The sequence below is a fragment of the Dromiciops gliroides genome, chromosome 4 (assembly GCF_019393635.1).
Source record: "Dromiciops gliroides isolate mDroGli1 chromosome 4, mDroGli1.pri, whole genome shotgun sequence".
Classification (NCBI taxonomy): Eukaryota; Metazoa; Chordata; class Mammalia; order Microbiotheria; family Microbiotheriidae; genus Dromiciops; species Dromiciops gliroides.
The window spans coordinates 416,517,924-416,662,102 of record NC_057864.1 but is presented as its reverse complement, the minus strand read 5'-3'; the positions used below and the strand labels follow the sequence as shown (position 1 = coordinate 416,662,102).

Sequence of the window (144,179 nt, the reverse complement as noted above, 5' to 3'; positions counted from 1 at the left end):
ACTTTTGACTCAGAACTGCTTATGAGCAATATAGTTGCTAATCATTGCCAGCTAATAAGGCAAAGAGTCACCCCAAATCTGTTTCTGACCAGTTATCTAACCCCCTTACTATCCCTGGACTGAGAAATACTGAAGCTCTTGCTGCTCCTGCCTCCAAGGCCTGTGACTAATGTTTTGGTTTTTTTTTTTTGTGGGTGCTGAACAGGCATGCATTCCAATGTCATAAAACTCTCCTGCTGTCCTCATAAGTTGTCTAAGCCTGGAAAAAATGTCTCACTCTGAACTTTTATTGGCTCTGCCTCTCAAAAATTTAATTTGTGGTGTAATTTGAAAGTTGTTTGGAGGGGAATGTTGAAAGAATTTAGCTGGTTTGCTGTCTATACATTTCCATCTTGGCTCCACCCTTATTTTAATATTCAACCCACATCTTTCCATCTTGTCCACAAGAATAACATGAAAAAATTACCAAATTATTTGCTAAATATTCATTTGAAATATGTATTCTGTTCCCTTGATCTACTAGCCTAATTCACTTTTTGAAAAAAAGGAAATGAGGTTAATCTGAAATGATCTGTTCTTTATGAAAAACATGTTGGTTCTTAAAGTCTGCTTCCCTTTCAAAATGTTCATGCATCATCTCATTAATAATACATTTTAGATATTTTCCCTGAAATCAAAGTCAAACTCACCAAATTATAATGTGCTAATTCCACCCCTTTTTATTTTGAATATTACAACATTTGTTTTCCTCCATTACTCATACCTCTCTTATTTTCTAAGATCTTTTAAAATTGTTTCAGCAATTTTATCTCCCAGTTCTTTCAATATCCTAGGATCTGCTAACCAACCTACAGGCATTTAGTAAGCACCTACCGTATGATGGTAATTGTGCTATGATGTATCTTGGTCTGGTCATTTTGAATAGCATATATTTGGGGCTTCACTTCTCTGTTAACTATTTTCAGTCTAGACTTCTTAGAAGATCTTTCTTTTTGGAACAGAAAACTTGAACAAAATTTGAGTTGAATGGTTCTTCTTGCTCAATATAATCCATAGTCAAAGCCACCTCTCACCATCTACATTAAGCAGCAATCCTATCTCTTCTGTAAGATTCCCCTGCTTTCAACATGGCTTAACAATCCCCACTTTTTGTCCTTAGCTTTTCTCACTAGACTCAGCTATTTAGCTTTATCATTCATGTTACTATTTTTTAGGATCAAGCCATGCTTCTATATTCATCCTTAGTTACCTGCCCTTACTTCCATCCTCTATACTTATCTTTAAAACATTGGAGTTGATCAATAAATTCCCAGTGGAGACACATCAGTCTCTGCTGACAGTTCCTTCTTTTCTAACTAATCAGAATCACTTCTGCCCAAGTTGATTCATGTGCATACAACTAATTCTGGACCTTAGGAATTTCATTCATGAGGGAATTAGATCACACTTGAACTGGCTTCTCCTTTAGAATTTTAGGCCTATTATCCTATCAATTCTTTCCCCAAACCTTTTTCAATTGACTTCCTATGCTTACTCCCAACCTGGGATGTGCATCCAGTTATGCTTATATTTCCTTTTCTCCATTACAAATTCTATAGTGGATCAGAAAATAATGAAGTCCTCAAAGTTACACAAAAAAGTCTGTTAAAATTCACCCTAAGTTGTGGTGACCAAACCAGCCCCACTGTTTTTACATATTTATAGTTCATTTTATGGAAAACATATTGAGAAGGGATAAGAGTAAATTATAGTGACATCAATTGTATTAGAATATGATTTTCTTTCAATCATTTGTCTGACATTTTTGTGGACAGGACAGGGACAAAATTCCATTTCTGTAGGCCCCAAGAAAATGAAGAACTCTGAAGAACTTTCACCTAAGTCAGGGAAATCACAGGCTTTTAGAAGTGAGAGAATGATTAAAGAGTATCTAATCTAATTCCTTCATTTTATAGGTGAAAAAACTGTTGTCCATAGGGATTAGGAAACTTGCCAAAATGCACCTAGCTAATAAGTAGCAAAGCCATGATTTAAACTCAAATCTTTAAATTCCTCTATTCAGAACTCTTTTTAATATACCATATTGCCTCATCCGCCTATCTGGTTATTACCATGGAGTTACAGAATAAAGGAAAAGAAGAATTTAACCTAGATAAGAGAAATCCATTTATGAAGGGAATCATGTGACTTCCTCACAACTGACAATGTCAAGAAGATTCTTTAAATTAGTCATGGGGACAAGCTGACACTTTCCTTAATAAATTTCCCAGATCTGTTGGTCCAGCAACCCTATTAATAATATATACATAATTAAATGATGGACAGATAGATCAATAAATGGATGAATAAATAGATATGAATGAATGATTGAGTGAATGAATGAATGAGATTAGAAGCACAGAAAAGCACCAAGGTAGTCTGAAAATTTTAGGGCAAAACAAAGGATATTGGCACTAACCATTATTCCTTTAAGACATATAGGAATGGGGCAGCTAGGTGGCGCAGTGGATAGAGCACTGGCCCTGGAGTCAGGAGCACCTGAGTTCAAATCCAGCCTCAGACACTTAACATACACTTAGTAGATGTGTGACCCTGGGCAAGTCACTTAACCCCAATTGCCTCACTAAAAAAAAAAAAAAAGACATATAGGAATGAAAAGTATTATGTTGTCATGGAAAGAGTATGTGATCTGGTATTCAGGATATCATTCCTGATTCTGCATTGAAGACATCACATAATGGTGAAAAGAGCATTACACTGGGAATAAAGAAACCTAAATTTTCATCCTGTTTTCTACCACATACTTTTTCTGTGACCATGAAAAAGTCATTGAATTTGATGAAAGGAACACTGATCCTGAGAACCAGAGAGTGAGTATGACATGAGGATGGGGAGGTGTTCATGGACCTAACACAAGGGAAGAAGCACCAGGAGTATTGTAGCAAACTCTTAAAGAGGAATAGAAAATCTTGAGCAATGGGAGCAGACTCTAAGAAGAGAAAAGACAAAACAAAAAGAATTCAACAAAAAATTAAATAATTTTAAAAGTACCTACTATGTGAAAGTACCTGTGCTCACTTCTGGGAATAAAAAGAAAAAAAAACCTAGCCCTTACCCATAAGTTGCTTTCTTTCTACTGGATAGAGAATACATGTATATATATATAATTTCAAAGTATATATGATGCCATACTGAGTAATTTCATATAATATTAGTAACTGGGGTAGGGGTGATTACAAAAGTTCTTGAATGATAGTTTATGACTGATCTTTGCTTTGAAGAAAGCCAGCTTCTTGGCACAGTGGATAGAGTTTTGGGACTGGAGTCAGGAACATTCATCTTCATTAATTCAAATATGGCCTCAGACACTTAGTAGCTGTGTGATCCTGGGCAAGTCACTTACCCTGTTAGCCTCAGTTTCTTCATCTGTAAAATGACTCCGGGAAGTAAATAGAAAACCATTCCAGTATCTTTGCCAAGAAAACCCCAAATAGAGTCACAAAGAGTTAGACATGACCAAAATGACTGAACAGCAACAGAAATTTTAGAGTGCATCCCAGATGTTGGAATCAACCACAGAAGTGAGATATGCAATTCTGTGTAAAGAACAGCTAGCATTCTAGTTTTTCTAGGATGTGAAGTGCATGAATATGAAAAGACCAGGAAAGCAGGTGGGAGCTAGAACACAGAAGTTTTTAAATATCAGGTAAAGATGTTTGATTTTTTTATTAGTAGCAGTCTGGAGTGACTGAAGATTTTTCAGTGAGTAGGGCAAGGGTTACACACTCATACCTGTTTGGGGAATATAATTTTGACAGCTGAGTAAAGGATGGATTAAAGATGAGAGGCTATATACAAATGGACCAATGGGGAGGCTATGGCAATAGTTTAAACAAGAAAAATTGAGAATTTGAATTAAGGTAGAATTTGTAAGAATGGAACAAAGGGGACAAATGATATGATGAGTAAGCAGAATAAAGATTTGGCAACTGACTATATTTGGATAGGTGAGGGAGAAGGAAGGGGTAAGAATAATTCTGTGGTTGTGAATTCTAGGCATGGGAGACAGCCAGTAAAAATGCTCAGATTACCACACCACCTCCTCAAGGGCAGGTAGCCTATTCCTCATTAATCTTATCCAGGACCAAAATATTTAGTTTCTTAAACTGATAATCATATGGCATCTACTTTTCTCACTATCCTGGCTGTTCTCCTTTATATCTGTTCAAATTTGTGAAGGGCTCTTCTCAATACAATCTTCTAGATAGGATTTAGACATTATTTTCCAATTAATACACTCAAATCAGGTTTGCTTTGGGGGCTTCATTGTCAAACTGCTAATTCATATCAAGCTTAAAATCTACTAAAACTCTCATATATTTTCCATGTGAACTGTTGTCTAGACATGTTTCCCCCATCTTTTACTTGTACAATTGAGTTTTTGTTCCAAAGATTGGACTCTAGATTTATCTCTATTAAATTTCATTTTATTAGATAGGTTCATTGCTCTATCCTGTCAAGATCACTTTGGATCTTCATTCTATAGCCCTTCATGTTAGCTATTCATCACAGCTTGGCAACCTGGTCACTCCTTCAATATTGTCTTCAAGGACTACTCAGAGAACTGTAAGACACCACACCATTATACAACTAGAATTTGGAAATATCTTCTTTCAGGTTTGATGAAATAATGGGATTTAGCAGATACTCAAGGACCCACCTGGAGATTAATCTAGACTGATTGAATCAAGTGAGAATGATTGACTGCTGATTAGCCTACTTCAAGTTAACTGGATTGTAATCACACCTGGCTAGCCCTTAAGAAGGTATTGTTCTCAGAAGCTAGACTGGGAACTCAACTTGAGAACACCTTCAAAACCAATGGATTTGAATGACACCAACCAATCAGCTTGAAGCAGTGTGTAAGGACTGCCTCTGTTCCAGACCTATAAAAAGCTTCCACAATCAGCTTGCTGGGGAGTTCCTGATTAAAGCAGGCTCATGGAGGAGGACTTGAGGAAGAACCCAACCAGGCTGGAACTCTAGGCTAGATAGACCTTTTCTTAACTTTCTGAACTCCATGTTAATACCTGTATGCTTTAATAAATGTTTAATGCCCAAAGACTGGTGCTGAAGCTTCTAATTTAAGGCAATCACACAATATAGATTTTAAACATCACACAGGATAAGAACCAAAATAATGTACCCTTTCCTTACAAATGTCCATTGGATTATAATCTTCTTTTCTTATTCAAGACTTTGGAAAATAACAGGAGTTGAGACAAGGTTGATACACTGTGCCACCTGGCTGCCCAGAAAGTAGGTAGTTTCAGGCAAGATAAGGAATAAACTCACTTATCAGAACCAAGGGAGGTTTTCAGGGACAAAGTACAGATTTCTGAGGTAGGAGGAGGGCAGAAAAGAAGGGGAAAGGGAAAGCAGCATAGTTTGGAGCAGATACCCACATATGACACTATGTACCTTCCTTTTTAGAATGTACCTTGTTAATCCCTTTTCGGGGAGACCCTAGACATAAAACTTAACTAAGCTTTGTTTAAAAGATTTTCCTGGGGTGTGGGGGGGAGGGGGGCAGCTAGATAGTGCAGTGGATAAAGCACTGGCCCTGGATTCAGGGGGACCTGAGTTCAAATCTGGCCTCAGACACTTGACACTTACTAGCTGTGTGACCCTGGGCAAGTCACTTAACTAACCCTCATTGCCCCACCAAAAAAAAAAATATATTTTCCCTGAGTTTCTTCTCTGGGGTGAGGGCATAATGAATGTGAGAAAGCCCCTGATTCTCTTGGACTCTTGTGAATCCATGTGTATTAGGAGCCCCTTGTGGAAAGGGGGTCTCCACCCACCCACCTCCCTCCAGTGGGTGACATAAGTGTAGACAAAGCACACACAAGATAAATACACACATGCAAGCCATTGTGGGGGATGGGGGTAGACAGGCACTAGTAGTTGTGGGGATTCCAAGAGGTGAAGAGAAATGAGGGCCAGAGTATTATGTAACTGGGAGAGCAAAAACAGGTCTGGTTTGATCAGAGAGAACATGAAATACTCATTACAAATAAGTTGACATAGTGCTTTAAGGTTTGGAAAATGCTTATTTTATACACATATTATCTTAGTAATCTCACTGATGATACATATATTATCTCATTGATCCCTACAACAATACTTGGGAAAAAGGACCTCACAAAACTCATGAGTTATACCACTCCACTGCACTCACGGGGTGTAATGTCAAGAGCTGTGGGCTTAGAAGACCTGGGCTCTTTACAGCAGCTCTATCAGTAACCCAAAGATTTGCATGGCACATGGACAGAATGTGCCAGCACATCTGGGCATTCTTGGCCCACAGTCTATATAAAGTTGTGCATTTACCACCTGAGGGACCTCCACAGGTCACATAACTTTCCTCCTCATCAGTAAAATGAAAGGTTTATACTAATGGTTAAAGTCCTAGTCTCTGCTCTCATAGTCTGTGAACTCTGTCACTGTGAATTATAGCCATCTGTCCATGAGTTATGTCCCCTCATTAGACTACTAGTGCCAGAAAGGCAGAGATTGTATTTTTTTCTTTTTGGGGGGAGGGGCAGGGCAATGAGGGTTAAGTGACTTGCCCAGGGTCACACAGCTAGTAAGTGTCAAGTGTCTGAGGCCGGATTTGAACTCAGGTACTCCTGAATCCAGGGCCAGTGCTTTATCCACAGTGCCACCTAGCTGCCTCCAACATATTTTTTAAGCTTCCTCTTTTCCCCAGAGCCCAGCACAGGGATCTGCAATCAGCTGGCACTTAATAAAACAAATGTTTACTAAAACACACATACAACTGTGCGTAATAGGTCCTCTTTTAATTTACAGATGAAGAAACCAAGGCTGGGAGGGATTAAGTGACTTGCCCTGGATCACAAAGCTAGTGTCAGAAACAGAATTCAAACCCAGATCTTTCTGAGGCTCAGTCCCCCTCCCTGCACCACACTGTCTAGGTGAAGGGAAGGAGGAGAAACAGTATCTCAGAGTGGCTGTGTGAAGGGCTTTAAATGCCAGCTAGAAGTTATCATGTTTGATCCTGTGAGCAACAGGGAGCCACTGGAGTTTTGGGAGCAGGGGAGGGACTTGGTCAGACTGGTGCCTGAGGAAATTCAGTTTGGCATGCCAATAAATAGACTCAGGAAGCTCTTCATGGGAAGAGGATGAAAAGCATAGGCTCAGGAGGTTCTAAGGCTGAAGTCCGGTGTGATGGGAGGCATAGGTGGTAGAAGGAAGCTTGAAAATCCTGGGAACTTGGTGTATTTGGGGGTTGGGGGGGGCGGAGTGAAATGGGGAGAGAGGACAATGAAAAGGGACAACAGCAACACAAGTTTAATCCACAAAGCAAGTGTGTCTCATTCAGCTGCTGCCTGCGGGTGATAAAATGGCAACCTGCGTGCATGTTTGTGATGCACAACAGGGATGTAAGCTACTGAGGACAGCTTCTTTGTATCCCTTCCAATCCTGGAATAATCCTTGGGTAGCAGGTGCTTGATGACTATCTGCTGATTGATCAGAAGATTGCCTTGGGAACTGCAGTAGCACAGACATAGCTCTTTCCTACTCTTCCTGTCCAGCAAACCCCCTCGCTCCCCCAGGGAACTGCTCAGAACCATCCATGCTAGAAACTTCTGTCTTCCACTCATCCTGGAAAATCAATGCATCCCTGCCTGTGACATCTGGGGCAAGAAATAATCAGACACACATGAGATGCACCCACTCCCTCTTCTGAATGAGGGCTTTATCCTGTTGCATGAGACAGTCCCCAGAAGAAAAGGACAAACAAACGGGAATAATATAATAAAAATATAATAAAATAATATAGACTTTGACAAAACCTGGGTTCCAGAGTGGGAAGATATTTCCTTTGATCATTGATTGCCCTTCCACCTCATAGGATGATAAAGCCAATAGTGGAAGGATCTAAGCGGGCATCTAGTTCATCTCCCTCACTTTACAGATGGGGAAACTGAGGCACAAAAGGGCAGGGATTTGCCCAAGGTCTTAAGTGGCAGATCCTCTGAACCCAAATCCCACAATCTTTCTAGGGTACCCTTCTGCTTGGGCCTAATGATCATTGTATGCAAAGTGTAATCCTTTCCAAGATTTGTCTTGGTGGTGAGAATGATCCTAAGGTATCCTTGCCTCTTCCTCCCTTTCCTTTCATGCTTTTGTGCTACTCTTATTCTTCTAAAATGAAGTGCCTTTTGTTGTATGAGGTTCTGATTGTCACATTGTAGTGTCAGTGGGGAATAGGTGGTGGGGGTCCTTAAAATTATACCCTCTCGGGGGCAGCTAGGTGGCCCAGTGGATAGAGCACCAGCCCTAGATTCAGGAGGACCTGAGTTCAAATCTGGCCTCAGACACTTGACACTTACTAGCTGTGACCCTGGGCAAGTCACTTAACCCTCATTGCCCTGCAAAAAAAAAAAAAAGAATTACACCCTCTCACACACAATTCAATTAGGATAAAATAGTCTTGTATTTAGGCACTAGAGAAAGAGACATGATTCTCTGAGATACCTATCTCCTCAAACAGAAGACAAAAGCTTTTATAACTGGTAGATGGGGTGACTGACCACCTAACAATGGTGGTAGTGCTGACTTCCGTAGTTATCTCTGACCCTTGGCACCAATCAGGCAGTAGCCACAACTGATATGTTTCTCTCCCTTACTTCTTCTTCTTCTTCTTTTTTTTTTTTTTTTGGTGAGGCAATTGAGGTTAAGTGACTTGCCCAGGGTCACACAGCTAGTAAGTGTCAAGTGTCTGAGGCCGGATTTGAACTCAGGTCCTCCTGAATCCAGGGCCTGTGCTCTATCTCCTGCGCCACCTAGCTGCCCCTCTCCCTTACTTTTTAGGTATGTCCATCCTGATAGCTAGTTGGCCCAATTCCCATGTCAGTAGGAAAGACATTGGCCAGTGGAGTATGTCCAGAGAAAGATGAACAGGATGGGTAGAAAAGGACAGAAAATATGGGGTGGGAAGATGTGTGGTAGTAACTAAAAAGAATTAGCCTGAAGAAGGAAGATGGGGAAGAGGGAGGAGGAATACTCAATGAATTTGTGGGGCTGGCATCTTGTGCAAGGAGGATTTGGTTTAGGCCTGTTCTGCTTGGTCCCAAAGGACAAAACCAGGAACAATGTATGATGAAAAATGCCAGAGGGCAGATTTAAGGTTTGACTGACTGTGGGGAAAACCTTCCTAACAAATACTGCTATTGAAATGTGGAATGGCCTGCCTTGGGCAGGTTCTGGGATCTGGATGACCATTTCTCAGGAATATTGTTGAGAGAAACACTGTTCAGCCATGAGTTACACTGGACACCACCAAGGTCCTTTCCAAAACTATGATCCTGTAAAGCACATAGTAACAAGGTAGAGATCTTATTTTAGTAAGTAGAGCGCTTGTTATTCAACTCGCTTAAAAATTCTCAACAGGGATGAACTATTTCTAATGTGTTCTCAATAGATTTGTTCTCAAGTAAATTTTTTTGAAATTCTACAATTCAGGCTTTTTAGGAATGTGAATTCCCAATGCCCACTGACACCCACCCCATTGTGTGAATTAGTAAGGTTGAATTGGAAAGGCTGTTGCAAATCAATTTAAACAGTCTTGATCGCACAGTAGGCCATTACCTCATATTGATTTGACTTTCCTCCCAGTTGGTGAGTCACAGATTACAGGGATTAGTTTGCTTCTATACAGTAGTCAGCCGTTTCCATGGTAACACGGTGTTTTAATGCCCACTATCCCTGCCGAATTAAACAAGGAAATCACACAACATACCCTTACGCCTCTATAAGGAAATAGCATTATATTTTTAAATGCTAACAACAACAAAAAAGACACATCCCTCTCAAGAAAACATTATTCATTCTTCCTTGTTAACTGATGGAAGCTGCTTCTGGTTGCATCTTACTATGCAGCATATGTGGTGGTGGTGATCAGATGTTAGCCTTGAGGTGAAAGAGATATTACAAACGTCGTTGGGGTTTGGGGTTTTTAGTTCATTTGAAATAAACAAGGGCATAAATATTTTACAACCAATGTTTTGCTAATGTAGAGCTTGTTCTATGAGATACACTAATCTAACCTTTCCATGGATATGTAGCTAGGCTCCTGATGAATTTTTACCATTTTATATTCCTCAAGCAGCCATAAATTTACTTACCACAAAGAATATCAGAAATGCATTTATACAGTATACATTTGCATGCTTCTATTTTATGCTTCTGCCTACCAAATGATCTCTTGTGTCTTTTGTTTTCCTGCCTAACATCTCTCTTTCCTCTGATTTTCTGACTAAACAATCCATCTTGTCTGAATCTCTCATTTTCTCTATTGCTTCCTCTCTCTTTTCATACTTATGTGTGTATGCCATATCTCCTTGACTATAATATAAACTTCTTCAGGACAGGGAAGGTGCCCATTTCATCTTGGCACCTCCAGCACCTAACACAATTCCTTGCATATACACGGCAGGCACTTAATTGGTCAGATGACTGAATATATACATTTGACCTCCCTCCCACATGCGCAAGTATGGGACCGTGGAAGAAGGAAGCTACTACTGTTGGTTAAACAGTGGGATGACATGGTCAGACCTGTGCTTAAGGATTATAGCTTTGTATATATAGCTCTATAGTGTAGAATCTGCTGGAGTGGTGGGAGACTAGATGATGAGGACCGGCTAGGCAGTAATGTAGATGAGAACGTGGTAGCAGTGTGAGTAGAGAGAAGAGGGCTGATGGGAGAGAGACTGGCTATATGGAGTGAGGGAGAGTGAGGAGTTGGAGATAGGATTTGGGTTATAAACCTGGAAGACGGGAAGAATGGTGTTATTAATGGATGACTTTGGAGGCAGCCTGCTAGTAAAGCCCTGGGCTTAAAATCAGGAAAGCATGAAGTCCATTTTTTAGCTTTCTGGGTAACTCCCTAAGATTTATCTAAAAAAGCAAAGAGGGATTGGGGAAAAAAAAGAGAATTAGTATAATGGACTAAAAGGATTTAGAGTTAGGAAGATAAGGTCTAGTCCTACCTCCTATACTTATAGATATTTGAGGAAGTCAGGTATCCATGTTGTTGTTTGTCCTTCATTCTTGAAGAGGACCATGATACCGGGGTGATGTCATGAATTGCACTGAATTAGAGATGGCCCTGGGTGTTTAAAGGCAGTTGGGATTAAGTGACTTGCCCAGGGTCACACGGTAAGTGTCTGAGATGAGATTTGAACTCAGGTCCCCCTGACTCCAGGGCTCTATCCTCTATCTCACCTAGCTGTCCCAAAATAGTGCCCATGAGCAAATTACTTAGCTTTTCGGTGCCCCAGGCTACTAACCATCTAAGACTATACATTGGATGAGTAACTTGATCTGGATCAATGGAAAAGGTTCCATACAGATAGTTCTCTACATTGATGAAATCAAAAATCCAGATACCCCACTCCCACCCCCAATAAAATCACATTAGTATTTTTTGCTTTCTATGTCATACATAATATTGCTGTCCACTAAAGTCTACACGTCTTTATCATAGGAGCTATTAGCTAGTCAGCCATGTCTTCCTTATCCTATATACTTATTATTTTTTTAATCCAAGGGTCAATATTTATGTTTTTCTCTATTAAATTCTGTCTTCTTAGTTAAATCATTCCAGTTTGTTGAGATCTTTAAAAAATATGTTATATTACTAATTTCATTAAATATTTCCTGAATACATGTAAATTTTTTAACATTCATTTTTTAAAATATTGAATTCCAAATTCTTTCCCTTTCACCCCTCCCATACTTTTTGAGAAGGCAAGCAATATATCAATTATACATTTTAAGTCATGCAAAACACATTTCCATATTAGTCATGTTGTAAAACACACACACAAAACAAGAAAAATAAACAAAGTTTTAAAAGTATGCTTCAGTCTACACTGTGTTGGATAGCATTTTTCATTGTGGGTCCTTTGCAATTATCTTGGATCATAGTCTTGATCAGAGTAGCTAAGTCTTTCACAGTTGATCATCCTTACAATATTGCTGTTAGTATATACCCTATTCTCCTGCTTCTGCTCACTTAACTTTGCATTAGTTTATGTAAGTCTTCCCAGGTTTTTCTGAAACCATCCTGTTCATCATTTCCTATAGAACAATAGTGTTTCATTATCATGTTGAGACCTTTTTAGATCCTGATATTTTTAACTAACTTACTAGTTATTCCTCTCAACTTTAATGTCAAATATGATATTATCAGAGAGGAAAGAGCTGAATGTATCTTATAACTAAAGTCTTTATTCTAAGATGAGATTATCTAATTCATTTATACTCTTTTTTTTTTTGCAGGGCAATGAGGGTTAAGTGATTTGCTCAGGGTCACACAGCTAGTAAGTGTCAAGTATCAGAGATCAGATTTGAACTCAGGTCCTCCTGAATCCAGAGCCAGTGCTTTATCCACTGTACCACCTTGCTGCCCCAAGAGTACTAATTCTTATGAAAAGTTTGAAAACACAAACTTTCTCAAAATCCGCTCAACCCTGTTTTTAACAGAGCAATTCTAAATGCTACGTTTTTTTCTTTTTCTTTTTTTTGGTTTTTGGGTGAGGCAATTGGGGTTAAGTGACTTGCCCAGGGTCACACAGCCAGTAAGTGCCAAGTGTCTGAGGCCAGATTTGAACTCAGGTCCTCCTGAATCCAGGGCCGGTGCTCTATCCGCTGTGCCGCCTAGCTGCCCCCTAAATGCTACTTTTTAAGGAATATATCATTTTATAGAAAAATTCTATCTTAACAGAATAGTATGCCTCATTTATAGCTTTTGGGGATCTTGTTGGTAAGCACTAGAAGTCAGGTTGCATTTTCACAAATAGAAGCATAAATAGTATGGGGTAAAGGAAAGGATTTGCCATTGACTAGGAGTGTCATATGATATAAGTTCAAATCTTGCTCCAGAGAATGAAGAAATGACATAGTTACAAAGTTACTGCTCATGCAGGTGTTAGGTAGAGTATGTTATTGGGAACACTAAGTTGGAGGGTGATAGGCAAAAGAGAAATATATAAACTGAAAACAAGAGTTGATGCTGGGGTAAAATAAAATTTGAAAACCAGTGAAGAGATTAGGTTTTGGAGTCAGACTGAAGGATTTAGTAGTAGGATAACAAAGATGGTCTGATTACCACAAAGAGTTCACACAATTGACTGTACTTATCTTCTTGAAGGTGGGTGAATGCTTTTAACCCACCTACCTGATTTCCCTAAATCATCTGGACAGCTCCTAAAACTACAGGCAGCATTAAATACTGGACATTAACATATAACCCAAAACCCCAATATTATATATAAAATATTATTATATAAAACCTACACTCTATGCACACTTATGAGGGTTATGTCATCATTTTTCTCTGGTCTCTTTGGAGTTCTGTGCTTGTCTAGGACAGTAGTCTCCAGAGTTTTTTGATTAAAATTTGATAAAAATTTGAGGATGCATTTCTAATTTATATTTATATTTATTTATAAATTATATACACATACTAATATATACTAACATGTACATTATAAAGCATATTATATTTTATCTGAGGGACAAAAAGATCCAGGGTGAGGATGACAAAGCTAGAATTGTGCCTTAGGAAAAATCACTTTGATGGCTGTGTGGAGAATGGATTAGAATGACAAGAAATGAAGGAGGAAGACAATTTAGGAGCCCAATGAAGTAGCTTGGTCAAAGATGATGAAGGCTTTGATTTGGGTGATGGACCTAGAAAGAAAATAATGGATGAGAGAGGTTTTGCAGAGATAGAAACAAGATTCAACAACTTTTTGGATATGTCAGGTGAATAAAAGTGAGATCAAGAGTGACACCCAGGGGGCAGCTAGGTGGCACAGTGGATAAAGCACTGGCCCTGGATTCAGGAGTACCTGAGTTCAAATCTGGCCTCAGACACTTGACAGTTACTAGCTGTGTGACCCTGGGCAAGTCACTTATCCCCAACTGCCCTGCAAAAAAAAAAAAAAGGAGTGACACCGAGGGGTGGAGCCAAGATGGCAGAGGAAAGGCAATAACCTCTTGGAGCTCCTGACACAATTACTCCAAAACACTCCAAATAGTGCCGTGGGACAATTCCTAGAGCAACAGATCCCACAGGGGGATGGGCTGAAATCATTTTCCAGCCAGGGACAGCTTAGAAGATTGGCAGGAGGGGGCTGCTATGCTGGTGTGGGAGTGGAGCCCAACCCTGCAGTCACGCCAACACAGATCCATACCCAGGCAGGACGCACCAGAGAAATTTACTCCCGGAGCCTCTGAATTGGCTGCAGCACTGATGCCTTCTGGAACTAAGCTCAGTGTCTGGTGAGAGGGTCAAGTGGTTGGCCAGGGGAGATTGAAGGGGTCTCTGCTGGAGCTGAGGTAGAATTCGGTTGTTCTACTCCAGCTGAGAACCAGGAAGAAATTTTGAGTGGCAGTGGCCCAGGTAGGGGAGGGGTGCAGGCTGGCCGGAACTATCAACCACAGCAAACAAAATTTTGTTGCCTGGTTAAATAGCAAGTAGGCTTGGGGTTATTTACAGTCCAGGCAAGTGAAGAACCTGCCCCTCCATAGATCATACTACCTTGGACCCCCTGAAGCTTGGGACAGTGCATCCTGGAAGCAGAGCCCCACTTTAAGAGGGAGTTAAAATTCAAAAAATAGGTGGACAAAATGAGCAGACAAAGATGTGGACCATAGAAAGTTTCTTTAAGGAATATCAAGGTGCACCCTCAGAAGAAGATAGCAACATCAGGGTTTCTACATCCAAAGCTTCCAAGAAAAATATGAATTGGTCTCAGGCCATAGAAGCACTCAAAAAGGACTTTGAAGTTAAAGTAAGAGAGCTGGAGGAAAAAATGAGAGTTGTTAAGGGCTAAAATTCTAGCTAAACTGTCTAAACTATTTAATAATTATAAGCGTTAGCAAGAATTAGACTTTTAAGCATTTATTAAGGAGAATAAGAATTTGGTAAAGAGAGAGAAAGGCCTACATTCATCTATCTATTAAAGGGAGAGCACATTTCTAGCTCCCCTCTCCACCAGCGTCCTCAGGAAAGAGCGAGACTGAGCGCCAGTCTCTTCCTTCTTCCTCCCACTAGCCTGCGTCACTTCCTGATGCCAAAGAAAAGACTCCTGGTCTTGCCCTCAAAGACCTTCGCTTCATGGACGGAACTCTTCTACAGTAAGTCTCCAGCAGGTGGCATCATTCCAATCGTTACAGAGTGATGCAGGAAAGTCATGAAAAAAAAGTCAACACCTTAAAAAGCCAAATGGAAAAGCTCTCTGAAGAAGATAATTGCCTGAGAATTAGGATTGAACAAATGTAAGCTAGTGACTTTATGAGAAACCAAGACACAATAAATCAAATCTAAATGAATAAAACAATAGAGGACAATGTGAAATGTCTTCTTGAAAAAACAGCTGACCTAGAAAATAGATCCAGGAGATATAATTTGAAAATTATTAGACTACCTGAAAACCATGATCAAAACAAGAGCTTAGACATCATCTTCCAATAGATTGTCAGGGAAAATTGCCCTGATGTTTTAGAAACAGAAGGTAAAATAGAAATTGAAAGAATCCACTGATCACCTCCTGAAAGAGATCCCAAAATGAAAACTTCCAAGAATATTATAGCCAAATTCCAGAGTTCCCAGGTCAAGGAGAAAATATCGCAAGCAGCCAGAAAGAAAGAAACAATTCAAGTACTATGGAACTACAGTCAGGATAACACAAGATCTATCAGTTTCTACATTAAAGGATCGGAGGGCATGGAATATAATATTCTGGAGGGCAAAGGAATTGGGATTACAACCAAGAATCACCCACCCAGCAAAACTGAGTATAATCTTTCAGGGGAAAAAGTGGGACTTCAATGAAAAAGAGGACTTTCAGGTATTCATAATGAAAAGACCAAAACTGAATAGAAAATTTGATGTTAAAATACAAGACCCTAGAGAAGCATAAAAAGGTAAATGGGAAAAAGAAATCATGAGGGATGTTAAAAGGTTAAACTGTTTACATTCCTACATGGGAAGATGATACATCTAACTCATAAGAACTTTCTCAGTATTAGGGCAGATGATAGGAATAAATTTAGACAGAGTGCACAAGTGGGAATTTATTATGAAGAGATGATATCTGTAAAGAATTTATTTTATTTTTTGTTAGGGGCAGCTAGATGGCACAGTGGTAAAGCACTGGCCCTGGATTCAGGAGGACCTGAGTTCAAATCCGGCCTCAGACACTTGACACTTACTAGCTGTGTGGCCCTGGGTACATCACTTAACCCTCATTGCCCTGCAAAAGGAAAAAAAAAATAAATTAAAATAATTTATTTTTTGTTTATCAGGTTTTTTGTGGGGTGGTCAGAGCTGGGTAGCATGCCTGGAGTGTGGCATTCATGAGTGTCCTGTGTCTGAGGCCGGATTTAGGCACGGATCCTTCTGGGTCCAGGGTAGGTGCTTTGTCCACTGTGTCACCTAGCTTTAGAGTAAAACTGAGGGGGGTGTGAGGATTGTACTGGGGGAGGAGGAAGGGGAAAGAAGCAGGAAAGGGCTTATGGAGTGGGGGGAGAGATGGAAGAGGAGTGGGACAGTGAATGAGCCTTACACTCATCAGAATTAGCTCAAAGACCTTATTCTCATCAGAGTTCAATCAAGGAGGGAACAACATACACACTCAATTGGGTGGAGTAATCTATCTAACACTGCAGGAAAGTGGGAGGAGAAGGGGATAAGGAGGGAGGGATAAAAGAAGGGAGGGCAGAGTGAGGGAGGGAGCAGTCAGAAGCAAAACACTTTTGAAGAGAAATAGGGCAAAAGAAGATAGAAAATAGAGTAAATATCATGGGGAGGGAATAGGATGGAGGGAAACAGTTAATAATAGTAACTGAAAAAATTTTGAAGCAGAGGTAAGAGTAATATAAGATGATTGGATGAAGATGAGGATTGATTGAGGATGATAGGGGTTGATTGAGGAACATGATGCGAATTGATGGATGATGATTGACGTTGATGACAAAATGTGTGGTGCTTACTTTGCTGGGCTATATAAACGTTATCTATTACTGTTGTTACAATAATCAACCTCATGGGTTTATTGTAAGGAAATCTCTATTTAAAGTACTATATAAATGTAGTTTACTATAAAAAAAAGATGAGCAAGATGCTATCAGAAAAACCTGGAAAGACTTACATGAGCTGATGCAAAATGAAATGTACTGGATATAAAATAACAGCAATACTGTAAGATGATCTGCTGTGAATGACTTGGTTATTTTCAGCAATGCAATAATCCAAGACAACTCTGAAGGTCTTATGAAAAATACAATCCATCTTCAGAGAGAGAACTGATGGTATCTGAATATAGACTGAAGTATAATTTTTTTTTGTTCGTTCCTTTATCTGAAGTTTTGTTTTTGTCTGTTTTCTTTCACAACCTGGCTAATGTAGAAATGTTTTGCATGACTGCTCATGGATAGCTTATATTTAATTGCTTGAGTTCTTGGGGGTGGGAAATGGGGAGGGAGGAAGGAAGAGAATTTGGAACACAAAGTTTTAAAAAATTGATATCAAAATTTGTATTTTGAATGTAATTTGGGAAAATTAAAATTCTAAATATTGAATAAAAAGAGTGATACCCAGAGCCTGGGTGACCCTACAGGATGGAGGTGCCTTTAACCAAAAGAAGAAAGTTTGAGAGCGGGGATAGGTTTGGGGGAGAATATATAGAGCTCTGTGATGTAGCTGACTATCCATCCATGCCTACTCCTCACTCCAACTCACTCAAAATACAAAGTGGGGATTGGAGTCACTCTGAGGAGCATATCACTATAGCCACAATGTCATACATAAGGGATTTTTGTATGAGGAGGGTAAGGTGGGAGGAATGTATTTTACCCTTGCTCTAGGATACTAATCTATCTGTTTATCACATACATCAGAGGTTAGATTTCTTTCCTTTTTTTTTTTTTGGTGAGGCAATTGGGGTTAAGTGACTTGCTCAGGGTCACACAGCTAGTAAGTGTTAAGTGTCTGAGGTTGGATTTGAACTCAGGTCCTCCTGAATCCAGGACCAGTGTTCTATCTACTGTGCCACCTAACTTCCCCAAACTATATATTTTTTTTTAATTTTTAATTTTTTTTTAGATGTTAGATTTCTAGAGGTTTTCCAAAGGAATTCCTAGAAGCTTCTACTCCCTGAAGCATTTTGGTTTTTGGTCAGTTTCTAATAAGTGTATACTAAATTACGTGAAATACTTTATAAGTCTGTGGGTTGTTGTTTTTTTAAAGAGGCAGCAAGACCTGTTATTATTGCTCAGTCACATTTGACTCTTTGTGACCCCATTTGGGGTTTTCTTGGAATAGATAATGGAGTGGTTTGCCATTTCCTTCTCCAGCTCATTTTACAGTTAAAGAAACTGAGGCAAACAAGGTTAAGTGACTTGCCCAAGGTCACATAGCTAGTGAGTGTCTGAAACCAGAATTGAACTCAGGTAGATGGGTCTTCCTGACCCCAGGCCTTGTACTTTAACCACTGCATCAACTACCTCCTCTAGGAGTTGGAGTTAGGAAGGCCTAAATTCTCATCTCATTTCAGGCACTTAGTGGATGATCCTGGATAAATTACTTAATCTCTCTTTGCCTCACTTTCCTCATAGGTAAAATAAGGGAACTGGACTCAGGAGTCTCTGAGGTCCCTTCCAGCTTGAAATCTACAATCTTATGTCTCTTTGAGAAGATAATGGAAACCATTGAATAATGTAAAGTTTCAGGATTATCGAGTACTGTGGATAACAAAGAGTTGGGTTGGTTGTAAAATATGTGCTTGCCTCTTCCTTCCTGTTTGGGGTTGGGATGGGAGGGTAGGGATACTCAGAAAAAAATCTGGGAAATCTTTGAAACAGATGATTATTTCTGTAAAGGACCCAGAGGCAAGACTGCACATGCTCTTGAAGACAAAATGGAAGTTTTTCCTGGTGCCACCCTAAGGGAGGGGATCATCATAAATAAAAGGACAGAGAATAAAGATACTGGAAAAGTCTTGTGACTGATGGGGTAGAAAGAACCCTTTTCTGGAGTCAGAGAATCTGGGTTTGAATCCTGCCTCTGACAAAATATTACATGTATGACCTTGAGCTCAGTCACTTAACTCACCAGGGACTCAGTTTTGTCATCCATAAAAATAGAGTTTGTACCCAATGGCTTCTGTGGTCCTTCTCAGTAAACCTCACTCTCTCTTCCAAAGCCATCTGGGTCCAGGGGCAATTGGAGATGGTCCCAGATGTTTAAGACATTTGGTGTTAAGTGACTTGACCAGGCTAAATGTCTGAGGTGAAATATGAACTCAGCTCCTCCTAACTTCAGGGCCAGTGCTCTATTCACTGTGCCACCTAGCTGCCCTAAATCATGAGATTAAATAAATGATGTGAATACAAAGAAAGGCAACTCTAAATATAAGATCCTATGGGGCAGCTAGGTGGTGCAGTGGATAAAGCACCAGCCCTGGATTCAGGAGGACCTGAGTTCAAATCCGGCTTCAGACACTTGACATGTACTAGCTGTGTGACCCTGGGCAAGTCATTTAACCCTCATTGCCCTGGGGAAAAAAAAAGATCCTATCCTATCATCTATATTTCCATGATATCCTGGAGCCCGATTTGAGGGCACTGTGCCTAGCAACTCATATCTTCACAGGATTCCTCAACCTGCTTCCTGCTTATTCACCTTTCCACACCACCCCCACCCTGATCCTTTCCCGAACAGGGAGCCCAGAAGGACTTCTTCACACAAAGATTATTGTGTGAAGCAGAGCTTCTTAACCAGGGATACTTGGACTGGTTTCGTGGGGCCCATGAATTTGTGGGTTAAAATTTTTTTTGATAGCTGTAGTTCAATATGATTGGTTCCTGGAGTAATCTTATGTATTCTATTTTCTGCATTTAAAAACATCCTTCTGAGAAAGGGTCCATAGGCTTCACCAGACTGCCAGTGGGGGCCGAGACACCCCTGGTCAAAAGGCAGAAGGCAGCTGCTGCTTTTATCATGGGTTAAAACCCATCAGGTGTTAGCTGTGGCTTTTCAAGAGCCAGAAAGCAGGATGATAAAGGTTCTCTAGGCCCAACGGACTTTGGCTCCAGAGCTCTGGGCCAGAAAAATAAATTTTGCATATGATTTGAATTTCAATAAGCCAGCACCTCAAATCCCTGGCAGCCACAAATCCCTTTGTCCCACCTCTTGGAAAAAATTCTGTGTGTTAGCATTCAGGCTTGGTAGTCATGCAGATTAACCCTTCCTTCTCAGTTCACATTCAGTGCACTCCACATTGTCAGGCTGGTGAAACATTGAACAGGGCTCCACCTTCAGTCCAGTGCCCCCAGGAGGGAGCCCCTTTGTGAGGTCTGATTTTTGACTGATCCTGGTTGGAAAAAAGGTTGGAAAATCAGCCCTTGCTTGGCATGAGAGGAAAGGAATACGCATTATATGAACAACTAAAATCCCCGTAGAAATGTTTTCTCCCCTTTTGTGCACCATAAAAATCCTGATGTGAAGCCAATTTTTCCTATGCTTGTGAAAAATCAGAGGTTGAGAAACTTGTAATAGTCATGGGCTGCTGTACTGTGCTTTGTTGGTCCTGACCAGTGATTTCTTCAATGTGAGAAACTCCTTTCACAGGGGCAGGTCTACCACTCCTCAGGAACTTGGAGTCTTTAGAGAGAGGACTGGCCACTGGGCTCTGACTGGGTCCAGGCTAACGGATCTATGTATTTTGAATTCAGGGCTTCGTGACTCTAAGGCTAGCTTCCAGGGGTGTGCTGATAACAACTTAACAACTGAAATGTTTACGTTTATTTAGCATTATTGATGTTTTTCTCTATCGCTTTCTTAAGTCTAGACAATCAACAAAAACAATAAATCAAGTCCAGGTCTGTAGTTTGCTATTTCCAAGGTGTAAATGCTCACAACGAAAATTTAACTCTCTCTGTAGGTCAGAGCTGGCTCTAGTGCTGCCCCTCACTCTGCCTCCTGCACCTCACTGATTCTCCTGGATTGGTTCATTAACAATAATGTATTCATACAAACTAGATCTCCCAAGCATGCAGATGCCCCCTCTCCCCACCTTTAGCCAAGTAACTAATGGTTACCACATATTTCTAAGGTTGAGAAAGAAATTGTCACTATTTTACAAAGAGAAAATAAAGGGACAGGAGATTTCTCTAGGTTCACAAGGGAAATAAAGACAGGCTAGTTCTTGTAGGCCCACTTTCTCAGTAGGACTTTCTTGCTCTCATTCTCCTTTCCAGCCTCTCCCATACTTTCAGGACCTAGTTAGCCATGTAGTGGTGTTTATTTTTCTATTGGCCACTGATGGTTACAAACAAGTAAGAAACATCAATGAGACTGCTGCAACCCTTTCTCCCTTCTCTAACTCCCACCTCCATCCAAGCCCCTTCTCCCTCAAGCAAATGACTTGCCCATTATTTATGTTTTTAAAATAAGTCTGACATTCACAGACAACATGGCATGGGATATATAGCCTGGACCTGGAATTAGGAAGAACTGAGTTTCAATCCTGCCTTTGACATTTGTTGTGTGACCCTGATAAAGTAAAGTTACTTTATCTCTGAGTCTTCATTTCCAGAATAATATTATCCGTTCATTCACTTAGTTGTTTATTTATTTATGTTTATGGGAATAATAATGGAAATAGATGCAGAAGGGTGGCATTGATTCAATCCATTACCCTACCCTACTTTAGCCCTGAAACCTTTATCAGGTGAGAAGTCATCACCATTGGAAGTGTGAAACTCCAGGATCAACTATCCTCTGTTTGGCATTCAAAGGATCATTATAAGGATTAAATGAGATAATATTTGTAAAAAGTGTTTAAGACAATGCCTAGAACACAGTAGGGCTATATAAATTCTTCTTCTACACCCCTTCCCTTTCATACATGACACTCCATCACAGATTTCCATGCCTTTCCAATGTCTGTCCACTATACCCGGAATGTACTGGTCTCTGCCTCTTAGAATCCTTGGTTTCCTTCAAAACAGCTGAAACTTTACCTTTTATATTAAACCTTTTCTGATGCCCCCCCCACCCCATCTATCCCAATGTACTGCTAATGCCTTCTCTCTTCTCTCTTCCAATTCCATCGTCATTCTTTTCTACACCTATATATGTAAATGTTGTCTTCCTGGATAGAATGCAATCTGCTTGATAGTACTGACACACAGTAGGTACTTAATAAATGCATGCTGAGTGGTTGATTGACCAAAAACCAACCAAAATGATGAGTGGGCCAAAGGTCAGATCATAGGAGTAATAAAGAATTCTATTAAAGAGAATGATAATAGTTAAACTTCATACTAAGTTTTAGGGGTTCTTCATGCTTTCCCTCTCTATTGCTTTTATTCTGAGCCTGTAGCCATGTTCAAGTTTCCCCTTCCCTTGACTCTTTCACTCCTTTAAGATATTATTTTTAGCCTAGTAAAGAAGCCCTGGACTTGGATCTGGGTTCAAATTTCAGCTGACAGTGGTAGTTTAGGTCTGATATTGGAACAAAACACAACAAGACACTTTGTAAGTCATTCAGCAGTTAAAAAGGGATTTACCTAGCTACAGTAGGAGAGAATAGGCATTCAGGGAGAACTGAGTTGATTCAGCTGAGTGAATGAAGCACCTTTGCCTGATTTACCCATCATGATCCACCAGTCAAGCATCACAATGTCAAGAGCTCCTTGGTACTTTGTACTAAGCAATGGGGAAGTGACCTCAATTGTCTGAACCTATACTATGCTGAGCCAGCTGAGGTTCAGAACAAGGTCTCAATAGCTTTTAAGGAGAAACTAGTTTATCTTGGAAGGAGAGAGGAGTTAATATATTGCTTTTATGATACTGAGTGATCTTGGGCAAATCACCTGACTTCTCTGAATTTGCCTTCTTCCCCAGGTGATAAGAAAAGTACTTTGTTAACTTAAAGTTTTGTAAACCTTTATAAAACCTTAGTGTTTATTGCCATATACCTTCTTTCCCCTTCCCTGCTAAATGTATAGAAAGAAAAACCTACATTTATTGCCTCTACTTCCTTCCCACCCATTCATTCCTTAGTCCCACTCTCTGTTCCTCCCCATATCTCACTTGACCCCCATTCATTGTGCTACTGAAACTACTCTTGTCAAGGGGCTTGAAACCTCTTAATTTCCATATCCAGTGGTCTTTTTTTCAGTCATCATTCTCTGACCTTTTGGTAGCATTTGAACACCGTTGACCATTGACTCTTTCTTGATCATCTGTCCTCTCCTGGCTTTCATGATACCATTTTGTTCCGATTTTCTTGTCACACCGGATTCCCAATTCTACTCTCCAGACTTCTTTTCCTCCTCCTTAACAGCCATCTTGACCCCTTGGAGAAAATTCTACCCTGAGACCTATTCTCCTGATTGGGTGACTGCCTACCTGGGCCACTATTTTAAGGGATGCCCCAGAAAGATTCTTCCTCCCTCCTGATTCCACTCTCCAGAATTCTTTCCCTTCTCCTCCTTCTCCTCTTTTTTCCTTGACCCTGTGTAGACAACATCCCTCCCCTATTGTATCCCTTAAACATGTTGTCTCCTCCATTAAAATGCAAGTTTCTTGAGGCCAGGGGCTATCTTGCTTGATTGTATTTGTATCTCCTGCCCTTAGTGCAGTTTGTGGTATGTAATAAGTGCTTTAATAAATGCTTTGTCATCCATCCATCCATCTAATCCATCTATCTGTAGGAATAACTGTTCATCTTTTTCACTGTTTATCTTCCTACTCCCATCTTTTAAGTGTTGATTGTCCCTCAAAGTTATTATGTTCTTGACTTTCTTCTCTTCGCTCTCTGAAGAACTGTAACTAGCACGGAACAAAGTTTTGTCCCAGGATGCTCATATCTATCGGGGAGACATAACCAAGGAAGAACAGTTTCCTCTCTACAGTGACTTGTATCCTCATGAATTGATTTGCAATCCTTTGCTCTTGTGATCCTCTGAAGTCATCTCTCTGCTCCCTTTCCCCAAGTCATACAAAATATATTTCTGTGTTAGCCATGTTCTGAAAAAAAAGCAAGAAAAAATAAAGGAACAAAAATATACTTCAATGTGTCCTCTATCTGGAGGTGGGTAGCATTTTACATTATGAATCTTGTGGTGGATCATTGTATAGGTCAGAGTTACTCAGTCTTTCACAGCTGATTATCTTTAATAGATTCTTGAGCTGAATAAAACATTACAGAGATAATGAATCTTTGAGCCAGCTCTCTCTCCTCCAAACCCAGACAGCTAGACTAGAGATAATCCTGGAACATCTCTCCCAGCTCTAAAGCCTCCAACTTTCTGCTCCTGTTGTATGTACTTCTAGTATATTACACATTGTGTTTACTGTGGTCCTTTGTTCTTAATTTTTAGAGAAAAGAATGCAAGGCCTTGACCATACGAGGCAGGCTGGCTAGATTCCAGGGATTAAAGCATAGTTATCCCAGTTTACAACCTAAGAATTCACAGTGAGGGCTACTACTATACTGCTATACCATCCTCTTCCCTGCTCCACCATTCTTTTGGTTCATTAAGGAATAATTACTTTGTCAAAAATGTTTTGGCCTCAACCCAGCGATACCACTACTATACCATCTGTATGCCAAAGAGATCAAAGGAAAAGGAAAAAGGTCCTATATGTACAAAAATATTTCTAGCATCTCTTTTTGTGGTGGCAAAGAATTGGAAATTGAAGGGATGCCCATCCATTGGGGAAAGGCTGAACAAGGTGTGAATTTCTCTAGAGAGAGTGGGCTCAGACTTATCAGGGTTTCTATATAGCATTGATGCTACCAAGTGATGTCCAAATGTGGCATTTCTGTTGGATGGATCCTGGGATGGGTCCTAATGACCCTTCCTTGCTCTTGGGGACTTCATGGTAGATTCCATTCCTGGACTTTGGGTGGCTTACTCTTCTGACCTCTCAAAGCACACAGGGTCATAATCATGTCCAGTCTCCTTCACCTAAACTGAAAGAACAAACACCAAGGTAAAAATTGGAGGCTTGTGTTTATGGGCCATATGTTGGCCTCAGATGGGGAGCTGAAATGTTGCCAGGCAGGAGGGAATAAGACTAAATGAGAAAGGATAGATTATGGCCAATAAGTGTCTTTTGAATGCATCTTTACTATGGACTTAGTGGATAAAAACTACTTCCAAGGGGCAGCTAGGTGGCACAGTGGATAAAACACTGGCTCTGGATTCAGGAGGACCCGAATTCAAATCCAGCTTCAGACACTTGACACTTACTAGCTGTGTGACCCTGGGCAAGTCACTTAACCCCCATTGCCCCACAAAAAAACAAAAAACAAAACAACCCAAAAACCTACTTCCAAACTGTCTGCACATGCTTCAAAGTCCATATGGGGAATTGCATATACTTGTGAAGGCTGATCTTACTGGCCAATTCCCCAGTTAGAAGATGAAGAGGTTGGACTAAAAGATCTCTAAAGTCCTTTTCAACTTTATTTACTCACATGTGGGTCATTCCAGACAAGCTGGCCCAGGTTTAAGATATTCTGCAGGTTTGTATTTACTAAAAACCCTTACAAGCCCTCAATGATGTATTTATCTTACTTGTCAGCCAGAGGACACTATTAGTTCAAAGAAAAGTCTTTTAATGATATAGCATTGTGGGAAAAGTAACATACACCTGGGGCACATTCTTCTACAAATATACCATCATTTGGAGGAGTGTAAACACCTAGGGAACATATGTGGAAAGGCTCACAAAGGGAATATGGGTGGCTAAGGTACACATACGGAGAGGCATGTGGAGAGACAGAGACAGACAGAGGGAGGGAGAGAGGAGAGAGAAAGAGGAGGAAGAAGAAGATGAAGGAAGCAAAAAGGAGGAGGAAGAAGAAGAAAGGAAGAGGAGGAAGGGAAGGGAAAAGTGAGAGAGACAGACACATAAAGAGGAAGGGTGAGAGAAAGAGAGGGAGAGAGAAAAAAGGGAGAGAGGGAAAAAAGCAGAGAGAGAAGAGAGAGGAGAGGGAGAGAGATAGAATACATAGTCACATGATTGTGTTATCCTTCCATCTAGTCATGTGGATAACGGGAATGTAAAACTCTAAAAATAAACTGAATAGAAATTTCTGATCAGAGTCCATCAAAGTTAATTTTAAATGATGTTTATTATTTAGAACTGGGTCTAGAAACCCATACAGGTTTCCATTAATTTTCGAACTCTCTCTTCTTCTTTTTAAAATTTAGATCCCCAGAAGGAACACTTTAAATCTCTGTCATGAGAAGCATCTTCAGAGAGCAGTAGTGCTTTCTTCCCACCTGACGTCTGAATTTGTCTGAGCTTTCAAGAAGTCCTCAGATGTTCCCCTGGCTACATACCATGAAAATCCAGATAGTTTGGCCAGACTTTGAACTTCATTCTGGAAATAGCATCACTTTTTTTTCCTGATTCTATCATGTACAAGGTGTCCCAAAATAATAATAAAAAGCTTTAATAACTTAAAACTGCACTAAGATTTTTGGGACACCCTGTATCTTACTTCATTGTGTTTACCAAGTTGGGCAAACAGTAGACGCAGTTTTTCAGAAACCAGGTCCTGCTGTGTGTGTACACACTTATAAAAACTAGGTTCCAGGTGTAGAAATATTTGGCTCTCCGACATTTCTCAGTCATGAATCACAGTAGTTGCCGTCCCACTTTTAGCATAGTAACAGAACTGGTCTGGCTGGCCAGCCAGGCTTCAGAGCACTGCTCAGCTACAGGGATGTGCTTTTCCCTGAAGAAAAAAAGGCACCCAAGGCATTCACTCGTCAGACATAGGCCATTGTTTGGGGTTTTATTTCTGTTTTCATTACCCGTATAAAGGGATTAATATTTACTGACAATACATACAGGGAACACATGAGGACATGTGTTTGAACATATAGGATGGTATTTGGGGCCTGGAGAGTGGAGTGTCAGGGCTGACTCCCAGAGTGCCTTTCATTCTAGATGCCATCATTTCAAGGCATTTGCTAAGACAAATTTCAGGAGGTCCAGAAACACCTGGTAGAGGGCATTTGGTTCCAGTTCAGAAATCACTCAAATACAAGGTATCCCTAAAGCCTTAGTTCCCTTTTAAGTTTTAATAACTTAATTTATTTAAGTAATGTTGGCAAAGAATATTTTTCCTTTTGATTATACAGTCCTCTAATTTGGGGGTATCTTCTCTTCTCCCCGCCAAAAAGGGACTGCTTAAAACTTCAAGAAGACTTTGGGGACACCCTATATAATCCAAAGGAAAAATGTACCTTACTAATATCACTTAAATCTTGCCACACTGTCCATAAAGCACAGTGTCTTTTTCCTTTCCACATTGCAAACTAAATTAGAACTGGGATTAAGGCATTTGGCGAAGATAACATTGAGAGACCATGGGGAGAGGAAGGAGAAGAACATTGATTTTCCTGGGTGTAAGCCGAGTAAACACTGAGTGACCCTTCAAAGCAAGGGAGGAAAAGGATTAAGGTAAATTGATACCAAGCCAAGAAGTAAAATGATCTAAAAATGCTCTCCTGATGTCAATGCTATCTTTAAGGCTGGGGGTGGGGTGGGGGTGGGGGTAAAAAGGGGTGAGGTTCAGGAATTCTTTATTTGATTAAATGGCAGCAGCCCAACTTCAATAAATTGTAATCTCCAGTCAGGGGGGCTACAAAGACAAAAAAAGAAGCTTACATTCAACAGGGGAGACAGTGTGTGTACAGAAACAAAGTCAATAAAAGGTAATGGAGGGTGGATGTGGGGATGGGGGAAATGCCAGCATTTGGGGGGATCAGGAAAGTCTTCAAATATGAGGTAGTCTGTGAGCCAAGTAAGATTTTTCCACCATCTTTCTTCTTCTTTTTCTTTTTTTTTTTAGTGAGGCAATTGGGGGTTAAGTGACTTGCCCAGGGTCACAAGTATCAAGTGTCTGAGGCCAAATTTGAACTCAGGTCCTCCTGAATCCAGGGCCGGTGCTCTATCCACTGCACCACCTAGCTGCCCCCTCTCCACCATCTTTCAAAGACTAAATTCCATCCATTATATTATGCTTACTAAGAAAGTCGCTAACTCACTCAACCCATCCATCACCCATTAAGTACAAAACACTGTAATGGATACTTTGGGAGATTAAAAAGTATTACAAAGAGCCCATCCTTCAAGTAGTTTATCATCTAATTGGGAAGATAACCTGGACTAGCAAAGGCCCAAGTTTAGAGCAAGGAGCACGAGTTAAAAGGGGCTAAATTTGGGCTTGATGGAGGACCTTCCTGGCCATTTGATCTGTCTATCAAGGGTGAAGTGAGCTGCCTGAGGAGCTGGTGAGTTAATTCCTCATTTGATACCTTCAGATCAAGGCTGGTTCACCACTTCTCAGATACATAGTAGAGGAAATCTTTTTAAAGTGTGGCTTCCAACTAACATTCACTGACTAAGGCCAGCTCAAGGAAAGCTAACAAATGAATGGCAAAATAGGCATTATGATAAATGCCCAATGAGTGATAGATAACTCTCCAGGACTTCAGAGAAGGGAGAGATCATATATAGCTGGGGTGCTGAGAAAAGGTTTGATGGAGAAGGAGAATTTAGCTGGGCTTTCAGGATGGGTGGGATTCAGAGAGGAAGAGAAAGAACATTCCAAGGCCGATGGAAGAGTGTAAACAAAGGAACAAAGACAATTGGAAAGGGTTCATAGGATTTAAAATTTTTTATTTTGGATTATGTACTTGGGAAACATCAGCAAAGGTGCACATTTCTCTATACAAAACCCCCAAATTTGTAATGAAATTATGAACTATTATTTAGTTTTCAAAAAATATATTATATATATAAACATGATAGTAACTGAACTGTCTTCCTTATAATTCTAACCACATTGATGGTTTTGTGCAAAATCTTTTCAGTTTTATGGAATCAAAACAGTCCATTTTCTCTTTTATGCTCATCTCTGTCCCATATCTGGTCAAGAATTCTTCCCGTACCTAAAGTTGTGAAAGGAATCTCCTTTCCTTCTCTAATTTATTATATGACAATTTTATATTTAGGGCATGTGTCTATTTAGAGCTTATTGTGGATGGATGATGGGAGGTGTTGGTAGGGAAGCAAAACCTACAACTGAAAAGGTCTGGTCCTGCTCTTCCGGCTTTCTCTACTCTCAGGGCAGGTGCTTATCTCTTCTCCTTTTAATCTCCCCTTAATGTTCTGCCATCTGAATTTGAAATGTATTTTCCTTAGATGAGGGCAGCTAGGTGATGAGTGGATAAAGTATTGGGCCTGGAGTCAGGAAGACTCATCTTCCTGAGTTCAAATCTGACCTCTGATACTTACTAGCTGTGTGACCCTGGGCAAGTCACTTCAACCTGTTTGCTTCAGTTTCCTCATCTGTAAAAGGAGCTGGAGAAGGAAATGCCAAACTACTCTAGTATCTTTGTCAAGAAAACCACAAATGGGGTCACGAAGAGTTGGATACAACTGAACAACAACAAAATTCCCTAGATGACATAGTGGATAGGTAGGCCTAGAGTCAGGAAGACCTGAGTTCAAATATAGCTCCAGGTATTTATTAGCTGTGTGACCCTGGACAAGTCACTTAACCTGTTTGCCTCAGTTTCCTCAATCGTAAAATGAGGATAAGCTAACTCCTCCCAGGGTACTATGAGGATCAAATAGACTATCTGTAACTTAGCACAGTGCCTGACCACTAACAGGTACTAAATTGATTATACAATCCTCTCATTTTGGGGTGTAAATACATGTTTTGTATAAGGGATAGTAAATAGGCTGGTCTGTCTGCATCACAGAGAAGGAGTAATTTGCAGTAAGGTGGGCTACAGACAGAATATGAAGGGCTTTAAATGCCAGATAGAAGGGTTCATATCTTCTCATAGAATCAATAGGGGACCACTGAAGCTTCTTGAGTAGGAGCAGCATAATCACACTTGCTCTTGAGGAATCACTACTGGGTAGCTGCATGAAGCGGGGCTGAGACCTAGAGACAGGGGAATTATGAGGCTATCATAATAGCCTGGGTGAGATGTGTTGAGAGCCTGAGTGGAAAGGAAGTGATTCAATTCAATCCAATCTACATTTTTTAAGTGCTTGTGCTAGGCACAGTGCTAAGCACTGGTGGTGCAATTAATAAAAAGACCATCCCAGCCCCCTAGGAGCTTACAATCTAATGGGTGGGGGGGAGTAAACACCCAAAAGAAGGCAGGAAGAGAGGTGGGGGGGGAGGCCCTGTGTCCTCCACAGTAATAGAGAAGTTCCAAAGAAGGGTGGGTTTTTGTGGAAATATTGAGTTTTATTATAGACATGTTGAAGTTAAGACACCTAGGAGACATTAAGATGAAATGACCAGCAGGCTGGATACGTAGATCTGGGCGTCATCTGCATTGAGATAAAAGGTAAATCCAGGGGCGGCTAGGTGGTGCAGTGGATAAAGCACTGCCCCTGGATTCAGGAGTTCCTGAGTTCAAATCCGGCCTTAGACGCTTGACACTTACTGGCTGTGTGACCCTGGGCAAGTCACTTAACCCCCATTGCCCCGCAAAAAAAAAAAAAAAAAAAAAAGTTAAATCCAAGGATCTGACCAGATCCTGAAGAGATACTAAAGAGAGACATGACCCAGAATGCAGCCCTGGGGTCCACTCATCAGGGGGGTGGGACATGGATGATCATCCTGCAAAAGAGAGTAAGAAGCAATAGCCAGACAAATAGGAAGAGAATCACAACAGAATGATGTCACAAAAACCCAGGGAGAAGATATATTTTGTGTGAAGGTTTTCCTGGTCCTCCTTGTGGCTAGTGCCTTTCAAAGTGGTAAACTTTCTCTCTTCTCTTTCTCTCTCCCCTTCCCTTTCTCCCTCCCTCCCTCTCTCTCTCTCTCTCTCTCTCCCTCTCTCTCTCCCTCCCTCCCTCTCTCCCTCTCTCTCTCCCTCCCTCTCTCCCTCTCTCTCTCCCTCCCTCTCTCTCTCTCTCCCCTTCCCTCCCTCTCTCTCTCTCCCTCTCTCTCTCCCTCCCTTTCTCTCTCCCCCTCCCTCTCTTCCTCTCCCTCCCTCCCTCTCTCTCTCTCCCTCCCTTCCTCTCTCTCTTTCTCTCTCCACACACACACACACACACACACACATACAGAGCAAAAATACTCACATGAGAATGCATCTGCTTCATGTTGACTGCATTAGAATGTAAGCCCTTTTGAGGGCAGAGACTACTTCTCTTGTATCTTTGTCTTTCAGCCCCTACCAGAGTATTGGGCCTATTAACCAACACTTAACTGATGATTGCTGGTGGGCAAGTTATAGAGAAATCAAAAGTACCAGGACTGAGAAAAGCTGAGAATGAAGGACAAGCAACAACAACAGCACCTACTTCTGAATTCTGGGCCTAACAACAATAAGAATAAGAAAACAAAAATACAAAGAAATAAAGCTATCAAAAAGAGGAAGAGAAAGAGAAAAGGAACCACAGAGAGAACTATTATAAAGAAAATCCCAGGTGAGAAGGGCTCAACCACCAAAGCTACCCATATCCTCCTTCTCTGGTTTCTCAGCAGCTGCATGCACTTTATTGAGGAAACTAGAGCAGCCACTGCCAGCACTGCCACATCTGGCCTCGAGATCTGTTCAATTCCACACATATTAATTAAGCACATAAGATGCAGGAGAGGGGGGTGGCACCTAGCCACACACAGTGGGTAAAGCACCTACTCTGAATTCAGGAGGACCTGAGTTCAAATCTGGCCTAAGACACTTGATACCTACTACCTGTGTGACCCTGGACAAGTCACTTAACCCTCATTGCCCTGCTAAAAAAAAATGTAGAAAAGGCAGGGTTCTAGGCACTGGGGATACCAGGGCAAAAAAGAATCAAGCTCTGCCCTCAAGGACATTCTATCATATTGATACAGCTGTACTTATGTAGGTCTGGGCTTAGAGGTAAAGAAATCTTTTTCTCCTTAGTTCAGCCAAAAGCAGTACAGGAAATAGTCTGACCTCATTTTCCAAATACCCAAGTCAGCTAGATTGCTCCCTTAAGGTTTTAGGGATACCCCTGTGGGATCAGTCAATCCTTAAAAAATCCTTAAAAAAGTTTAATGTCTTTTAAATGCCAACTATGTGCCAGGCACTGTGTATTTATTAAGCATTTACTGTTTTCCAGGTGCTGTACTAGGTGCTATGAATACATACACAAGCCAGAAAGTCAAGTGAACAATCATTTATTAAGTGCCTACCATGTGCCAGGCATTGTGTTTGGTACTGAAGATACAAAGGAAGTCAAAAGACTATTCTTAGACTCTCAAGGAGCTCACATTCTAAGACAAAGAAACAAAAGAGCAAGATAAGACTGGACAAGATAATCCCTGCCCTCAGACAACATGGTTTAGACAAAGTGGCCAGAAAGTAAGTTTTTGTTAATGAGTCATTTTTCAGTCCTGTCCTACTCTTCATTGATCCCATTTGGGGTTTTCTTGGTTCCTTCTCCAGCTCCTTTTATAGATGCAGAACTGAGGTGAACAGGGTTAAGTGACTTAACCAAGAGCACACAGCTAGTAAGTGACTGAGGCCAGATTTGAACTCATGAAGATTAGTCTTTCTGACTTGAGGCCCAACACTCTATTCACTGTGCCACCTGGCTGCCCAGAAAGTAGGTAGTTTCAGGCAAGATAAGGAATAAACTCACTTATCAGAACCAAGGGAGGTTTTCAGGGACAAAGTACAGATTTCTGAGGTAGGAGGAGGGCAGAAAAGAAGGGGAAAGGGAAAGCAGCATAGTTTGGAGCAGATACCCACATATGACACTATGTACCTTCCTTTTTAGAATGTACCTTGTTAATCCCTTTTCGGGGAGACCCTAGACGTAAAACTTAACTAAGCTTTGTTTAAAAGATTTTCCTGGGGTGTGGGGGGGAGGGGGGCAGCTAGATAGTGCAGTGGATAAAGCACTGGCCCTGGATTCAGGGGGACCTGAGTTCAAATCTGGCCTCAGACACTTGACACTTACTAGCTGTGTGACCCTGGGCAAGTCACTTAACTAACCCTCATTGCCCCACCAAAAAAAAAAATATATTTTCCCTGAGTTTCTTCTCTGGGGTGAGGGCATAATGAATGTGAGAAAGCCCCTGATTCTCTTGGACTCTTGTGAATCCATGTGTATTAGGAGCCCCTTGTGGAAAGGGGGTCTCCACCCACCCACCTCCCTCCAGTGGGTGACATAAGTGTAGACAAAGCACACACAAGATAAATACACACATGCAAGCCATTGTGGGGGATGGGGGTAGACAGGCACTAGTAGTTGTGGGGATTCCAAGAGGTGAAGAGAAATGAGGGCCAGAGTATTATGTAACTGGGAGAGCAAAAACAGGTCTGGTTTGATCAGAGAGAACATGAAATACTCATTACAAATAAGTTGACATAGTGCTTTAAGGTTTGGAAAATGCTTATTTTATACACATATTATCTTAGTAATCTCACTGATGATACATATATTATCTCATTGATCCCTACAACAATACTTGGGAAAAAGGACCTCACAAAACTCATGAGTTATACCACTCCACTGCACTCACGGGGTGTAATGTCAAGAGCTGTGGGCTTAGAAGACCTGGGCTCTTTACAGCAGCTCTATCAGTAACCCAAAGATTTGCATGGCACATGGACAGAATGTGCCAGCACATCTGGGCATTCTTGGCCCACAGTCTATATAAAGTTGTGCATTTACCACCTGAGGGACCTCCACAGGTCACATAACTTTCCTCCTCATCAGTAAAATGAAAGGTTTATACTAATGGTTAAAGTCCTAGTCTCTGCTCTCATAGTCTGTGAACTCTGTCACTGTGAATTATAGCCATCTGTCCATGAGTTATGTCCCCTCATTAGATTACTAGTGCCAGAAAGGCAGAGATTGTATGCTTAAGTACACTTAAGTACCCTTAAGTATTCTCACGTACCCTTAAGTATAAATAAGTATCCTTAAGTACCCTTAAGTATTCTTAAGTATGCATAAGTACCCTAAGTACCCTTAAGTATTCTTAAGTATGCATAAGTACCCTTAATTACCCTTAAGAATGCATAAGGACCCTTAAGTACCCTTAAGTATAAATAAGTATCCTTAAGTATGCATGAGTACCCTTAAGTACCCCTAAGCATGCATAAGTACCCTTAAGCACACAAAAGTACCCTTAAGTATGCTTAAGTACCCTTAAGTATGCTTGAGTATGAATAAGTACCCTGAAGTATGCATAAGTACTCTTAAGTACCCTTAAGTATTCTTAAGTATGCATAAGTATCCTTAAGTACACTTAAGCATGCATGAGTACCTTAAGCATGAATAAGTACCCTTAAATATTCTTAAGTATGCATGAGTACCCTTAAGTATGTATAAGTACCCTTAAGCACACATAAGTACCCTTAAGTATTCTTAAGTATGCATGAGTACCCTTAAGTACCCTTAAGTATGCATAAGTACCCTTAAGTATGTATAAGTACCCTTAAGTATTCTTAAGTATGCATGAGTACCTTTAAGTACCCTTAAGTATGCATAAGTACCCTTAAGTATGCATAGGCATGCTTAATTACGTTTAAGTACCCTTAAGTACCCTCAAGTACGCATAAGTATCCTCAAGTATGCATAAGTGCCCTCAAGTATGCATAAGTACATATAAGTAAGTGCTTATGTAAATATATAAGTATACTTGTATATAAGTATATATAAATACATATAAGTACGAATAAGTACACATAAGTACCCTTTAGTATGCATAAGTATACTTAAGTACACAAAAGTACCCTTAAGTAGGCATAAGTATCCTTAAGTACCCTTAAGTATTCTTAAGTATGCATGAGTGCCCTTAAGTACTCTTAAGTATGCATAAGTACTCTTAAGTACTCTCAAGTATGCATAAGTACCCTTAAGTATGCATAAGTACCCTTAAGTACCCTTGAGTACCCTTAAGCATGCATAAGTACCCTTAAGTACCCTTAAGCATTCTTAAGTATGCATAAGTACCCTTAATTACCCTTAAGTATTCTTAAGTATGCATAAGTACCCTTAATTACCCTTAAGTATGCATAAGTACCCTTAAGTATGCATAGGAATGCTTAAGTACGTTTAAGTACCCATAAGTACCCTTAAGTACCCTCAAGTACGCATAAGTACCCTCAAGTATGCATAAGTACATATAAGTTCTTATGTAAGTATATAAGTATACTTGTATATAAGTATATATAAATACATATAAGTACGAATAAGTACCCTTAAGTACACATAAGTACCCTTTAGTATGCATAAGTATACTTAAGTACACAAAAGTACCCTTAAGTATGCATAAGTATCCTTAAGTACTCTTAAGTATGCATAAGTACCCTTAAGTACTCTTAAGTATGCATAAGTACCCTAAAGTATTCTTAAGCACCCTTAAGTATGCATAAGTACCCTTAAGTATTCTTAAGTATGCATAAGTATCCTTAAGTACCCTTAAGTACACATGAGTACCCTTAAGTACCCTTAAGTATGCATAAGTACCCTTAAGTACACATAAGTACCCTTAAGTGTGCATAAGTACACAAAAGTACCCTTAAGTATGTATAAGTATGCTTAAGTGCACTTAAGTACAGAAAGGCAGAGATTGTATTTTTTTCTTTTTTGGGGCCTCCCCCAAATGAGGGGGAGTGACTTGCCCAGGGTCACACAGCTAGTAAGTGTCAAGTGTCTGAGGCCGGATTTGAACTCAGGTACTCCTGAATCCAGGGCCAGTGCTTTATCCACAGTGCCACCTAGCTGCCTCCAACATATTTTTTAAGCTTCCTCTTTTCCCCAGAGCCCAGCACAGGGATCTGCAATCAGCTGGCACTTAATAAAACAAATGTGATACTGGTCCACTTCCAGCACAGTTTATTGGTTGAGTTCTCCAGAATAGTTTGATTTCTCTATCTACCATCTGCCAGTCTTTGAAAAAGAGGGAACTTCTGATGTGCAATTCTTGACACCAAGTCAGCACATTGCTAGGGATTTGGCAGGGGCTAACTTTTTACAGACAACAGTATTGTTCCTTGTATAATCTAAGTTGATCATGAACAAGGCTCTTTAAGGGTAATTCTTCTATAATTCCTGGTGGCAATAACCTGGTCCTCAACTGCCATCATAAACACTTCTTTTTCCGTATACAAACTCAGCAATATTGTTGACTGAGCACATGAAGATGTTGCCCATGTGGCATTTTAAAAGGTTCAAGAGACATCATTTCTGGTTAATTTAATGATTTTATTAATAATGCCAGCTTTTTAATAAAAGGATGGTCATTTGGCCATCTACCTCTTAGACCAAAGACATTCATGGCAGTGGCTCATGGTTTATATGCCCTTGGAAGAGGGGTGGCAATCAACTCTAGTTAACAATTAATGAAAGAATGAATATTACAAAGAGGGGCTGGACCCAAACTTTGATTATGTCATTTACTTCTAACTTATCTCCAGCCTTGGGCAGTCTATTCAAAGAATTTTTTTCCTTTCCAAATCTGAGTCTCCACATGGGTGGGGTCTGGAAAGAGTAGAAAGTTAGCCCATCCTTCAGAACCTGAAGTCTCAAAATGAGGATAAAAGAAAAAGGATAAAATCTGAATCTCCCCAAATCATTGGTTATTAATAATCATTTCTCTCATCTGGATAGAAGGCCTTTTGAGTTGATTCTTGGATCTTAATTGCTTCATAGGCTAAGTAAGGTAAACCACCTGAGACACAGTAGGTAAATTATATGGTATGTACTTGTTATGAGACTTCACTATCATTCAGTGAATTTATATGTTTATTCCAAAAATATTTTTGACTTTTTGTCTCTTCCTTTCTATTGTCATTATCATTCTTATTATTCAACAGTCACCCTAGGCACAAAGCTAGGGGCTTCCAAGGTTTGTACAAGTGATTAATTGCCAAGCTCAGTTGGCTCTTGCTCATAATACTCACCCATGCTGCAGGATCCTTTCCTTTCCTTCTTCTCTGCCTCCACCCCACCCCCCACCCCTCCCCACCCCTGTCCAACAAATCCTATGTTTCCCTTTATTCATGTATTGAACTGGAATAATCAAACTCCTGAGACTGAAAAAGGCTTTGCTCCTGACACCTCTCTAGAAAAATCCACTGCTTTCCAATCTCCTCTTATCACTTCCTCTAGAAAAGTCTAAAACAATTTTGACAGCTGCAGTTCTTCTGGCTTACTTCCTGTGGAATTTGATATTTACCAAACAAACTACTGCAGGCATTGACAACTAAAGAGATCATATGCCATGAGAAAAACAAAAGGGAATTATCTGTATCATTTCAAATGAAATGTCACTAGAAAATTATAAAGAGTACTTATATTCATTTGATATGTGATTTTCCAGGAAGTTATATGAGTACCAGCCACCATGTGGTGAAAAATCAATTGGGTTACATGTGCTCCGACTTTATATACAAAGTAAGTCTATTATAGCCTAACAAGGTTATTAGCAGTAGGATGCAATGACAAGACCATTGCTCCAGAAGGAAAAAAAGAGGAAGGGAGGGAAAAATGCTGTTCAAATGTTAGCTACTATTATTATTGCTATTATTATTCCAAGGTAGTCCACTGAATTTTTGGACAGATCTAATTATAATTAATGAAATGATTCATTCAGGAAACATTTGCTAAATATCTATGAGCAGTATGATGTGGAAGATGCAAAATTTAAATAAGACAGTTCTTACCCTCATGGTGATTATTGTTAGGAAATTCTTCCTTAAAAGGAGATAAAAAATCTGTATTTCTGTAGCTTTAACTGACTAGTCCTAGTTCAACTGAGTGGTGCAGGGGACCCAAGTTCAAATCTCATCTCAGACCCTAGGCAAGTCACTTAATCTCAATTGCTTTAATAAAACATCCAGGGCCATCTCTGGTCATCCTGATCTATATCTTGCCACTAGACCCAGATGGCTCTGGAGAAGATAGTGAGGTTGGTGACCTTGCACAGCCCTCCCTCACTTCAATCCAATGCACTGCATTCTCATTGGTGATTTGGGAGAAAGAAAGTTTAAGGGGGTGGGGGAGTGCACACAGATTGAAAGGAAATAAGGAATGAGAGATGAGAGAAGCACAGCTTTTTTAGGCATTTCATTGTGAAATAATTGTGAAAGGTATGTTATATATAATTGCTTGAAATGATGGTAGAGTCAAGTGATGGATTTCCTTTTTTTTTCGGCGGGGCAATGAGGGTTAAGTGACTTACCTAGGGTCACATGGCTAGTAAGGGTCAAGTGTCTGAGGCTGGATTTGAACTCAGGTCCTCCTGAATCCAAGGTAGGTGCTTTATCCACTGCATCACCTAGCTGCCCCTTTTCTTTTTTTAAGGATGGGAGAGATCAGGATATATTAGCTGTAGATGAGGATCAAAGAATCTGATTAAGAAAGTTCACCCATTCCCCAAAAGAGAAAAAGACCTACTTGTACAAAAATATTTATATCAGCTCTTTTTGTGGTGGCTAAGAATTGGAAATCAAAGGAATGTCCATCAATTGGGGAATGGCTAAACAAGCTGTGATATATGATTATAATGGAATATTATTGTGCTATGAGAAATGACAAGGAGGATGATGTCAGAAAGGCCTGGAAAGACTTATATGAACCAATGTATAGTGAAGTGGGAAGAACCAAGAGAACATTGTAGGGGCAGCTAGGTGGCACAGTGGATAGAGCGCCGGCCTTGGAGTCAGGAGTACCTGAGTTCAAATCCGGCCTCAGACACTTGACACTTACTAGCTGTGTGACCCTGGGCAAGTCACTTAACCCCAATTGCCTCAAAAAAAAAAAGAGAGAACACTATACACAGAGACAGCAATACTGTTTGATGAAGAACTGTGAATGACTTGACTATTTTAGGGAGGTGTACTTTCTTCCTTTTCTGTATCACTAGACATATCATTCCTCATCTTTAATGAACCCTTTGAATTCTTGGGGACCACCCCTGCCTGGCACACTGCTTGGCATCTCCTGGTACATTGCTTGGCACACCTGGCACCTATGGACTTTAACCGCCTGGCACACTGGTTGGCACACCTGGCACCTACAGACTTTAACCGCCTGGCACACTGGTTGGCATGCCTGGCACCTACGGACTTTAACTGCCTGGCACCTTGGCACACTTGGTACCTATGGACTTTAACCGCCTGGCACCTTGGCACAACTGGCACCTACAGACTTTAACCACCTGGCACCTTGTCACGCCTGGCACCTACAGACTCTAACCGCTTGGTACCTTGGCACACCCAAAACCAAGAAAGAGAATCCAGGAACCCCAGAATCCTGCATCAGGAGTGAAAAGCTGTTCCAGTGAGAGATGCCAAGAATGCCCCATGCTGTTAAAAACTTCCCCAAGCCACCTGCAAAGGAGTCCATAAAGTGATCATCTTTACCCTTCTAATTTAATATAAGACAATTAAAGAATCTAATACCATTGATACCAGTTGCCATGGCCAAATTCAACATTGTGTTTATCATGCCACCTGGGATGATCATGGGGGTTACCATAAAAGAACAGAAGTTGGCAAGCCTCATGGAATACAGTGTAGGGGAAACTGAGTCCTCTGTCCCCATGGATAGTTGGCACCTTGTTTGCTCAGATCTGATAACTCAGAAGAAAGGCAATTAATGTAAAAGAATGAATATCTAAAAGCTGCAGTGAAGGCTTTCAGTTAATCAATAAACTCAAATCAGTATTTAACCCTTAGCAAAACCAATTACAACAGCATGCAACAATTGCTAAATATTACCATAATTTCCATCTGTCAACAGTTTACCAATTAAAACATGGAATCAGTTTTCTCAGGATATTAAAGTAGAATTCTCAAACAATGATTAAGTGCCTACTGTTTGCAAAAAACATTAGTATTGTTATACAATGATCCAGGACAATCCCAAATGACTACTAATGAAACATGCTATCCACCTCCAAAGAAAGAACTGATATTGATGGAACAGGCTGAAGCCTGTTATTTTTCATTTTCTTTCATTTTTTTCTCTTAATCAAGTTTTCTTGTACAAAATGACAAATATGGTAATGCCATATATGTATAACCCATAGCTGAGTGCTTGCCACCTCAGAGAGGGGGAAGGAGAGGGAGGGAAGGAGGGACAAAAATCGGAACCTGAAACTATAAATAAAAATGTTTATTATATTAAAAAACCCAAATCTATAAAATGAAAAAAAAGAAAGTTCACCTATGGAAATAGTGAGAGATAATGCTGGAAATGTAGATTGGAACCAGATGGGGAAAAAACCATGAGTTCCAAGCTTAAGAGAAGCCATTGGAGAATTTTGAGCTAGGGAGTAACATGATTTAAGTGGCATTTAGAGAGATTAATTTGGTGTCAGGTACAGGATAAAATTGGAAGGGGTCTGGCAGTGGAGAGGCCAATTAGGAGGCTGGGGCAAAAAACTAAGAAGCCCTTCACAAAGATTTCCCAAACGACAAAGGTTGAGACAAAATGGTTTCCTGATGAATTCTGAAGTAACCAGGAGATTCTATTATTCACAGCACTCTATTGCTGAGACATGCTGGTTAATCAGGGTTTAACAATATTTGGCTCCTCACACTGTAGGTGATAGGTCAGTGTATATTGGTGAGTCTAAATCTGTCATCAGACCCATAAAAATACCTTATAACTAATGTGAAGAAATGTTGGTATACTTCTATTCGCTATCCTGTGACTTGGATTTTTATTTTGTAGAGGATTTGCTTTATGTACAAATATATAGCTTGCCAGGTCTGTTTTTTAAAACCTGAAAAAAAAAATTTACATTATTTTCTCTTCCTCCCAGCTTCCTCTCTCCTACCCTTAAAAAAATGGAGAAAAACAAAACCCTGTAACAAATATACAGTCAAGCAAAACAAATTCCCTCATTGGCCATGTTCAAAAGTACAGATTTCATTCTGTATCATGTATCATTCTGTATCACCTCTATCAAGAGGTGAGTCCTCTTGTGTGTCCACTGTGAGTCCTCTGGAAAAGTGCTTAGTCATTGCATTGATCAAAGTTCTTATTCTCTGTGTTGTTTGATTTAAAAATCATGTTGGTATTGTATAATTGGGTACCAATTGTTGGGTCCACTGTTACCTTTTACTGGGGCCACTTGTACTTACCGTCTTAATTCCTTCTTTTACTGCTAACTTTTTGCAAAGACCCAGGCCCATTATCTCCTTCTGCCTCATTCTCTCTCCCCGAATAGATCTCTAATCAAAGGACACCAAACACCCACTAATGGTCCAATTTAATGGTCTTTTTTCTGTTCTCTCCTCTGACCATCCTTAAGTTTTTTGCACTATCTTCTTTGTAGCTTTGGATTCATGCACAGGCGCAGATGCAGGCAGGCGCGTGTGCGCGCGCACACACGCACACACACACACACACACACACACACACACACACACACACACACACCTGTTTAGACCTCTGTTTTTTACCAGTGTAGAAAACTCCTAGAGCAGCCATTCCCTCTAACAATGCAGATCTACAATTTGTAATCTGCAATTTATAGTCTAAGAGGTTGAATGACATTGCTAGTCCAGGACAAGGCTTGAACTCAGATCCCCTGACTCTAAGATTGGCCCTTTACTACACCACTATGGTCTCTCACACCAATATGGGTAGGGACAGGGATAGGACCTGTGACTTCATCAGTATAGAGATTGAAGTAGGTGACAACCTTCTCTGCAACCAGTAGTCTTAGAGGTCAAGTGATTTGTCCAAGGTCTTCCTCAAACCAAGGCAAGCCACTATACCTCTCATATAGTTGCCTCTTACATACACTAATATTGTATAGTGTCTTATCCCATTAAGGTCCATCAAGGCAGACCCAATTCTAATCTCAACTTTTTCTCTTCTGGTGTCTACCACAGTGTTTTGCAAACAGTAGGCACTTAATCATTGTTTGTGTTGAATAAATGAATGAATGAATGGATGGTGCTTTACTCACATTTCTCTTGACCAGACAAGTATCTGTTAAGAGAGAAACCATTTGGAAAAGGAATAAAAAGGAAAGGAGAAAAAAAAAAGGAGCCAGAGGCCAAGAGAAAGAGAACTAGGGGGGAAAAGGGGAGAGAGAAAATAGGAAGACACAAACACCTAAATGTTAGTGACCATTATTTGAGCCACTGTAAAGGGAAAGAGCATTGCAATGATAGGAACTAAGTTCAGATCCTACCTCTGGATGCTACTACCTGTGCAACCTGGGCAAGTCACTTGATCTCCATGGGTCTCAGTTACTTCATCTGTAAAGGGGGGGGGTGTCCCTTCCAGCTTTTGGTCTATGGTCCTGTGTCTGTCAGATTTTCAGCTGACAGAATTTGTTACACCTTGCCTCAAAAAGGGGGAATGGAGAAGGGAGAAGGAAAGAAGTGCCGAGAATACAATTTGCCTTTGACCTAGTGATTCTACCATACCCCAAAGAGCACAGAATCTCCTTCTTTAGGGACAGAAATAGGACCCAGGCCCTGCAGTGCCTTGGCTTTCCACCCAGCATGTGCCCGCGCAATCAATCAACATCTATTAATCATTCAAGCAGTAAGGAAGTCTGGCCCTCTCAAGAACTTGAGGCTGTTTTACACAAACTCACGTCTCCCTCAGCACCTGGCACATTGCTTGGCACACAGTAGGTGCTCCATCAATGCCTTAATTCCTGGCTTGGCCAGAATCCGTGTGACTCCTGATGCCTGGCAGCAGCACTCCCAAGAGTAGTTGGGAGTAATTATACATACAACTGAGGCCATCTAGTGGGCCCATAAGCCTCCTGCAAGGGAACCCATGCATTCAAAGACTTGGGGAGGGCCTGGTGCTCTCACTTTGGCTCCCGTTCTCCCTGCCCTCTATCCCTGACCCCAAGTGACTTGTGGAGCTTTAATCCCCTCCCTGGGTGCCCTAGCCACAGCCCTAAGTCAGACTGTTGCTGGATACAATTAAGGTTCATAAATGAATAATTCTTTTCAGAAAGAGAAGCCTCACCAAGTGAAACCAGAGGCAGAGAGACATTCAGAGCTGGGAGACAGAGCTAGCACACTGGATGAGGGAATCAGGATTCAGATCTCAACAGGATGGAGCAGAGATTCTTAACCCAGGCTCCATGAGCTTAGTATGTGTGGGAAACGGCTCTTGTTCTCATAAATTTGTGTTCATTTTTTATACAAGATGTACCAAAAGTCTTAGGACACTTTTAAGCTATTAAAATTGATCCATCAGGGGCAGCTAGGTGGCACAGTGGATAAAGCACCAGCCATGGATTCAGGAGGACCTGAGTTCAAATTTGGCCTCAGACACTTGACACTTACTAGCTGTGTGACCCTGGGCAAGTCACTTAACCCTCATTGCCCCACAAAAAAACAAAACAAAACTGATCCATCTTAGATATTAGAATCATAGCCTATAACTGAGTTGAGGAACCATGTTCATACAAGAACTCAATCTAGCTCTATCCCACTAAACTTTTCTCCCCCTTCATGCTCTAAATAAAATAAAATAAAATGTTTGCATTCCCTTTGGAATTGGCTCTGTTGGGATGAAAATGGTGATGGTGTAGTAGAAGATATGAAACCAGTGGGCCTGGCTCCAAATCCCAGCTCTACCACTGTATGAATTTGGCCAGATGATTTAAGCTCTCTGGGACAGTGTCCTCATCAACCAAATTATGGATTTGGATTAAATAATCATGATATTTTTCTTCTAACCTCTGATGACTCCAATTTTCCACTTCATCTGAATGGAATCATATACTTGACTGAACTACCTTCATAAAATAGAATCCTCCCTGAATTCTAGGTGTCCAATTAATTTTTTTTGTGGGGCAATGAGTGTTAAGTGACTTGCCCAGGGTCACATAGCTAGTAAGCGTCAAGTGTCTAAGGCCTGATTTTAACTCAGGTCCTCCTGAATCCAGGGCTGGTGTTCTATCCACTGTGCCACCTAGCTGCCCCCCAATTCATTTTATTTTTTAAAAATTCTTAAGCACCAAAATAGATTTCCCTACACACAGAATACAAAAAGAGGATTCTATGTGAAACAGCTCACAAAACTTGTTCAAAATGTGTGTGTATACACACACACACACACACACACACACACATATATGTTATATATACACATACAACAAGCCCCTTGTAACATAATCAGTCAAACAAAATGGATCCACACAGTGGCCAAGTCCCTTCTTTTCTATTCAATCAATCAACAAGTATTTCTTAAGTACCCACAATGTGCCAGGAAGTGTAAGAAGTACTGGAGATCCAAAGAAAACCAAAACAGTTTCAGGCCCCGAGGAGCTTACACTCTAACTGGGGAGACAACATGTACGTATATAAGCATATACAACATACATACAAAACAGACCTAAGATAACCTTGGAGGGAAAGGAACAAGAAGCTAGGAATTTCTGGCCATTCCTTCTCTAAGGTTGCAATTTTAAATTCTTTTCCCTCACTTACCAAAATAAGGTATTGCGCTAAAGGTATTTGATTGGAAATCCTGTGATACTGGACTATGCCATCCTTAATTTACTTTTGGAGAACAAAATATAAAAGAGCATATCATGGAGACTGAGTCACTAGTAGACTTATAGCCTCAAACCCTCTTTTTTATATATATCACGAATACATTTTTTCTTTATGCTAAAGACTTTGTAATGATCAACAAAGTCATTTACAATGGTGGCAAATCTTTAAAATTTCAGAAAAAACCAGGGTTTGTCAAATACTATAGAACAATTAAGTGGAGTGGGGTGGGACCACTGTACTGTTCTTATGGAAGCAAGTGATACAAAAAAGTGGGTCCTTTCTGCTAGTTATTACTTCCAATATTAATCCCTCTTCCAGCATGTGTTCTTTCTAGTGAAAAAGCACTGGGGCAGCTAGGTGGTGCAGTGGATAGAGCACTGGCCCTGGAGGCAGGAGGACCTGAGTTCAATCTGCCCTCAGACACTTGACACTTACTAGCTGTGTGACCTTGGGCAAGTCACTTAACCCCAACTGCCTCACCAAAAAAAAAACCAACACTGAGTTGTGGAGTATTTCTGGCAAATAAATCCTTGGTGTGGTTTGGCTTGCTTTCAGTATTAATTACTAAATTGTCCGGCTCTTTCTTCTTAAGTGTCTGATGTCCTATCCAGCTACCTGTGGCTATGTGAATGCTATGTGATGTTTGTCAGGAATTGTGGTATGCAAACTGGGCAAGGTTGTCCCAACTTGCTCTGGAAGAGGATGCCTATAGAAAGCCTATCTCTCTGTTGGAACTTCTAGGAAAGGAAAGTCAGTCACTATATTCTATATTGGACCATATTATAAGAATGGAGCATGGCTTGGTGATAAAGCTTACATACTTATCTTGTTACTGTTCAATACCAAGACAAAGATTCCATTTGATCCCAACCATGGAGAATGAACAGGGGCTAACTAGTAACCACAATAAAAGCAATAATAGAATGGTCTTTTACATTAATCATTATCTACTGATTTTAAAAAAATTAAGTATTAATATGCAAATACATTAACAATTTGGCTATAGACTTAGAAAATACCCTAAAGCATTTTTAAAAGTACTAACAAATCAACAAAGCATCTAATTAGATGTCAAATAAAGACCAAAAATATATTATTAGGTTTATTAACAAGAGCTAATAAGTAATTTTTAAAAATTATTACCTGAAATTCAAATTAAGGTTTTAAAAATACTTCCTTCAAAAGAAAATGAAATGTTAAATATAAAATTTATTCAGTGATAAAAATAGTCAATATAAAATATAAACTCTATACATTACTTAAGTATAATAGAGTGCCAATGGTTCAATTTTCTCATTATACAAGTATCTTCATTTAATTACAAATCTTCTTCCTGCAATAATGTGAAATGAACAGGTTAATATATTTGAAATATTATCCTTTTGATTCATTATTTGAAAGTCCACAGCTAAGACTTAGCCCATAGCTAAGAGCACAATTTAACATAAGTTAAATGGGGAACATTTTTTCTATAAAGGTCTGCTGAACCACAGGGAAAAAAAATCAACCGAGGGCTACAAGGAAGTAAAAAACTACTCCTAACATTTCCAAGGTCTATGATCTTGTAGGCATGGGCACTCCTTCCACCAAAGCAGATTGCAAACCTTCTACCACTTGGAGCTGGTCTTTGAGCAATGCTCTACTGAAAAACTAATCACTGTGTAGTCAATGTGGTGATGAGCCTCTCTGAATTTAAGGAGGCTGGTCCTTGGATGCAGATAATCATTGATAGTTCCACATACTCTAAGTCTTTCTAGCTTGATAAGACTGAGCAGAATTTGGGTCCTGCTGACATAACTGTCCAGAGCTCAGTATGACCTCCACACGTAATGAAACATTCAAAGAAGACTTAAATTCATATCAGTAGATTTTTTTTGAAAAAAAAAATGCATTAAAGGTTATATTCACTTGAATTTTTAAAATTAAGAACAGGGAACATAACATTTTATTAAATTAATAGAAAAATTTCTTTTTATGACTAACTTGGCTCCCTGTCTCCAGATTCCACCTGTTCCCAAAGGTAGGCCCACTTAATCTTTCCCCTATAGACTCAGAGACCAATCTGGCCCTGGAATATCTAATTCATTGGTTTGTCATTAAGTCAGCCTTGCTTGGTGGTCTTGTTCTGACTTTGCACTTTGATTCCAGTAACTGAACTCTTGCTTTGATCCTTGAAAGGGAATGCAAGGGGAAAAGAAGATAAAGAAGAAAAAAGCTAAGAGGAGGAAGGGAGAAAGAGAAGCAAAGAAACGCAAAAAGCATAGAGAAAGGCAAGTAGAAGTAAAGAAAATGGGAGACTGAAGAAAAAGAATTTTAGTATAATTTAAAGTATTAGTCAACTATTTTTGTACATTGGGGTGTGACATTTAGGTCTTGGGCTCTGGGATGTTATTACTTCTTCCTATTTTTCTAATTAAAAAAATTTCAGAAGCCCCACTTTGAATAGGATAGCCATAGGCCACCCAGGTAAATGTATTTTCTGGGCAGCTACAGCAATATTACTCTGAGGGCTGTAGGAAATCAAGCTGAGGGCCACTTGGCAGTCCACAGACCAGAGGTTCTCTAGCTTTCATTTGAAAGGATATAAAATTCTACAAAATGGTATAAAAATATTAATAATTTACCTTGAAGTATTTCCATCAGATCTAAGAAACATGTAAATGAGTATGAAGATCCAGTCATTTCTAACTTCCTGAATCTCAAAATGCATTACCAGCCAACATGATAATTAGAATTCTAAAGTCTTACTGGTTACTGAATCAAGTATGAATGTGGTTGTTGTAGAAGTAGCCATCTCCAGTCTACGTGCCTTTGCATGAACTGTACCCTATGTCTGGAATGCTCTTCTTGGAATGCCTCTTGAAATACTTAGCTTCCTTTAATTCTCAGCTCAGGGCTCATCCCACCCTACAGGATGGCTCTTCTTGATCCCCCCCCCCATCCTATCCCACAATTATTAGTACTCTATCCTATCCCCCAACTTACTTTGTATTGTATTTTGAATGTATTTTGTATTTACTTCTCCGTGTAAATGTTATTTCCCCCAGTAGAATTTAAGTTTTCTGAATACAGGGAATGTTTTGTTTATGTCTTTGTATCCCCTGTTCCTAACCGTGCCTAGAATGTGATAGATACTTAATAAACACATGCAGAATTGAACCAGTTTCTTCTCTTTGTCTGGTATTATCTTTCCATCCATTCTAAGGAGTCTAAGAGTCATGGAGCTTTGGAGTTGGAAGGAATTTCAGAGGTCAGTTAGTCTGACCAACGCCTGAAGCAAGAATTATTTCTGTAGGATGGGGACCTATCCTTTCCTTCATCTTCTTCAGAGCTAAAATATAATCATAAATAATCAAACCCCACTTTTTTGTTTTCCACAGTAGCTGATACTGGGCTTTATCCTTCCTGATGTTGAACCTGTGGGACAGTTCCACTCTTTTGTATTCATGCTCAATTACATAACATCATATATACTTTTCAACAGGTCCTTTTAAAAGCTAAGCTCATTGAAGAGTTCTCTGTATAGATATGTCTCTTTGGATGGTACCCCCATTTCTTATTCATAATTACCTTAGGTTGCCTATCAGAATTTTATTCTTGAAATCCTCAGACATTCCTGATCTGAACTCCTATTTTAGAGTTTTACCTTAACCTTTCCCTGAACTCCTTGACATCTACTTCCCTAAAATCTAGAGAACATGTCAGACTATGACTCAAACTTCCTTCCTTTAAATTCTTTTTTTTTATAAATATAGCTGCACTGTAATTTTATTTTTTATTATTTTTCTTTTAGTGAGGCAATTGGGGTTAAGTGACTTGCCCAGGGTCACACAGCTAGTAAGTGTTAAGTGTCTGAGGCCGGATTTGAACTCAGGTACTCCTGACTCCAAGGCCAGTACTCTATCCACTGTGCCACCTAGCTGCCCTTCCTTTAAATTCTAAAATAGAATAGCTACTTCCTCCCAGGGTCCCTACTTCAGCAGCTAATTAGTTCTTCCTTATTAATAAGGATCAGGTCCAGAACAGTAATTCCCCTCAGGGCTTCCTCTAGGTTTGAAAGATGAAATTACTAGCAAGATGTGACAAGAATTTATCAGCTTTTCTGCTTTTAACAGAGAAAGACCTCTCTCACAGATGCCTGGATAGTAGAAGCCTAGGTCCTTTCACTTTGTGTGACACCTTTGTAATCTATACCGGTTCAATTCAACAAACATTTATTAAGTATCTACTGTGTGTAAAGCATTGTTTTAAGTACTAAGGACATAAACCTCTGCTTTCAAGAAGCTTATATGCTACTGGAATTCGCCATACATTTCTTCTAGTATTCTGTAATATGTTTTCCAAATACTTCATGAAGTATACTGTAGCTTGTAATATATTCCCACCAAAAGGATTACCTCTAATTCTCTCTCCTTTTGTCCCCAACTAAGTGCCCTTTTACCATGCTTCCCTCCCTTGCCTCTTCTAGTCCTTTCAGGTTTATAGATTTCCACATAGATAAATATTTTCTCGATGTATAAGAGAGGTGGCAAAATTCAAGAGTAGTAGGAATAGTATGGGATAGAAAGTACAGGTTCAAGTTGTTAGGTTTGAAAAGAAAGGCTTTCCTCTTCCTTTGAGATAAGATATGAAGAGAAATAAAGGTATTTTTAGTAGAGGTAGAAGGTTAGAGTTCACAACTAATGGCCTAGCTTTTGATTTCTGGATCCTACCAGCTCTAAATCCTGTACAGTTATCCCTTCCATGTTGTGACTTTCCCCATTGTGATTTCAATATATTGCGGGTTGGCATAAGAAATTAAATGGGAATTCTTTTTGGAATTTTACAGAAGCTACAGATGACAGACACATGAAGGCCAGTGGATGATACAGAGTCTATAACTAAATACTTAACCCAAATTTTACAATAAGGTACTATAAACACCCCATAAAAGAAAAAGAAAAAATTCGGACTTCTTCTCTGGTATGAAGAGAAGGCCAAAATATTTTATGTGAACTGCAGGGGTCCTGTGCCCCTGGCCTCCATGATATGGAAGGGATAACTGCTATTGTCTTAGTAAAGCTGAAAAGCTATGAATAGAGGAAAAGCCAAGATGGAAAAGGCAAGCATTCTTCTGAGACTTTGAAATGAAGCCTCAAAACAAATTCTAGAGTGGTGAAACTAACAAAAGGAAGGAGTGAAGCAATTTTCCATTCCCACACAATTGAGAAGGTCAGTAGGAAAGTGATTTAATGGGCAGCAGCAGCTTCTAGAGCTCTCAGCCCACAGATAGTAAGGGGGCTGGATAACTGTTCAGAGGGACCCTTTGCTGGCACTGAGTACGGTACTCTGTTGCATTGCACTTATGGGGTTCCAGATCATAGATCCTGAGAGAGAAAGAGCAGTAGCAGGAGCCAGGACCCTAGTCATAATTCCAGGGTGGAAAAGAGTGTTTGTGGTAGGTCACAGACCAGAGGACAGGACAGGAAAGAAGTAACCACACCTCTCTTTAAATCATACCATCTTGGAAGAACTGAAAACTCACAGATCCCCAGAACTAGCTCTGAAAACAGCAGCACAAAAAAACCTGCGGCTTGGGACAGTCACTTCCACTCCAGAAGCAGAGCTTAACTTTAACAAAATTCAAAGTCAAGCATTAGGCTGGAAAAATGAACAAACAACAACACAAAAAGAACCTTACCATAGAGAGTTACTATGATGATAGGGAAGATCAAAGCACAAATTCAGAAGAAGACAGCAAAGCAAAAATAGCTATATTCAAAGCTTCAAAGAAAAATGAGAATTGGTCTGAGGCCCCAAAAGAATTTCTGGAAGAGTTCCAAAAGGATTTGAAAAATCAAATAAGAAAGGTAGAGGAAAAATTGGGAAAAGAAATTACAGTGATCCAAGAAAATCATGAAAAAGAGTAAATACCTTAGTAAAGGAAGCACAAAATATACTGAAGAAAATGACATCTTAAAAAACAGAATAGGTCAAATGGCAAAAGAGGCACAAAAATCCATGGAAGAGAAGAACTCTTTAAAAAACAGAACTGGCCAAATGGAAAAGGAGGGATAAATGCAAGTGGAACCTAATGACTTTATAGACATAGAAGAAAATGTGAAATGTCTTTGGAAAAACAATGAACCTGAAAAATAAATTGAGGAGAGATAATTTAAGAATTATTGAATTATCTGAAAGCCATGATCAAAAAAAGGAGCCTAGATATCATATTTCAAGAAAATATAAAGTAAAACTGACTGATATCCTAGAACCAAAGGGTAAAATAGAAACTGAAAGAATCTACCAATCACCTGAATGAGATCCCCAAATGAAAACTCCCAGGAATATTATAGTCAAATTCCAGAGCTCCCAAGTCAAGGAGAAAATATTGCAAGTAGCCAGAAAGAAAACATTCAGATATTGTGAAGCCACAATCAGGATAATACAAGATTTAGCAGCTTCTACATTAAAGAACTTGAGGGCTTGGAATATGATATTCTGGAGGTAAAAAAGCAATAATTACAAGGAAGAATCACTTACCCAGCAAAACCAAGTATAATATTTCAGGGGGGGAAATGCACATTCAATGAAATAGAGGACTTTTAAGCATTCCTGATGAAAAGTCTAGAGCTGAAGAGAAAAATCTGACTTTCAAGTATAAAACTCAAGAGAAGCATAAAAAGGTAAACAAGAAAAAGAAATGATGAGGGATTCAATAAGGTTAAATTGTTTACATTCCTATATAAGAGGATGATATTTGTAACTCTTAAGAACTTTATCGTTATTAGAGCAGTTAGAAGGAGTAAACATGGATAGAGAGAAGCACAGGTATAAGTTTACTTTAATGGGATGATGTAAAAAAATTAAGAGATGTACTGAGAGAAGAGGGAAGGGAGAGGTAGAATGGGGTAAATTATCAGGTAAATTATCTCACATAAATGAGGTCTGAAAGGAAGAGCTTTTATAATGGAAGGGAAGATGGGGGTGTGGAAGGTAATGTTTGAACCTTACTCTCATCGGAATTGACTCAAAGGGATAACATACACACTTGGGTACAGAAATCTATCTTGCTCAGTAAGGAAGTAGGAGGGGTGGGGAATAAGAGAAGAGTGGGGCTGATAGAAGAGAGGGAAGATTGGAAGAGGCAGTGATCAGAAGCAAAACAGTTTTCATGAGGGACAGGATGAAAGGAGAGAGAGAAAAGGATAAACAGGGAAAAATAGAATGAAGGGAAATTAGTCATAACTGTGAATATGAATGGGATGAACTCATTCATAAAATAGAAATGGATAGCAAAATGGATGTTTACAAGAAACACATTTGAAGCAGAGAGACACAGAGAGTAAAGGTAAGTGCCTGAAGCAGAGTCTATAATACTTCAGCAGAAGTTTAAAAAAAAAAAAAAGCAGGGGTAGCAATCATGATCTCAAACAAAGCAAAAATAGACCTAATTAAAAGGGTTAAGCAGGGAAACTACATCATATTTAAAAGGAACCATAGGTAATGAAGTAATGTTGATATTTAATATATACGTACCAAATGATATCCAAATTGTTAAAGGGAAAATTAAATGAGTTACAAGAGGAAACAGTAAAACTATCAACTTTCCCCTCTCAGAACTAGATAAATCTAACCAAAAAATAAACAAGAAAAAAGTTAAGGAGATGAACAGAATTTTACAAAAGTTAGATATGATAGGCCTCCGTGAAAACTGAATGAGAATAGAAAGGAATATATTTTTTCTGACCATGTAATAGGATATAAAAACCTTACAAATGTAGAAAAGCAGAAATATTAAACGCATCCTTTCAAAAATCATAATGCAATAAAAATTACATTCAATAAAAGGCCATGGAAAATAGATTTAAATTAATTTGGAAATTAAATAATATAATCATAAAGAATGAGTGGATCAAAGAACAAATCATAGAAACAATCAATAATTTCATCAGAGATTGACAACAATGAGACAACATACCAAAATTTATGGGATGCAGCCAAAGTGGTACTTAGGGGAAAATTTATCTTTCTAAATTCTCATATCAATAAAATAAAGAACAGATCAATGAATTGGGCATGGAAATGAAAAGCTATAAATAGTGATTAATAATCCAAGCAACTCTTCAAAAGTCAGTGACAACCAATAATAATTTATTCTGATGTCCATAGCCCAGCTATATAAACAAGTTATAATTAGGGCAATTTATCTCTATTAACTGCAATTCACCTCAGAACCTACTGAGACTTTCTGTCTTTCCCTCTCTGTGAGCTTCACCCTTCCATTTCTCTTCTGTCTCTGACTTTTTGCCATCTTCTTAACTCTTCCCCTGTGGAACTGAAGTGTATTTTTAGTATTTGTTACATTTACTGAATAAAATTGTATATTTCCTGCTCTTAATTTTAAAAGAAGTCAAATATTTCATATTTCTCTAGCAAAAAAGACATTAGTTTTTCCTTGTGCAGCCCTTAATTTTCTCCTGTGTATCATTTTCCCTTCATAGAAGAAAAGGCTCCCAACCATGTTTAAAAATGGTTATTATTTTAGTTTTTCTAATTAAAATTCCTCTATTGTAAGAGGGAAAAAATTCCTCTATTACAAACACCAATTTTTCTCCCAACTATTAACTTTAAGCAAAATGCAAAAGGAATTTTCACAGTACAGAAAATTCTATCTGAAAATATTTTCTGCAATACAGAAACAATATCCACTACTGGACAAACATGTCCTTTTCACATAGGCATAATACCTGATTTGTACCAAATGCCGAGATGGAAGACTTTTTTGACAGTCTCACTTCTTTGTTTATGTATTTTAGCATTCCACTAAGAGTAGTGAAGTCATTACTTTGAGAAGCTGCATCATCATCTGCATCATATGTCACTGAGTCGAATACATCTGATGGAGTATAAAGCACATCTTTTTTATTTTCTTCTTCTGTTGGTAAAGGATTTTGAATGAGTACTTGCTTGAGATCTTCTAAGAGTTCTTCAGAAAGATCTTCATTGTCAACACTCTTGAAACTTAGGTCGCTGGCACTAATAGAGCGACGCAATTTTCTACATTTGAAAAATGATGGCTGAAGTTGTTTGCAAAGCCTCGGATCTTGAACATCATACATAATTTCAGTGGGAGACAAAAGTGAGACTGGTAGGTACTTGAAGCCTTCTGTCCTTTCACGTCCAGAAAGTTTGGCTTGCAATCTTGTCACCTCTGATTCCTAAATAAAAATTAAAAACTTGGTCACTCACATATCAGGAATTTCAGACCCAGAAAGAAAGGAGGTCGCATTACTTTCTACAGATATTCCTAGAGAAGCATTCACAGTTTTGAGTATGAATTTGGCTTTTCAAGCCCTTCATAACCTGGCCCCTTCCTACCTTTCCAGTCTCCTAACACCTTACTCTCTCCAATGATTCAGTGACATTGGTCCCATTGCTGTTCCTCAAACAAGGCACTCCATTTCATGACTCCATGCATTTTTTTTCTTAATTCAATTTTATTTTCAGTTCTGAATTCTCTCCCTCTCATCTTAAACACCCATTGGTAGAGCATGAAAAACAAAATTTATTAAAAACATATATAGCAAAGGGGCAACTAGGTGGCACAGTGGATAAAGCACTGGCCCTGGATTCAGGAGGACCTGAGTTCAAATCCAGCCTCAGCCACTTGACACTTACTAGCTGTGTGACCCTGGGCAAGTCACTTAACCCTCATTGCACCCCCCCCCCAAATATATATAGTCAAGAAAAACAAATGATCATATTAGCCAGGTCCCCCTACCTCCAAATTAACATATGCTTCAATCTGAACCCTAAGTCCATCACCTCTCTATGTAGAGGTGGATAACATGTTTCATCTTGAGTCCTCTGGAACTGTGGTTCGTTCCATTATGTTTCAAAGTTGTTTGTCTTTATGGTATTGTTATTGCTTAAATTGTTCCCATAGTACTGCTGACTCTACTCTGAATCAATTTGTACCAGTCTTCCTAGGTTTTTCTAAAACTATCCCTTTCATCATTTCTTATAGCACAATAGTATTCCATCATATTCCTATACCATAACTTATTCAGCCATTCCTCAACTAATAGCATCTCCTAAGTTACAAATCCTTTGCTGTTATGAAAAGAGCCACTATAAACATTTTTTACATATGAGTCCTTTTCCTCATTCTCTGATCTCTTTCAGGTATAGAGTTCGTACTAGTATTGCTGGGTTAAAAGGGACTCCATGAATTTTTAATTTCCCTAGGCTTTGAATTCTCTCTCTCATAGCCTCTATCTCCTGGGTTCTTTCAAGTCTCAGCTAAACTTTCATTTTCTGTAAGAAGCCTTTCCTAGTTCCTTTATCAGGGAGGGCCCTAGTTTATTTCCTCTGAGATTACCTTTAGTTTATCCTTTATATATGGGTGTGTGTATGTATGTGTGTGTGTGTGTATCTTATTTGTACATTACATTTGTTGTTTCCCCCATTAGACTGTGAGCTCCTTGAGGGAGGGGGGATTGTTTTTGCCTTTGTTTGTATTTCCGTCGGGTACTTAGTACAGTGCCTGGCAAGCTTAAGAACTGCTTGTAGATTTGAAAAGTCTGTTTTAAGTTTTTCCTATATTTTGTCTTTTTTCCAGAATAAATGTTAGGATTCATTCCTATTCAGGACTGAGGAGAGCTAAATAAGATAGGGACTGGACCTGTGATTTCATTAAGCACAGGGAAATACTAAGTGAGGAAACTCTGTACCGATGAGGGATGGTACCTTCTAGTCTTAGACCAGCTGCCTAGAACACTGAGAAGTTTGCCTTACATCACAGAGTCAGGAAGTGTCAGAGGCAGGTCTTGAATCCAGGTCTTCATAGCTCCAAAGCCCCCGCTTATTCTATCCAGCTTTCAAGTTCTCCCTGGTTTAGTAGGCTACAAAATCATGTTGATACCACTCAACAGCTCTCATTTACAAATTTTTACCCTCTTTAGGCAGCACACAGCTAAGTAGAAGGCCCTTTAAAAAATATTTACATTACCTCATTCAACCCAAGGGGAGGTATGAAAAGTAAACAGCAATTAATTTTATACTGACAGGCACTACTTAATATAAAATGAATTAAATGGGAAGCTTAAAAAATGATTCTCCCCTTCAGAACTTCCAAAAGAGATTAAATGTGTATTAGGTAGAATTGCCTAATATCATGTTTTTTATCAAAAGAAATTATCATGAACAGAAATTCACTTGAAACTGTATGATAGGGAAAGCTATGAGGCAAAAAAAAAAGATTATCATTATTTAGTAAATCAATCTGGCATTGTGTAAACCTTCTATTTTTATTAGTTTTCTGAAATTTAGCATCCAAAAAGCATGAAGCAAATATAATTTTTTCCCCTCTCTTTGGCTATACATATCTCCCTTTCAATATCTTTACAATCTATCTAGATGTAGATTACTTGCAAATGGATATTCATAGTACCAGTTTTTTTCCATGGGAAATTTTTCCTTCAGGTTCTTATTATTAGCACATTTTAGTAAAGTACTCTACAAAATCATTTGCTGACACTAGATGGGTAGACAAAGGATCTGTCCTTTAAACCAAAGTGCTTAATTACAACCTTTCCAACCCAATTTACAGAAGAAAAATACAATGAATCTGTAGCAATTTATCTTGTGTTAGTCCATTATATAGTACTATCTCAGTTATTTGGCATAGTTGTAGCATGAGCTATCTTAAATAACACAAAGTGTTGCTGTTGACTTTTTCCCCATATAAATATTTTATTTATTTTCCAGTTACATTTAGAGATAGTTTTCAATATTTGTTTTTATAAGATTTCTAGTTTCAATTTTTTCTCCTCCCCTCCCCTCCCTCGCCCCTCCCAAAGACAGCAAGTAATCTGATATAGATTATATATGTACAATCACATTAAACATATTTCTGTATTAGTCATGTTATGAGAGCAAAAAGGAAAAACCTTAAAAAAAAAACAACAACAACAAAAAGCCCAATAGAAATAGTATGGTTCGATCTGCATCTAGATTCCACAGTTCTTTTTCTTTTTTTTTCTGGATTTGGAGAATATTTTCCATCATGAGTCCTTTGGAACTATCTTGGACCACTGTATTGCTGAAAAGAATCAATTCTATCACAGTTAATCAGCTGTTGAATTTTTAATTTAAATTTCTTGGTAGACATCTAAAATATATGTGGACTGTGGAATATAACCGTTTCTTGATGACTTAGGGTGATGATTAGGAACAGCACTTTTTGCATGCTGCTGTCATGCAGGGATGCCTTCAGAAGGTCTTTGGGTGGCTAGGTGAGTCCTGTCATCCCCTCCCTGCTTTTGCTTTTCCAGTGGGAGCTTCTTCTCTTGCTCCCTTGTGGTTATTTCCATGCTTGATGCTACTTTCTCTAAATGGCTGGTGGTTGACGTGGGGTCATCTCTGTAGATTTGCTGACTGCCCCATCTTCTCCTGTCTCTCTTCCCTGGTTTCTATGCTTATTATCTGTGCCAGCTAAAAAAGCTCTTTTCTTCAGGTTTTCTTATTGAGAAATAGTCATGGCTTCTGTCATTTTCATGTCCTTAGGCTTTTTTTCTAGCAAATTCTATCTTTCATAAACACAAGGTATTTTGTGTTTACTTGCAGGTCTGGTCTGTTTTGAACAATCAAGGATGCCAGATATCTGAACACTTACTTGATAAGTGGAATCTTATACTGTAATTCATCTCAACATGATTTGGGGAAGCAGGATTAGTTTGGGGAAAGAAAATAGGATGGAGAAGCTAGGCAACCTTCTATTTTTTTCTGTCCATCCTTTACAATAGGGCTTTGATGTTTTGTTTAAACTATTAACTTTCAGAACATGATCATAATTCAATAAAAGTACAAAAAATGTGTTCATAAAAACTTCCATTAGTGTGGATAACAGAGAGACATACCAGAAAAGACATTTAAGTGTTCCTAATTTTTTAAAAAGAAGTCTTCTTAAAAGAGTTTTTGGATTTTCAGTAACTTTACATTCTATTGCACTTAAAAGTTATTACTTTTTAAAAGAGGGGGCAGAGCCAAGATGGCAGAGGAAAGACATTAAACACACAGAGCTCCTGATAGAATCACCCCCAAAACAGCAATAAAAGAACCCCTGGAGCATAAAAATACACAAAAATACAGGCTGAGATTATTCTCCAGCTATAGATAGATTTCAGGGGGCCATACTGGACCACGAGTAAAGTCTAACCCCGCAATCGTGCTGACAGACACACCAGACACGCCGCCAGAGAAATTTATCCCAGAGCCTCTGAATCAGCTACAGCACCAGCATCTTCTAGAACTGAGCATGTGGTCGGGTGAGAGGGCTGATTGGATGGCTGGAGGAGGGGGGAAGTGTAGGGGTACCAGCAGAACCAGGGGAAGAATTCAGCTGTCCCACCCCAGCGGAGAACCAGGAAGAAATCCTGAGAGGCAGGAGGCTGGGGTGGGGGTGGGTGGGCGGGCAGGGTGGCACAGGCTTGTTGAAGCTAAGAACCACACCACAGAAATCTTTGCTGGTTGGTTGTTTAGTAAGTAGGCTTGAGGTTATCTCGGGACCAGAGAACAGGCCAGGCAAGAGCAAAACCTGCCCTCCCTCAAACCAAAACACCTGGGACCCTCTGAAACTAGGAACAGGAGTGGAGCTGAGAAGCAGGCCCCCCCTTCCCAGTGGAAAGTTTAAAATCAAGTAAAAGATGAGCAAGCAAAGAAAGTTCAGAATTATAGAAAGCTTTTTCAGCAACAAGGAAGACCAAGGTGCAACTTCAGATGAGGAAATCAACCACAGGGCCCCTACATCCAAAGATTCCAAGAAAAATATGAACTGGTCTCAGGCCATGGAAGCTCTAAAAAGGGACTTTGAAGAGAAAGTAGGACAGATAGAATGAAGATGTAGAGAGAAGGAGGAAAGAATGGAAAGAGAAATGAAAGCGATGCAGAAGAGTCATGAGAAAAAAGTCAACACTTTGAAAAGTCAAATGGAAAAGGAGATAAAAAAGCTGTCTGATAAAAATAATTGCCTAAGAATTAGGATTGAACAAATGGAAGCTAGTGACCTTATGAGAAACCAAGACACGGTAAAGTAAATCCAATTGAATGAAAAAAAATAGAAGGCAATGCGAAATATCTCCTAGGTAAAACAACTGACCTGGAAAATAAATCCAGGAGAGAGAATTTGAAAATCATCAGACTACTTGAAAACCATGACCAAAACAAAAGCTTAGACACCATCCTCCAAGAGATTGTCAGGGAAAATTGCCCTGATATTCTAGAAGCAGAAGCTAAAATAGAAATTGAAAGAATCCACCAATCACCTCCTGAAAGAGATCCCAAAAGGAAAACCTCCAGGAATATTATAGCCAAATTCCAGAACTCCCAGGTCAAGGAGAAAATACTGCAAGCAGCTAGAAAAAAAGAATTCAAATACTGTGGAGCTCCAATAAGGATAAAGCAAGATCTAACAGCTTCTACATTAAAGAATAGGAGGGCATGGAATATGATAGTCCAGAGGGCAAAGGAACTAGGGCTACAGCCAAAAATCACGTGCCCAGAAAAACTGTTTATAATCTTTCAGAGGAAAAATTGGGATTTCAATGAAAAAGAGGACTTTCAAGCATTTGTGATGAAAAGACGGGAACCGAATAGAAAAATTGACTTTCAAATACAAGACCCTGGAGAATCATCAAAAGGTAAACAGGAAAAAGAAATCACGAAGGACATTAAAAGGTTAAACTGTATTCAATTAAAAAAATGTTAAACTGTTTACAGTCATACATGAGAAAATAATACTTCCAACTCATAAGAACTTTTTCAGTAAGGAATACACAAAGGACACAGGTCTGAACCGAATATGAAGGGATGGTATTTGTAACGCATTTATTTTTTGTGTATCCTTGTTCTTTGTGGAGCAAACAGTATAGGTTGTCTAGTGTCTGGGGCCGGATTTGGGCTCTGGGCCTCCTGGGCCCAGGGCTGGTGCTTTGTCCACTGTGCCACCTAGCTAACCCATGATGACATCTTTAAAATGGGGTTAAGAGGTAGGAGGAATAGACAGGAAGAGGGGCGAGGGAAGAGGTGGAATAGGGAGACCTTAGGTAGCTCACATGAAGGAAACAAGAAAAAAGCCTATGGATGATGAGTGAGATGAGCAGAACCCGAAGAACATTATACACAGTATCATCAACAATGAGTGTTGACCTACTGTAATGGACTATATTCTTCTCACCAATGCAATGGTACAGAAGAGTTCCAGGGAACTCATGATAGAAGAGGATCTCCAAATCCAAGAAAAAAAAAAAAAGAACTGTGGAGTATAGATGCTGATTGAACCATACTATTTCTTTTGTTTTGGGTACTGTTGTTTTTTTTTTTCTATTTTGAGGTTTTGCATCACTGCTCTGATTTTTTCTCTTGTAACAGGATTAATGCAGAAATAGGATTAATGTTATTATGTGTATATATATATATATGTGTGTGTGTGTATATATATATATATGTATATGTATATGTATATAGATATATAGATATAACCTATATCAGATTACCTGCTGTCTAGGGGAGGGAGGAGGGAGGGGAGGGAGGGAGAAAAATCTGAAATTGTAAAGCTTGTATAAACAAAAGTTGAGAACTATCTTTACATGTAATGGAAAAAATAAAATACCTTATATGTAAAAAAAACCAAAAACCAAAAACCAAAAAAAAGCCTATGGAGGGGAGGGGAAGAGGGCGAGTGAGTGAACCTCATTATCATCAGAATTGGCTCAAAGAGGGAATAACATACATACTTAAGCGAGTACAGTAATATATTTTTGCCATGAGGAAAAGTGGGAGAAGGAGACGGGGTGGGGGAAGAAGAGGGGAAGGAGGGAAGGGAAGTTTGGGGAAGGGAGCTGTAAAAAGCAAAACACTTTTGAGGAAGGTGAAGATGTTTGGCATAACACCACATGTATGACATATATTGATTTGCTTGATTTCATAGGGAGAGTTGAGGAGGGAGGGAGGAAGAAAAATTTAGAAAACAAAATTAGCTCAAAGGTCATAACCTCATCAGAGTGGGCTTAAGGAGGGAATAACACACACACACACACCCAATAGGAAAGAGTAATCTATTTAACCCTACAGGAAAGTAGGAGTGGAAGAGGATAAGGAGGGAAGGGTGAATGAAGGGAGGGTAGAGCAGGGGAGGGGGCAGTCAGTAGCAAAACACTTTTGAGGAGGATTAGGGCAAAACAAGATAGACAATAGAATAAATATCATTGGAAGGGAATGGGATAGAGGGAAATAGTTATGATGATTGACTACAATTTCAAAACGTATGGTACCTATTCTGCTGGGCTATTGTGAAGAAAATTCTTCGTCAGGTTCAAAATACTATATAAAAATTATGATGAACAGGATACTATCAGAAAAACCTGGAAAGACCCACATGAACTGAAGCAGAGAGAAATGTACTGTATACAAAATAACAGCATTAGTGTAAGATGATCTGCTGGGAAGCACATGGTTTTTTTCAGTAAGGCAATAATCCAATATAACTCTGAAGAACTTAGGAAAATTGCAATCCATCTACAGAGAAAGAACTGATGGTATCTGAAAACAGAATGAAACACATTTTTTTTGACAATTCCTTAATCTGAAGTTTTGTTTTTATCTGATTTCTCTTACAACCTAGATAATGTAGAATTGTTTGCCATGAATACTTATGTATAATTTATGTTGAGTTGTTTTAGTTCTTAGGGTGGGGGTGGGAGGGGAGAGAGGAAGAGAATTTGGAACACAAAGTTTTTAAAAAAATTGATGTCAAAATTTGCTTTTACGTGTAATTTGGAAAATAAAAGACTAACATTTTTTTTTTAAAAAAGAGCTTCATGATTTTCCAATATCAAGTTCACATTTTTCTTTCTTAGGCCTTACCTGACAGTTTTAACATACAATACCAGCAGTTATGTAGCCCAGTTGCATGGTTTATCTTTGTGTACTAATATTGATTTCTAATTTCCAAAACTTTAGAAGCAGAGAAAAATAAATAAAAGTGAACATCTAACTCTATATGTCTGATGTCTACATGGTAGTGCCTATACTCAAATCCAGCAATAGATAATGAAACTTTTTTTTAATGATTTTTCAACCGTTAAACAATTATTAATTCTGAAAATTTTTTTCTGACTTTTTATTTGCAATCAAACTGTAAACAAATATGAACCTTAAAGTAGGTAGGCTAGGGTTACATGAATTTAGACTTAAAGTTCACAAAACATTTTCCTATGACAATATGAGAGGATATACCATATTAAAAAAACACAATATATCACCACCTGAATTGAGTGCTTTTCAAAAAAATAGGTAAAAAACCAATGACATCACAGTCTACTTGGTCAGTTTTTTTAGTTGTGTCTGACTCTTCGTGACCCCATTTGGGGTTTTCTTGGCAAAGATACTGGAGTGGTTTGCCATTTCCTTCTCCAGCTCATTTTAGAGATGAGGAAACTGAGGCAAACAGAGTTCAGTGACTTGCCTGGGGGTCACACAGCTAATAAGTGTCTGAAGCCAGATTTGAACTCAGGAAGATGAGTCTTAAGACCTGGCCAGTCTATCCACTGTACCACCCAGATGGCCCTATCCTAGTTTTTATCAAAAAAAACAACCATATAAGAAACCTAAGTGATTAATGAATCAAAATTTTATACATAAGAAACCTATTTCTTTAAATCCAGAGCTTTACAGTTTTCTAGGCTCTATATTCCACTTACTTTCACAAGCAAGGCTTCGTTGGCAGCTTGAATCACTTCATTCTTGTCCTGCACTTGTTTATGCAGATTGCTTAGTGTACCCTGAGTCTCTTCTAATTCATGTTTTGCCTTCTCCAATTGAATATTTAGTTGCTGAACTGAAGACTTTTGGCTATCTGAAGACAACTTCCACTTTGTACGATTCTCTCGATGTGCAAGCATCTAAGTATTTAGGACAAAAAGAAAGTGTCATAGATTTGGTTTGGTTTTATTCTTCCTTAATAATTTAACTACTTAATTTAACTTAAACATATGAGCAAAACAAGCACCTAGCCCTTTTTGTGGTTAGAAATGTTTCATTTCTCTTATCCCCAGAGCTAGCTTTCCCACAAACCTTATTATTCAAGTTGCTTCTGTATGAGTGGGTAGTTTTGAAACCTACATTCTCCAGCATCACTATTTAGAGATTGTCACTCTTTATTCTTTAATTTGCTGCAATACCACCTCTTCTCACTTTTATATTAAACTAATCTACTTAAAGTTAACCATCAATACCCATTCCAAAGAGAAAGACTATTTTTTAAATGGCATATGCAGCAATAAATTAATGCTACCAGGAATGAGTTTTATACTATGTATGCAATTATTTCCAAAAAAGATTAGAAGTTTCTTTGAAACAAAAGATAATATGAAACAAGATAGTTAAGGAAAAAAATAGAACATACATCATTTTAAAAAACACAGAGGGCTGGGGGCAGCAAGATGGAGCAGTGGATAAAGCACCAGTCCTGGATTCAGGAGCACCTGAGTTCAAATCCGACCTCAGACACTTGACACTTACCAGCTGTGTGACCCTGGGCAAGTTACTTACCCCCCACTGCCCCACAAAACAAAAAACAAAAAAACAAAAACACAGAGAGCATTACCCAGCATGCAAAATGAACAGGTTATTAGAGTTGGATATTTAATTTGGTTCTAAGTTTCATCAGCTAGAGCAAAAGAAAATAAACACATTTATTTGGAAAGACAAAATATTTTTTTGGAACTAAATTAAAGAGGAATTTATTGTATGGGATCTTTGTATAAGAGACTTTGTATAAGAGACACAGAGTAGATAACACCTTCAATTACAATTTTATATAAGACATTGTTCAAATAGAAAATACTTTTATCAACCCTCTATAATAATGCATAGTAACTGTGATTCTGTAGGAATGCTGAGATAATTATCAGATAACAATAGGACAAGTATAGGATTTGGAGAACAAATGAACAAGCAATTATAAAGCCCCTACTATGTGCCAGGCACTGTGATAGGCGATAGGGCTACAACTATAACAGTGAGAGAATGCCTGCAGTACAGATAGTTACTGTCTCGGTGAGCCTCTGCCTTTAAAATAGCAGTTCTATTAAAGGCATCTCTGAAAGGTGCTGGAGGATCAACTTCAGTTCATAACTGAATGCTCTAAGAAGTACTTGTAGTACAGATATTTTGTGCTGTTGGTTAACATAAAGGCCATAGGGCTTGGGCTACCAAATATGAAGCAAGCAAAGCTATTCCACTGTTATGAAAGCTGAAGATCTGGAATTACATTCTTGTTCGACATAAGACCCTTTCATGACTATTTAAGCCCAATTCCCCCATCTCTCACAGGCTGTAAATTCAAGGACTCATCACATACCCATTGTCCCTCTGACTGGCACAGGAGCTTTGATCAGTTATTTCTAGTCTGGGCCAGGTAGCCATCTTAAGCAGCATAATGGCCCCCTGGCTTCTGGGCGCTTGCCATTTTAATGCCAAACTTAGGGCAGATAGCTAACTAGCCTAGCCCACTGAAGCTCAGCCCTTCCAAACTCAAGAGATCTGCCAGCCTCCCTCAACCTTCCTTGGTAGCAGGGATTACGGATGTGCCTAAGTCACTTTGGATGGTAAAATTTCATCAATTGATTAATCAATAACTACTTTATTCAGCGTCTGCTATTCTGATCTCTCACCACACTAACTTGGTGACCTTCTCAGCTCCCAAGAGCTGAATTATCATTTCCACACAGATGACTACCAGATGGGTACATACAGCTCTAGTTTCTTTCCTGGGCTGCAGGTCTGCATATCCAATCGCCAACTAGACATTTCAAACTCAATATCTCCAAAACCATAAAAAACTTTCCCTGCAAATCCACCCCTCTTGTAAACTCATCTGAACTTCTTTTTTTCTTTTCTGTCAAAGGCACACATAATCATCCTGTTAGTCACCCAAGTTCACAGCATCAGTGTCATCCCTACCTCCTCACTCTCCCTCATTCCAAAGATCCCGTTACATGATTCCTCCTCTCCACTTATAAAGCTGTCCCCTCTAGTTCAGGTCATGAGCATCTCATGGCTGCACCATTGGCAAAGCCTCCTTCCTGGCCTCCCTGTCACTCTGATCCTTCCACACCAGCTGAAATCCTTGCTCTAAAGTGCAGGTCTGACCACATCAGTCTCTTACTCAAGCTCCAGTGACTCCCCATTACCTCTAGAATGAAATACAAGGCCCTCTGTGTAGCTTTTAAAGTCCTTTACAACCTGGCTCCAAACTACCTTTTGACTTCATTATCCATTAATGGTCTCTTGCTGTCTCCCCTTCACTTGCTTTACACTAGCCATCCCCCATGCCACAATGCACTACCTTCATCACCTCTTGGCATCCCTTCATTCCTTCAAAACTCATCTCAAACACCACTTCTAGCTATCTTCAATTAAGTCCTTAACCCTCCAGAGCCAACACCAATCACCCAAAATACATGCCCTCTTCTTCCAGATGAATGTAAGGTCCTTGAAGGCCAGGAAGTCTTACTACCCCACATCCCAGGCACATCCATAGTAGGTGCTTAATAAATGCTTGTTGACCAAGACATAGTCCAATCAACATGAGTGCAGGCTCACTGAGTCTAATTCCAGTTGTTCTCTTTACCTCCAGATGATAAGCTTCTTTCAGTGATTCTATTTCTGTCAATAGTTTCTTTACTTCTGCTTGCAGTCTTGCTTCCAGTTGAGTTTCACGTACTTGTGAAGCCCCCAGTTCTTCAGCCAAATGGTTTGCATGTGCCTCCTTAAAAGCAGACATTGGATACGAGGCAACTGAGTTATTTTCTTTTCATTTTTATTATATCTAAACTAATTCAGCAAATGAACTGAAATGAGTTTGTGAGTTGGAAAAATAAATGTTTGATGAGTGGCTGTTCTGTACAAGACACTGTGAAAGATGCAGAGATAAATGAGACTGGATTCCTTGCCTATAAGGTCCTCAGAATCTAGTGCAATGATACATGCTTCTTGACTTGGTCCTTCCAAATGTGAAGATTGGCATGATAAGGTCTGCAAGGCATGTGAATTATTCATAGCAATAGTAACATGCATAACAGTGAGGAAGGAGTGGAAATAATACTGGAAGATCAGTATAATGAGGAAAACCAGTGTTGAAGTTAGTAAAAATATTTAATTACTTAATTATATAATTAAGCAACATAGATGAAAGACTTATTTCAGAGTATATCAACCACATGGACAAATGCCTGTAACTATATCTATGTCTTTGTATAATACCTATGTTATATAGCACCATTTATATGCTTTTAGCACTCAGCTCATTTATTATAACCCAGTCAGGACTGGGGTTAAGTAAGGCAGGTAACTTTCTAATGAATTTTCTTCTTACTCAAGAGTACAAAAACATAATACCAAACGACAGTCATATGCATTCCTTATCTACACTGTGAGTGTAGTCAGGCAGAAAATGTATATCGTATGCATGCTTTCAATCTGGGCCCAAAATACATAACTGACTCCTCAAACTGAATTAATATCCAACCAGTATAGGGAACAAAGGATCAAAGGAGTTTATCAGTGATTATCTCTAAGGAGTAGACAGAAGGTTGTTTCTATGTGGTCCTAGCAAAATCACTTCACTTTAAAATTTTAAAGGTTGTACTAAACTCATTTAATAATACGTAAGTTATTGCAAAAATCTAGGTTAATAATGTAGTCAATTGCTTATTCATTGAACCTGTTTCATAAATCCAAAAAATGGATGCCATAATTTAATAACTTTAATAAAAGAAAAATGTTTTGAATAGAAACCTTCTCTCTAGAAAGATGTTTTGTTTCTTCTAGTTCATTTGCAAGTCTCTCAGCTTCTCTCTGGGCCTGAACTTGCTGCCGGCGGGTCTCCAGCAGCTCCTGCTGAGTTTGCTGCATCTGCTCCTCTGATAACTTCACCTGCTGCCCTAAATCCAAAGCTTCTTTGTATTGGGCTGCGATGCACTGTTCCTGCTCTTTCACAATCTGAAATGCAGAAATCGTTCTGGGGTTTCATGCAAAGAATGAAAGCTCTAATTTATTTCCTGATGCCACCTGAATGAGTGTGGAAAGCGAAAATTCCAGTTCTGCTATTCATGACCTTATGACTCTGGGTAAATTTCTTAATAAAAGCTAGCATTTAAAAAGCACTTTAAGGTTTTCAAAGCCCTTTATGTACATTACCTCATTCTATCCTCACAACCTTGTAAGGTAGGTGCTAGTATTATCCCCATTCTACAGTTGAGGTAAGTGAAGATGAGAGAAATCAAATGACTTATAACCAGTAAGTGCCCAAAACAAGATCTGAATTCCGATCTTCCTGACTCTAGGTCCAGCATCACTGTAATACCTTGCTGGCCTCTAGGCCTCGGTTTCTTCATTTTTAAAATGAAGGATTTGGACTCTTAAATTTCAAAGGACTCCTACTCTTCAAATTCTAGATCTATGATCCTACATTATTTTTCCCCTGAATGTGCTTCTTCTCAAGTTCTTCCTATACTAGGACATCTCATCTATTGTGAAATTGTAACCAGAGAGTGCTTCAGAAAGTACCTAACAACATACAACCATTCCCTTAGTAGAAGCACAATGTCAATTAGACAGGTCTAATAGAACGTTTAGACCTGGGCAGGTCTAACAGAACATTTGTGTGACTGCACAGCATCGTGGCATGTGCAAACTACATAACAGTTATAATCCTTTATTATTATAACTATATCAATTTATATGTCAGAATGTAGAAGAAATCAGATAAAGCTACCTCAATTTCCCAGGCGAATGATTATTATACTTGTAAAAATACACAAATTCATATATCTCTGTCTTACTGTATTAAAGTCATAGCTCCACTGTTTGTTGCAAGCAATTTTTTTAAATGGGAATCAGTGATCCGCTATCAACAAGAAGGGTCAGCATCAAGGCCCTCCTGCCTATTCCACCTTTTACAAGACGTGTTTCCCAGGCAGCTCCCCTTCTGCTAGTCCCTTCCCTCTAAGTTCACCTTCCATTTACATTTAATATGTCTGGTATGTACAAGACCTGAACTAAGGTAGTAGCTATGTGAGCAGAGAGAAAGGGCAAGAGGTGAGGGGTGTTGTAGAAGTAGAAACAGTAAGAATCATCAACTAATTGATATATGGGATAAGAGAGAGTAAGAAGTCAAGGTTACTAGCTAGGTAACTGTAAAAATGGCAATAACTCTGAAAGAGATGGGGAAGGATAGGAAAGGATTTTAGGCCACTGAGGAGTTCGATTTTGGATCTGTTGAGTTGGAGATGTCTCTCAGAGCTCCACTTTGAAATGTACAGGAGCTGATTGATTATGTGGGACTGAAGATCAGGGAGGAGATTGGGGCTAAATATATAGATCTGGGAGTCATCTGAATAGAGATAGCAAAGCCATAGGAGTTGAAAGTATATAGAGAGAAGTGGGCTTAGGACACAGCCTGGGGGAATACCCAGAGTTAGTAGTTATAATATGGGTGATAAGTCGGCAAAAAGTTTAAAAAAAAAAAAAGGAAAAAAAAGTGGTTCGACAAGTAGGAGGAGAAGAACCAGGAGAGAATATTATCACAAAAACTCAGAAAAGAAAGAACAACCAGGAGAAGAGACTGCTCAACAGTATCAACTGAAGAAGATAAATAGAGAAATATTAGAACTAAGAAATCATCAGATTTGGTTTGGTGAATAAGAGATCAGTTGAGTACTGAGGTCAAAAGTCAAAGGGTTGAGGAGAGAGAGGGAAGTGGAGACACTGACTATGGATGACTTAGTCTAGGAATATGAGTGAGAAAGAGAAAAGAGGAGAGCCTTGAAAACAGTAGGATGCAGTGAATTTCTTTCTAAGAATGAGGTAGGGAGACCTGGGCATATGTGAAAGCAGAAGGGAAGACAGTAGATAGGGAGAGGTTGAAGATCAGATGGGATGATTGGGGGGGTAGTCTGCTGGTTTCCTTTTTGAGTGGACTAATCTGTTCATTTTATAGTACTTCAAATTCCTTTTCACAAAGCTGGTCTTTATAATTTTCTAAGTCTTCTTCTAAGACTTCCATGTGGATATTAAAAGAGTTAACTAAGGCTATCATAATTTATCTCAATTGCTATATCTGCACACTGAGAGATGATTTCTTAAGATAATTAGGTTCTACATAAGACAGAAATTTATTCTTTTAAGCCTATAATAAACAAAATGTTAAAACTTAAGGTCTATAAAGCTATAATTCCAGATTGCCCAAGGTAAATCTGCTGGAATCTAGGGCATGTTAAATGGCTTGACCTTGGCAAAGAGGAAGGAGCTCACTAGATCTCCAGTGGAGAGGGGAAAGAGAGAGATGTGGGAGGCTTGAGAAGAGAGAATATTTGAAACAATTTCTATGACAAGTGGCATAGAGAGTTAATTAGGGTGGAATGAAAGGATTACTTTGCTATCATGAGGGTCCATTTTGATAACACGAATTTATAGTGTGATTGTGAACCTTTCTCCAGATCCATTCAGTAGAGGAAGCTGATGGTGGAAGTAATCCAGTGCTAAAGTTTGGAAAGAGATAAGCAGGTTATAGGAGAAAGAAGTGAGTGACTAGAAAGTAGAAAATAATAGAGTTGAAATTGGGAAGGGAAGAAAGTCAGAGAACTAGTAGTGGTCTAAGAAAGTACTGAGGAGCGAAGAAGGGATTGGAAGTAGTGATGAGTGTGAAGAATAGGTATAGGAGTGAGGCATAGGGAGAGATGGAATGATAGATTATGGGCAGATATGGAAATCAGATTTTTGAATACTTGTGAGTAATAGTGACACGAAGGGTATGACCATTCCTATTTGTAGAAGACATGCAATGAAAGTCATGGTATTTAAGAAGATTGAGGAGTTGGGAAGTTAGGGAACTTAAGGGAACAACAAAGGAAAATCAAAGAGAACAGAAATGTGGTTGAAATGAGACCTAGAACTGTGAAAGCAATTCTAAATTCTGTAAATAGAAATGGAAAAGTCAATTCAAAATTAATACTCATGATAGAAATGCCTCAGGCAATCCAGAGTGCCAACCATACGCAAAGCACTGTGCTACTAGTTTTTATGTTGAATTACTATTTTGATTTCATTGTTCCTGAATATACTTTACAAGCATGCTGGTTTGTATCAGTACTGTTAGTCTCCAAATAAAACCTCTCAAAGGTTAGGTATTACATTTGTTTAATTCTCCTTTGGCAACAGCTCTAGGAATGCTGCACATAAACAGACTTGCCTAAAATAATGACAGCAAATTAAAAAGCAGGGAAACACTTAACTGTGAATCTACTGTGCCTCACTTTAAACAAAAGGAGCTGAATCCTCACTTAGCAAAATTTACCACAGTATGCTTTTAAAGATGACTTTTCTCCACTGTACTGAAAATGTGATTCTATATCCAAAAATTGTTTAAACAATGTTTTTAGGCACATACAGTATGTAAAATGATCTGTACAGTATAAAGTATCTATGGAATCAATATTGGTTAAATGGGAGCAAATGCTTAATAAGAAATATCAAGAAAATATCAAGATTTTCTCTTCTCTATGTTCTGTCTTTTCATTTCTTTCTTCCTTCCTTTCTTTCTTTCTTTCTTTTTGCAGGGCAATGAGGGATAAGTGACTTGCCCAGGGTCAAATGTCTGAGGCCAGATTTGAACTCAGGTCCTCCTGAATCCAGGGCCAGTGCTTTATCCATTGCGTCACATAGCTGCCCCTCTACATTCTGTCTTGATGAGTTCATCAGTTCCCATGGAGTCAATCTATATATCCAGCCCTCATCTCTCCTCTAAACTCCAGTCCCACGTCTACAAATGACTGCTGTTTGAATATCTCTACCCGGATGTTCCATGAGCACCTCAAACTCAACATGTCCAAAACAAAACTCATGATCCTTCCCCTTACACCCACCCATCCTCATAATTTCTCTATGTCTGTTGAGTTAGGAATCTTCCTATTACCCAGTTTGCAACCAAGAATTATATTCCACTCTTCCCTCATCTCCTTCACTTCCTATGTCCAATCAGTTATAAGAAATATCAAGAAAAACTGAGAAAATAACTTAAGAAGTTTGATCAGTAAACATTAAAGCACTTTGCAATGTCACTCATGCACAATAAAGGGTGAATGACTAAACAAAGAGGTTGGTTTTCTTGGGGGAAAATCATTCAGAAGAATAACTTACATTCTCAACCTCAGTTATTTTCTTTTGTTTTCTTTCTGTTTCCTTTTTCAATTGATTAATCTCTTGTTCATTCTGTAGCACTTCAAATTCTTTTTCACGAAGCTGGTCTTTGCAATTTTGTAAGTCTTCTTCTAACACTTCTATCTGGATGTTAAAAAAACTAATTAAGGTTATCATGACAGATCTTAACTGTTATGTTTACATATGGAGGGGAAATTCCTTAATATAACTAGGTTCTAAATAAGCAGAAACGTATTATTCTTTTAAGCCTACAATAAGCAAAATGTTGACTTAAAAGGTCTATATTCTATCCTGTTATTAAGAAGTATTTTATATTTTTTAAAAGGAAAAGTTCTTACACTTATGGAATACAAATTATGTTATATGCATTTACATGAATACAGTTATATACCAATGAATATTTCTATTTTATTGGCAAAATAATTAAACTGTACTTTATTAGTTTTTCCATCACAAATTGTGGTCATCTTTCTTACCTATTTATTTGGTCCACATAAAGAAATTCAAAAAACTAAGTCTTTTACCTAAACTAAAACTTAATTTGAAAAATGATTTTAAGTCAGTGGCCTTAACCACTTCCCTTCTGATATTCACACTTTGGTATTCTCAATATTCTTTGCTATCTTTTGACCTCCAAAACACTTATCTACCTGCATTGACTTTAGCACCTGCTTTCCCATAACTCACTATAATCTTGCTATGGTCATCTCATACAGTCCCATGGCTTCAGGATGATTTTTATGGGGCTGATTCCCAAATCAATCTATTTCCGTCAATGATCATTTTCTGAGTTACAGAACTATATTTCCAACTCTTTACATGGAATTTCTATCAGTTTTCCATGATACTCCAAACTTAATACAGCTAAAACAAATTCATCAGATTTCCCAGGTTTCTGTCTGATTTTTCTATTTCTATTAATGGTGACAATATTCTTCCACCACCCAGGCTTGAAACTCTGGACTTATCTTTGACTTCTCTTCCTTCTTCAGCCCCTATATCTTATCAGTTGTTAAGTTCTATTAATTAAATTTCTAAAATATCTGTCAGTTCTGTCACTTCATGTCCACTCCACTACTCTAATTCAGGCCTCCATTAGCTCTTCTTTAACAACTTAAATATATTCCTAACTAGTCAACCCATCTCTATTCTCTTCTCACCACAATCTGACCTTTACACATTATTACAAGTTTAAACTTTTTAATGTGCAATTATGATTACATCATTTCCTTGCTAAAAATCCTCAAAAAAGAGTTTAAAAAGAGTTTCCAACTATATGATTTTTAAAATTATTTCAGGTTATATCTCTTTTAACATAAAGGATGCCATAAAGTCCTTGTATAGTTTTAAAGTGTAAACATTTTAAAATTCAGGTTACATTTTCTATGGAACCAATTTTTGCACTTTTGGTGTAACAAGTAGTAAATTTTCTTTTTTGCTAATATGAACTTCTAATTTGCTACCCAAAGGAAAAAGTGCTACATAAATGAGTTATTATTATTATTGGTTTTTGTTGCCTATGGTAGCTATTTTTGTCATAATATTTGTGATAATATATAATGGTGTCGTGTCTGTACTTTAAAATAAAAATTAGTTTTTTTTTTTTACTATACCTACAATCCAAATTACTTAAGTTTCACAGCATCCAAAGGCTTTATGAAAATTTTGTGTAATTAAGTTACCTGTTTATTGGATTCCTTAAGTTCTAGTTTTGTTTTCTCCAGAGTACCCTCTAATTTAATTAATTTTTGTTCCATTTCTCCCCTATGTTCACGAATAGTAATATCCAACTGTGTAACCTAAATATGAAAGCAAATAAATACACAGAATTGTTAAGGATTCTTTTCTACTACAACAACAAAGTTATTAGGAATACTCATGTTTTTAATTGTTAGTACAAAATATATTGTAAATTCATGGGAAGTGTAAAGAATTCAAACACATTCTTATTATTAAAGGGCTAAACTAAAAACTCCATTTCAAATCATAAACGGCACACATACATTATGAATCTAACGAACAGAAATCTAATATAATCTCAAATAAGATCATTTAGAACATATCAGTTTGGTGAATAATAAGATTATTAGTTAAAAAACAAAACAAACAACTCCACCCAAAGATTACTACTTAAAAGCTGCCAAAAACTTACTTCTGTCCTCATCCTTCAAACTTCTTTCTCCCCCTTCTAATAACTAGGAACCAAATCCTTTAATTCCTGTTTTATTACATTATCTAGCCCAGGAGGACTCAAAAGCTCAGATATCCCAGTCTTATAACTTAAGAATTCACACATCAATTCAGTAAATGACATCAAGCTCTGTTTAAACATGTTACAATAGGGGGCAGCTAGGTGGCGCAGTGGATGGGGCACCAGCCCTGGATTCGGGAGGACCTGAGTTCAGGTTTGGCCTTGAACACTTGACACGTGTTGGCTATGTGACCCTGGGCAAGTCACTTGACCCTCATTGCCCCGCAAAAAAAAAAAAAAAAGTAAGTAAATAAGTAAATAAATAAATGTGTTGCAATATACAAATCTATTAAAGAATCATTAAAGAAACTGACTTGAGCTGCTCTTTGTTTCAGTTCCCAATTTCTATCTTTCAGTGCCTGGTCCATGTTAAGAAGCTCTTGCTTTTTGTCCTCAATATCAAGCTTGCACTCTCTACAAATTGACAAAAGAAAACACAAAGAACAAAAGGGATACTGAAAATATTTTAACTTTATTAACAGATTTAACTAGTAATTTTTCCTGGAAGCTACATACTGCTTCCCACTATTGTTCTGATGCAGCTCCTTAGCCCCATTCACTTCTGCCAAACACTAGCCCAGCACTTACTATCTGTTACTAACCCCCAGAATCCCGGTGCCAACAGCTCTAGCCCAATGGTGACATATGGGGCTAAGCCTATCCTTGGCACGAAGATCTTATGCTGTGAACAACATGGCACAATGACAATGGAGATTATCAGTCTAATAGATGGATAGTTTGGGGAACAAGGGTAGCCATAATTTCATATATCTGGGCCCTTTCTGATTTACAGTAACTTGAGAAGGTCCTAATGTGAAATAATTCTATTGTAGTAGCAGCTACAGTGGATACAGTGGCGCAGTGGATAAAGCACTGGCCCTGGATTCAGGAGGACCTGAGTTCAAATCCGACCTCGGACACTTGACACTCACTAGCTGTGTGACCCTGGGCAAGTCACTTAATCCTCATTGCCCCACAAAAAAACCCAAACAAACAAAAAGAAATAATTCAATTGTAGTATCACTTAAAATGCTTTAACTTACCTGAGTTCTGCTGTGAGATCCTTTATAGTGGAATACTTTTCTTCGAGAGATATTTGAGCATTCTGCAGTACATCTCGCAATTCTTGTAGCTGCTTTAAAGTATTTTTTAATTCTACATGAGCATTTTGCAGTTCAGTCTCTAGCTCTTCTCGTTTCTGCAAGGCTTCCTTTAGATCACTTTGAGAATGTTGCTGAAGTTTTTCTAACTCTTTCACTGTTATGAGGGAGAGTAATTTTAAAAGCATAATCTAGTATTTCAGTATTGCAATCTCTGTAAATAATCATAATTAAAACTAAATTTGAATAATTTTCAAGTGATTATAAGGAAAAAAATAGGAAAACACTGAACACTCATAGTCCCTTCCAATCTTATAATCCTAAATTCTCACTTTATTACATTTCAAAACTCAATCAAATTGACATTCATTTATTAATTGACTATTATGTGCCAAGTATTAAGCTAAGTTTTAGGACACAAATACAAAAGTGAGACAGCCCCTGCCCTCAATGAGCTTACATTCTGCTGGGGGAGGTGGAAACACCATGTTTACAGTTAAGTAAATACACCGTGATGGGGGTGAATTGGAAACTGAGAGCATCAGAAAAAGCTTCTTGAAGGAGGTGGCATTTGAGCTGAGCCTTGAAGAAAGCTACGTATTGCAAGTGGCAGGGTTGAGGAAGGGGAGCATTCCAGGATGGGGGTGGGGGTGGGGGGAAGTAAACTCTTCAAAGGCATGAGGGTGGGAGAGAATATGTCACATAAAGGTAGTAGTAAGTAGGCCAGTCTGACTGAAGCACAGAATGCAAGAGAGAAATGCTGTTCAGCCTGGAACACTGAGTTGGAAAAAGAGTGTAAAGGGGTTTAGATGTTATTCAGAGATGTTTCTTCTTAATCCCAAAGGCCACAGGGAGTCACAAAAATTTCTTGTGTCTCAAAGTGGAGCATCAGGGTCAGATTTGTGTTTTAGAGATCTTGCTTTGGCAGATGTGTGGACGATGGACCCTTTTTCTTTCTTTTTTTTTTTTTTTTTTTTGTTGAGGCAATTGGGGTTAAGTGACTTTCCAGGGTACAGAGGCCGAATTTGAACTCAGGTCCTCCTGACTCCAGGGCCAGTGTTCTATCCACTGCGCCACCTAGCTGTCCCATTGGGCAATGGATTCTAAGGAGAGAGACTAGAGGTCAATGAAGAGGCTAACACTTTGGGCCAGGTGACAGGGTCTGTACTAGGGTGCTTGTGGTACAAGGAAAGAGAAGAAAATGAATATGAGATATGGGGTTGAAGAAGAGTCAACAAGGATTGATAACTGATTGGACATGGGAAATGAAGGAGATGAGGGAAGAGTGGAATATAACTCTAGGTTGCAAACTGGGTAATGGGAAGATTCCTAACTCAACAGACATTGAGAAATTATGAGGATGGGTGGGTGTAAGGGGAAGGATCATGAGTTTTGTTTTGGACATGTTGAGTTTGAGGTGCTCATGGAACATCCGGGTAGAGATGTTCAAACAGCAGTCATTTGTAGATGTGGGACTGGAGTTCAGAGGAGAGATGAGGGCTGGATATGTAGATTGACTCCATGGGAACTGATGAACTCATCAAGACAGAACGTAGAGAGAGAAAAGAATATCATCCAAGACAGAGTCCAGGAATATACCCACACATAGGGTACAAGGCATGGATGATGAACCTGCAAATAAGACTGAAAAGCATTAAATGGACAGGTAGGAAGAGAATCATGGCAGATCAGTATCATAAAACCTAGGGAGGGAAAGTATACATAAGGAAGGAGTAGAAAACAGAAGCTAAGGAGGATTAGGATCGAGAAAAGGTCATTGAATTTAGCAAGAAAGAGACTGAACGAAATGAGCTGACAGCTAAGCCCAGTTAAGCTATTGCTTACCAGCTTTCATTTTTTTATCTAGTTCTGTCTGTGTTTGTTCTAAGGTCATATCTAAATGATTTAACTGAATTGTTTTATTCTCTCCATCTCGTCTTAGGTGAAGTATTTCTTTCTCCATTTGAATCAACTCATCCTTGCACTGATCCATCTCCATTTTTATGTGCCTAAACAAAAAGGAAATAAAACAAGTAAGAAATGAAAAATTAATTCCAGTACTTAAATTTTATTGAATTTCATGATATATTCTGACTTCTTGTTGTTTGTCTTTTGTTCTTGAAGAGGACCATGACATCAGGGTGATGTCATGACTTTCAGTGAATTGGATTTAAGTGAGTGAGGCCTGTGCAAGGTCACCAACCTGACTCTCTCCTCCAGAGCCATCTGGGTCCAGTGGCAAATGTGAGAATATTATTACCAGGGTCCCCCTTCTGGGAGAGCATGGGGCAACCTTTCTGAGGTCAATCCAGCATCCAGATGTTACCTCAAAACATGAGAGCACCCTCAACCAATCAGCTTGAAGCAGTCTTTAGGGACCACAGGAAGTGCTGTTCTCTCTTTCAATTGGTGGCTGGAACCTCGTGGTGGTAGCAGAAGAACCAGGCCATGTTGAACTCTGATCTCTCCTCTAGGGCAGATAGGTTTTCCTATTCTTTCAGAGACACGTGTTCTCTCTTTGCTAACCTCTAATATACTTTAATAAATGCTTAACGCCTAAACTGTTGCTGAAGCTTCGAATTTATAAGTTAATCCTAGCTAGCTTTCCCCATACTGGGGACAGATAAGGTGACCACACACATTTAGTTTTACCCATCACACAAGATATACATCAGGAAGACTGGAGATGGCCCTGGATGTTTTAAGGCAATTTGGATTAAGTGACTTGCAGAGGATCACACAGCCAGTTAGTATCTGAGGTGAGATTTGAACTCAGGTCCTCCTGACTCTAGGGTCAGTGCTTTATCCACCGTACCACCTAGCTGCCTCATAGTCTGAGTAAACAAGATTATGAGATGTGGAATGACAAACAGCACTACAATTTTAAAATCAGGCCTCTAAGTATTATCCCCCAATATATTTGCTTTTATTTATATGACATAGTTACCTATTGACAAAGAAAATATGAACTCTAATGATAACAGTAGTAACGTGGCTCTGATTTAACAAGGCCAAAGCATTCCCTCTAGAGCAGTTTTTCATTTTCATTTTAAAATTTATACAGCTTTGTATGTGCTAAGGAGATACCATGATATTACATATCTGGAGATCACTTAATTAGCAACCTCAACTACATAGAATACAACTGAGAACATAGGAAATTAAAGTAAAAGAACAAAGGCCTTCAAATAGACAAAACAGACATCCCAAAGTCCACATACTAAAGTTCTTCAGACTCTTAACCCTAATATGAATAAATTACATGAATACTGGAGTTCTTTCTAGCTCTAAAATTCTATTATCAGTCTAAATTTAGTTATCCAGTTTTCCAGTTCAAAGCAGATAAAAAACATTAAATTAGAAAGGAGTTTGGGAGGTTGCTAAAGATAGGCACAGTGACAGTCTGACAGCAAGGGAAGAAAACTCATTATTAAAAGCAAACAGCCTTTAAAATGTAACAATCTGGGGCCATTTAATATAAAGGCAAACAACGCTATATATTTCTTTTCTTTTCTTTTTGGGTAGGGCAATGAGGGTTAAGTGACTTGCCCAGGGTCACACAGCTAGTAAGTGTCAAGTGTCTGAGACTGATTTGAACTCAGGTCCTCCTCAATCCAGGGCGGCGCTCTATCCCACTGCACCACCTAGCTGCCCCAGGGCCCCTTGTACTCTTGCAGCCACAAGTGCTACTGAACTAGTTCTCCTCTTGGCTCTGGGACTAGGCCCAGGAACTATGTATGGACAATTAGACTGGGTCCTACATACAGTGCCAGCAAAGAGTCCCTTGTAATCTCCTTCTAACCACTTGTCCAACCCTCTTACTATCTTGTGTGTTAAGATCTCCTGAAGCTGCTGCTGCCACTAATGAACTAGCTCCAAGGCCTGTTGCTATCACCCCATCATGTCCTGTGTTGCATGGTCTGTACTAGGCTCCAGGTCTGGCCACAGCCCAACTGAGACAGACCTTTCCTGCCAATCTCCTAAATAGTTCTGGGCTTCACCCCAACCTTTTGTTGGTTCTGCCACTTCAGAATTTGATTTGAGGTGTTATTTTAAAGTTGTGTGTAAGGACGTTTGTGAAAGCTCAGATGAATCCCTGCTTTTACTCTGTCATCTTCGCTCTACCTCTCTCCCCTTTCTATGTCCTTTGTAACCATAGGTACAATAGCCATGCTGGGCATGATGAGCACTTAATAAGTGTTTGCAGATTGATTGATGATCAAAGTTTTATTTTAGTTTTGCTTGTCCCTTAAGACACATGAAGATGGAAAAACTCAAGAAATTCACTATTTCAAAACACTTCTATCATATACACCCTCTAAATCTGACATTGCCATCTTCAATCACTTGATCCACACCTTGGCCTCCAACCTGAGGGGCTGGGTATGCATGACTTAAGTGACATACACACAGGAACAGCAGTGTGACCAGGTCGATGGAGGGCTGGCTTTGGAGCCCATGAGACTTGTATTCAAGTTTCACCTCTGACATACACATTGGCACATCACCTAAGGTCAGACAGTTAACCTCAGTGCCCCAGTCACTCACATACCAGCTCCCCCAGGCTGCCAGACAAGTTGTAGATGAGTGGCTGATCTATATCTGGAGGGTGTCTCAACACCAGGAGTTCCCTCCATTTTTGAAATATCAAAGGCCAGACCAAAATACACCCACAGCCACCCAGTGATATGCACACAGTTAGATTAAATTACACTTTCCAAAACATGGGAAAAGCAATTGTTTTTACCAAGAATATTTAAGAAACATTCTGGGGACTGAGAAGCTTAGTGGAAGGGAACAGCTGTTAAGGCAGTGAACATAAGTAGAATTACCAAAACATGAGTTCAAACCTAATGGCTTTATAATCCTGCTAAGATGCACAAGTGCAAATCAGTAAAATTTAAAGAGGTAATGTTACTGGTTATAAATGCTCCTTCTATCAATACACGATCTAAATTCTGAAACTATTATATCTTTATAGCTTTTATAGAATAATAAGAAAAAGTTGTACCTGGCAGTGTTAGTAAGGCTCAATAACTTTGTGTCTTTTCGTATCTGCTTCACGAGAGGCTGATTCAAGTTTCTCTTCCATTTTTCTCAACTTTTCTGCAGAGATTTCTTTTTGTTTTTTGAAGTTCTTGTCCAGTTTTGATACCTTATGAACAGTTTTCAGTTAGTGTTTTAAACTCTTAAGTTACAGTTAAGGCTTCCTATACTAGTCTTGAGAAGAAAAATATTATGAAAACACTTAACTATACTAACTCAAATGGACTTCCCCCAAATCAAACCCTGGATACAAGAAAAATACAAATCTCCTAAAGATAAAAGGACATGAATTTCTCTTAATATGCTTAATTAATAAGGTCTCCATCTTTGGCTCTATTCTGTTCAATATTTTAAACTGGGAGGGCTTATCAAATGGGAGGGCATGTTTATCAAATTTGTGAATGACATGAACCTGGGATAAGTAAAATGGATAACATGAAAGAATTAATTCCTAAATATATCTTTTTTTGTTTGTTTTGTTGTTATTGTTGTTGTTGTTGTTGTTTTGTGGAGCAATGAGGGTTAAGTGACTTGCACAGGGTCACACAGCTAGTAAGTGTCAAAGTGTCTGAGGCTGGATTTGATCTCAGGTCCTACTGAATTCCAGGGCCAGTGCTTTATTCCACTGCGCCACCTAGCTGCCCCCCCCCCAATATATCTTGACAGACTAAAATGCCAAGCTAAACCTACAAGGTGAAATTTAATATGTATTACAATTAAGCCTATTAAAGTCTGATACTTAGGTTTAAAACAATCAACGGCATAGGAACCTAATGGGGGGAAGTAAAGGCTAGAAACAATTAATGTGTAAAGGACCTAAGGGGTTCAATGTTAATCAGCATTATGATATGGGAGCCAAATAACCTTACTGCTCCTTCACTATATTCAGAGAAGTCTAGTATTCAAAATAAATGTGATTATCCCACTATACACTTTATGACCATAATACTGATGGCTTGTTCTGGGTACCAGCTTTTAGGAGAACACTGACAAACTGGAATGAAAACTGGAGAAAGGGAACGAAAGTATGCCAGAAAAAGGGATCATTTGAAGGAACGACTGAGTTTATCCTAAAGACGAGCAGGCTTCTTAAGGGAGTGGGAGAGGATAGACAAGAGAAAATTCTTCAGTTATCTGAAAGGTTATGACATGGAAGAGAGAGAGTCAACTTTTTTTCTACTTGACCCTGGAGAACAGAACTAGGAGTGATTAGCAGAAAGTTATGGGGCATGAATTTCAGCTTAGTCTAAGGAAAGCCTTCCTAACAATTATGTTTTCCCAAAAATAGAGTGGCCTGCCCTCAAGGTGAGGGGTGAAATTAATTCATTTTTTGAATTTGGCAGTAAATGGGAGGAGAGAAAAGAGGAAAGCTTGAGGTAGATGATTTTAGAGTATGATATTATATCCTTCAGTCAACATAGTCAGGCAGTAAAATAACTTTATTAAGCACCTACTCTGCCATACATTGTGCTAGGAAGTCTGGGGATAAAAAAAAAGAGGGAACACAAACAAACAACTAGTTTCTACATTCAATGAGCTCAGAGTCTAGTGGAGGGAGACAACACATAAAATGAAGCTTTGAGGGGGGCAGCTAGGTGGCGCAGTGGATAGAGCACCAGCCCTGGAGTCAGGCCGACCTGAGTTCAAATCCGGCCTCAGACACTTAACACTTACTAGCTGTGTGACCCTGGGGAAGTCACTTAACCCCAATTGCCTCACCAAAAAAAAAAAAATGCTGAGGGGTGAGAGAAGAGGAAGTGAGAGTACTGAATATTGACAGGGAAAGAAATACAGGATATTATCTTGAAAGCCTGGCAGAATCTAGAGAAGGTTTTTTTAAGGATGGGGAGATTTAGGCATATTTGAAGGCAGTCAGGAAGAAACCAGTAGATCAGGAGAAGTTTTGGGTGAGGGAATCAATTAGGGAGGAATAGGACTGCCTCGCAATAACAAGTTATTAGCTGCTAAAAAGCTGGGGAGAACACAATAAGATCAGAAAATGTGGATGGTGGGAGTAATCTAGGGCTGAGATTTGGGAAAGACGAGTAGTGTTAGACCAAGGAGGCAGAGATCATTTGAGAACAGGAGGCAGTGTAGAGCTGAAATGAAGAACTACTGGGTTGAAAGTGGAGAGGGAAGAAATAAAGTTCTAAGAGCTAGAAGGATTAGACATCTTCAGTGAGGAAAGAATAGTGTGGAGGCAAGAAAAGACATAGGATATAGTGGAATGAGAGGAGTTTAGGGTCAGAGGGGAATGTAAGAGCTTGTTGTTTGTTTGTTGTTTGCAGGGCAAATGGGGGTTAAGTGACTTGCCCAGGGTCAACACAGCTAGTAAGTGTCAAGTGTCTGTAGGCCAGATTTGAACTCAGGTACTCCTGAATCCAGGGCCAGTGCTTTATCCACCTGGCGCCACCTAGCTGCCCCCTTGTTTGTTTGTTTATTTGTTTTTAGTGAGACAATTGGAGTTAAGTGACTTGCCCAGGGTCACACAACTAGTAAGTGTTAAGTGTCTGAGACCGGATTTGAACTCAGGTACTCCTGACTCCAGGGCCAGTGCTCTATCCACAAGAGTTTTTAATTAGGAAAGTGAAAGACTTTTGAGTAATAGTGACATGAAGAGTGTGAGCATCCTTGCTGGTGGCTGAGGCAAAGTGAAGGAGTAGGTCACAGGACTGAAGGAGGCTGAGGAGCAAAGTAGCTTTTAAATGGATTTTACCATCTACAAAGCGCTGACTTCATTTTAAACTCTGAATCTGCTGGAATAAGCCTAATTGAGGTTTGGTACACAATACCTTTCTCCTGATACCCCAGCTGCTAGTGCTTTCCATTGCCATTCTAATAAAATATTCTTGAATATATATTATATATCCTTATTTATGTACATGTTGTCTCCCCGTTATAATGTAAGCTTCTTGAAGGAGGGGAATATTTTGTCTTTGTGTCCTTAGCACTTAGTAGAGCATAGTAGGTATCTAATTCATGTTTTCTGAATGGTTGGTTCCTTAAACAAAAGCCCATCTCTTTAAATTCAATATTCCTCCAGTGATCCTACATAATTACAAATCATGGCACATAATATTGCAAAAATGAGTGCAAGTGGGGGCAGCTAGGTGGCGCAGTGGATAGAGCACCGGCCCTGGAGTCAGGAGTACCTGGGTTCAAGTCTGGCCTCAGACACTTGACACTTACTAGCTGTGTGACCCTGGGCAAGTCACTTAACCCCAACTGCCTCACTTAAAAAAAAAATGAGTGCAAGTATATAATCAAAGAAATATACGACTAGAAAAGGTGAGCTGGTTATGGAGTAAGAGGAAGATTAACAAATGGACAGGCCATTTAAACACATAGATCTGGGGTGGCTAGGTGGCACAGTGGATAGAGCACCGGCCCTGGAGTCAGGAGTACCTGAGTTCAAATCCGACCTCAGACACTTAACACTTACTAGCTGTGTGACCCTGGGCAAGTCACTTAACCCCAATTGCCTCACTAAAAACAAAAATAAAAACACACATAGATCCATGCAGTCAAGAGAGCTACAAAGACTCCAGCATCCTCAGTCGATCTCCAGTGCAGAATTTACCAAAGGAAAAAATAATAACAGCTGACATTAATGTAGTGTGTTCGAGGTTTCCAAAGTGCCGTCTAAACATGAACTCATTTGAGACTTAAAATAACCCTGTGACATAGATACTTATTGATTGTCCTCTTTTTAAAAATGAGAAAATTGAGGCTCAGAGAAGTTAGGTGCTTTCTCCATAGTAATACAGCTACTAAGTGGACATAAGGCACATAAGATGAGAAGGTATGGGCTGCAATCTGGGTCTTTGGATGGAATACCCATATCCACAAGAACCACTAGAGTATTTAAGATACAAAACAAAATGGCTCATTTTTAACAATTCTGTTTCCTACATGAACGATACCTGTTTCTCAAGCTTAGCTTGAGAGTCTTCTAATTCCCCATTCCGTACAGTCTCATTTTGTAACATCTGCTGTTGTTGTTGCAAAGTCTGCTGCAAGATAACATTTTGTCGGGCAGTCTCCTGCAGATTGTGAGTTTTTAATTTTAGCTCTTTCTGCAAACAATACACCTAGAAACAAAAAATAATGATTATGATAACATAGTATTTCATAAGAAAGGCGATACAATTTCGGAGTTGGGTCTACTCACCTTATATAAAATATAAGGTAATACCTGAAAAAAATGCCTTCAATAACAAAAAGTCCTCACTCTCCCACTAGAATTTCCAGCTGTTCCTGTCTCAGTGGGTCTGCTCCTTCTACTACCTCTACAGGAAGCAGGGGATAATAATAAATGTGAAAAGAATGACATGAGGTGAAGCAATGCACCATCATCATCATTCTTCAAACATTTAGACAGAACAGCTACATAAGAATAGAATAAGAAAACACTGGGAGAAGCTAGATGGTGCAGTGGATAAAGCACTGGCCCTGAATTCAGGAGGACTTGAGTTCAAAACTGACCTCAGACACCAGACAGGTACTAGCTGTGTGACCTTGGGCAAGTCACTTAACCCTCACTGCCCCACAAAACAAAAACCAGAAAACATACTCATTAGTAGCTTATGTGCACTGCCAAAATTCCTACTTGAAAAAATTCATTTAAAAGAAACTTTCCCTTGCTTAAAAGGAAAATAGTATTGAGAGTACTATTTATTTATATGGTCAAGAAGGGAACTATATCCTTTAGAAAATAAAGTGAGAAAAAGCCCAAACTGAGTGCTATGCCTGACTAATGATTAACCCTGGAGAGGAGTTGAAAAAATATACATCTTTCCATTCTAAGTAGAGGGGAAGACTCCAGGACTTGTATTGCATTGCATAGACTTGGTTGATGTTGGTTGGTGTTACCACACTATTTTTCCCCCTTTTAAAATTTTTGTTACAAAGTATGGTTTACTTGGTAGGGAATGGGGGAAGACAAAGATTCAGAAATAAAAATGGAACAGAAATTAAAGATATATGCATAATTTTAAAAAAAGATATGAGAGAGAACTATAATCATGGGCTTTTTCATAAATGTCTAGTCTCCATTCTTGGGCTGTACCAATATAATAAAAACAATGGTGCTACCTAAATTAATTTACTGATTTGGTTCTATCTGAACCAAATTATCAAGGGAATACTTTACAGAGCCAGGAAAAATAACAGTCAGACTTGGGCTTTTGGAATATCAATCTGACAGCTGAGTGGAGGATGTGCTGGGGGTGAGGAGAGATTTGAGGCAGGGAGACCAACCATCATGCTACTGCAATAGTCCAGCTATGAGGTGATAAGGTCCCCATAACCAGGCAGGTAGGAGTGTCTGAGGAGAGAAGGGGACATATCTAAGAGGTGTTACAAAGGTAGATTTTCAAGAGGACGTGGAAGCTGATTGGATGAGAGGGGATAGATAGTGAGAAATTGGGGGTAACTCATAACTTCTAAGCCTGAGTGAAGGGGAGGAAGGTGGTCACTTTAAACCTGATATTCCATTGCAATGAAATTTGTTGGAATATATAATTATAATAATTTCCAAGGGAATGTTTCTGGCTGTAAACCAGGGCTTGATTTATTATTTTGTTGACTGTCTAAACTTAAGAAATTGTTAATAATCCAGGTTAAACTTTAAAGAACAAATGCTAGTTTCACAGTTTATTTCTAGCAAACATGGAGCTAAAAAGGCTTTCTATATCCTATATACTTCTTGTTTTTTACTTTTAATCCCTAGAAGGAAAGAGAAAACAGCACTCCCTCTTAATTCACAACCAGACATACTGGTATTTTGTCCTTATTTTTCCCTCTTCCAGTCTTCTACATTAGTTGCTATACATGATTTTGGAAACTGCTTTGCTAAAACCCTACTAGCCACCCAGAATCATTTCATAAATGTGATGCTGTACCTCACCCATGACGATAAATTACCTCTTCAGACTTCTTCTTTATTTGTTTTTCAAACTTGTCCTTGTTTCCTTCCAGTTGGCTCAAATGTGCAGCGAGTTCTTCTTTGCACATCTCCAGGGCTGACTCTAACTGTCTGACCTAGTCACAGGTAACAAAAACATCAAATAAGTCATGCCTAGAGAGATAAGATCAATAAAAGGAAGTGACCACCCCCCACCCAACAAGTGTTCAGTCAATGCTTGTCCATGCTTGACGCTATCAGCCCAGACTATAAAAGATAAAAGAAATACAGTAAATGAAATCTTGGCTACTGGAAATTTACCTTCTGCAACAACCTCAGGAATGCTGCAGGAGATTTAAAAAGACATAAAAGAATAGGAAAGAAAAGAGCCAGCAGAGACCAGAGGAGGAGGAGTAACAACGATTTAAGACAGCAGCTGACTCACAGCAGGGACTAAAAAAATCAGCCATGAAAAATGAAGGAATCCTGCACTACAAGATGTGAGGAGAGGGGGTCATTAAAAGAGCCACTGGGGACAAGTAGGTGGTGCAGTGGATAAAGCACCGGCACTGGATTCAGGAGGACGAGTTCAAATCCAGTCTCAAACACTTGATGCTTACTAGCTGTGTGACTCTAGGCAAGTCACTTAACCCGCTTTGCCCCCCATCCCGGGGTGGGGGGGGGGGGGTGTGAAGAGCCACTGGGACCTCAACAGCTTCTTGAGCATCTATCTCTGTGTTATGCGAAAGGCATATTAGTCACAGAACAGTTCTGCACAGGAGGTGGGGTGTGACAACCATGGTACTTCAGAAGTCTAGAAAAGCTCAGTGTCCCAAGCTAAAAACAAATCAAAAGCACACCAGCTTTTGTTTTTATCTTTGTAATCCCAGAGCCTAGACAAACGGGTATTCAATAATACTTCAATAATTCAATAATAATTCAATAATTGAACTGATTTCTTTAAAATATTTCTAAATTATTTTGTTTTTATACCACTATCTGATTGAATTCTATTGGGATTTAATCATACAGCTTGCTTTATGAGGTAGCATTTGGTAGTATTTTCAAAATATTCCTGTCTACCAATATTTACATTGATTCAATCTGTGGACCAAGTAGTTATTATGAAATATTACAGAAAAATTTCATTAAAAAGTTGACTCATCAAGCAAGAACTATACAGAATTTTCAAACTCATCAAAGTTGCAAATTTGTATAATTTGTACCTGGAATTCTGTTCAATCACTAACTCTCAAGAAGGGCTTAGAAAAAATTATGGTCTGGTGAAGAAGAATTTATATGTACTTTAAAATATGGTTTCCCCAAAACTTATACAAATTCTTAAACTTGTAAGAGATCCTCCTTCCATACCTATCTTTTAAAAAAAAAATAAACATTTGTATAGTTTTGAGTTGCAAATTTTGTCCCTCTTTCCCTTCCTGCCTTCACCCCTCCCTAAGGTAGTAAGCAATCAGATATAGGTTATACATGTACGATTATGTAAAACATTACCATATTAGTCATTTTGTACAAGAAAACTTGAATAAAAGAAAAAAATGAAAGAAAGTAAAAAACAGCATGCTTCAGTCAGTTCTATCAATATCAGTTCTTTCTTTGGAGGAGGAGAGTATGTTTCATCATTAGTCCTTTGGGATTATCTTGGATCATTGTATTGCTGAGAATAATTAAGTCATTCACAGTTCTTCATCAAACAATATTGCTGTCTCTGTGCACAATGCTCTTTTGGTTCTGCTCACTTCACTATACATTAGTTCATACAAGTCTTTCCAGGCCTTTCTGAAATTATCCTGCTTGTCATTTCTTATAGCACAATAATATTCCATCACCATCATATACCAGAGCTTGTTTAGCCATTCCCCAATTTATGGGCATTCCTTTGATTTCCAATTCTTAGCCACCACAAAAAGAGCTGCTAGAAATATTTTTGTACAAATAGGTCTTTTTCTCTTTTTGAGGATGTCTTTGGGATATAAACCTAGCAGTGGTATTGCTGGATCAAAGGATATGCACAGTTCTATAGCCCTTTGGGCATAGTTCCAAATTGCTCTCCAGAATGGCTGGATCTTTTCACAATTCTACCAACAGTGAATTAGCATCCCAGTTTTCCCACATCCCCTTCAACACCCACTATTTTCCTTTTTTGTTATATTTGCCACTCTAATAGGTATGAGGTGATACTTCAGAGTTGTTTTAATTTGCATTTCTCTGATCAGTAGTGATCACATCATTATAGTTTTGATTTCTTTGTCTGAAAACTGCCTGTTCATATCCTTTGATCATTTATCAATTGGTAAATGACTTGTATTTTTACAAATTTGACCCAGTTCTCTATATAATTGAGAAATGAGAAATGAGACCTTTATCAGAGATACTTGTTTCAAAAATTCTTTCCCAGTTTTCTGCTTCCCTTATAATCTTAGTTATATTAGTTTTGTTTGTATAAAAACATTTTAATTTTATATAATCAAAATTATTTATTTTACATTTTCTTTTGCTCTCTATATCTTCTTTGGTCCTAAGTTCTTCTTCTGCCCATAAATCTGACAGATAAACAATTCCATGCTCTGTTAATTTGCTCATGGCATCTATCATCCTTTATGTGTAAATAATGTACCCATTTTGATCTTATTTTATCATATGGTGTGAGATGTTGATGTATACCTAGTTTCTGCCATACTGTTTTCCAGTTTTCCCAACAGTTGTTGTCAAATAATGAATTTTTGTCCCAAAAGCTTGGATCTTTGGGTTTATCATATACTAGATACTATAGTCATTTACTATAGTGTAATTTGTACCTATTCTATTCCACTGATCCACCTCTCTATTTCTCAGCTAGTACCAGATTGTTTTGATAATTACTGCTGTATAATACAGCTTGAGATCTGGTACTGCTAAACCACCTTCTTTCTTATTTTTTTCATTAATTCCTGTGATATCCTTGAGCTTTTGTTTTTCCAGATGAATTGTTATTATTTTTTCTAGATCTATAAAATATTTTTGATAGTTCGATTGGTATAGCACTGAAAAAATAAATTAACTTAGGTAGGATTGTCATTTTTATTATGTTGGCTCGGTCTACCCGTGAGCAGTTAATTTTTTCCCAATTGTTTAGATCTGACTTTATTTCACATCTATGTTTTAAAAAAACAACGTTTTCCAGAAATGTTAACAGTTTTCAATCACTACCTTGATAGGCAATCCTCTGTTTGGCCTGGGTTCTGGATTTGCTTAGCCCTTTTTAGCTTTGTACCACCAACTACAGCTGAAGCACATCACAATAAAAAATATTCATAATGAGCCTGAGCCATTGTGAAAACTTTATGTACACAGTACATTCTGTTTAAGGAGGTAGGAAAGCATAAAATACAATTTAAGGAGATATATTTTAAATAATTTTTACATGATAAAAAACTAACATCCCAGAACTTACAGGGGTAACTCTCATGTATCCAAAAAGTGATCCAGGAAGAATCACCTTGTTGTCTTCTGCCCCTGAAGGGATCTTCTGGGAGACTGGCCAACCTTTTCCTCCAGTACAACTTCACCCAGGGCGGAACTGTCCTCTATACTATCATTCTTCCCTATTGCCCCCTTTCTGCCTTTTCAAATACATTTTTCCCAGAGACAGTCTCATCTAATTGTTGTTATTGTTCAGTCCCTCCTACTCTTTGTGACCCCATTTGGTGTTTCTTGGCAGATGCTGGAGTGGTTTGCCATTTCCTTCTCCAGCTCATTTTACAGATGAGGAAACTGAGGCAAACAGGGTTAAATGACTTGCCTAGGGTCACACAGGTAGGATATCTGAGGCCACATTTGAACTCAGGTCTTTCTGACTCTACTGGTACTCTATCCACTGAACCACCTAGCTGGCCCAAATGCAAATGCCTCCTATCTAGTTATTATCTCCAATTAATCATGCATATATCTTATCTGTATATAGTTGTTTGCATGTTCCCTCCCTCCATAGACTGTGAGCTCCTTGAGGGCAGGAATTGTCCTTTGATTTTGTATTGTCCGTGTTTAGCACAGTGCCTGGCATGTAGCAGACCCCTAGCAAATGCTTACTGATAGACGGCATGTTAGTGGACTGAAAATGGAACAATATGAAAAGATTGCTGGAATTTACCTCATCTAAATCTTACCTACAACAAAAAATTCAATTCAATCCACCAAATATTAATGACCATTCTCTACTCTGGTAGACCCCCTCTTGATTTTTGGCTAACATCAGGGTATCCTTCTCAACTCGCAATTTGCTATAACCCACAGAGAACCTGGAGATTCTGGGTTTTTAACATGATATCTCAAGCAACAGCCTCCTTTCCAATGTGCTTTCATGACTTCACTTCTGCAATATTCTTTTAGTTTGGAAGCAGGTGATATATACTTGTTTTGTGTGTAGAAATTAATTGGCATGATCCAAATAAAACACTATGTCAATGGCATAGCCACAAACAGAAAACAAAGGGCTCTCTGCCTGTGGCACAATGAAATGCACGCAAGAGTTAGAAGCAGAAGATGTGAGCTCAAATCATGACTCAAATCCTGTGTGACCTTAGGAGCTGAACTTCTCAGGATGTTTGCTCATCTCTAAAATGAAGGAATTAAGAGACCATGCTACAAGTTCTCAGTGCTACTCATTTTATACTTCATGATAATAAAAAAATAATAACACATATTTAAGCCTACAAACTATCTCAAATTGAATTCATAAGGGCTTAATTTTTCATATTTCTTCTTTATTTTTCTCTCCCCTTCTACCCTCAATAATGTTCTATTCGGGCATTAAATAAGAAAGAACTACTGTATTGCCAATATTTGTACTTACAACTTAATGTGTGCCTCTTAGGAGTCCCTGCTAGTTTAATATTATCTAGCTATTTTTTACTAATGGAAATCACTTCCCAAATAAGAACTTAATAAAAAGAGGGCATGCAACAGCAATATAGATGTTTTATCAGAATTATTATTTCATGTCTTCAATTTTTACATTAAATATATATGTATATATGTGTGTGTATACATACACATAGACACACACACGTGTGTGTCCATTTCAATCCTACATGTTTATTTGGGTGAAGAGGGAACATATTACACACAAATCAACAAATTTAGACAGTGTTTTTAGCAAAGGATAGATATAAACTTTAAGTCAGAAGATTGGTTTTCATAAATAATCACAAAAGGATTTAGAAAAATAGAGAATGACTGTTATGAAAAAATTAAAGTAATTTTAGATGCTTACTTGATACTTTTAAACCATGACAGAAAAATGAAAGGTAATCACATATTTAATCCCATTTTAATATAAACCTTTTTTTTAACCAGATCTATAATTTCACTAGTATAGAAAATGTCTAATGAGGAAATCTCTCTACCAATGCTGATCAACATTAGCTCTGCAACTTAAAGTCTTACTGAATTGCCTGGGAAAATAAAAGGTGAGACTTGCCTAAGGTTACAGAGCAAGTACATGTTAGAGGGGAGACTTGAACTCAAGTCTTCCTAATTATGCAACCAACATTCTATTCACTATGTTCATGCTATCTTTAAAAAATGTTAGTAACAAAATACTGACCAGAATAAACAGAGGTTATGAAATTGTAATTGAATGTAATTGAAATCTACGTCTAATATAAGATCTTCACTTTAGCTGGGAGTTTCAAATACCACCTTTGCTGCTTTGATTTCCTTCTCTATTCATTTCTGCTCTTAGCCTTTCAGTGGAGGTTCTAATGCACAGCGAAATAGGGAAAACACAAGAACACAGAGGCAAAGTGCCCAGAAGAGAAGCGTTAATGACTTATAAACTAAATGATTAACTACTGAATAATAAAGAGTTGCTCACATTACACAATGAGGAAATGGTACTTAAAGAGAATATGTTCAATAATAGGTAAGTCTGACTTTGTAGAACACAATTCTAATTTATTCCTTTTTGTACAAAGGAACTTTTCTAAAATTCATTTGTAAAAATAAAGTTCTGGACACTCCTCTACTAAAACAAGAGAAACAATTTTTATAATGACGGTGTACTAACTTTGATTGTTTCTTCAGATACTTGGCTCTGTAACAGTTTCAAAGATTCATCTTTCTTGGTATTCTGCTTCTCCATTTCCTATAAATGTAGAGTTACAACCAACAACAATATGTGAAGATGCATATAGACATTCTATATAACTAGGAAAACAATAAATAATTTTTGGCTAGGAAATTATAGCTATATAACAGGAAATGATAATGGAAAAACTATTTTACTCTTAAATAACAACTTATAAACATGATTTACCCCTCTTTTTTCCAGCAACAGTCTATCCAGTGATTCAAGATGATGTTGTTTATATACGATATCCTGTTGCAAAATGGACACAGTTTTCTCTTGTTCTTTAAATTGTTGGTCTTTCTTTTCTAGCTGAATTTGAAACTGGATAAAAAAAGATTAATTGATTTACACATGATCTTTTTTTCAGGACTTCAACATGTTTAATGCAATTACAAGCCAAGGAAATATGCCCTCCACTAGCACAGACCATATAAGTAGCAGAATTTAAGGGAAAATATATATTCAGGAAACAGGGCAATACACACATATAATGAATAAATGTATATTCTATGATGTACCTGATCATAGAATTTAGAGTTAGAAGGAGTATCAGAGATCACCTAGTTCTATCTTCTCATTTGACATATGAGGAAACAAAGGCTTAAGAGAGGTTAAGTTATTTGGGCTACTAAGTGGTACATTGTGGATAAAGCAGTGGGCACACAGTCAGAGAGATGCGAGTTCAAATCCAGCCTCAGATATTTGCTATCTGTGTGATCTTGGGCAAGTCCTTTAACCTCTGTCTGCCTCAGTTTCTTTAAGCATAAAATGGGGATAACAATAGCACCTGCCTCCCAGGGCTGTTGTGAGAATCAAATGAGATAATATTTGTGCAGTACTTATTACTACAAGGTCTAGCACATAGTAGGGGTTTAAGAAATACTTTTCCCTTTCCTTCCACTTATACCATGTTACCACTATACAACAAGCATAACAAATAATAAATTATTATCAGAAATTTTAGAGGAGTTGGAACTAAAACAATTGAGAAAAATAACTTGAAAGAAAACTATAAAAATAAGCAAATTCTATTTCTTTTTTTTTTTTTTTTAGTGAGGCAATTGGGGTTAAGTGACTTGCCCAGGGTCACACAGCTAGTAAGTGTTAAGTGTCCGAGGCCCGATTTGAACTCAGGTACCCCTGACTCCAGGGCCAGTGTTCTATCCACTGCACCATCTAGCTGCCCCGCAAATTCTATTTCTATTAAGAAGTTAGGTTATATTACCTAGTATAGAACATATTTTATATAAAATGTTTGATGATTTGGAGAATATCCCTAAAACATATATCTATTCTATAATTCCCAGAAATATATTTGTGTTAAATTAATAGAAACACCAGCACACTAAAAACCTAGATATGCTTCCTTATGGGGAGCTGCATAAATGGCCAATGATGAGGTGGTTCCCAAAGGAAGCAAAGGATTCACCAGTTCTTTGCAACTAAGTTTTAGTGTGAATAATGATCACCTCTACTCTTTCATTTGTATCTACAAAATAACTGAGAACAACAATAGAGCAACAACAAAAATATTATGTAATAGGAGCAAGCTTGGCTCTGGAGAATAGATAAGAAAATGTTCCTTCCCATCTTCCACTGAAGAGGAAGGAGACTATAAGTGTGGAATGTTATTTACACAGTCAAACATAGGATCCTGGTCAGTATAAGCTGGTTTTGATTGTTTTTCTTTTCTTTTTTTTCTTTCTTCTTTCTCTCTCTCTCTCTCTCTCTCTTTCTCTCTCTCTCTCTCTCTCTCTCTCTCTCTCGGTTATAAGAAGGATCACTGTGATGGGGAGAGGTCAAAAAGTTATGATCATGTGATATTAAGAATTAATAATGATGCAAGCTAAAAGGCATCAAGAAATATATATTTTTAAAGAGTATGTTGGTTGTTGTCCTTTGTACTTGAAGAAGACCAAAATGACATCACTATGCTGGGGTCACTGTACAGTGTGTCCAACTGTGGCTGATCAGGTCAATACAAACTCAGAAGGCTTTAACACAAGTTAGGCACAAATAATCTGTATGAACATTTGGAATGGTAATGTCTCAAAATTTATGCATTTCACTTTTCTTTTGAACAACTGCAATTCTGCTTTGCTTATAGAGTACAGTGCTTTCTCTGATGCAGGAACACCATGCTGGGAGATCCTGTGGCAGTGTATCTCATGTTTCACAACAGAGAGAACTTGGAAGTATCCTCGTATCTTCTGACTTCCATGTGAGCACTTGCCTTATGTAAGTTCTTCATAAAATAGTCTTTTAGGCAAATGTACATTTGGCATTCAAACAATGTGGCTAGCCCATGAACTTGTACTCTCTGCAGTAGGGTTTGAATGCTTAGCAGTTCAGCTTTAGAAAGAACCTCAGTGTTCAGTACCTTATCCTGTCAGGTGATCTTCAAAATCTTCTAAGACAATTCAAATAGGGGCAGCTAGGTGGCGCAGTGGATAAAGCACCAGCCCTGGATTCAGGAGAACCTGAGTTCAAATCCAGTCTCAGACACTTGACACTTACTAGCTGTGTAACCTTGGGCAAGCCACTTAACCCTTATTGCCCTGCAAAAAAACAAAAACAAAAACAAAAAAAACCAAAAAAAAACAAAAAAACTGAATTTCATCTATCTCCTTATTAAGCCAAGAATCCTGCATCTCTCTAAGCTTTGCTTACATTTTACTTTTGATGAAGCTACCACTAACTTCTTAGAGACAGATGAACTATCCTGCTGGTAAACCCTGTTGAGTTCTTGTTTTTCATCTTGTAAATTCTATATTTCCCCATCATTTTCATCAAACCAATTCTGATGTTTGTGAGCACTCTGGCCCAGATGAACAAACTCAGTGCTGTCCACCAAATCTCTGAAAGCTGTCCACTCCTTTTCTGCTCCAGCTTTCCCTCCAAGTTAGCATACTCTGAGAAGTCACCCTAACCTGTCGACATTAAGTTTTCTGGTAGCTGGCTAGCCTTGGGGGTTTTGCTTTTGTTGAATGTGACTATTTAGCTTGGAGAGGGTATCTATTATTAATCCAGCACTGAGCACCACACATTGCCTTCTTCACTCTCACATCCCATCTGTCTCTCTGTACAATGACAGCGTCTATTAAATGGCAATGTTTGCTATGAGGGTGCATCCACCAAGTTTTATTGGGGGTAAGAAAACAGAAGATAGGGTTGGTAATGAGGAGGTCACAGGATGTATGAGTCTTCAGTAGTAAGTGACTGTTGTTGCTGCTGTTTCTAACTCCATTCCACCCAAGGACTCCCTGCCATGTCTGGTAATCTGAGCCTACTCCGGCATTAAAGTCACCCAGAATTATAAGCTTGTCCTCTTTTGGCACACTGATGAGGAGGGTCTCCACATCTTAACATTTTTCTTTGACCTCATCAGGGTTCATCATGCTGGGAACGTATGCACTGATGACAGTGGTGTGGCATTTTCCTACAAGTGGCAATCACATTATCATGAGCCTGCTGTTCACTGCTTTGGGGAGACATAAAACTTATTGATTAGATTAGATTTGATTGTGAAACCTATGCCAATTTCATGGTGCTCCCCTTCACTGAAGCTACTCCAGGAAAATGTGTATCCAGATCCGACTTCAGTAAACTTGCCTTCATTTGCCAGGCCAGGGTTAGGTTAGGGGAAGCAAACAATTTGGGGAGCACCTTTTCCAGCCATGCCATGTGGTGAGCAGTGGGTACCTTAAAAGATGCAGATGCCCAGGGGCTGCCGAGTTCCTCTGCTGCTTCAGTGAATTGAGAAGATGCCCCCCTATGCCCTCGGTTGCCTGTGTGCAGGGTTGTGACTACAGCTCTCAGCGTATTTGCATCTGCTGCTTTGCCATGGGCCTGTTGTCACAGGACCATGAGGTAGGTAAAAATGGTAAAGTGGTATGGGTGATATCTTTTGACTTAAACATAAATTAGGGTTGAGTGTAGCAGAATTGGATATTCTTCAGCCTCCGTGTCTCTTCCAGTCATTGAAGTGCAGTGGTGGCAAGACAACAGTCAAGACGACTGGCGATGGCTCAGGACGCAGTGGGTGACTGTGGTGTCTTTGATGTCTAACCACAGTGCCTGCTTCTGCTGCCTTCATGGCCGGTTGAACAAATTTATCACATCTGCCTATTCCACTGGGGAAGTCTTCACATGATTAGGGCAGACATGTCCCCAACTCACCAACAGGTTTGAGACCTGTTGGTTACCCTCAACCTGGTTTAGCCTGTCTGCCAAGATGGTTTTACCAGGGTGTGGCCACTTCACATGCTACAACTTCTTGGGTCTACGGGTGAAAGCAGACACCAAAGGTAGAAAGGTGGAAAGCAGTCTGAAAAAGGGCTCAGCAGCCCTCACTCCAGAGCCACTAGTCTTCCCTTAACACCCCAGTCTCAGAGTGACACGTCTCTTTCATACAGCAGAATTCCATTAAAAGTACTTCCTTTTAATAACAGTACAATCTTACGACAGACTTATCTCCAGAAACAGCATTATATTTTCCTCCAAAAACATACAATATTGCCAAGGAGTTCTTAATACATAGGAGAAAGGTAAACTTATACAGAAATAAAGTCTCCTAAGTGCAATGGTCTATTATTCTAGATGATGCAGAACTCACTGAACAAACAATTATTATTGATATATCTCATCTAATCTAAAAACTGATTCTATATGGGACCTGAGGTGCAACAACTCTATAGAAGACAGTTAATTATAGAACACCAAAGCTTTAGATGAAGATATATTCCTGGCCAACCAAAAGAATCATGGGGATGTTCTGGGTTGGTTTGGGATGTTGAGATAAACTACCACATCCAAGTGTGGAGACCTGATACTGTCAAGGCATCAGAAAGGTTCCCCACAGCTAGTAACCAGTAGGCAGTCAGCAAAGAAATTGTGATTTTATCTTTAAGAAAGAGAGGCCAAGCAACCATTGACATTATCTGGGGAGTCAAAGAGAAGCTGACACAAAGAGAGCTCCCTTGAAGGCAGAAACTGAGAGCTGAGGGCTCTAAAGAATTCTGCAACATCCCAGAAAGGAAGGAGAAAGAGAAGCCAATTCTGCTCAAAAATCCTCTAACTTGTATAGTTTAAGATCTAGATAGAGGTGACAGTGCTCAGATGCATTCACATATTTTCTCTCTTAACAAAGAAAAAAATTACAACATTTTCCTCATCTCCATCTGTGTGTTTTGTCATGCCCCTGACTTTAAGGTGGAACTTGGTTTTAACAACTACAAGACAGGACAAGTTCCCTTCTCTCCAGAACACAGTAACTACATTAGTACAGGCCTTGATCTCCCTATGACTTCAGTAAGCTCTTTGTCAGTGGGCTGGTTTCCCTGCTTCCTTCTCTCTCTTCCATATTACACAAAAGAACCAAATTACTAAGCCATCACTCCTGTTCAAGAATCTTCAGTGGTTTCCTGTTGCCTAGAGAAGAAAATATGGTCTCCTTAGGCCTGGCATTTAAAACTCTACATAATCTGGCTTACGCCTTCCCAAACTTTCATATTGCTCCCTCCTTTCATAGAGTCTACATTCCATCCCAAATGGCCTACCTTTGTACAAGTCCACCCTCATACCTGAAATGCACTGCTTTCTCACCTCTACCTCCTGGAATCCTAGCTGCCTTCAAAACTGAAGGATTGGACCAGACCGTCCCTAAGGTCTTTTCCAGCTCTTGATTTATGAGCCCAAATGCTCAGATCAAGTGTCATCTCCTTGAAACCTTTCCTGATCCTATGGTGTAAGACTCTTACTTCCTTAGCCTAGCATTCAATACCCTCTACAGTATAAGTCCAACCTACCTTTCACAGCCTTATTCCACATGATCACAAAGTCCTACCCATAATTCCAGTAAAACTAGATCACTATTACTAGTCTACAACCCATGCTTTTCTACATCAGAGCTTTGTATGGCATTTCCCCATCTCAGCCTGTGAAAATCCTACAAATCCTTAAAGGCCCACAACACTCCCCACAGGGGGTCCTGAACCAGCTTAAAATGTGAATTGGGAAATATTTAACAAAATAAATAAAAACACAACAAAACATAAATAATATTACATTTTAAAACTAAGTCAATATGAGATCTGCAGGATCCTTATGTATACATTAGTCACCTGCCATGAGGATCAAATGAGATAATAAGTGTAGTGCTTGGCACAGTGCCTGGCACAAAGTAAGCACTATATAAATGCCGATGGTGATGACGACGACGATGATACTGGTGGTGGTGGTGTTTGACGCTACTGGACCAAATTAGAGAAATTACGAGTCTAGTTTTTATCCCCTACCTGTGGTCATAGAACGATTTACTTCACATGTGGTATAATGCTCTTTACTGACTAAACCAATACACAATTTTCTCAATTGTTATTTGGGCAAAAATCTCTGTGACATTCTCCCTGAAGCTCGGCACCCAAAACATATGTTTGCCGATGCCCCCTTTATAAAAGTGTGCTTTCTAGGCAAAGCAATTCTTTGACACAAGTTATCTTCCCCCAAACCATACATGTGAAGTAGAATTTTCTATAAAACCGTTCTCCATATTCTGAGCATATCACTATTGTTATGGGGAAGTTGGGTAGAGGGTTTGGGATAGGGATAGAGGTTGGAGTTTGGGGTAGGGGTCCTTAGGAATTCCTCTTTAGAGAATTACACCCTCTTACACACAAATCCAATAGAATAAGATAATAGTTTATTTAGGAGCTGGGGAAGGGAAACCAAGAAAGAATTCCTTGGACTTCTTCTCATGGGGAAAAAGGCATGGCACAGAGTGTGATACCAATCTCCTTGAGCAGGAGACAGGCAGGTACTTTTATAGAGGACTGATGGGGGTGATCATCTGACTGTGGAAAGTTCCCCTATTGAGGGAGGACCATCCCCCACTGGTGGTGGCTGGGGGAATTGGGTGACGGGTGGCTGCGGATCTCCCAAACCATCTCTCTCCTCCTCCTGCCACAAAGGCAGCAGCTACATCTAATCTTATCTCCCCAGGGGAGGGGTGGGGGAGACTGGAATGAAGGGTGATGGTCCAGGAGCTAGCTCAGTCCTGATCCGGTTCCACTTATCTCTTTAGGTGTGTCTGTCCTTTGGTTTAGTTTCTCAAGGAGAAAGTTCTTTGATGTGCCCCAGAGAACTTCTGGGGTGCTCTGGGCCCATAACATTTTTCCTCCTGAAAAGCTAAAAAATGTACTTGGCTACTAAATTTGGGGAATGGCATCTAATGAAAATTGGTCTCACCTGGCCCTACATGCTCAATATGAGGACCAGTCCAAGACAACATCAAACCCTTTGGAAAAACTTCGAGTCAGACCAAAAGAAAACAGGACCTGATCCAAATGTACCCCAAATTCATACTTTCCAAGGCTGCGTAGAGGAAGAGTACCTGGCAGCTTTAATCCCAACATTTGTCATAATAATTTCCTAGGCTGCTTTTTAATCCCATTGGCAATAATGAAAAGTGTTTTCTAAAATTATAATGGTATCCCTTTTCAGTTTCTTTTCTGGCCATACTGGTTAGTCTACTTTTAAACAGCTAGGCACTCTTCTAATTCTCTACAGCTCTTCACTTGAATCAACATTCCACCCCCCCTTTTCTCCTTCACTTTGATCAAAGGTTCTTAAGTATGCTGCTAGTCTGTTGAATAGCTTTAATTTGAAATTATTAAAATTATTTTAAAATATTAAAGGTAAAGTAGAAATTATTTTTAATGCAAAAAATTCTTACTAGTTCAATCTGATGTTCCATTTCTTTGTGCTGTTCATAATGAATTTTCTTTGCCTTTTCAAAGGCTAAAGATATTTTCTCATGTTTTGAGTTTATATCTGATTCCAAACTGTGTATCTTTTCATTCTTTTCCTAGAAAATATAATAATACTCTTAAGGCAAAGTGACTGATAGATTTTTTTATCTAAAGCATACTAATTATGTAATCAGTGTGAAAGTATACAATTTCTTAAACTTTGCAGAGCAAGAACCAAAGGATTTTTGTTAATGTTTTTACCTAAAAATAATACTTAATGCCTTTGAAATTATCATAATAAATTCTTTACTTTAAATGGATGTAAATTTTTTAAATGGAAGATAAGTTGTAAAAATGAAAAAAAAAATCCAAAGCTCTGAGTTGAACATAGAGCAAAGCTGCTACAATGATTACAATGGAATGAAACATGAAAATATGGAGATAATAGTATGCCCAAGTATTCTGTTAAGACTCGAAAGTGAATAAAAGAGAAATAAATGCAAAATGATCTAAACTACGTAGTAGAATTTTTGGTGACAGTGCTAACACTTAAAACATGCTGTTACAAAGCACTAAGAACACTTAAAACATGCTGTTACAAAGTACAAGAACAAAGACAAGTATTCTCAGTTAAAAGGTTATTTTTACCACAAGTTCCTGTTCCAGTTCAGAATTTTTTGCAGCAACGGAAGAATAAGCAATTGTCTTTTCTTCCAGCTGTTTCTCTAGTGTGAGAATCTGAGAACATTTCTTTGTCATCTGAAAAAAAATTTCATATACACTTTGCGATAAGTGTAGTTGACAAACAGAAAATAAAATTTATTTTTCAAGGAAAGACAGTTATTTTTCTTATTCTAAAGTTTAAAAGACCTTTTCCCTCACATCCATGTTGTCACACATACTACTGAATGTAATATCTGAATGTAGCATAGTAGAAAAACCTTGGCTATGAAGTCAAAAGAACCTAGATTTAAATAATTCTCAGCTCTGCTATGTCACTTTGAGCAAGGCATTTCACATCTCTGGGTTTCAATTCCTTTCTCTGACAAAAAAAAAAGGGATTGCACTAAAGTTCTTTTCAACTTAAAGTTTCTATCTGTGAATAAGCAAATGTATAGTGACAAATATGTATGGTGAATAGGTACTTTTGGGGGGCGGGGCGGGGCAATGAGGGTTAAGTGACTTGCCCAGTGTCACACAGCTAGTAAGTGTCAAGTGTCTGAGGCTAGATTTGAACTCAGGTCCTCCTGAATCCAAGGCCAGTGCTTTATCCACTGCACCCCCTAGCTGCCCCAATAGGTACCTTTTGTAAGTAGTTTTGGATTCTCTGTAATCACAAGTTATTTTTAAAATTAGTGATCACTAAACAACAACAGGGATGGGAATCAAAAACAATTATAGAGTAAGAAAAATGATGGGGCAGTTAGGTGGCTCAGTGGATAAAGCACCAGCTCTGGATTCAGGAGGACCTGAGTTCAAATCCAGCCTTAGACACTTGATACTAGCTGTGTGACCCTGGGCAAGTAACTTAACCCTCATTGCTCTGCCAAAAAAAAAAAAATATGGCATTCAGACTTTTGGGGCAGCTAGGTGGTGCAGTGGATAGAGCACCGGCCCTGGAGTCAGGAGTACCTGAGTTCAAAGCCAGCCTCAGAAATTTAACACTTACTAGCTGTGTGACCCTGGGCAAGTCACTTAACCCCAATTGCCTCACCTAAAAAAAAAAAGGAAAAAAAAAGAAAAATGGAAGTAATTTAACTGATCTCCCTGTGTTCAGGTAGGACTTTAACTAAATCAACTCAAAGAAAGTTTTCTATCTCAATGCCTGAAATTTGTTAGGGAGATGTGATTGCTTAAGTTGACTTGTAAGTAACCTTTATCACTATTCACTATTCCCCACAGGCCTTTCTTTCCCTTTGTCCCAGTAAGGGAACTGAAGAAAAAACAAAACAAGACAAACAGAAAACCCCAGCCACTCTAACCCAGGCATGGCTCCCATAATTAGCCCCTAGTTTAAAGGAAGCAAGGAAGGAAACAAGCATTTATTAAATATGTACTATGTGCTGTGATAAGCACTTTATAAGATATATGTCACATATGGTATATATATATATATATATGTGTATATATACACATATGAATATATACATATATGGATGGATCAAGGAGCTATATATGTGTATATATGTAAGTGTATGTGTATGTGCATGTATATGTATGTGTATGTGTATGTGTACATCCATAAATATATCCTGGGAGGTAGGTGCTATTATCCCCATTTTTACAGATGATGAAACTGAAACAAACAGAGGTTAAGTGACTTGTCCAGGGTCATACAGCTAATAAGTGTCTGAGAATGGATTTGAATAGTCATCCTGACTCCAAACCTAATACTCTATTCACTCTACCACCCAGCTGCTAAGCATAACACACCAAAAGAAAAGCAGTAGGTTCCTGCCTCAGTGGAAAAAGCTTCTAATAGCTTATAATTTTCCTTTATATAGCTGAAGAATATTAAAGATTCAATCTCCACCACACACTTTTCTCCTTCCAAATATACCAGTTCTTTACTCTCTCCTTTGCTCTTAGAGAAACATTTAAAAATATTTACAATAAATAATTTATATTAAAAACACTGGGGACAGCTAGGTGGCACAGTGGTTAGAGCACCAGCCCTGGATTCAGGAGGACCTGAGTTCAAATCTAGCCTCAGACACTTAACAATTACTAGCTGTGTGACCCTGGGCAAGTCACTTAACCCCAACTGCCTCACCAAAAAAAAAAACAAAACCACTGTGGGTAAGGACCTATCTATAAGTTACTGCTTCTATTGTTTCAAAGAAAATTGAGTAGAAATCATAATGTGAAATTTCATTTTAAGTATAATATAAGATTAGTATTATTTACATCAACATTATAACATCTTTTAACCACTATAAAGTATAACTTTTAGGATCAAGGCCAAATTTAATACACAAAGACACCTCTCCTATATTTCTTCTGCATTAGAGTTAAATTTACTGATGAAATTCACTTACTTCAGACTCCATTTTACTAGAGTTGGTGACTTTCTCCAACAATTCTTCTTGTATTGCCCGAAATTGGTTGGTCTTGTGAGCCATGTCATTCTTTAATTCAGAATTCTCAGCTTCTGTTTTTGCCAACTTAGCACGTAACTCTTCTATGCCAGCAGCAAGTCTTTGCTTTTCTCTCTCAAAATGCTTGCTTGCAGTATGCAGCCTTTGGCATTGGATATGGTCTGCTAAGAAACCAAAAATATAATTTATATTTACTGTCTAATATTAAAATTGTTATTCACAAAGCATAAACAGACTTGGGCAAATAGTTCAGACAGATGTCACAAAAAAATTTCTATACTCAAGCAAAAAAAACTGAATAAAAGGTGGAATCCATTATGAAAGCTACAGCCATTAAAATCCCAGGAATGGGTTGTTGAGGATAGTTATTTCATCCAAATATTAAAGGAATGACCCTTTAATGAAACTTAAAAATATAAACATTTTAAATGGTACTTATACACATCTTGTCAATAAGGATATGCTGAATGAAATGCAACTTCTTTGGCTTTAGTAAATAGCAAATTTCACTTAGATATGTTGAAGACACATGTTGTACTATAAAGTTCTGTTGTTTGTCCCTCATTTTCTTTTTTTATTTTTAGTGAGGCAATTGGGGTTAAGTGACTTGCCCAGGGTCACACAGCTAGTAAGTGTTAAGTGTCTGAGGCCGGATTTGAACTCAGGTACTCCTGACTCCAGGGCTGGTGCTCTATCCACTGTGCCATCTAGCTGCCCACCAATAACCTTTTAATTGCCAAATGTAATAGCCTTTTTAAAAATTCTCATCCATCTTTACCTTTGCAGACTGACACTGTCAATCACTGTTTTCCTTGATATTCTCTTCCTAAGTTATGATACCATCTCTCCTGGTTCTCCCTCTTACCTATCTGATCCCTCCTAAGTCTCTTTGGCTACATCTTCATCTAGATCAGAACTTCTTAAACTTTTTCCACTTGCAACCCCTTTTCTCCAGAGAAATTTTTAAGTCACCCCAGGCATATAGGTGTATAAAATAGATAAACACAACCTTTTACCATTGCCAAATTTTTCAAGACCATCACATTCAGTTACGCAACCCCGTATGGGGTCTCGACCCACAGTTTAAGAAGCTAAGATCTAGGTCATGCCATCTACCTGTGGATGTCTCACAGGGCTCCGTCCTATGCTCTCTTCTCATCTCTCTCTATACTACGTCATTGGGTAATTTCATCAGCTCCCTTTGTTCCAATAATCATCTCTATGCTGATGATTGATAGATCTACTTCAGGTCTCAGAAGTTAGTCCAGCTCTAACTTCTCTCTTAACCTCTAGCTCTGTATCTCCAACTGCCTATTAGATATCCCAAACTGGACGTCCTGTAGACATCTTAACCTCAACATGTCCCCAAATGGATCCTCTTCCCAATCCTTTCCCCGTTACAAACTTCTCTATTACTGTTGAGGGAAAGTGTGCCCACTCACAATGCAGGTGTAATCCTGGACTACTTACTTTCTCTTACCTCCCCAAATCCAATCTGTTGCCAAGACCTATCAATTTTACCTTCCTGTCTTCACCCTCTTCTCTCCTCTGATATTGCCACCACCTGGTGAGACCCTTATCACCTGACACCTGGGCTACTGCAATAGCCTGCTGCCGGGTCCGCCTGCCACAAGTCTGTCCCCATTCCAGTCTGTCCTCCATCCAAATGCCCAAGTGGTTTTTCTAAAGCACATATCTGACCATGTCACCCCACTCCTACTCAGTAAGCTCCAGTGCTTCTCTATAATGTCCAGGATCAAACATAAAGTCCTCTGTTTGATATTCGGAGCTCTCGGCAGCCTGGCCCTCCCACCTTTACAGTCTCTCACACCCTTCTCCCCGATCCCCTCACACTTTGCAACATTGATCTCTTTGCTGCTCCTCACACAAAACACTGTCCTTAGCTCTCAAGCATTCTCACTGGTCCCCGTGCCTGGAGCCCTCTTCTTGTCTCTGCTTCCTGGCTTCCCATCTCCTACAGGAAGCTTTTCCTGAGCGCCCTTAACGTCAGTGTCTTCCCCCTGAGATGATCTCCAATTTCTCCTGTATACAGAGTGTCTGTCTATAGAGGTTTACATGTTGTTTCCCCATCAGACCCTGTTCTCAAGGAGCTCCCAGCCCGATGGGGCACTTAGCACAGTGCCTGACACACAGAAGTCACTTAATAAATGCTTACTGACTGACTACAGTCTAAGTGCCACCAATGATGCTCCGTTTGTGCTGCCAGTGGTAGCAGCTTGCACCCTTCCTTCTCTTTCCTTTTCCAAGAGTGTTACAGCTTCTAGGCTCCTCAACTTTCTGGTGAAAAGGATGCCATTCACACAAATGCAGTCAATGGTTCATTCTGGGTAGCATATCCAGGTAGGGAGCAGGTCTACTGCAATGCATTGGGCCTTTCCTTCTTCACAACTCAATTGTCTGTTGGTGGACAATCAAGGTCTGCTTCTTTACAGCCAACAAGAGATTACTCTTTTAAAATTATTTTCAGTGGCTGCTTCTGGATCCAGATCCACTCCAGAGAATGAAAGATTTCCCTTCTCCAAGGCTGTAGTCAAAATAACCAAGATTTTACCATAGGTAAACAGGCACCTATAGTGACTAAGAAAGACCTAAGTTGTAAAGCCACCCAAATCATAGGACAATAGATGTAGGGTTGAAATGAATACAAAGATCTTTAGGTCATAGCAAGAGCAAACAATTATACCTTATATTATCTATTGAAGAAAATGAGAAAAAAGAATGTTGTTACCCCATTGGCATTAACTAATAAGTCTATAACACAACAGATCATAAGATACATTGCTTCCCCAAAGAAACCACACAGAAATTAATAGTTTCTTATTGATAGAAAATGATAACTTTGCATACTTTGCTTGATTTCCACTTAATTTTACAGGTTCTGTTTCTAAGCCACTCAATTGGCCATCTTCCTGTATCTCATTATCACTGAAAACATGACCAAAAACTGACTGGCAGTTTAGGTTTGTTTGAAGTGGTATTGATTTCTGCCTCTTTCATTGCAAGCTTAATCCTGGCAACAAAAGAAAGGAATGTAAAAGGTTTGAGGAAAAATACGTTTATAGAAAATATTATATCATTGCCAATAATAAAAGGCATTTTATTGCTTGCCCTCATTCCAGGATCTTAAACACTATACCTGAGGTTCGAGATCACTGATTTATTTAGCTCACAGCAAGAAGCACACAGATCTTCTTTGGTTGAGAACTTTTCAACTTGATGCTTACAGATACATGTTTTAGAATTAAACATTTCTCTGTTAAACTGTAAGTTTAAAAACAAACATGGTTAAGCTTATATATGTATGTATGTAAATACACTTACACATATATGTACATGTATATGTATGTGTTTTTCAAAAAGAACACACTGAAAGTTCAGAATGACAGTTGTAGCTACACAAATCATTTGAAAAAAGACCTAACAATTTGGGGGCGGGGGATAAGAAGTTCAATCAATAATATGGCAGCCAAAAAAAATCTATCATGATTATAGGCTCCATGAATAAAATTACTAGGTCCAGGGGCAGCTAGGGGACACAGTGGATAAAGCACCGGCCCTGGATTCAGGAGGACCTGAGTTCAAATCAGCCTCAAACACTTGACACTTACTAGCTGTGTGACCCTGGGCAAGTCACTTAACCCTTATTGCCTACCCCCCAAAATAAAATAAAATAAAGCTTAAAACTACTAGGTCCAGAACTTGGGCACTGAGATAGTCTCTTGCACTCTGCCCTGGTCTATGTTTAGTGCTGAGTGCCACATTTTAGGGCAGAGAGTGACAAGCCCAAAGAAGGCTCACCAGCATAGTGAAATAATTTTAAATTACGTGATATAACCTAGAGGAGCTAAAAATATTTTGCCTGGAGAAAAAGAGACCTAAGGCTTCTTGAAGATCAGTCTTCAAATAAAGGACTGTCATGTGGAAAAAGGATTAGATTTACTCTGGTACCAAAGGACAGAATTTAGACTAATAGGTAGAAATTAAAGGGAGACAGGTTTTGGCTCAACACCACAAGGAAGAGCTTCTTAATGAGAAGAGTTATGCAATGCCTCAGGAGGTCATGACTTTCCTATTGGTGGAGATGTCCCAGAGAAGGCTACAATCCACTTGCAGAAGGCGATGTGTGTTTTAAGTAGGGGCTGGATTTCAAGGGTTCCTTTTGATTTTACAAAATCTGTGATAGGGATCTAAAAAAATGTTAAGATTCAGAATTGTGGCTTTAAAATATTATTTTCAGGAGCAGCTAGGTGGCACAGTAGAAGCACCGGCCCTGGATTCAGGAGGACCTGAGTTCAAATCTGACATCAGACATGTGACACCTACTAGCTATATGACCCTGGGCAAGTCACAACCCTCATTGCCCCGCTCCCCCCCAAAAAATATTTGCCTTACCTTGTATTTTTAATAATAATGCTATTTAGTCATGTAATACAGCTCATAAAGTGCTTTCTTATATGTTCATTCCAGGAATTTTACTTCATTTTCCAAATAAGGAAATAGTTGACTAGTTAATCAACTAGCATTTATCATTGCTAAGCACTATACTAACTGCTAGGACACAAGAAAGGCCAACACACGGGGTCAAAGAGGTTCAGTGACTTGCCCAAAGTAACAAAGTTAATAGGTGGCAGAGCCAGGACCTTTGTCTAATGACTCAAAGTCTAGGACTCTTTGTACTACACCTGTCTTTTTCTTTTCTTTTTTTCTTTTTTACGACTGGGTCTCTCCATCCCTCCTAGGTGAGAAGTGCCAGTGCTACTAACAATTCCACACTGATGGGCATGGAAGCCCAGATCTGCTCCATGTCCTACCGACTCACAGTTGGCCTTCCCCCCCGCAGTTCAGAACACCCCGGTTCCAGGGGTGCACCAGTCTGAGCCTCCAGGGTAGTTGGGATGACAGGCAAGTGCCAGCATGCCTAGTTCTGCTACCAGTTACCTGTGTAACTTTACCTCCCTGCATCTTTATTATAATAGGAAAATCATTATCTCGAGGATGCCTTCCAGCTCTAAAATTCTGTGACTAGTGGTTCTTCGCCTCTTCTGTGTCATGGGCTTTGGCAGTCAGGTGGCCCTTACTGCCTCCCCAGGGTAATGCTTTAAAAGGCATGCAATTATGTGGCATTTTAAGGGAAACCAACTATACTGATATTCAGTTATTGAGTATTTTAAAAACAAGTTATTGGACCCCTGTACTTTATAGAACATGTATTTAGAAAAGTGACTTTACTGAGACCATCAGAGAGGAGAAGAAATAATCACAAACCACCATTCACTTGTAGCCTCCTGATAATCCTTTCATACACGAACTACCTAAACAACCCCAAAGTGAGAAGATGGGTATAGAGGTGCGATGAAACCAACTGAAATGCTGTGACATGAGAAAGATAAGATACAGCACTTGCTTTATGATGGAAAGAAAGGTGAGTAGATAGCTAAGGGACAGAAAGTAGACATTTGATTCAAGAGAGGTTATAAGGAAAAACACTGGATGGGAACAGGCTAGAAAGTGAATCAGCAGAATATTAACCAAGTAAAGCAACCACAATAGGACAGTTTCTGATAAAGCACCTGAGGAGAATTTTCTTTTTCTAGTACACAAATAACAAGATGGGCATATGTTGTATTTTCAAACACACTTACTAGGGGCAGCTAGGTGGCGCAGTGGATAGAGCACCGGCCCTGGATTCAGGAGGAACTGAGTTCAAATCCAGCCTCAGACACTTAACACTTACTAGCTGTGTGACCCTGGGCAAGTCACTTAACCCCAACTGCCTCATCAATAAACAAACAAAAACAAACACACTTACTGGCAACTGGGAAATAATTGTTTCCAAACTATTTAGTTCTTGCCTTGAATCTTCAATTTCTCTCTGACACAAATTCAGTCGCTCATTCTGCTTTGTAATAAGAACTTTTAATTCTCTGTTTTCATTCACTAGAGCAAGTTTTTCTCTAAGAATTTCTTCTTTGTCTTCTAACTCACTCTCTAGCTTTAGTATGTTTTGTTTAGACTCAGTTAGTTGTGACATGATCTCAGAGTTTTTCAAAATCATACTCCTTATTCTTTCTTTTCCATCATTATTTTCATCCTTTAATTGCCTATGAAGAAAAAAAAAACAAGAAAAAAGAACTGAAAATAAGGATGTTCTCTTTTTCAATAGCAATATTTAGTACCATCTTTAACTTATTAAAATAAAAACATTTTAAAATAAAATAATATAATTGAAATAATTTAACATCTTTTTTTTAAATGATCTTTTTGTTCTTATTTTAAAGTGCAGGCCAGGGGACAGCTAGGTGGTGCAGTGCATAGATAACTGCCCTGGAGTCAAGGAGGACCTGAGTTCAAATGTGACCTCAGACACTTGACACTTACTAGCTGTGTGACCCTGGGCAAGTCACTTAACCCCAATTGCCTCACCAAAAAAAAAAGTGCAGGCCAGGAAAGTTAACACACTTCTCACAACACAAAGGATACTTTAATTTCCTTTTCTAAGAATCAAAAGAACTTGAAGGGAGAACTACAGATTACTGTTCTCAACTATAAAATACTTCCTAAAGCAGATAATCTTCAACTGATTATTAAGGAATTTGATTCAATGAGGGGGTGAATGTTTAAAATTTCTATAATTTATAAGGAATAGCAAACAGATAAATCTGATACTAAGACAATTAGCATTAGATGCAAATTTTATTGCTACATAATAAACAAAATGTAATTTTAAAGAAAGCATCTTTTGTATGTTTATCAATCTATTCCTTGAATTCTAATAGTTTGTCAAACAACACAAATTATTTTCACTTTAAATTATTACACCAATCCTATAATAAGAGACACAAAGATTTGCAAAAAACCCTGTGAATCAAAACATCAAGCTAGCATCTGAAATGAAATAAAATCACTTAATAAGCATACAAGTATTTATACTAAAGAAAAATGTAGATGTGACTATATGAAACAAACCACTACAATTTCAAACTTTCTTTCACTAGCTAATCTATATGAATGTCCCATTTTTGTTGTTTTACCAGCTTTTGGTAGCTAGAGGTAGAGGGAAAAACTGTTATTAAGCCTAAATTCCTTGGTGGTATTATTTGGATGTTCTGGAAGTTTTGTTTTTAGGTAAGAAATAAATACAAAACATAATTTAGAAAGCTGGTCACTTGACACAACTTCGATAAAAATATTCATCTCTATACTGAAACAGTTAAAATGCAAGTCCAAAAATTCTTCTCCTACTTTTTTATGAATATATAACAAAGAAAATCCTAAATTCTTCTTATTATATATTATTATTCTGTTCTAACAAATTATGTCATCTGTATTTCATCTATCTTAATCCCTGGAATTTTTTATTTATGCTTACAAAGCTGTTGGGAAATTTGCCGTCTTTAATGAATTAAGGCCATCCTTACTCCCTGCAGAGGACTGTGGTTTTCTTTTTTTTCATCTCAACAGAACCCCATTGCCCATAGGAGGCTCACAGCATACCTTAGTTTGTCTTTCATGGATTCCAGGTCCTCTCTATATACAACACATTTTTCCTGTAGTCGTTTATTTTCTTTTTCACAGTTTACTAGATTTTTCTCTAACAGCTCTTCTTCAGCTTGAACCTGAAATTGTAAGTTAAATGACAACACTAACATTAAAATTGTGGCACGCTTTAAAGATCTGTGACAACTTGGGTTCTAAGACTTTTGGGGTTTTTTGGTTTTTGTTTTTTGGATGAGGCAATTGGGGTTAAGTGATTTGCCCAGGGTCAATCACAGCTAGTAAGTGTCAAGTATCTGAGGGTTGCATTTGAACTCAGTCCTCCTGACTCCAGGGCTGGTGCTCTATCCACTGCGCCACCTAGGTGCCCCTGGTTCTAAGACTTTTGAAGAGGCCTGGGGTGTTCTGAGCGTCCACTAAAATGGAAGTCCCCAGCATTTCTGATCAGGCAGGTACTTTGGGGTTTTTTGTTTGTTTGGGTCTCTTTTGGGGGGGGGGGGGAGCAATGAGGGTTAAGTGACTTGCCCAGGGTCACACAGCTAGTAAGTGTCAAATGTCTGAGGCTGGTTTTGAACTCAGGTCCTCCTGAATCCAGGGCTGGTGTTTTATCCACTGTGCCACCTAGCTGCCTGAGGCAGGTACCTTTTCATTTCCCTAAAACCCTGAGCTTATAGAGGAGAGAGTTTACAGAAATGGAAGAGAGGAGAGGCTTTGCCAGCGCTTATCCCTTCCAAGCAAACCTGAAAGAAGGCATGGTCATTCAGGGACCAACCTGAGGGCAATTGTTCTTAGCTTTTATAGGGCTCCAGTGGGCAAACCACTTAAGACAACATTCAGTGAAGAAGTTAATACTATAATTGGTAACTAATGTTATAAAGAACTGTGGATTCTGAATGCAGATTGAACCATACCGTTTCTACAATTCAGGCAAATTCAAATCCTAGATTAAAAATTAAGTAGTCCAGGGCAGCTAGGTGGTGCAGTGGATAGAGCACTGGCCCTGGATTCAGGAGGGTCTGAGTTCAGATCTGGCCTCAGACACTTAACAATTTACTAGCTGTGTGACCCTGGGCAAGTGACTTAAGCCCAATTGCCTCACCAAAAAAAAAAATGTAGTCCAGGGGCAGCTGAGTGGCACAGTGGATAGAACACCAGTCCTGGAGTCAGGAGGACTTGAGCTCAAACACTTACTAGCTGTGGTCCTTGGGTAAGTCACTTAACCCTGCCTCCCAAAAAATATTAAGTAGTTTGTCTTTCTAGCTTTTTCCCATATCCTCTCTCATGATTCCTCACTTTTTATAGTAACTCTTCTTCTACTATTCAGGGTTCTCATTCTGACTTTTCCCCACTGCTGCCGAAGGTTCACCACTGAAGTCTGGCAGGCCTCCCCTTCACAGCAGATGCCTTATATCTGTAACTCTCTTCGCAAATTGACTGAAAATTCACTGATTTCAGCCGATTCCCCTAAGAGATGGTTCTCCAGCTTCCATGAAAGCAGACATGATGACTGCTGAGAGTAAGGGCTTAACATGCTATCCTTTCTTCCCTATCACTAAGGGAACATTTGTAGGGAAGCAGGAAACAAACCCTCCCATACTCAAAGGAACATCCCCCGTTTTTTTTACTTCCCTGCACTTGACATCGTTAACCCTTCCCTCTCTTTGAAATGCTTTCCTTCTTTGGTGTCTCCTGAACACTGTACCATCCTGCTTCTGCCCTTGTTCCTCATCTTCTTCTTAGCCTTTAACTATAGAGAATTCCCTACTAGACTTTGTTGGGACTCCTCTTAAAGTGTCTTTCCTTCCTCAAAATCTTCCTAGACGGGAAAGACTTACATGAACTGATGCGCAGTGAAATGAGCAGAACCAGGAGAACATTGTATATGGGATCAACAACATTACGTGATGATCAACTGTGATAGACTTGGCTCTTTTCAGCAATACAATGATCCAAGATAATTCCAAAGGACTCATGATGGAAAATGCTCTCCACGTGAGAAGAAAGAACTGTGGATTCTGAATGCAGATTGAACCATACCGTTCTACTCTTTTAAGGGGTTTTTTGAGGTTTTCCCTTTTTTGCTCTGATTCTTCTTTCACAGCATGACTATGCAGAAATATGTTAATGGTGATTGTACATATTACCTATAATCAATTGCTTGCCATCTTGGTAAGGGGGGGCAGGAAGGAAGGGAGGGAGAAAAATTTGGAACTAGAAATCTTATAAAAACAGGGGGCAGTTAGGTGGTGCAGTGAATAAAGCACTGGCCCTGGATTCAGGAAGACGTGAGTTCAAATGTGGCCTCAGACACTTGACACTTACTAGCTGTGTGACCCTGGGCAAGTCACTTAATCCCAATTGCCCAAAAAGAAAAGAAAAGAAGAAATAGAAAGAAAAGTATCTGTACATGTAACTAAAAAATAATACTCTAAAATACTTTAAAAAATAATTAAAAATAGAAAAAAATTTTCCTAGAACAGTCTCTGCTTCTTTCATTTCCTACTTTCATTTTATAGCCTACTTTTGAATTACACTTCTCTATGTACCTGTCATATCTCCCCAGAAGTAGATGAGGGCAGAAAAATCTTTTTTTTTTTTTTTTGGTGAGGCAATTGGGGTTAAGTGACTTGCCCAAGGTCACGCTAGTAAGTGTTAAGTGTCTGAGGCCAGATTTGAACTCAGGACCTCCTGAATCCAGGGCTGGTGCTCTATCCACCACGCCACCTAGCTGCCCCAGAAAAATCATTTTTTAATCTTTGTATCTTCTGTGCTTAGGCATAGTGCTTTACACTTGAGCCCTCATAAATGTTTGTTGAATTGCACTGTAGAGCTCATTAATACTCTGCTTCAACTCTTACTACTGTTTGATAATTCCCAAATTTGTATCTCTTTCAAATTTGTATTATCATGTGAGTTTGGGGGCAGCTAAGGTGGTGCAGTGGATAGAGTACTGGCCCTGGATTCAGGAGGACCTGAGTTCAAATCCAGTCTCAGACACTTTACACTTACTAGCTGTGTGACCCTGGGCAAGTCACTTAACCCCATTGCCTCACCCCACCCCCAAAATATTATGTGAGTTTCAATTAATATCACCAAACGGCCTACTGGGCATTTCTGCTACCCCCTCAAATTCATTATGTCCAAAATCAACTTCATCTTCTTATTTTTCAAAATGGTTTCCTCTGCTACCTCCCACCTTTGTCAATGATATTATTTTCCCATTTATTTACCTTTGACTCTCAATCAGTTTATCACCAAGTTCTAGTGAGTCAATAAAAATGTATTAAGTGCTAAATATGTGCCAGGTACTGGGCTAACCTTTGTAAAACACAGTGCCTGCTCTCAGGACTCACAGTCTAATAGGGAGAGATAAGTATGTACAAACAAAGGTATATACTGGATAAATTTGAAATAAGCAACAGATGCAAAGCACAACTACTACATAAGCTTCCTTCAAATTGTCTCCTCTCCATCACTATCAGACAGGTTACAAATCATCCTAGCTAGCCTCTCCCTTATCCAATTCTTCCTACATATTTTCTGCCAGCTGATGTTTTTCTTAAACTCGACACATCCCTCTGCTTAAATGTCTTCCACAGTTCTCCACCACCTATTGCATAAAGTCTAAATTGCCCTTTCCGGTTGTCAATTCCCTCCATAATTTGTCAATAGCCAATCTTGTTTCTGATTACTACCCAACACGTGCCCTCCTCTCTGCACCATTTAAGCCAGCTTGCTCACCATCCTAGGAGTAAGTCACACTTACTCTCCCACCTCCATTCGTGCTTATATCATACTTCTTGATCTATCCAAATCCTATCTCACCTGTACCTCACAGAATCCCTTCTCTCAAGACTTAGCTTAAGCATTATCTCCTACAAGAAGCCTCTCCTGATCCTCCCAACTTTTAGTGCCATCCCTCCCTAAATGACTTTGTATTTATTCGATATATGCTTATATGTGTACATTTCTTATCACCCAACAAAATGTAAGCTCCTCCAGGGCAGGAACTGCGTCATTTTTTTCTTTATATCCCAGTCCTAGCAGGGTCTGGCATATATTAGTCAGCATTTAATAATATTATTGATTTACTGATAGGTCTTCAAAGGCCTGATCAAGTCTCAACTCACTCCTTGAAACCTTCCCTGATGACTTGCCCTCAAAAACCTTCCCTGAACTGATACAACCCACAAAGACTAGATCACATAATTAGGTATTCTACTCTCTATTTTTTACTCTTCTCCCCAACACCTGCCCCCCACCCCATTGAGGGTTTAAGCTAATTAGCCTGTAAATTCCTTACAAGTAGGTATCATGTCTTATACTTCCATTTCTTCCACAGCACCAGAATGGCAAAAGTGAGGATTGGTTGAGGGAACTAGGAACATTAGCTTGCAGAAGAGAGGATTCAGGGGAGACGTGATAGTTATGTTCAAGTGTCTGAAGGTGTGTTCTAATAGTGAAAGATCAGACCTGTTCAACTTGGTTCCCGTTTTCTCAGCCAGTCATCATCCAGCAGTATCATCATTCTGGTTGACTTCTTCTCTAGCTAATTAATGTTATTCTCGAAAGAGAACACTAGAGATGTAGTCTGATCAGGGATTAAGCAAAGCAGAATGATCATCTCTTTAGTCCTAGATATTGCTTCCTTTACTACTAGCTAAGAGTACATTAACTTTTCTAGCCAACATATCATACTGCTGACACGTATTGAGCTCACAGGCCAATGAAACTCCTGGACTTTTTCCGAATTATTGTCTAGCCACGCCTTTCTGATCTTGCATTTGTGAAGCCGATTTTCTGAACCTAGACTTAATGTTACTCTTTTATACTTGACTTGTGGCAAGAGAATTTCTGCAAACTGGGAAGCTGACCCAATGCTTGTCAAGATTATTGATCTTGTCTGATATCTAGTGTGATGCCACTCTCTACATTATAGATCATTTGTAAATTTGATAATAATGTCATCTATGCTTTTAACGAAATCATTGCTGAAAAAAATCTACACAGTATGAGGCTACCAAAAACATATCCCTAAGGTATTTTGCTGGAGACCACTTATCAAGTGGATGTCCAAATATGAATAACTATTCTTGGGGTTTAGCCATTCATTCACCAGTTTTGGATCTACTATACTGGGTTTTCATCTAGTCCACATTCCTCCATTTTGTTATGTTTTGCCAAATTCTCAGTAAACTGTATCTAAAGCATTCCTCTGATCGGCTAGTCTAATATTGTTGTAGTTTGTCCTTTGTTCTCAAAGAGGGCCATGATATCAGGGTGATGTCATAACTTGCAGTGAATTAGATCTGTAAATGAGGGAGGGCTGTGCATGGTCACTAACCTCACTCTGTCCTCCAGTGGCAAAATGTAGATCAGGACAACTAGAGATGACCCTGGATGTTTAAGGCAATTGGGGTTAAGTAACTTGCCTAGGGTCACACAGCTAGTAAGTGTCTGAAGTAAGATTTGAAATCAGGTCCTCAAAACTTTAGGGCTAGGGGCAGCTAGGTGGTGCAGTGGATAGAGCACTGGCCCTGGAGTCAGGAGGACCTGAGCTCAAATCCGGCCTCAGACACTTAATACTTACTAGCTGTGTGACCCTGGGCAAGTCACTTAACCCCAATTGCCTCACACACACACACAAAAAAAAAAAAAGGGAAAAAAGAAAACTTTAGGGCTAGCGCTCTATCCACTGCACTACCTACTGCCTGCTGGTCTAATAACTGTCAAAAAAGGAAGCAAAGTTAGTTTGGTATGACATATTTCAAATTTCATTTCTAATGTCTACTGATATATTCTTTTTACATCACACTCATTTCTTGAATTTATTCCATCCCCTTCCCCTACTTCAGTGAACCCACTTCCTGTAACAAAGAATGTTTTAAAAAAAAAAATCAGCTCAGCAAAACTAACCAATTAAGCTAGTCTGACAATATAAATAATATTCCAAACCCACAGTTCCCTGTTTTGCAAAGAAGGGAGCAGAGTTTGTTTTCTTCATATCTTCTATCTAAGGGCCAACCTAAGTCATTGTAATCACATGACTTGCAGTTTGGAGTTTTTTGCTTCCTATTTATATTGTAGTCATTACACGGTTTTCTTCGTTCTACTGACTTCACTCTTCACCAGCTCATATAAGTCTACCTAATGTTTCTCTGAACTCTTCATATTCATCATTTCTTGTGGTACAGTAATATTTGGTTATGTGCATGCATCACCATTTGTTCAGCCATTCTTTTGTTTTCAGTTCTGTGCTCCAACAAGAAGTGCAGCTGTGAACATTTTGGTACACAAAGGAGGCTTTCCTTTTGTTTTTTACCATTAGCAGTCAAGGGGTATGAATACTGTAGTCACTGGTAGCTAGGTGGCACAGTGGACAGAGCCCTGGGTCTTAAGTCAGGAACATCTGAGTTTAAATTATGGCCTCAGATACTAGCTGTGTGATCCTGGGGCAAGTCACAACCTCTGTCTGCCTCAGTTTCCTCATTTGCAAATGGGGATAATGATAGCCCTACCGCCTCGGGTTTGTTGGGAGGATCAAACGAAAAACCTTAAAGTACTATTTAAATGCTTGCTATTATTATTAGATTGGTGGTTCAAGGAGGACTAGCAATTCTGGTGTGAGGGCTGCTGAGCCCTTCTCAGGCTGCTCATCTACCTTTGGGACACAACTTCACCTGTGACTGCAAGAAGCTGTGCAGCACAGCAGCCACACTCTGGTAAAACATCTCAGCAGTATAGGGTAAACCTGGTTTGAGGGTAACCAAGAGGCCTCAGCCATCAGTGAGGTGGGGGAGACGTCTATCTCAAGCATGTGAAGACTCCCCCACCCAACTTCAGTGGAATGGTGAACGAGAACAATTTGTTTCCAAGCAGTCATGAAGGTGACTGAGTTCGCCAACTGCATCCTCTGCCATTGCTATTCATTTTGACTTCTGCCCTGCGCTGGACTTCGATGACTCAGGAAGAGAAAGTGAGGCTGACCACTGTGTGAGACTGCCTCACTTTTATCTAATTCACAAGCAAACCATCACCCATGATGTCATCATTCTCTTCCAAAAACAAAGGATGAACAACCAACATTATCATATCTTACTATTAATTCTCTCTTGTTTCTCCAAAATGCTCAACCAATCCCCAACTCCACCAACAGAGTAATAGAATTGTGCCTATCTTTCTGCAGCCTTTCAAATACTAACTACTTGCAACTTGTTATCTTTGCCAATTTCACATCTAAGCTTGTATTCTAAGTCCTTGATACAAAGATTAGACAGCACGCAGACAAATGGTGTTTTTTGAGATCGAGCTCAAACTTCAGCATTGTTTTGATTGATTCCTTATTAAGGATTTGAAATAATCCTTCATATGGCTGCTAATAGTTTGTAAATTTTTTTTGAGAACTGTTCCTATTCCTTGGACACTTATCTACTATGGAATGGTTTCAGGATCTAGAGATTTGTGTTATTCCCTAAACATCTTCAATAGGAGACTCATCAAAAATACCTAATAAAAATCCTCTCCCCTCCCATCAAAAGCTTCCCTTCATATACTAGTTGCATTGATTTTATTGCTACAAAAAATTTTCAGTTTCATGTAACATAAACTATTTTATCTTTACTTATTTCTTATTCGGTTAAAAACTCTCCTACTCTGCCCCTGCCACTGTATACTCTGTGATTCAATGAAATTGGTCTCCTCATTGTTCCTCAATCATGACCTCCATCTCCTGACTCACTGGGATGCCTCCAATGCTTGAAATTTCCTTCCACATCTCCACCTCTTGGTTTTCCTATCTTCCTCCAAGTCTCAACTAAATTCCCATCTTCTGCAATAAGCCTTTCCCTGTCCTCCTTAATCTTAATGCCTTCCCTCTGAAATTATTTCAAATTTATTCTAAATCTATCTTGTTTGTACATAGTTTTCTCATCTCACCATTAGAATGCGAGCTCCTTGAAAGCTGGGGCTGGGTATTTTGAGGGTTTTTGTTTCACCTTTCTTTGTATCCCCAGAACTTAGCACCATGCCCTGGCATGGTAAGCAATGAATAAATATCTACTGAGTTGAATAACTTTGCCTTCTCTCCTATTTCAGTAGTCCCCTAACTAGCCTTCTGGTCTTCAATGCCCCCCCCTCCAATCTACCTTTAATACCACTGCGAGATGTCTCCCTTATACACAGATCTGGTCTTGTTGCTCTGTTCATAAGTACTCAAGAGTTCCCTCTCATCAAACAATAAAGTACAAATTTCTTACCCTGGCATTCAAGGTCCTCTACACCTTTCTGCTTTTACCTGATATTACTTGTCTCAATATGAGTGGTATGCCCATGCTGTTCCTTCTACATAGGACACCCTTCTTAGTAATAATAATAACCACCAGCATCTTTATATAGTAATCTAATGTTTGTAAAATGCTTTATAAAATATCTCATTTGATCTTCATAACAACCCTGGTTGCTATTATTTTATCCTCATTTTATAACTTGTTTGGAGTTAAAAAGCTAGTAAGTGGCTGAGACCAGATTTGAACTCAGTCAGGTCTTCCTGACCACAGATCCAGTATTCAATCCACTGTGCCTCCTAGCTCCCAGCATTCAACTCTGCCTTGTAAAGTCCTCCCCATATTTTAAGATCCGGCTCAAATTCAACATCTTTCATAAACCTTTTCTTGATACTATCAGTCAGAAATGTCCGTTCCATTCTTATCCAAAAATATTTGATATGATTACTATGTAGTTGTATATTTATTCCAAATTTAGTTATGAGAAGGGGGTTCATGGTATTGTGATAAAGAGCAAACTTTGGACTAAGGAAGACCTAGGTTCAATAAAATATGGTCAGTTCTACTTTAACTAGGTGTTTCACAACACACTGATTTCGTTCCATTGTGATTGATATATTAGGTAACATGTTTGAGCATAACTCAAATGCCTAGTTTTCCTCAAGAAACAGTAAGAATGCACCACTTCACAATAAATCACGAAGCTGGCCACCTTCTGACAACCACACAAGGCAGTTAGGGTAACTGAACTGGATGAAATTGCAGGTTCAGAACAAAACCCCAAAGTGATGTGTTTATATTGCATATTGGTCTAGAGTATATGAGTCCGGCCGTATACGGCAAACGCCGTGAGGGTATAAACAATGGTGAGTGATATCTTTTATCTCCTCCAAGACTATCGCTGTACTTTGTAATTAATCGTCAACATTTATTGAGTACAATACTTTGGCCAGGGCGGGGCAGCGAGGTATGGAGGTGAACAGAAGTTAGGAGACCCATTTTCCCGAGTTCAAATCTGGCCTCAGACACTTACTAGCTCTGTGTCCTGGACAAGTCCTTGTCACCCTATTTGCCTTCAGTTTCCTCATCATGCAATGAGGTTGGAGAAGGACATGGCAAACCACTCAGGATCTCTGCCAAGAAAACCCCAATGGGTTCACAAAGAGTCACTGACATGTGCCAGGCACTGTACTAAGCACTGGGTATACAAAAAAAGAGGCAAAAGACAGTCCCTACCCTCAAGGAGCTTATAATCGAATAAGGAGACAAAATGGCAAACAAATATATACAAAGTATAATATAAACAGGACAAATAGGAAATAGCAGAGAATGAGAGTGAAGGTGAGTAGAGATTGGTGCAGGGTAGGCAGATATGAGAATCATCAGCATAAAGATGGTAAGAGCCGATGAGATCACCAAGAAGGAAAAGAAAAGGGGCCCAAGGACAGAACTCTAAGGAATACCTATGTTTAGATGGTGGGATATAGAAGAAAGTTAAGCAAAGGAGACCGAGAAGAAGTGGTCAGAGAGGCAGCAGGAGAACCAGGAGAGAGCAGTGTCCTGAAAACCTAGAAAACATTCAAGGAAAATGAGGACTGAGCAAAGGCCCTTGGATTTGACAACTGAGAGACTAGTGGTGATTTTGGAGACAACATTTTTGGGTTAAGAAGAGAGTGAGAGGGGCAGCTAGGTGGCACAGTGGATAAAGCACCAGCCCTGGATTCAGGAGTACCTGAGTTCAAATCTGGCCTCAGACACTTGACACTTACTAGCTGTGTGACCCTGGGCAAGTCACTTAACCCTCATTGCCCTGCACAAAAAAAAAAAAAAAATAGAGAGTAAGAGGAAGAAAGTGAAGGCACCTCGGAGTTAAATAACAGCTGTTTAATGAATGAATGACATTAGCTTAAGGTGACAAAATAAGTAAGTGTCATATAGAAAAATCCAAATGTATGTACTGCAGGATGCTATTTCCATGCAAAAGAACTCCCTAATCTGTTTCATTAAAAACAGGGAATTATTTTTTATTTACCTAAGGACTTATGATGCTCTCTAGATTCTACAAAAAGTGCTTAATATGTGGAATTTATAATTAGTAAGTCTAGCTCTTCTTATCATCAGACAGTTTATTAAAGTTTTATGTCTATGTCTCTTGCAGCCACTCAGGATTTTGAATGGGGGTGGAAAGGAGAATAAACGTTAAAGAGAAAAAAAGAGAGAGAGTGAAATGAAGACAACTAGAGGAAAGAAGGAATGGGAAAAGAGACAGAACAAATAGAAAGGAACTAGAAAAAAGTAAGGCCAAGCACGATGGACAGAGTCACAGAAAAAAGCCAGAGATAGCTCTCATCCTCCCAGTTTAGTGACAGAGGATGAGCATTATGTGAATATAAGTCGCTACCAGCTCTCTCTCCATATCAATTAGCTCCGAGCCCAGGGCTTCTTTCTTGGAATTTATATGGTAACACTGCTAAAACCACTATAACCAGCAGCAAGTCAGTTCTCACTTAGCCTAAGCAGAACATCAGCAGGGCTCCACCATATCCTCAGGGCTGCAGCCTGAGCAGCTTCAGTACCTGGAGCTGAGACCCTGGCGGGTCTTGGAGCCAGAACCGTCTGCCTAAAGGAGTCAAAAGTTAAGTGAGACATGTAACAACCTATATCATCGGACTGTTTACTGTCTGTAGGGAAAGAGGAAAGGAGGGGAGGGACAGAAATATGGAATGCCAAAACTTAAAAAAAAAAAAAACACCAACAACAAATGTTAAAAATTTGTTTTTACATGTAACTAGGGAGGTGGGGGGGGAATAATTCTTTTTTTCAGGGCAATGGGGGTTAAGTGGACTGGCCCAGGGTCCACAGAAATAAAATATTTTTTGTTAAAAAGAAAGTAAAGTGAGAACTATTTTCATTCATTAAACAAATATTTACCAAACACAAAAGGACTAAAAACACTGCTGAGGGATACTTGAAAGTTTATTGTATTGTCAAGAGTACATTACAACTTCTCTTCAGATTTACAGTTTTTTGTAATCAATGAATTTCATGCAAATAATACCCTCCAATTTTGCTGACATTTAGCTTACAGTAATTTTGTGATTCCAGATGGAAAAATAAGGATAAAAAAGTCCCCCAGAATATATATCATCTCTTACCCTTTCCAACTTCTCAGCTACTCTTTCTTTATACTCTTTGAAAGCTTTGCTCAATTCTTCAGCATTACGGATCGCTTCATTCCTTTGCTGTTCAACTCTACAACATAAATATTTTGCCATGGTTGTTAAAGCGTTAGAGTACTGAATATTTGAAAAGGCCAACTTTCCAAAATATCCTAAATTGTTTGCTTTCCAATGTAATAGCCCACAAAAAATGTTTTCAACTTAATTAAAGTCTAAAAATTTATAATATTAAACTAAATAAGAAACATGACCACAGTTTAAATTAGTAATAATTTCAGAATTTAAATGTACAAAAGCTAATTAAATCAAATGCACGAGACTATTCTTTATTAATCGATAAACAAACAACAACAGTACTTTACTATTATAATCCAGACAGGTCCCACTCAAAGGCCATCTGGCTCAAACCTCTCACTTTACAGATAAGAATAAAACTGGGGCTCAGGGAGGTTAAAGGACTTGCCCCATGTTTTGTGAGTTAAAAGCAGTTGAATTAAGACTTGAATACCCATGCTCTGACTCCAGACACAGTGTTCTTTCTGCTGAACTAGACTAACTCCATCACCAATCCCCTGTATAGTGTGTAATATGATAAGCAGTATGCTATGGAACCTGCTTCCCTGAAAAAGTCCCTGGTTTCAGCTTACCTTTTGGTTATTTGGTTATAACAAACATTACAACCCTTGAACTTCTTCATAAAGATAGGATAAATAATAGCTAACAGTAATGATGGCTCATTTATACTAAAGTGTTCTAGATAAGTAAACCCCCCCAGATAACCAAAGTTTAAATGTTTAAGAAAGCAAAGCTTTTAAAATTCCAGTGGAAATTATTCCTTAAACTATTACTGTTGTAGTAAACTAAGAATATACCTATACTCTATAACAAGATGAGTCTTTTCCCTCGATCCATAGTGATTGTCCCAGGCCATATATTCCTCCCTCCTAATAAATTGTTTTTTTTATTTTACAAGATTTGTGATGAGCCTCCAATTCTTTGGATGAGCTAGCCCCCCTCTATCAAGGCTGCAAGTCTCCCCAATAATTTCTTGTAGCATAATAATATACTTTTCAAAATTTTATTTTTAATATTATATTTATAATATACATATACACAATATAGTATTGCTGCATATCAAAAACCTGTTAAGAGTCTTAATTCTGAATGAGGAACCAAATGCTCAAATTCCATATTGGTTACATAGAAATTATAGGAACTAATGGAGGGAAGTTATCACTCTATCTTCAAATTTGTGATAGTGAGGATAATAAGGAATAATCTTCTGCTATGTACCTTAAACTTTAGGAGAAAAGCCTGCAAAGGATTCAGAAAGATTAGATGGAATCCCATGGTCTAAGACTCTACAAGGAAAGTTGGCCCAGGAGAGATGGCAAGCCCTCAAGAAATTCTAAAAATAAACAGAAATTATTCTGGGAAAAGGTACAAGCACAATATAGCTTAATTTCAGGAGCAGAGTCAATATGTTGGAGAAGTAGCATTTTTGCTTTAGCTCATCCAGCACACCTCCTATGCAACAATCTAGAAAATATGCCAAGTCAAATTCTGAACAGTACAATCAAGGAAAATGTCACGGAGAGTCATATTTCCAAGCCAGTGGGTAATATTTCAAACCCAAGCTTAGGAAAAGTCACAGTGAATCATATTGCCAATCCAAGCTTAGGAAGACAAAAGACTCTGTTGACCTGGATGGTGACAGGATGGCATTGGTGGGAACACTCTAGGGACTTAAGGACTGAAAGGAAGTCAGGACAGCATGCTAAAGCAGGAAGCAAAAGGGCAGAAAGATTGCCCCAGGGACCCATGACCTAGCACTAGGTACAAGAACTGATGCCATCTGGTAGGTCTGTCACCCATTATCCAATTCCTGGTCACAGACTCAGTCACAGACTGAGAAGGAGCAGGATCTTAGCTAAGTACAAAGCACAAAACAAATTCTAGAAACTTTTCCTGTGTGGTTCTGAGCCCAGGAGAAGAACAGCAACTCAGTTCTAACCTTTAACCCAGCACATAAGCCTGAGTGGAAAAGAGAAAAAGGAGACCAAGACCAAAGAGGAGGCAACAGTTTAGTTGTTCTGAACCTGCAGAACTTCTCAGCAGACTAACAGTAACTGACTTCAGCAGCTGTCTATATTCAACTACACACGTCAACAGACCCCAATATTAAACCATACACAAGCCAACAGACCCAATTTGCAAAGTTCAGACTGAGAGGGCAGCAGACAGTCCTTTCCCCAGATCACACCACTTTGGAATCCCTGATAACTTGCAAGACCCCAGACTGAGATGTGAGTAGCAGAAAACAGGACAGAACCTCAGGGGAGATGTTCCCACAACCCCACCCCCAGAAGCAAACAGGGCCCGATGCTACCATAAGGTCCAAAGGTCAGAGGTAGGCTGGAAGAATGAGCAAACAAAAAAAGAATCCGATAATAAAGAGCTACTGTGGTAACAGAGAAGGTCATGAACATCTCTGAATGCCAAAGGATTTTGTATTTGATCCTGGAGGTGATAGGAAGCCACTGGAGTTTACTGAATATGGTGACACAGTCAGATCTGCACTTTAGAAAAAATCACTTGGGTGGCTGAATGGAACATAAACTGAAATGCGGAGAGACCTGAAGCAGACAGACCTACCAGCAGACAATTGGAATAGTCCAGGAGTGAGATCAAGAGAGTCTGTACCATTAATAAAATGATGTCAACTTTGAGAGGGGTTTCTCTCTAGTCAAGTATTCTTAGCCTTTTATCATTCAACATTTTTATCAACGACTTGGAAAAGCCTTAGATTACATGTTTGTTAAATTTACAGATGATATGAAACAGAGGGAAAGCTAATACACTGGATAAAAGTCTACTTGGTAGCCATTCATTCAATAAGCATTTATTTAAGCATAGAAATATATGTCTTTGCAAACAATCCCTTGTAAGGATAAAAAAAAGCTTTTAAAAATTGTACTTTTTCCCAGTGGAAGCTGAGATAAAGAACAGAAGACCAAGATTATAGCAGGGAAGAAATCAATCCTATTTTAAGCCTATTTTTAATGCTCCATTCATTATCCCTTTATCTTGGGGAAAACATGTGGAAGAGAAGAATGGAAATAGCCTCTTGTGTAAACCAGTTGCTACATCCTTGCTTCCCCAGCTACTCTCTACCTAACTTAACTAGAATGGCTGAAAAATAAATAGGACCATTGGATTGCAAAGCAGAAAGTGTGGATTTGAAGTGAGGAGAACTTTGGGCTCAAATTCTGCCTCTGATATTTTGTGACCACAGGGCAAGTCACTTAACCTCTACAAGGCTCAGTTTCCTCAGGTATAAAATGGGGAGACAATGCCTAATGATTATCCCATAAATCTTTGTGAGGCTCAAATGAGATAATAGATGGAAAGCACTTTGTAAACTTTCAGATGCAGAAATAAGTGTCGATTATTATTATTTGTTATCCCCATGAGTCAGCAATATTATCATTTGATGACTGGCAATAAGAGGGAAATGAAGGCCTGAAGACAAGGGAAGAAAATGTCTAAAGTGTACCTTCCATTTCCTGAATCCTGTTTACTTCCTCCTGCTGTTGTTGGCATATGCTAAAATCATATATAATTTCTACTTGATATACAGAAAACCCAAGTTAGAAAAAGGGAAACAAATGACATCTCCAGTAGATCTAGAGAATGGAGAGAATGAGGATTGCTTAGGACTGATAAACTAGCTTGCTCTTCCTTCTGTTCTTGGGAAGAGACCCTGACAAGATTTCTTCACTTTCTTTTCTGAAGCATCTCCAATTTCTCTGTACTATTAGTTTTGGAAACCAAAACCAGACATAATGTCCATTTTCTTGTGAGATTCACATTGTTGTACTACTTAAAACACTGATCAAAAAGCTACCATGGGCAAGTTATTATTTAGCTCTATGATCAATTTCACCCAATGAACCAGTATTTATTATATGTTAACTATGTCAGACACCAGGCCGGGCACTAGGGATACAAAGACAAAAGGGAAAACAAAACAGTTCCTGCTTGTGTTCTATAGATAGGCATACAAAAAGCTGAAGAAAGTTATTTTGGGGCAGGATGGGCACTAGTACCTGGGGACTTTGGAAAAGATCTCCTGTGGTACTTGAGCTGAGTTGTTTTATTTTTTAATGTAAAATTTAACATTTTGAACTTAAGTACAAAATGAGAAAAGAAAAAAAAAAGGTGCCATGTACACAGAAGAACATAGGAGAAGATTCAGTATAAAATAATAAATATTTCAAGGAAACCTATATAAAAAATACTCCACATTGTTTTCTTTTCTTTCTTTCTTTCTTTTTTTTTTTGCAGGGAAATGAGGGTGAAGTCACTTGCCCAGGGTCACACAGTTAGTGTCAAGCGTCTGAGGCTGGATTTGAACTCAGGTCCTCCTGATTCCAGGGCCGTTGCTTCCTCCACTGTGCCACCTAGCTGCCCCTAATTAAAATATTTTAACCGGTTGATTTTAGAACTCCTGTTTAAATTACTCACCTGTTAGAAACAATTATTATAAGTATCGATAAGGTGTTCTTTTATATTTGTTAGAACTAAAAATTATTTCATTTTTAAAATACCTCTTTCCTTGTTTGCTTTGTTCAATCAAATCCAATTTCAACTTTGAATAGTCCTCTTTCATCTTCTGTAAATGTTGTTCCTTTTCAATCACTGTTTTCTGACTCTGTTCTAATTTATCTTCTGCTTCCCTATGAAAAGAAATGAGCAGTAGATTTTTCAATAATAAGGAAAAGATGAATTATTTTAGAGTTCTGGTATTTTGTACACATTAACTCAAATAGGGATTATAAGATTGTCTCCCAAAACACTACAAAGAGAAAAGTCTGAATTTGATCTTTCAAATTAACTTATTTTCTTATCGAATGCTCAATGAGTCAGTTTATGTCCCTCAAGTTTCAAAATTCAGTCCATTAATATTTTAAATGAAAAGCAATATGGTAATGATCCCTGAAATTCTAATGACTATCATGACAGCAGTTATACTATTTGTATGCATTAATATGCAGTGACAGAAAATTCATGACAAAAAGCTACCATGGATTTTAGTAAGCTTATTATAGTTTATTAGACATAAAAGCATCCATATATATTTTGAAAACAGTAATATATTTATATTTGTCTTATTAAAGCTCCTTCATAACTCAATTTCCACTGTATGTTTGCTGCTTTTGATTCATTAACAATTCTTGATTATATATGATTGCCTTTCTTCACTTTATTAAAAAATCACTATTAAATAAACATTTTATTAGGAAGGAAAAAAGCAAAGCCCATCTCTGCCACCGACTAGTAACCTATGTGCTTTGGAGAAGTCCCTTAGCTTCTCTGGGCCTCAGTCTCTTCTTCTTCCATAAAATCAGAGGCATCATTCTAAAGGTCCCTTTCACCTCTAAATCTGTGATCTTGTGATTTTAAGCACACCTACTATGACGAGTAAAATTTAATGTGTGGTCGCCTTATTCCTGTCCCAAGTGTACTTATAAATTTACTTATAAATTAGAAGCTTTAGCACCAGTTTTGGGCATTAATCATTTATTAAAGCATACCAGGTATTAGTAAAAGAGAACACCTGGGTGAGAAAGTTAAGAAAAGGCCTATCTAGCCTAGAGTTCCAGCCTCTCTTGGTTCTTCCTCAAGCCCTCCACCACCAGCCTGTTTGAGAGACGGACTGACGGTCGCAGCTCGATCTTCGTCCTGCGGAGAGGCAGTCCATACGCACTGCTTCAAGCTAATTGGCCAGCATCACCCGAATCCATTAGTTCACTGGACTTGAGGGAGGTCCCCTGTTGAGGTCAGAGTCCATAGTCTCTGAGAATACACCCTCTTGAGAGTCAGGCAGGTGTGGTTTCAATCAAGTCAACTTCAAGTGAGTCAATCAGCAGAGTCAGTCAATCCAATCAATCCGATCAATTCCCTCGAGTCTTTGGGAGTTCCAAAACCCGTTATTCTCTCACACTACCCATGAAGGAGTGACTGTATTATTCTAAAATGAGCTAGTTCAAACTTTGGTCAGGATGTATAAATTATGGACCAGGTTTAATCTTTGTTTAGCTTAACTACTATATTTTGTCATCTGAACTAATAGCATAGAATTAACTCTTTGTGGAAGGGATAACTCTTTGCCATTAATTTGAATTATACCTAGAGATCAAGCCTTGTTTTCAACTACTGCTAATTTTACATCCTCTGCCCACTTACTTTGCATGAAACCTGTAGCCCTATCTTAGGTTATAAGGAAAATCTCTTTCCAAATTAAATGTCTATTTCCTCAGCTGAAAACCCAGTTTTCATCACAGATAGGAAAATACTTAAACTTCCTTACCACAAACATCACCCCCCCCATGAAAACCACAATGATAGAAAATTTAAGAAAACAAACTATTCAGAAATAATAACTGCTTTGCTTCCAAAAGGCAGAACTTTCCATCACAGGTCTATAACAGGAAGCTAGGAAATGAATAACAGGTGAAGTTGTTCAACCACCTCTTAAATGGGCACATACACATTCATTATTTTATGTGAAAATGTTATGAATGTCCAGACTCTTGAAAAAAACTACAGTATTTTATTTTTTTTTAATCTGGGGATTACATGCTTCCCCATAATGAGGTGTTTAATTTTTCTGATGTCAGCATATTTAGTAAATGTTTTCTGAACTTTATGCACATAGGTTTTTCTAATTCTTATAATTCACAGGTCACCTCACCCAGATGCCTCCCAACTTCTTCAAACTCCACTAATCTCATCTCATCTTCTTCCCTTTTAATCTCTGGTTCCTTTCTATTAGACAATTAAGTAAGATTAAGGCAAGATGAAAAGATAAAATTGACAAGTCTGAAGACATCCCATTTGTGTTCTGTTTGGTTTTCTACCAGTGAAGATTAGTATTCTCCATTATATGACAGAATTTAATATATACCACATATCTCTAATTATTAGAAATTTATATTTTAATGAAGTGGCACAAGATACAAATATAGCATCACACATACAAAATGCATCATAATGGAAAGGAAGTCTCTGAAGATTAGATTCAGTGAACATTTGGCACTGTCTCAAAAAAAAACTATTAAAAACGTACTGGAAAAAAACCCAAAATTTAACAAGGGCCATACATTTAAGAAAGATAATAATGTAGAATGTTTCTTATTTTCTACCTCAAAACTTTATCTTGGGCTGAAACTTCTGCTTCCAAATTTATAATTTGCTCTTCTAAAATTGGGACGCTAAAGGACTGTGACTGAGTACTTTCAAGAACACAGATCTGAAATACAAAAATATATTTAGTTTCACAGAAGCCTCAGTTTCCTTCATCTGTAAAATGAGATGGAACTAGATCAGGGCTCCATAGCCCCTTCCCCATACCACCACCCTAATGACCAATTATAAAATTATTTTAAGGACGTAAGTATCAAAAGCAACAACACTGTTCCCCCTCCACCCTCCTTGACTGGAAGGTTACATTTACTTACTAGTAATTTTGAGATTTCAAGGATCTCCAATTATCTGGGGAGAAATTGGCTGAGGGTGGGTAGGTGGGGGAATACACACAAAGGAAAGGGAATCAACTTTCCATTTCCCCAGAATATATGATACCAACAGTTGTCATACTCTAAAAAGCTCTAATTGCTATAATAAAATTGCTATACATAAAATTGATCAAGGAGCAAGCAAACCAAACACAAGAATATTTTCCTTTAATCAGGAAATGTTAAAAAAAAAGATTAGTTACCTTTTGCCCTAAACGTAAGTATTCACCATTTTAAGATACATACTTTTGTTCTTGATTGTGTCAATTCAAAATGGAGAGATTCTATTTTATTCATTAGGCCATGATTCTGAGAGATCAAAGAAGCGTTATGTTGCCGAAGTTTATTCAGTTTCTCCCGAAGGCCTTTATTTTCCTGATCCACACTTGTGTTAGTGATAGAAGACGCAACATAAGACTAGAGCAAAGGAGAGTCATGCATTTTTATTATCTTACTTTGAAAAATCAAAGTCATTATACATTATATAAATAAGAAATAAAGATTAACAACAGTTTTGTCAGTCAATGAGTACAAACCATTCATTTTCAACTAGGTCAGAAAATGAAGAGTCAGTCTAGGTGGCTTTGCTATTTTCAAACTGTATTCGTTAATAAATATAAAATAAAGAAGGCATTTAACTAGGAGAATATGTGATAGTCTCCTGAATCACAGAGAAATGTTAACATATTAAGAAACAATTACTGGGCAGCTAGGTGGTGAAGTGGATAAAGCACTGGCCCTGGATTCAGGAGTACCTGAGTTCAAATCTGGCCTCAGACACTTGACACTTACTAGCTATGTGACCCTGGGCAAGTCATTTAACCCCCATTGCCCCTCGCAAAAAAAAAAAAAAAAAGAAAGAAAAGAAAAGAAAAGAAACAATTACTTCTGGTAACTGCCACCATAATCAAACAATAAAAACCCAAAATCTAGAACTCAAAAAAAATCTTTACATGTAATTGGGAAAAAATTTTAAATTAAATTAAATTAAATTAAATGTTAAAAAATAAAGTATAGGGGCAGCAAGGTGGTGCAGTGGAAAGAGCACCGACCCTGGAGTCAGGAGTACCTGAGTTCAAATTTGGCCTCAGACGCTTGACACTTACTAGCTGTGTGACCTGGGCAAGTCACTTAACCCCAACCGTCTCACCAAAAAAAAAAAAGTATAAAGCCTAAAAAAAAAAAAAAAACCCTCAAAACCCCCCCAAAATCTAAGCACCTAACATCACAGGTGGAGGTGAGGTTGTACAACAAAGAAGCAGATAACAAGGCCCTTGCCCTCATGCAGCTGAAATTTAGTTGTGCAAATAAAACTATGTACGTACAAGAGAAGATAACTAATAACGTACTAAAGTTAGAAATGTCACTGCACTAAAACAGATTACTTTTTAGGAGGGAAATAAGAACAAGCACAGGAGTATCTACATGCCCAAAACTATACTAGAATTCTGAGAAATGACAGTCTCTTTATAAAAACCATAGCACATTCAGAGAAGAAATATTTTATTCAAATAATGCTGAAAATAATAATAACCTTGTCTCTTGATTTTCTTTGGAGATCATTATTGCTGTAAGGCATTTTACCAACATTTTTATGAGGGGAATAATTTACGAGTCCAGGGTGGAAAGGTTGAACAAGATCATCCACTGCGAGTCTCTCGAACCTTGTTGGATAGATGCTATTCTCAGAAATGTCACCTGGACTAGTACTAAGAAAAAGAAAAAGAAAAAAATGCTTCTAGTTCTTAAGTAAATATATGAAAAAGCTCTTAAGTTCACAGCAATAAAATTAGAAAACAAAAGGACATCCTGGATTCACATATTTGAAGTTGCTGGTTCGTCTATTTAAATTTTATTCCCATAATAATTAAAATTTGTTTTGGAATTCTAAACCCTAGGAGGTCCCAGAGTGTGTATGTTCAGAGTGCTTTAGGATCCAAGCAACAGTAATAAGTCTGTTGACATATAGTATAGCCTAACAGCTAGACACTTGTGTCCACAACCCACTTCTCTGTATGTCCATAGGAAAGTCACTCAGCCTACTTAAGTTACAGAATGGCTGAGATTTGTCTCCTAGAGTATTAAATAAACATTTGCTTTAGTCTTTGTACATAAACTTTAGACCACAATTCAAATAATTTTGACATTTTATCAAGCAATTCTGTCAAAGCACTCTGCCACATAATTGGGAGGCACAGACAAAAGTGAAAGTCATTGCCCTCCCCCATTCAAGAAGCAAAAGGGGATGTGGGAGCTTAATGCAGAGTGCTCTAGGAAGTTTAAAGGAAAACATTTGATGATAGTGTGTAATGTAATAAGAATCTAAAAGACAGGGGGCAGCTAGGTGGCACAGTGGAGGGAGCAACAGCTCCGGATTCAGGAGGACCTGAGTTCAAATTTTACCTCAGACACTTGACACTTACTAGCTGTGTGACCCTGGGCAGTCACTTAACCCACATTGCTCCCAAAAAAAAAAAAAGAGAGAGAGAGAGAGAGAGAGAATTCTAAAAGACAGAGATGAGAAAATACTTTGGGCATGGGACAGATTGATTTGTTCAGTGAATACTTCACAGTTCTGTCTAGATGGAACATAGGATATTTTAAGAGGAGTAATATGAAAATAGTTTGGAAAAATAGAATAGGGTCAGAGTGTAGATGGCTTTAAATACCAGAATTATACAAAGAAAGTATGACTAAGGGTTTTCTGTTGGTTGTTCTTTGTGAGGGCAATGAGGGTTTAAGTGACTTGCCCAGGGTCACACAGCTAGTAAGTGTCAAGTGTCCGAGGTCAGATTTGAACTCAGGTCCTCCTGAATCCAGGGCCAGTGCTTTATCCACTCCAACACCTAGCTACCTCTGTTTGTTTTTTCTAAGCAGTATGAAGTCATACTTTTCTAGGAAGATTATTAAGCAGCTATGTAAAGGATGGATTGGAGAGGGGAAAACCTGGAAGAAGAAAGACCAATTAGGAGGCTATTAGAATAGTTCAAGGGAGATAAGGGCCCCACATGTCCAGATCTCAGTTTTCTCATCTATAAGAGAAAATACAATTCTAAGGAATTTCCAGATCTAAAATTATTTGATTCTAAGCTACAATTTTCTCCTAATATAAATGATTTTTTTCAAATATTTCTATTTATTGTGAGCTACTTTTTCCTAAATTGAAAGAAAAATTCAAAAATTTAAATTTTCCTGGCATGACAATAATTTAGACATAATGTACATAATTCTAAAAGTTAATTTATCACTTACATAGAAAGCTCTTCTCCTAAATTTTTGCAAAACTCCATTCTGTTTTCCTCCAATTCATTTCTTAATGAAGCAACATTTGCTAAAAGATTTTCTTCTTCCTTTTCTTTTTTGTAGTATTCCAGTTCATCAAGTTCTACTTGGCTGGGGGGAAAAAGCCACATTCTTCTATTAGCTTTCTTGATAAGTCTCTTAACCTCTCTGGATTTCAGTTCCTCATCTGTAAAGTGAAGGGTCAACTAAATTACCTCTAAAGTCCCTTCCACTTCTCAAGCCTTATATTATCTCTAAATTACATATGATTTTATATGAAAATGCTATTGTGTTTTGACATTAGCAATTCTTTGAATTTGTAATCTCCAGATTAATTCAACTATTCTAACCTATTTTTAACTTCAGCTTCTTTATCTTTCATGATGTAAAAATCAGTTGACTTTTATTACTTAAAAGCATCAAATCAATGAAAAATCTGAATGACATAATCCTGTTGGATAAACTAATTATCTAAGACAAGTTCTTTATATGTCTTTGTTTGGCTTTATATTTATGTATATTTGTGCTACATAAATACCATTTTCAACAGTAGTTTTCTGAATTTTTTTCAAGCGAGTTCTAATATTCCTATACAGAAAACTTGATCTTTATCACTCATATATATTCATATAGAGGGGGCAGCGAGGTAGCACAGTGGATAAAGTGATGGCCCTGGATTTGAGAGGACCTGAGTTCAAATGTGACCTCAGAAACTTGATATCTACTAGCTGTGTGACCCTGGGCAAGTCACTGACCCTCATTGCCCTGCTAAAAAAAAACAAAAAAGGAATTTGAGGGAGTTTATGTCTATAAAATGTCTTGATGAAGAGCTACAATACAAAAGCTTCATGAAGATCAGTCACAATCACCGCCAACCTCTCCCAAAAACCAGTTGTGCAGGTCAATACTGTTTGTTTTTTTGGGAGGAAGTTCTATCCAAATTAGAAAAGGTTAATCTTCAATCAACATCTAGAGTTGTGAATATCATACCTTTAAGAGCACCAAAATTTTCCCCAAAAACTTCATCTCCCACAAAGTCCCATTTTCTACATCATAATATCTGAGGTGATAAAGATGCATTAATTTAAGATTTTCCTTCTTTTACATCTTCCTTCCAATCCTAGAAATTAACTCACCCACTCAGGCCCCTAAACTCTGCACATCATTAAAACATCTCTCCAACCTCTAAACACTCTTATTAGCATGTCCAGTGACATGTAACTTATTCCCCTAAATTCTCCTCAAAAAACATTGAGACAATATACCTGCTGAATAGAGGTGGGGAACTAAACAGTTACAAATCTAGTTAAGTTGGTAACTGACACCCAAATCATTTTTATTAGAAATTTTCAGAGTAATTTCACAGAGTATCAAAAAATAAACTCTGGCAGTTAAACTGATATTGTTCTTTCTTAATATATGAAACCGACTGGACTCTTCTCAATTCTCAAAATTGCTTTGGCTTTAAATAACTGAACTTTTCCAGAGAAAATATGGGTTGTCCAAAGATCCTTTGCCTTAAGTTCTTTAATTTAACATTGTCTCTAACTCCCTGTGAAGAAAAGTGGAAATAGAGGGAAATATTCCTGGATAAAGTGAAAGATAGGAAAAACCATTGAATCCAAACTAAACTAGAATTTTTGTAGCTATTTTACTATATTTGAACATATACATATATTTAACATGAAACTCTCTGGTTCTCCTAATGATTAACTAAACCATTTGAAGTTTATTGACATATGTCCATACGTGTAATTATGTATGTGTATGTGTACGTGTGTGTACATATATACACACAGGTTCTTAGTGGGTCATTTATAGGTGGATAGGGTACTTTCCCCCTCATACAAATTACAAATTGGCTTCCTGTACAAGTACATACAAAGGCGTTAATGACTCCTATTTCCCTCCCACTCTTCTACGTCATTTCAAAGCCCAAGAACAATGAATTTATTCAAGATGACGCCGTCTACCCCACCAACATTCACTAGGGGCTGAGAAGTCCCTCCGGACCCTTCACATCCTTAACAACATTCGTCTCTATCTCTATCCAACCCCGGCAGAAGTCCTATGATTGTTTTCCTTTCTCTCTTCCAAATAAATCTTTAGGCTCTACTCTTTCAGATGAGTGTTTGGGCTTTCTTCCCCGGGCAGAATCACACACACACACACACACACACACACACACACACACACACACACACACACACACACACACACACACACACACACACACACACACACACCTTAAAGAAGCTCTCGGATGGAAACTGCTGAAGCTCGGGGTGGAAGATGGGAAATTCTCCTTCATCCCCCAACTAAGATCGGAACCAGCACCAAAAGCGTGCCTGGAAGAGCTAAAAGAAGTCATCTGGCTTCTCCCTTTTCGCGGGGAGAGAGAGCCAATCCTATCGGGATCCGACCACCCCAGGGAGGCGAGGGAGCGATGGGCACCGGAGTTCATGGTTTCTCTGGCCCACAGGGACGGACGACGGCGATCTCCCCAGGCCTGGCTCCAATCAGGCTTCAGCCTCTCCTGGACCTGCAGTATATGATGGCGGAACCCAAGCCCGTAGCCGCGAACAACTCTGTTTCTCCTCTGCCCTCGATTGCTGCGGCCTAGGGCGTCTCTTTTACGGCAGCTTTGGGAAGGGTCCCAGCGGCCGCAGAAGAGCAGTGCTTCGCACGCCTCCCCAACCACCTCGGGTTTGTAACAGCCGCGAGAACCGTTAAAAACACCCCCTTCCCGACTCTCCTATCCCGCGCAAGCGCAAGAAGCGCCCGGGATGCCGCTGAGGCGCACAAGGCCTTTCGGGGACTGTAGTCCAAGCTGCTCGTCCAAGTTACGCCCTTCGGCGACCCTAAGAACTACATTTCCCACAATTCTCCCAAGAGGACAACGACGGAAGGGGGAAACCTAAAAGGTCCCTTCATCGGGGCGTAACTTACCAAGAGTCCTCGCCCCGAGTGGGTTCTCGCATTTACTCACCAGTCGGCATCGGCTTGAGGCGGCTGCGGCGGCGGCGGCGGCGTGGAGATCTTCGACGCCGCGTAGAAAGTGGCCGTGACTCCTTCTTCTGTTCCGCCCCTATGAGCGGACGAGGAGTGGTCATCGGAGAGAGGTGCTGCTAGGTCTGGGGCTGAGACAGTGAGTGGGACTGGCGGGGACGCCGAAGCGGTATCGGGAGGCGACCCACTGTGGACCCTTGCCCGAGACCCCAAGCTGACCCTCGGTGATAGCCTTCGGTGAAGAGCGGACGCCTGGCACCGCCTCAGGAAGCCGGAAGGACCCGAGTCTGTCCAGCTGCAGACCGTCCCGGTCGAAATGGACGAGTCCAGGGTCTGGATCCCCTTATCCCTGCTATTGGCGGCCGGCCCATTGGCGCTGCTGCCGCCCGCGGCGTCCGGCTTCTCGCCTTCGCTGGACAGCGACTTCACCATCACCCTTCCGGCTGGCCACAAGGAGTGCTTCTATCAGCCCATGCCCCTCAAGGCCACGCTGGAGATCGAGTACCAGGTAAGCCGCTGCGGACCACCCCGCCGCCCGCAGCCGGATGATCCCCCACCCCCACGCCCACACTTAAGGACTACCGTCTTCACTAATGGGGTCCCCTAAATGCAGCCGACACCCCCCACCCCCAACACCCCGGGAGTGCGACGCGGGGCCTGGCTCCGCGTCATCCAGCAGGCGGGGAAGCCAAGCGGGCGTGACCCCGCTTAGACCATCCGCCACCTCCTCTTTGCCCCAGTGGGCACCGGGCTGGAATTGGTGATGTCCGTGACTTCCCCCTTTGTTTCATAACGTGCTCGTCGCTTTTGCGGCCAGCACTTGCATGCATATATGCTGGGACTGTTTGTTGAGACTTGCAGGACGGCGACCACGAGTGCGACAGGTTGTCGCTGGGTCACTGGACGAAGGTGTTGGTATTGGAGAGAGTGGGAATTTCTCCCACTCTCTCCTTCGCCAACGTCTTTTGCTTCAGTCAAAAAACATTCTTCCCTCGGGACCAAGTGTTGGTTATCCCTGTTTTAAAATTGGATGCTTTAGGAACTTGTCCTTTTTTCTGTACCAAACACGATAGATTTTGGTTAATGATGTGAACCTCACCTTGCGCTCCCCTCCCTCCGAGTTACTAGTTTGCAGTGTTAACAACTTCCTCTTGAGTTTCGTTCACTGCAGCAGAATAGGGAAAAGGGGAGAAGCAAGTCTGGGGGCCTTTTAAAGAAATTAAGAATTTAATTTTTAAAATTAGGAATTTAAAAAGAAATTTGTATTCTCCAATGTCGAACCTTTATGCTCTTTGTAGTTAGTTCAAGCTTTAGCTTGTAGTTAGTTTTAGCTCCTTTGGACATTTGTTTTGGCCTTTCCCCAAGCCACTCCTTTCTGTTAGCCTTTTCTCCAGAGACTGATCAGAATTCTATTTGGAACGTATTGTAGGAGAAAATATTATCATTATCTAGTTTTGGGGGGCCTCAACTGAAAATGGGTATACTTTTCTGTTTTGCTTTTCTTCATTCACATTTTGGCTTCAGTCTTCAAGGCCAAATCAACGAAGGCAAACTGCATCAAAACACTTGCTAGTAGAATACAAGTGTGACTGGAATGTGTGCTTGCTTCCAGGCTTCCTTTCAGTCGTAATTTGTAAAAGGAGAATCCCTCAACTTTAAACACCACTAGAAGAAAAGATTAAACAGAAAAGAGCAAAAAATAACATTTTTTTTGTCTACGTTTAGAACAGGTTCAAAAAATTTCTGCTGCCTATTTCTCACTGCAGAATAGGCATTACCAAAATGATTATAAAGGAATTATAAATTTACTCCAAATTTCTTTTCTAGAGGCTAATTGTTCAGTTTAATCCACAAACACTAAGCAATTACCATGTAAAGGAAGCCACTTTGCTAGGTGCTGGAGATAAAAAGTCTGGAACAAAAAATAGTTCTTTCCCTCAGGGTTTTTATTCTTCTCTTAAGATATTTATTCTACTGTCTTGTAGACTAAAAGGTCAGCAAATAGTATAATGAATAGTGAATTGAGCAGGGGGAAAAGAGCCCTAAGGGAGAGGGGGAAGCTCTGATTGGTGGATGTCTTCACTGAGGAGGAGTCACCTCAATTTGAGCTTTGTAAGAAGACCAGGATTCCGATGGCGGAGCTGAGGCATGGACATGGTTCCTACAAATACACAGAAGCTGGAGATGAAATGCCTTGTTCCAGGAATAGCTAGTACACTGGTTTAACTGGATCTAGTAAGAGACAAGGCTGGAAAGGTGAACAGAACCCTGATTGTATGAGGACTTCAATGTCAGAGAAGAAACTTCTAATGGCAAGGTGGTCACTGGAGGTTTTTGAGCGCGTAAGTAGGTGACATGATCAGACCTTTGCCTTAAGATTATTTTGGCAGCATATGGAAAATGGAGTGAACAGAGAAGAGCGAGGAAGCAGGGGAGACCAATTTAGAGATGTTTATGACATTCTCTAGGGGAGAGGTAGTAAAGTTCTGAACATTTCATATGGGTAGCCACATGAATGGAGAGAAATAGATGAATGGAATAGATATTTTAGAGTAAAAGCCAAAGGCTAGACAGCTGATTGGAAAAGAGTCAGAGATGACACTTGTTGACCAATAAGGTGGTGGTGCTTCCACTTTGTGGAATTAGGGAAATTTGAAGGAGGGGAAGAACTTAAAGGGGAAGATGAGTTCTCTTCTGGGTTTGTTGAGTTGAGGTCTGCATTGGGCACTTGATAATACAGAAATTATAGATATGAGCCATCTGTGTAGAGAAGCATACTTTGAGCTCAGGGAGCAGATTTCAGAAAAATATGTGGAGAAAGTAGAAAAGAGCACCCAGAAGCCTTGGAAAGAAGGCAGACATGCTAAGGGAAGCAAGGAAAGAAATAAGCATTTCTTAAGTTACCTCTTTGTGTGTATATTGCTGTGTGCCAAGTGCTTGACAAATACTATCTCATCTGATCCTTACCACAACCTTGGGGAGGTGGGTACTGTTAATATCCCTATTGAGGAAACAGGCAAAAAGGTTAAGTGACTTGCCCAAAGTCATATGGCTAGTAAGTGTCTGAGGATGGACTTCAGCTTCAGGCCCAGCACTCTAACCACTGTGCCACCAAGCTCCCCAAGGAGGTAGGAAATAGATAATAATCCAACAAAGGAAAGTAAGGGGTGGTAATACAGAAAAAGATCAAGGAAAGAGCAATGTCATTGAAGTCAGAGGAGGGAGTGCCCAGGAACGAGGACCGAGTGGTCAGCAGTCTAAAGGAGCAAAGAGTTCAATGAGAGAATGAGGACTAAAGAAAAGCCTTTGTGCTTAACAGAGCAATATGGTCTGAAGCCATATTGAGTGATGAAGAACAGTGAGTGATGTTTATTTTGAGGATCTTGACAGTAAAAATGAAGAGAGAAAAGAAAATAGCTTGAGAGGTAAGGTCAATGATAGCAAAGGCTTCTTAAGTATGGAGTGGATCCAAGAATGTTGTCAGGAAGTAAGGAAGGATCAAGTGAATTGGGAGACGAATGAGGAGATTAAATATGAGATGTGATAGGGGATGATCAGTGGGACAAATTACAAGAGATGTGATGAAAGGCAAAATAGAGGCCACAACCTTTCCAAGAAGAAAGTCCATTTCTTCTTCAGTGGTAGGAATAAAGGAGAGGCTGGGTGCATATATATATATATATATATATATATTTTGAGATGTAGGTAGAGTGGAAGGTATTTGAAAGGGCATTATTTTTGACAACATATATTTTTCCCAGTAAAGTAGAAAGGAAAGATATTTATTGGAAGAAAGCAGTGTGTGGAGTGGCATTGGGAGTCTCAGGTGAGAAAGAGAAGGTTTAGATTAGCCCTGAGAGTAGAGCATCAACCTAGGCTGTTTGGTAGTGAGGGCCTATTTGAAATGGGTAAGTATGAATTAGTAGTGAAAGTAGGTGGCAAAGTGATGTGACTTTCTCCACCTATGTTTATTAACTTGGGAAAAGGCAGATTGGGGTGGGGGGGAATGCAGGCTTGAGGAGTGATATGGTAAAGGGCAAGGGAGTCAAAGGTGGAGGACAGTGCACATAGTTGAGCTGATTTAAGGTCAAGGTTGTAAGGAGAGGAAAGTGAAGCCAGAGCAGGGATGATGGGTTCAGTCAGGATATTAAAGAGATATTTGTACATCTCTGAGATAGACAAGAGGCATCTTAAGCCCCTTCCAATTCTGGGATTCTGTGACTAGGTAAATAGAGAGAGTTGGAGGTTCTGGAAGTTTCAGTGAGAAAATGGAAGAGCTGTCAGGAATGAAATAGGGAAAGAGATTGAGAGAGGATAGAATACAAAGAGGATAATTTTATAGTTGAAAATCATGGAGGTGGGGCAGCTAGGTGGCGCAGTGGATAAAGCACCAGTCCTGGATTCAGGAGGACCTGAGTTCAAATGTGTCCTCAGATACACTTACTAACTGTGTGACCCTGGGCAAGTCACTTAACCCTCATCGCCCTGCAAAAAAAAAAAAAAAAAAAAGAGGCAGCTAGGTGGCGCAGTGGATAGAGCACCAGCCCTGGAGTCAGGAGTACCTGAGTTCAAATCCGGCCTCAGTCACTTAACATTTACTAGCTGTGTGACCCTGGGCAAGTCACTTAACCCCAATTGCCTCACTAAAAAACAAAAAACAAACAAAAAAAGAAAATCGTGGAGGTGCTATAGTTAGGTCTGAGCTAGCTTTTGAGAGCTAACATTACCAATTCTGTGAGTAGCTGGGGTATACTAAAATTGTAAATCAAAAGAATTGAGGTTAATGAACTTAGTTGGGCATCCAGGGACATCAAAGTCCTTGAGAATGACAACAGGGGGCCCTGGATGGAGTATAGCATAGAGGTTGGTCTATCATAGTAACCAGGATCTGTACTGGTTGATACAGAAGGGATGGAGTAGGAAGACTGAATGTTGAGGAGGAGAGTCTGCTGAGCGATAGTGGAAGAAGGTGAGGATCTAGACATGCCGGACTTGATAATGGGGAATAAGAGTGAGCCAATTCCTTGTCCTGGACTGCTGTGGTGGGGAAGATGAAAAAAAGGATGTGAGTAGTTTACCAAAGCAAGGTGGTAACAGAAAAAAACTTACTTTGGCCCTTCTTAAAATAGACTCCATAACACTTGCTTTTATGTTGACTTATTATTATCTCTTCTTGAGCAAGGGCCAGTTTTTGCTTTGACCTCCAACCAGAGACCTGGAGGTCTAGTAGAGGATTTATCATGGATTCTGCCAGATTGTGTGTTGGATTATCAAAGTTGAACCTAAATCCTCATATATTAAAGTAACTGGAAAAAAATGTTCATTCCACTAATATTTGAACTATTAAACTAAGCATACTGTATTTTCCTATTCCAAACATAACGGAAACGTGAGGACCATTTTTAGTATAAAAACCTTAAGATTTGGGGCACTTTTATTCCTCTTTTAGAGCCTCAATTTCCTCTTCTGTCATATGCAGATAATAATAGTTTGCCTACCTTAAAGAGCTGTGAGAATCAAATGAGATCATGTATGTAAAGTGCTTGGCAAAACTTAAAGCTCTCTACCATGTGAGCTATTATGACAGTCATTCATTATTTCAGAGATCTTTGATTTTATCAGTAGGCTTTCTTCTTTTAACTTATAATGCTGTAGAAGAAAAAATAATCACCAAATTAGCAGTGTCCTGGTGGTGTTTCCCCAGACTTAGCTAGACTGCTTCTTGTACAGTATACACATCAGGTATTGCCAAAACCCTTCCAGCTTTAGGACCTACCAGACCTTGTACCTTGTCAGTAGAGTTTTTAAGAATCAGATTCATTGTAAAGCTTGTATAAACAAAAGTTGAGAACTATCTTTACATGTAATGGAAAAAAAATATCTTGTATGTAAAATTAAATTAAATTAAAAAAAAAAGAATCAGACTCATTAAGCTGATAGAAAGTGCAATAAATAAGCAGAACTGAAAGAACAATCTGCCCAGTGACTATGCAAGCTTAAATACTAAGATGACTACGAGGAAGCTGAGTAACTGGCAGGAAAAAACATGGCTCCAAGAAAATAGAGTGAACCACCTTCCTCCCCGGGAAGACCACACTGGCCCACAAGGTTGTACCTGTTGTCAGATTGGGCCTTGTATTAGATCTTTTTATCTTAGTTGTTTTTCCTCATTAAAAGTGATTGTTTGAGATATTGTGTGTGTGTGTGTGTGTCCAGAAATAATTAGGAAATTAAAAACAGAAAGCATCAGTAAAATTTATTTTTTAAATAAAAAGAAACTAGGGTCACTTCCACACTTCCCCGTGGTGTTGGAGGAAAATTTTAGTAGGTTCTTATCTAATGCTGATGCTAGAGGTTCCCCACCTGTTCGGTAGCTCCAGTTAGCATTATTTAATTAATTAATTTTTTTTTGCGTGGGGCAGTGAGGGTTCAGTGACTTGCCCAGGGTCACACAGTTAGTAAGTGTCAAGTGTCTGAGGTTGGATTTGAACTCAGGTTCTCCTGAATCCAGGGCAGGTGCTTTATCCACTGCACCACCTAGCTGCCCCCTCCAGGTAGCATTATGACCCAGAATCAAATACTTTTTTGATAAGAGCAAGACTTTTTCTTGTGTTATAGATTGGCACTTAGGTTTACAAAACCTAGGTAAATTCTTGTTTCTTTTTAGTTTCACCTTGTCTCTGTGTGTTTCCCTTTTTTTATAGTTTATGTAACAGCTCCCACTCCAACTGCACTTACCAAGTGTTAGCCCAGGGCTCTTTTTCAAGATAGTCCACTAGTTTGAACTTTTACCTGACGTGGCACTAGTTATACCAGTATGCCTTGTTCTATAGAGTAAGCCAATATAGTAAAGAATATTTTAAGTTATGGGAGGAACTGTTCCTTTAAATTTATTTCAACAGTTTTCAGTTCCTTTTGTATTCCATTCTGAATGATGAAGGAAACTTGGTGGATTCCTTAGAACTCTTGACCAGAGCTTTGAGGTTGGGCAGATCAGTGGGAAGTGATTTTCTATACAATCTCAACAGGCTTTTAAAGAGACTTTCAAGTCCAGCCTACACATAAGCTATTTTACACAGACACATGGGCAGATGAGGGCAAAAGAATCAGAATAGATATTTTAGAGCATTCTCTACAGTGGAGTGATAGAACCTCAAATCTTCCTAACCTTGAGACAACCAAAATCCTTCCTAAGTCATCCAGCTCTTGGTAACAGCCTGAACCTAACAATTTATATAGTAAGTTAGAGAATGCCTCAGCCTCAGGTTCTTGCTTTACCACTGACCCCTCTAAAATGAGTGCAATTTCTGATACACTTCCTGTTTCGATATTTTTAGGTTACTTTAAAGCTACCATTTTCCCTTTTAAAGGCAGGGGTTCTTTGTATTTTTTAAGCATAATTTTCATATCTTAGATATGTTTATATGTAAGTAAAGAATTCTTTTTAATGTCTTTAGATTCATAGCACTATGTGTGCTGTGAAGGATATAAATTATATAACTATAAACTTTCGAAGCATGAAGAGACTTCAGAAGTTATTTAATTCAGTCTGTAATCAATATATGATTAGCCTCTTCAGCATCACTAAGTGACCGAGCCAGTGGAACTCACTACATCACAAAGCAGCCCATTCCGTTTTCAGACACCTGTAAATGTCTAGGAACTTTCTCCTTTACATTGAGACAAAATCTCCCTCCCTGCAGCTTGAATTCATTTCAATAAAGCATTTATCACTGAATCTTCTATGTGCCCTGACACTGTACTAGGTGTTGGAACTAAGAGAGAAAAAAATTGTCCTTATCCTCAAGGAACTTATATTCTGCTGCAGACAGATAAGCAAGTCTAAGTTAAGTGAAGAGAGGAGAGAGCATTAACTACTCAGGGGATCAGGGACTGAAAAGAACTAAGCTTTGATTAAAAAGGTAAGGATTCCGAGAGGCAGAGATGAGGAAGGAGTAGACCATGGGATGGAAAGTGGGAGGGAGGTCTTTGTGACTTCAGAGAGGCAGGAGATGCAGTGTCAAGTCCAGTTTGGCTGGAATGTAAAGTGAATAAAAAGCATGAGTGCAATATGAAATAAGTCTGGAAAGGTGGGTTGGCCAGATTATGGAAGGCATTAAAATATGAGTGATGAACTGTGAGTCTTATTCAAGAGCTGCAGCTCATCTTTGTGTGTGTGTGTGTGTGTGTGTGTGTGTTTTAGACCCTTTTGGCAGTCTGGTGAAGTCTAGAGACCTTTTCTCAGAATAATGGTGATTTAAAAAAAAAAATCATAATTGAAGGAAATGCTACATTTCAGTTAGAGATTAATGAAAATAAGGATGTAATGTTTTTCCTATCCGAGTTTACAGATGCCCTGAAATCTGTCTACAGATACCTTGGTACTCCATAGACCTCAAGCTAACCCCTCTCCTAGAGGTTATAGGGAAATATCTCTGAAGATTTTTTGATTAGGGAAGTAAGCCACATGATCACAAGTAAGGGGTGGATTAGAGAAGGGGGAGACCTGGAAGCATAGAGAACACCTAGGAGGCTGTGAGGGGAATAAGAGCTTTTATCACGATGATGGAAAGCACATGAAAATGATATTACACAGGTAGACTTAGTAACTGATGGGATGAGGGCAGAGGAAGCATCAAGGATGGCTCCAACAACACCCGGCGGAGTGAGGGAATGGCGGTAGCCACAGTAGAGTTTTCAAAAGTGAATGTTGGGGCAGCTAGGTGGCGCAGTGGATAGAGCACCGGCCCTGGATTCAGGAGGTTCTGAGTTCAAATCCGGCCTCAGACACTTAACACTTACTGGCTGTGTGACCCTGGGCAAGTCACTTAACCCCAATTGCCTCACTTAAAAAAAAAAAAAGTGAATGTTGCTGACTAATATGGAAATATGTATTATATGATTGCACAAAAATAACCTATATCAAATTGCTTACTGTTTTGGAGAGAGGGAGAGGAAGGGAGGGAGAAAATGTGGAACTTGTTTTTAAAAAATGAATGTTTTAAATTATCTTTACATGTAATTGGAAAAATAAAATGCCACTTAAGAAAAAGCAAATGTTGCAAAATTATTATGAAAAATGTATGGCTTAAAAGAACTAGGAGTGGGGCAGCTAGGTGGCGCAGTGGATAGAGCACCGG

At 39.0% G+C, this 144,179-nt stretch overlaps 1 protein-coding gene across 1 annotated transcript; it reads right to left on the bottom strand.

The window, feature by feature from the left end:
• Positions 1-45,883: 45,883 nt before the first annotated feature.
• Positions 45,884-135,561, bottom strand: CCDC18 (coiled-coil domain containing 18). Its single transcript, XM_044001670.1, is given in 31 exon segments — positions 45,884-45,988; positions 53,385-53,855; positions 62,397-62,597; positions 65,330-65,467; positions 66,496-66,699; positions 70,897-71,040; positions 72,600-72,716; positions 73,483-73,582; positions 74,212-74,425; positions 76,114-76,277; positions 79,280-79,296; positions 79,298-79,423; positions 83,238-83,405; positions 85,240-85,356; positions 91,284-91,361; positions 91,533-91,667; positions 99,079-99,210; positions 99,743-99,853; positions 102,133-102,356; positions 105,062-105,185; positions 105,187-105,223; positions 105,350-105,474; positions 108,023-108,314; positions 109,708-109,829; positions 121,145-121,241; positions 125,779-125,907; positions 128,377-128,483; positions 128,995-129,165; positions 130,283-130,457; positions 132,001-132,141; positions 135,020-135,561. Coding segments are annotated over 31 exon segments (4,848 nt in total). The 5' UTR covers positions 135,472-135,561; the 3' UTR covers positions 45,884-45,973.
• Between the last annotated feature and the right edge of the window lie 8,618 nt (positions 135,562-144,179).